The 143747-nt window shown below is 48.9% G+C and overlaps 2 protein-coding genes across 2 annotated transcripts; one reads left to right on the top strand and one right to left on the bottom strand.

The window, feature by feature from the left end:
* Positions 1-38128: 38128 nt before the first annotated feature.
* Positions 38129-77597, top strand: SYT13 (synaptotagmin 13). The gene is made up of 6 exons (XM_052653232.1): positions 38129-38311; positions 64640-64865; positions 67495-67629; positions 69108-69409; positions 75380-75509; positions 77293-77597. The coding sequence occupies exons 1-6, from the start codon at positions 38129-38131 to the stop codon at positions 77595-77597; spliced, it is 1281 nt and encodes a 426-aa protein (XP_052509192.1).
* Positions 77598-94414: 16817 nt separating this feature from the next.
* PRDM11 (PR/SET domain 11) lies at positions 94415-142825 on the bottom strand. Its single transcript, XM_052653184.1, has 7 exons — positions 142707-142825; positions 142256-142359; positions 141408-141670; positions 117720-117787; positions 102143-102330; positions 97589-98215; positions 94415-96579 (listed from the first exon to the last, which is right to left on the bottom strand). The coding sequence occupies exons 1-7, from the start codon at positions 142823-142825 to the stop codon at positions 94415-94417; spliced, it is 3534 nt and encodes a 1177-aa protein (XP_052509144.1).
* Between the last annotated feature and the right edge of the window lie 922 nt (positions 142826-143747).

The raw sequence follows: 143747 nt of genomic DNA, 5'->3' as shown, positions 1-143747 counted from the left end.
TAGGCCTGCATCACAGAACTATTGTGCCATCACAAAGGGTTCTTGGGGGGGGAGTTGACACAAAGAGGAGGTGAACCCATGGCCCCGACCCCTACTGTCCAACCTAGCAGATCCCCCCCTTCTTCTCTGGATTGCTCTATTCTGAAGTCATCCTGATTTTCTATGTAGTTCACATGAAACCAAGATGTCAACTCTGTCCACCATTTAGCCCACTCTGGATCAGATAAGATGGTTGATTTCATTGAGAGTGTCCCAGATTGAGGGTCAGGAGTCCAGAATTGGCCACCCTTGGACAGAAAATCTTGAGCAAATTATTCCCTGCTCTTAGGCTCAGATCTTGTATCTGTGAAGAGGACTGAACTGGACCAGTTTCCTTTGGAACACCATATCCCCAAAAGATAGTGAAACTGACAGGAAAAATTTCCCGACTTGAATAAGTAATTTTGACCGTAGCTCCCTCTGTGCAATTCAAATGCACATAATGGTGTTAAGAGGCCTAGCCTCTTCAATTTTCTTCAATTTGACATTTCCAAACTTATTGACCATAGAACATCCTCCATTTGTTTGTGGAAAATCAACTAAGATCTTAAAGTGTATAATTTGCAATGGATTAATTTGAGAAACTATGAATGAAATGATTGCTAAATTTGCTGTAAGCTTTAAACTCATCATACTTTTGAAAAAATAGTCCTAAGTTAGGAGATACTATCTCACTATAAAAATAAACTCATTATAAGGCAAGTGGGCAGGTGATAAACCAGAACAAACATTGGTTCTGAGCCCAGAGCAGAACCATCCAGTATGTTGAAGAGGAAACCCAAACTTGCTGGAGGAGGGCAGGAACCAGCCCACATGTCCCCAGTTCCTATCCTGGGACCCCAGCACACAGCAGTGTCCTTCTCAGGCAGGAATCTGGACAAGGTAATGAGAGTGCGCTGCCTTTGTTTCTGCCCAGAGACCATCACTTTCTTTCATCTTCATAAGAACATTGGTATAGAAGGCCGCTCCATTATTTCAAAGATTTCTACAGAGCTGATCTCAGTTGGGTGTGTTCTCAGTTGGGTGTGTTCTCAGTTGGGTGTGTTCCTAACTGGATTTCTTCTTCCAATTGAGAGAACTGTTTTACATTGACAGAAAATAAACCCCTTTTATTCCCTTTGCTGCTTAGCCTCCTGTGTTGTAGATCTGGTTCATTCCTTCAACCTCCACAATGTTATACCTGCCAGGCATTGCACCTGAGGACTCAACAGGAGCCACAGAGGCTAGCCCTGTTGGCTGTTTTAGTCTGTGCTTGACTCTTTAGCTCACTATTTACAACTCCCCAAATATAGTGAAAGTTCACTGGGGCAAAGCCTCGTTCTTTGGTCTCAGACAGTGCTGATAACAGTGACGTATGAAGACACGTGACAGTGCCCACGAAGTGACATATGAAGATCAGCAGTCGCATGTACTAGGCAGCTCCCTACATGACTGCTAGGTAAGTGGCAGAAAGAATGAATAAATGCCTGGACCCCAGCAGACAGTTGGTCCAGGCTATGAGATGAAATCAATGTCCTAAGAGCAAATCTTATTCTACACAAAGTGGATTTTTGGCTGTTTCTTATTTAATAATCCAAACACTCTAATAAGAAAATGGGGGCCTGAGAACCACTGGAAATGAACTCTTAGATGCCCAGGTCCCCTTGGGAGCATGATACATAGAATATCAGGGGTGGGACCCCTGCTCACTCTTCACTAATGATCCTGGGCACATTACTGCCTTTCTCTGTCCTTCTTTTTCTTACTCTAAAATGGGGATATTAAAGTTCTTTCACAGAGATTATGGTGAGAATGAAATGTAATGGCATATAAAAGAGTCAGCACGTTACATGTACAGAGCAAATTCTGCAATTTCAACTCTATGTGTATGGCAGGAAAAAAACTTCTTAAAGAAAGGCAAGGAAAGAAAAATACTTCCTAAATTAATAGAAAATAGAGTGAAAAAATATAATTCCCTGACACAGAGAAAACAATTTAAAATTTTAGGTGGAAGAATAAGCATTTAATAATTGCCAAGAAAAAAATTGGAAAGTAATCTCATTATTCCTTTGAGAAGGAACTTGCCATAGGAAATACTAAAACTTCAAACTAAGGGCACTGCAATGAATATAAGTCTGATTTTGACACCAAAAGACACAAATGCACCATTGGTTCATAATAGAAAAGCCCAAAATAGATCCAAGTATATGTGAGAATGTAATGTATAATAAAGGTGACATTTCGACTCAACATATTGCATAGTTTATTTACTAAATGGTGCCAGTATAATTCGCAATCTACATGGATTGAATACAGTTAAATCCTTTCTATACTTTGTCTATAATAATAAATTCCAGATGAATTAATAGCTTAATGTAACAGCTTAAACTTTAGAAAATTAAAATAAAATGTAGGTGTGGGAAATACTTAACTGGGTGAGGTATGAGACCCAGAAGCCATAAAGAAAAAGAGGGACAGGTTTAATTTTATTAGTGTTCGATTTTTCTCCATAAAAATGATGCTACTTGGGGAAGGAGAGGGTGAGGTGATACGAGAGAATAACATTGAAACATATACGTTACCATATGTAAAACAGACAATGGGAGTTCCATGTATGATGCAGGGAACCCAAAGCCAGTGTGTTAGAAAAAATGATGCTACTAACAAAGTTGAAAGATGAATACTATGCTGCTGCTGCTGCTGCTAAGTCACTTCAGCCATGTCCAACTCTGTGCGACCCCATAGATGGCAGCCCACTAGGCTCCTCCATCCCTGGGATTCTCCAGGCAAGAACACTGGAGTGGGTTGCCATTGCCTTCTCCGGAGGATGTATTTCTAAATAAAATGGTACTTTAAAAGATCTCCTACATATTGGACAAACAGCCCTATTGGTGAGTAGGTGAAGAAGAGATTTTCATTTTCAGAAATATTTTGGAACAAGTATTTAGAGGAACCCTTCTCAATACTCAAAGACCTAAAAATGTATGAGAATATAAGTAAAATACTTTTAAAATCATGACTGAGCTGGCAGTGAAGTCAGGGAGGCAATGAGAGGGCAGAAACAATAAGAAAATGCTAACCAGAGAGTAAGTGCTGGAGTCAGTATTTCCTTACCGCTAAGTCGCTTCAGTCGTGTCCGACTCTGTGCGACCCCATAGACGGCAGCCCACCAGGCTTCCCTGTCCCTGGGATTCTCCAGGCAAGAACACTGGAGTGGGTTGCCATTTCCTTCTCCAATGCATGAAGGTGAGAAGTGAAAGTGAAGTTGCTCAGTCGTGTCTGACTCTTAGCGACGCCATGGACTGCAGCCTACCAGGCTCCTCCGTCCATGGGATTTTCCAGGCAAGAGTACTGGAGTGGGGTGCCATTGCCTTCTCCAAGTATTTACTTAAAGACTTCCTAAGAATGAATAGAACTGTTGGGGGAGTTGGTAATTTCCTCGGTTCTGTCTCGTCACAACAAAAATTTTAAGCAATGGATGGACCAGTATTACAGCCCCACGTAATTTCCTCGGACAGACCAGTGTTACAGCTCAATTTTATTTAGAAAGAAAGGAAAATACATCCTTGAGATGTGAGGGCTGGCCTCTGGCCCAGTTTTGGCCCCTCTTTTTAAGTTCTTTTCTTCTCCCCCGAGCCTGCCCTATATAAATTGGGCTAGCCAGGGAGGTTGTTTTACCCAAGGTCCTCACTCCTGTCCTCCGACCCTTCCTTTGTTCTATTTTCTCAGGCTTTCCCCTTCTGTGTGGTTTAGCCACTGCCATTCTGGACTCCTTTTTTCCTATTCTAACTGCCTAACAGAACTATGCTATGATCCCACAATCCCACATCTGGGTATAAATCCACAAGAAGTAAAGTCAGGATTTTAAAGAGATACCTGCACTTCATGTTCATTGCAGCATTGTTCACAATTGCCAAGTCTTGGAGGCTACCTAAGGTCCATCAACACACAAAGGGGTAAAGAAAACGTGGTACCCACATACAATGGAATGCTATTCAGCCTTTAAAAAGTGGGAAATCCTGCCACTTATGACAACATGAATGAACCTGGAGGGCATTATGTTAAGTGAAATAAGACACAGAAGGACAAAAACTTTTAAGATGTTACTTACATGGAGACTCTAAAATGATCAAACTTATAGAAGCAAACACTATCACGGAGGTTGCCAGGGGCTGGGAGTGGACTGGGGTATTAGTCAAGGGTATAAAGTTTCAGTTATACACAGTGAATAAGCCCCAGAAATCTATATGCTCTATAATGTCCATAGTTAGCAATGTTGTTGTTGTTGTTGTTTAATCCCTAAGTCATATCCAATTCTTTGCGACCCCATGGACTGTAGCCCACCAGGCTCCTCTGTCCATGGGATTTCCCAGGCAAGAATGTTGGAGTCGTTTGCCATTTCCTTCTCCAGGGGATCTTCCCAAGCCAGGAATCGAACCCACGTTTCCTGCATTGGCAGGTGGATTCTTTACCACTGAGCCACCAGGGAAGCCCAATAGTTAGCAATATTGTACTGTATATTTAAAAGTTTGGTATATCGAATGTTGCGTTCTTATCACAAAGATTTAATAATATAGAGGGTAGAAGGAAACATTCAACAATGATGGTTATCTTTATGGCATAGACTGTGATGATGGTTTCTCAGATGTGTACTTATTTCCAAACTAATCAAGTTGTATATATTAAATTTGTATAGCTATGTAAATGTCAACGCTACCTCATTGAATGAAGTGATTTAAAAATAAGATTAAAAATAATTTTTTTAGAAGACATATTTTTATTCCTGATAGCTAAAGCCTGAGTTTTAACAGCCCAGGAGGTGCCAAGGGCAGGATACAGAACCTGAGACCTAAGCAGTAGGGAAGTCACATTAGAGACCCCCATGTGAAGTCAAATGCTGCAGAAAGTATGTGAATTAGAACCCACCTTAAACACAGAAAGTTTAAATGAAAAGAATGGAAAATGCCACAGTATGCAAATTTGAACCAGATAAAAACCCATATGACTATAAACCTCAAACTCTATATGTCAAAGAAAGTATAAAACAAGCATTTCCAGGTAGAGGGAGCTTACGTAAGGATGGAGGGGTAAATACATGAGGATGGTATTACAGCCTTCAATCTCTGTGTCCCCAATACCTTAACTTTAAAATGTAGAAAATACAATTGATAGAACTTTAAAAATAACTGGGGACTTGCCTGGTGGCACAGTAGATAAGAATCCACCATGCCAATGCGGAGTGGATCCCTGGCCTCGGAAGATTCCACGTGCTGCAGAGCAACTAAGTCCATGCACAGAAACCACTGAGCCTTGTGCCACGACTACCGCAATGAGCAGTCCACGCATGCAACAAAGAGGAGCCCACACTCACCCCAACTAGAGAAAGCCCACTCACAGCAAAGACCCAGCAGAATCAAAAAACAAAGATAAGCTTAAAAAGCTATAGTTCTTTAACATAATTCTCATTGTAAGCATACATACAAAAATATAGTATTTACTTGAAATAATAAAAAACAATATTTCTTTAACTTATTTGAAATAGTAAATCAAATACAGCAATATATAAGGGCAACACTTAGACAAGAGATATTGATTCCAGGTATGTGAGATTGCTTTAACATCTCAAAACTGATCAATGTAATTTGTCATATTGATAGATCAATGGTGAAAAGTTAATATGACCTCCTTGATAGATACATGAAAAATCATTTAATTAACATTCATACTCAATCACAATAAAAAATAAAACTTTTAGCAACCTAGGCATAGAAAGGAACTTCTCAATTTGATAGAAGGTAACTACAAAAAAAAAAAAAATCTACAGAGAACATTATACTTAATGATGGATGTTGGAAGATGGATTGAAGGAAAAATGTTCACCCAACTGAGAAGACATCTTGAAACAGTAAAAGGAGGCAGGCAGCTCCATAGAGTCAACAGATCAGTTTATTATAGGGTAACCTACATAGTGGAATCTGGATTGGACAGGCAGCAGTTCACCTGCACACCGTACTGTCAAAGGGCTGCTGGGGCAGTTTTATAGTTAACCTAGGGTATAAGTGTTGTTTTTATAGTTTTTCAGTGACTAAGTCATGTCTGACTCTTTGTGACTTCATGGACTACAGCACACCAAGGTTCTCTGTCCTCCTCCAATATCACCTGGAATTTGTTCAAACTCATATCCTCTGAGTTGGTGATACTATCTAATTATCTCATCCTCTGTCACCCCCTTCTCTTCCTGCCCTCAGTCATTCCCAGCATCAGGGTCTTTCCAATGAATCGGCTCTTTTCATCAAATGGCCAAAGTATTGGAGCTTTAGCTTTTGCACTGGTAGGTGCTTGGAAACAGAGCATTCATTCCTAAGTCATGGTTTACAAATGGGTAACTAGTCTCCTGGGTGCTGACAATACATCAGGGAAGGTTTTCATCATTGGGGACTAACAGAGCATAGAAGCCACCTAGTCCTAGTGATTATTAAAGAATACCTATTAACTACAGAGCTGTTGACAGCAGAGAAGTGATTTACTGCACAATACAGTCCCGGGTAGGGTCAGCAGAAAGCCAGGAGAAACTAAGGACCCAAGATGGGGTCAGTTATGCATCCATCCAAAGACCTCCAAATTCCTTCCTGGGTAGGTGTGCATGTTCACCAAGAGACATGTACATATTACCAGCAATACTATTAACAGCAGGAAAATACCAGAAACTACCCAAATGCCCACCATTTAAATGGGTAAATGATTTGTGGAGCATTCACTCACTGTGGAATATCACACAGCCAAAAGAATAAATGAGTTCTTGCTAGGTACAATAGCTCGGATGAAGTTCACAGCATGAGGACCACTGAAACAAATCAGATAAGAACCGGGGGAGTTAGGAAAACAGCTCTAGATTCAGGGAGACTAGAGAGACATAGGCAAACGAAGTGGTAAATTTGACTGAATTTCAGATTTTTAAAAAGTTATGAGGATAATTGGAGAAGTTTGTATATGGACTGAATGTTGGATGAAGTTATTGATATACTACTGATGTTCTTAAGTGTGGTAATAGTGAAGAGGCTGAATAGGAAGATTCTTGGGAGATGCACGCTTAAGTGTTTAGGGTTGAATACAGACTACAGTTCATGGGGTGGCAGAGTCAGACATGACTGAGTGACTAATTGACTTTTTTTCACTTCACCATGATGTTTACAGCTCACTCTTAGTTGGTTTGGTAAAAGGGAAACGTGTGTGTATGTGTGTACACGTGTGTTTGTGTGTGAATTTGAGTGCATGTCCAACTTCAGTAGATACTTCCAGTTTTCCATAGTAGTCCTACCAATTTATTCCCCCACTAGCAATATAGAAATGTTCTTTTTACTCTGGTAGATATTGTCTATCTTTTAAACTTTGGCCATTCTGATAAGTGCATTATAGTTTCTTATTGCGTTTTATCTTGCATTTCCTGGTAACAGAATTAAACACTTTTTCACTGTCTTTGGATAAATTTGGGGAAAATTGACTTAGTTGCAATATTTACATCTTTAATTCATTTCAATAATTTTTCAATTGGTTTTCAGTGAAAATATCTAACACACATTTTATGCAATTAGTAAAAGAAAAGTGGTTGTGTGTGTGTGTGTGTGTGTGTGTGTGTGTGTGTGCGCGCGTGCGCACATGAGCATGTGTGGTATCTATACAGAGAGAGATGGAGCGAGTTTAACGAAACAACTGGTGGATCTAGGTGAGAAGCTCCACGGGTACTTACTGGATTGTTATTTTAACTTTTCTAGGTTCTTGACTTTTTTTCGAAAGACAATAAAAGGAAAAATGAATGGAATGCCTACCAATTATAGACAATGTGTAAAACAGAACATAAAGAAAGAAAAAAACAATAAAAAATCCATATAGACTTTTAACCTGAAAATAAATTGCATCAGTAGGACAGAAAATCTGCTATTCCTGTCTTAAATATTGAATTGAAGGCTCTAGTCACACAGTAATAAAAGAAAAAAGAAATGAAGTAAAGATTGAACAGGAAGAAACAAAATTATCTACATAGAAAACCCAAGAGACTCTACAGACAAATTATTAGAACTAAGAGAGTTTGCCCATGATTGCTGCATATAAGATCAATCAGCAAAAATAAACTGTATTCTACATCCTAGCACCACAGAGCTAGAAAAAGTAGTTTAAAAAAGATTCCATTTATACCAGCAACAAAAATAAGTAAGCAAAAATAAGTTTAGCAAAAAGATTTACTAGTTGCTTTATGTAGCAATCAGTGAAACTTTACTAAAAATCCATTAAAGAAGGACATGGCAAAGGAGAGATAAGCTTTGTTTGGAGACGGTAAGATTCAACATCATAAATATGTCAGTTTCTTCCAAATTAATTTCTAAATTCAATTCAATTCCAGTCAAAGTCTCCAAAAGGTTTTTCACTGCACTTGACAAATGGATTCTAAAAATGCATATGGGAGAGCAAGAATAACCAAGACAATTCTGAAGTTAGTGACCATTGTCCTGACAGGTGTTACGAGTGATTCTGCAACCCCATGGACTATACAGTCCATGGGATTCTCCAGACCAGAATACTGGAGTGGGTAGCCTTTCCCTTCTCCAGGGGATCTTCCCAACCCAGGGACTGAACTCAGGTCTCCCATATTGCAGGCGGATTCTTTACCAGCTGAGCCACAAGGGAAACAATACTTCATATACAGTCAGTGTAATTAAGATAGTGTGATGCTGGTGCAGGATAGAAACATGAACAAGTGGAACAGAAGACTGAACCCAGAAACAAATATGGACACTTTATATTCCCACATGAATAGGGAGACTTTACACTTGGCAGAGGTTGCATTGTCAATCAATACAAAAAGGATGGTCTAGTCAATTAATAGATTATTTTAATGGAAAAAAGAAAATTTGATTCCACTTCCGATCAAGCACACAAGTAAAGCCTGGTGAACAAATGACTTAAATATGAGGGGAAAACTTCAAGAATAAAATATTTATAGGTATATATAGATCTAACACCCCCAAAAGATGTCCTTTTCCTTATAGGGGACTGGAATGCAAAAGTAGGAAATCAAGAAACACCTGGGGTAACAGGCAAATTTGGTCTTGGGATACGGAATGAAGCAGGGCAAAGGCTAATAGAGTTTTGCCAAGAGAATGCACTGGTCATCGCAAACACCCTCTTCCAACAACACAAGAGAAGACTCTACACATTGACATCACCAGATGGTCAACACTGAAATCAGATTGATTATATTCTTTGCTGCCAAAGATGGAGAAGCTCTATACAGTCAGCCAAAACAAGACCGGGAGCTGACTGTGGCTCAGATCATGAACTCCTTATTGCCAAATTCAGATTTAAATTGAAGAAAGCAGGGAAAACCACTAGACCATTCAGGTATGACCTAAATCATGTTCCTTATGATTATACAGTGGAAGTGAGAAATAGATTTAAGGGACTAGATCTGATAGATAGAGTGCCTGATGAGGTATGGATGGAGGTTCATGACATTGTACAGGAGACAGGGATCAAGACCATCCCCATGGAAAAGAAATGCAAAAAAGCACAATGGCTGTCTGGAGAGGCCTTACAAATAGCTGTGAAAAGAAGAGAAGCGAAAAGCAAAGGAGAAAAGGAAAGATATAAGCATCTGAACGCAGAGTTCCGAAGAATAGCAAGGAGAGATAAGAAAGCCTTCCTCAGCAATCAATGCAAAGAAATAGAGGAAAACAACAGAATGGCAAAGACTAGAGATGTCTTCAAGAAAATTAGAGATACCAAGGGAATATTTCATGCAAAGATGGGCTCAATAAAGGACAGAAATGGTATGGACCTAACAGAAGCAGAAGATACTAAGAAGAGGTGGCAAGAATACACAGAACTGTATTTGTGAAGAAAAAGATCTTCACGACCAAGATAATCATAATGGTGTGATCACTCACCTAGAGCCAGACATCCTGGAATGTGAAGTCAAGTGGGCCTTAGAAAGCATCACTACGAACAAAGCTAGTGGAGGTGATGGAATTCCAGTTGAACTATTTCAAATCCTGAAAGATGATGCTGTGAAAGTGCTGCACTCAATATGCTAGCAAATTTGGAAAACTCAGCAGTGGCCACAGGACTGGAAAAGGTCAGTTTTCATTCCAATCCCATGGAAAGGCAATGCCAAAGAGTGCTCCAACTACCGCACAATTGCACTCATCTCACATGCTAGTAAAGTAACGCTCAAAATTCCCCGAGCCAGGTTTCAGCAGTACATGAACTGTGAACTTTCAGATGTTCAAGCTGGTTTTAGATAAGGCAGAGGAACCACAGATCAAATTGCCAACATCCACTGGATCATGGAAAAAGCAAGAGAGTTCCAGAAAAACATCTATTTCTGCTTTATGACTATGCCAAAGCCTTTGACTGTGTGGATCACAATAAATTGTGGAAAATCCTGAAAGAGATGGGACTACCAGACCACCTGACGTGCCTCTTGAGAAACCTATATGCAGGTCAGGAAGCAACAGTTAGAATGACATGGAACAACAGACTGGTTCCAAATAGGAAAAGGAGTATGTCAAGGCTATATATTGTCACCCTGCTTATTTAACTTATATGCAGAGTACATCATGAGAAATGTTGGGCTGGAAGAAGCACAAGCTGGAATCAAGATTTCTGGGAGAAATATCAATAACCTCAGATATGCAGATGACACCACCCTTATGGCAGAAAGTGAAGAAGAACTAAAAAGCCTCTTGATGAAAGTAAAAGAGGAGAGTGAAAAAGTTGGTTTAAAGCTCAACATTCAGAAAACGAAGATCATGGCATCTGGTCCCATCACTTCATGGCAAATAGATGGGGAAAGAGTGGAAACAGTGTCAGACTTTATTTTGGGGGGCTCCAAAATCATTGCAGATGGTGACTGCAGCCATGAAATTAAAAGACGCTTACTCCTTGGAAGGAAATTTATGACCAACCTAGATAACAAATTAAAAAGCAGAGACATTACTTTGCCAACAAAGGTCCGTCTAGTCAAGGCTATGGTTTTTCCAGTGGTCATGTATGGATGTGAAAGTTGGACTGTGAAGAAGGCTGAGCACTGAAGAATTGATGCTTTTGAACTGTGGTGTTGGAGAAGACTCTTGAGGGTCCCTTGGACTGCAAGGAGATCCAGCCAGTCCATTCTGAAGGAGATCAGTCCTGGGTGTTCTTTGGAAGGAATGATGCTAAAGCTGAAACTCCAATACTTTGGCCACCTGATGCAAAGAGTTGACTCACTGGAAAAGACTCTGATGCTGGGAGGGATTGGGGGCAGGAGGAGAAGGGGACGACCCAGGATGAGACGGCTGGATGGCATCACCAACTCGATAGACATGAGTTTGGGTGAAGTCCAGGAGTTGGTGATGGACAGGGACGCCTGGTGTGCTGCAATTCATGGGGTTGCAAAGAGTCAGACGTGACTGAGCGACTGAACTGAACTGAATTGATAGATCATATATTTTAAAATACATAGAAATATACTAATGTATTCATTACTTCAGATAGGGAAGCCCTTCTTAAAAAATTCACAAAAAGTACAAGCCATGAAAGAAAAAATTGGACCTTCTTAACATTAAAAAGGTTTGCCTACCAGAAGTCACCACCAACAAAGTAGAAAGGTGATCATTGATTGGGAGAGGGAACGTGTCACCCAGATGACTGACGGAGAATGAGGGTTGGCAACACACGAGCGACTCCTGTGAAGCTGTAACAGAAAGACAAACAGTGCAACGGTCAGATGGGCGGAATCCATGAAAAGACATTTCTCAGATGAAGTATGAAAGGCCCTGCTAGAAAGATGATCATCTCACTGGTCATTCAGTTCAGTTCAGTTCAGTTGCTCAGTCGTGTCCGACTCTTTGCGACCCCACGAATCGCAGCACACCAGGCCTCCCTGTCCATCATCAACTCCCAGAGTTCACTCAGACTCACGTCCATCGAGTCGGTGATGCCATCCAGCCATCTCATCCTCTGTCGTCCCCTTCTCCTCCTGCCCCCAATCCTTCCCAACATCAGAGTCTTTTCCAATGAGTCAACTCTTCGCATGAGGTGGCCAAAGTACTGGAGTTTCAGCTTTAGCATCATTCCTTCCAAAGAAATCCCAGGGCTGATCTCCTTCAGAATGGGCTGGTTGGATCTCCTTGCAGTCCAAGGGACTCTCAAGAGTCTTCTCCAACACCACAGTTCAAAACCATCAATTCTTTAGTGCTCAGCCTTCTTCACAGTCCAACTCTCATATCCATACATGACCACTGGAAAAACCATAGCCTTGACTAGACGGACCTTTGTTGGCAAAGTAATGTCTCTGCTTTTCAATATGCTGTGTGGGTTGGTCATAACTTTCCTTCCAAGGAGTAAACATCTTTTAATTTCATGGCTGCAGTCACTGGGAAATACAAATTAAATTGCATTATGGGTTTCCATTTTCCTTCCATTATTAATAAAAGTGAAGAGTCAGATAACACTCTGTGATGGCAAAGGTGAAGAATCATGGAAAATCTCATTTGTGGCCCCAGGTACAACCTATCAGACAGGGTTTCGCAATAACAAGGAGTACAAATCTTAAACAACATTACTGTCCACCAAAGTTAGAGAAACTCTTGTGTAGAAAGAAGACAGACAAGAATGCTCAAGTCAGCATTATTTTTTAGAGCAAAAACTGGAAACAACTTCACTCCTTGTCAGTGAGAGAAGAAAGAACTATGGTACATTGGAAAAAATAACATATTTCACAGCAATAAAAATAAACGAGCCAAGGCTATAAATACAGCATGGATAAATCTCACAAACATAAAATTGGGAAGAAGCCAGAGTTCGTAAAAATACATACAATGCAATAATATTTATACAGAGTCTTAAAATTTGAAAAACACTATAAATGGTTTATGGATACTCACATATGTAGGGAAAATACGATAACACACGTGAAAATAATAACCACCGAATTCCAGACTTTCCAGATTTCCTTTAGAGAGGAAATGAGGATTGGAGAGAGCAGAGGGCTTTATTTGTGTCAGAAATGGTTTCTCTTTTATCCAGGGGGTGGGAACATAGATGTACATTATATGCTCCTCTGTGCCATTTTTTGCTGTGTCAAAATATTTCATAATAAAAAAAATGAAGAACATAAAACACAAAATCTGATAAAAAATGAGCAAAGCAACTTGTAAATGTCAGAGATTGGGCCCACCATGAAGGGCGCAGGATGGCGGGTTCCACCTTGGGCAGGATGGAGGATCCAGCAAGGAGAATGAAGCACACACTCTTCATCCGGCTTTGGTGTCTGACGCACAGGACGGTGGCCAGTACGAGCCCTGGGACAGCGGGAGAGACTTACGTCACATCACAAAGGTCAGACACCTGCCAGAAGTCACGAATTGTTTGAAGTCCTTTCTAGGCCCATTCCAGCTATAGGGAATCTCACCAGTCACTATTTAAATTATGACATTATTGACTTCTCACTATGTGACCAAGAAAGTGAGGAAACAATAGAAAGTGAAATGGACACAGTTCCTGCCTACAGGATGACAGGCTAGAGGCTGAGATGGGCCTTAATCTAATGGTCACAGAAATAAATCCGTGCTTCCAGACTGTGATAAGAGCTATGATGGAAAAATCCCAGTGTGTTATGAGAAAGCCCACCAGGTGGCCCACATATAGGTTGGGGGATCAGGAAATTTAGCTGAGGAGGGGTATTGGAGCTGAGATGTGAAGGTTGAGAAGGCATTCACCCAACAAAGATCAGGGTAAAGGATTTGAAGCAGAGGGCTCCAAGGCAGGAGGAAGCACCTGGAGATAGATGCTAGGGGAAGAGAAGGGGGCCTGGAGTGCAGGGTATAGAGCCAGAGGAAGCCGGAGAGGAGACAGCAAGGCCAGGCAAGGTCTTCTAGGACATGTGAAGGTCTTCAGCCTAAAAGCAATAAAAAGGCATCAAATCATTCTCACATAATCAGATCTGCATCTTGAGAAGTTCACTCTGTTGACAATACCAAGTGCCAGCCAGAACGCTGAGCATCCAGAACCTTCCTCCACTGATGGTGGGAATGTAAAATGGTACAGCCACTCTGGAAAACAGTTTGGCAGTTTCTTATACAGTTCAACATGCACTTGCCATATGACCTGAGAGAAATGAAAGCTTATGTTCACACAAAAACCTGCGCAGGAATGTTTCAGACATCATAGCTTAGTGCTGGAAACAACCCAGATTTTCTTTAACAGGGGAGCAGATGAACAATCACACAATCTGTGGTACACGTGTCCAATAAATAAAATCAAAGGAACAAACCGCTGCTGTACGCGACAACATGGGTACATCTCAAATACATTTTGTGAAGAGAAAGAAGCCAGACACAGAGGGCTGCATTCTGTATGATTCCATTCATATGACATCCTGGGAAAGGCAGAAGTATAAAAGGATGGAAAATAGACCAGTGGTTGCCACATATTGAGGTTGAGGGGGGTGAGTTTGTTGATTACAAAGGGGCACAGGGCAAGGAACATTTTGGGGTGATGGAGATGTTCTCTATCTTGATTGTGAGAAGGTCCACACAATTGTGTGCCTTTATCAAAACGTATAGAGCTACACACCAAAAATGGGGATTTACTACATGTAAATTATGTTTCCATAAGAAGAAAAGAAGGAAGGAGGGAAGGAAGGAAAGGAGGGAAAAACCCACTCACCTGCCCACGGGGAAGTGATAAGAGAGACTCTGCTCCCCTACCCCCCAGCACACAGAATGCTGGATGCCCACTTCTGCGGGAGGCAGAGCTGAACTGGAGAGCGAGAGAGGAAAATGTGCCAGGTGTCAGAGTCAAAGGAGGCTCCAGAAGCCTGGGCGGGCAGCCGGAGCTGAGGTTAGGGTCCCCTAGGAGACCTACGGCCACCCAGCTCTTCTCACTGCCTGTTCCTGGTCCTGCAGGAGCTCTTGGTGCTGCTTAAGGCCACTGGAGAGGCAGAGATTTAGAACGGTCCTAGCACTCTGGCATCTGTGCTTGGGGAAGGAGTGCGTATGTGAAGAAAGCCTGCCCAGGCAGCTCACTATCCTGTTGGGAGAAAACCATACCAACTCCTTGATGAGATGGTATGAGGTTCCCTCCATGAGCATCACGTCCAGCTAACAGACAGTCATGGATCCATTTCCAGGATTCACAAATGCAGCTTAAAAGTTTGTGTGCGCGACAGGCTTCTTTTCCACGAGGAGAGGGGGATGTGCCCTGAGACGACCACTGCCCCTGTCTGTATCTGTTTAATCACCCATCTGCCCACCTCGGCCTTGGGAAAAGCTCGCCCACTGGCCAGCACAAGGGGTGGCGAGCCAGAGAAAGAGTTCGCTCTGTCACTTTGCCTTCAGAGCATAAGGAGGCCCTACAGGACCCCCCACAGGCCTCACCCCGAGTGGCCGTGGGAATGAACCTGAAAGGCTGGGGCTTTACTGAGCAGGGTCCACGCAGAGAGTGGCAGGAGCTCTGCAGCTGACCCACAGCTTCAGGGCAAGTTCACACCTTTGCTCCACGGTGGGGGTGGAGGCCCAGAGCTGTGCGGGGAGGTGGTCCTGTATCCAAGGCAGATCTGCTTCTGCAGAGCGGGAGGCCCGGTCCAAGCTCACGGCTCCTTGGGACCTGGTGTACGCCCGCAGCAGAGACAGACTAACCTCTGAGGACGTCTCCAGACTCACAGCTGTGAGAGCTCCCAGGTTTTACACGGTGGAGAGCGCTCTAGTCATTTACGCACAGGCCCCCTCCCCGTGCCCCGCACTGCCTGGGCAGTCTCAGGAGTGACAGGGAGGACGACCCTCCCACAGAGCGTGAGACGTGATGTCCAGAGAGCAGCTGAGAGGGGCTTACCGCATGTCTAGGTCAACTCTTCCCCCAGAAGAAATTCCCCTCATAGCTCCTTCCAGAGGCACTTAGAGCACTTGCCTAGGGCTTGAGTTCCCCTCTTGTCTGGTACGGGCGTGCAAACTTTCCTCTGAGCTCAGATTGGCACCACTCAGCATGTTTCTCCTGAAGAGAGGGACCCTCACCCGTGCCTCCCCTCAGACTCTGTGACTGGCGCAAGGGGTGGGCACACCACCCAACCTAGGCCAGCCAGGCACCGTCCCTAGGGTTTTACATGTGGCTGTTGAAAAGAGAAGACCATTCTTTCCTGTTAAATCACAGCTTCGGGATTGGCCTCCAGACCTGTTGGAGGGTTTTGAAGGAATGGGAGGTCAGGACGAAATGTGGAGACCCTGGATCTGCAGACAGGATAACCCAGCCTCTGCCATTCCCTGAGTTGGGTGGCTGAGTTAATGGTCTTCCTGTTTAGCTTCAACTAGAGTAAGATGAGTGTTGTGTCCCTTGTCTCTCAAAGTGACAGAGGACTCACTGCCCACAAGGTCGACTGTCCTCTTGGACGGTGCTCAGATGTGGGAATTTCTCCTCCGGCTGGAAGGAGCCAGACCCAGCCTCCCCCATCACTTCTCCCAGTCTCTGGAGGGAATTGGACCAAATGCACTCACTCTCAGGAGAGTCTTCCAATGGCGGCCATAGCAGCTGCAGAGTCCAGGTGTGTGTACGGTGGGGATACAACCCCTGGTCCGGTCCTGCAGTTGGAGGCAGGGGCCCTGAGACAGAAGGTGAAGGTGTGGGCCAGGCTTCTGAGACCTTTCAGGCCAGTAGACCTTCCTAACGTGAAGCCCACAGTGCAGTCTGAGCAGGGCCTTATCGAGGCTGAGGCTTCACCGGGGGTGGTGGCTTCAGCTGGCCCCTGGCCCTGAGATGAGCCCACCTGAGTTCTGTGTGGTGAGCAGAGAGGGCTGAGGTTACAGGTTCAGGGTCAGACACAGCAGTCCCTTGAGACCTCTTCTCCCAGCACAGAGCCCCGCCTGTCCTGAAGGGCAAGGCTGGCAAAACCAGGACTGTCAACTCTGCATCTGGGGAGCAAGTCAAAGGAGCCAGCAGGGCGGAGCAGAAAGGCGGGAAATGCTGTCAGCAGGCCCTTGCAGGATGTTGGTGAACCAGCTCCTCAGACGTTGGGAGCAGGGCCTGCTGACCAAGGGGTGTTTACAGGCTGTAGCAAACAGTTATTTTATGGCTGGGAGTACAGGCAGGAAATCAGGGTTTTACGGCTCACTAAACATCAATAACAAACCCAGTAAGAGACCCCATGGCCCTTCACAGGCCCAGAGCACTAAACAAACATTAAATAAGAAACCCATTGGTTCCAGCTCTGTCCTGGAGAAGTGCCCCTGCCAAACACATCAGCCCAAGGCTCCTTCCTTACAGTGGGAACCAGCCAGAAGACCAAGTCCGCTTAGCTTGGTTTGGTTTTAGTTTTCCAAAGAAATAAAGATTTAGTGATTCTCTTAGCTGGAGGGAAAAAAAAGAAAAACCGACCCCAACAAAGGGACTAAATAAAAGCATAAATCATTATAATATCAATTGTAAGGATATTGTAATGACTTAGTCACTCAGTGTGTCCGACTCTTTGTGACCCCATGGACTGCAGCCCGCCAAGCTCCTCTGTCCATGGGATTCTCCAGACAAGAATACTGGTGTGGGTTGCCATGCCCTCTTCCAGGGGATCTTCCCAACCCAGGGCTCGAACCCAGGGCTCCCGCATTGCAAGCAGATTCTTTATCATCTGAGCCACCAGGGAAGCCCAAGAATACTGGAGTGGGTAGCCTATCCCTTCTCCAGGGGATCTTCCTGACCCAGGAATCGAACCGGGGTCTCTTGCATGGCAGGTGGATTCTTTACCAGTCCCTAGCAGACTAGATCACAGTCTAGGGGTAATGCCACACCAGGCCAGGGGTCACAGTCTGTGTGTCCCATCCAGAGCTCACTCTGCAGCACAGAATCACTCATCTCCAGGCCCCTGCTTGGTCGGGGACAGTTCTTGGTCATTTATGTGGTTCCCAAGTGACAGAAACGGGAATATCTCAAATACCAGAATTCCCACAATAACAATTATGTGCATTTATAGCGTTTTATGGGGTTTCCCCAGTGGAGCCCCAATGACTCAGCAGGTAAAGAATCTGCCTGCAATGCAAGAGACTTGGGTTCGATCCCTGGATTGGGAAGATCCCCTGGAGGAGGGCATGGCAACCCACTTCAGTATTCTTACCAGGAAATTCCCATGGACAGAGGGGCTATGATCCATGGGACTGCAAAGAGCCGGACACAACTGAAGCAACTGAGCACACATAGCATTCTACAGTTTTTAAAGGGTGATCAAACTCAAGCCTGTCACTCGGTCCTCATCACAACCCTCAAGGGAGGCCAGGATCCCAACCCTCATCTTACAGATGAGGACACTGAGTTTTCAAAGTTGAAAGGACTTGCCAAGGTCAGTAGGTAACTGGTTCGTTATGTTATTTGGAGCTCTGTCGGTTGCAAGTAAATAAATAGAATTTTTTTTCCAACTGGATAAGACAAAGGAAAAAAAAAATCAGTGACTCATTAAACCAAAGGTTAGGCTGACTTCAGGCACAGCTGAATCCAGGAATTGGTGTTTCCCATCATCTCTGGATTCTACTTTGCCTTGTGGACTTGTGTCTCAAACCTCTAAAAGGTGGCACCTGGCAAGGACTGATTTCCATTATTGTTACAGCCACAGATAGAGCTTCTTTTCTCTTTTGGTTTCAGTAGAAGTCCCTGAGGGAAGAAAGGATGGAGGGAAGGAAAAGTGTTCATCAAACTGAGAAGGTGAAGAAATGAGTCAGGCAGCTCCGCAGAGTCAATGAATCGATTTACTGTAGGGTAACCTGCTCACAGGGTGGACTCTGGATTGGGCAGCCAGTGATCCAGAGGTGCTTCCAGCCTCACCCCACACTGCCAGTGGCTCCTGGGACAATTTCATAGTTAACCTAGGGTATGAGGGTAGATGCTTGGAAACAGGACATGCATTCCTAAGCCAAGATTTGCAGATGGGTAACTGATCTCCTGGGTGCTGGGAATAACACATCAGGAAAGGTTTCCATCATTGTCTGGGGACTAACAGAGTATAGAGGCCACCTGGTCTTAATGATTATTAACCAAAGCTCTTAATGACAGAAGTGATGGGTAGAGTCAGTGAAAGGCCAGGAGAAACTGTAAGGGCCCGAGGTGGCATCAGCTATGCTAACAGCCATACCAAAAGCATAAGATAAATAAATGGTAAAGTTGAATCTAAAGGAAATAGAGCTAGTACAGGTAATAAACAGTAGTTTTCAGAATTTCTGCAGAAAAGTTTGTGAAGATGTCGCAACCAAGAAAAGCAAGAGTTGCTATAAAGATAAGAGTTCTTAAAAAGTGAAAAGCCCGCTGCCAAAATTAAAAGTGAATTAAAAGTTTGATTTATAAAGTCAAGGGAATCTCCAGATGGTAGAAGAAAAAGAGGAAAGGATAGAAAATATGAGAAAAATACGAAACATGAAAGATTGATCTAGAAAGTGTAACATCTGACTAATCCGAATTGTAGAAAAAGAATTAGGAAAGTGAGAAGAATAAAAGTATTCCTCAGGGCTAAGGACCATGTCGGCTTCCCAGATGGCTCAGATGGTAAAGAATCTGAGGTAGGGAAGATCTCCTGGAGAAGGGAATGGCAACCCACTCCAGTGTCCTTGCCTGAAGAATCCCATGGACAGAGGAGCCTGGTGGGCTGCAGTCCATGGGGTGGCAAAGACTCAGACGTGACTAAGCACTCGGGACCGGATATTTAGACGAAAGGCCCACAGAATGCCCAGAACAATGAATAGAAAGGTGCCCACATCCACTGTGGTGAAACAAACCCCAAGCATAAAGAGCAGATCTTCTAAACGGTAGAACTTTTTAAAGAGAAACAAGAACAAAGATCGCTGTTAGAGGAGTGAGACCCAGATTGGCCCAGAAACTGGGCAGCAGGAACAGGATGGGTGCTCCTGAAAGCATGAGGCGAGACAGCATCCAGCCCAGAGCTCTACGCCCACGCGGCCAGCAGCGCTGAGTACGGTCTAAAGTAAAGAGAAGAGACATTTTCGGATTTACCAATACTGAGAACATTCGCCTCTCATAGTCACTTTCTGAGGAAGTTCTTCAGGATATGCCCCAGCAAATGGAGTCCTCTTTCTTGCACCAAAGAGAGAGAAAAGTGAGGCATATGCTATGGTAGAAGGTCCAGAATTCCAGCTAACAGAGCAGGCCCAGAGAGCAATTAACCTGGTTAGAAAAAGAGCTGGATGATTCCAAGAGAAAGATGCCTCTTTCTCTTAGAAAGAAAAACACAGAGTTGAGACTTTATATATTCATGGAATTTGGTACCACATAAAAGGGTATTGCAAGCAGTTTGATAAATAAATAAGTAAGGCAATGGGGCACACCAGAACTTAAGGAATCTAACTCCCTAAAATGTTTGATACTGAGGGGAAGAGAATGAACTCAGAGCCAAACTGGGGTGAAAATCTGGCTCTGGAATTTTCAGCTGTGTTGTTTCACATAACCTCGCTGTGCCTCAGTTTACTCATCTATATAATGGGGATGGCATTCATACATAATACGACTGTTGCAAAAATTACATGGATTAGTACATGTAAGTAATTAGCACAGTGTCTGTCACATAGTAAGAGCCCAGTAAATTTTAGCCATTATTATTAGGGGTTTTCCTGAAAGGATTTATTTGTGAATAAAGTGTTTGTCACTCAGTCGTGTCTGACTCTTTGAGACCCCCCATGGCCTGCAGCCTGACAGGCTCCTCCGTTCATGGGGCTCTCCAAGCAAGAACACTGGAGTGGGTTGCCATTTCCTTCTCCAACTTGTGAATAAAACCAACAGTCAATATAAAAAAAAACATACATTGGAAAAACTATAGTGATTGTTGTGCCAATTTAATTATAGAACAAGAGGACTGGTTAAGGTCATATTAACTACCTTAACAAACACATCCAAAATATAGAGACTCAAACATGATAGAAGTTTCTAGTAGCTGTTTCCTGATTGACAGCAGCTCTGCCTGAATTGGTGATTCAGGCCTCCAGATGTCTGACCCCGGCAGTCAGCATGGGCGTCGAGGTGGCGTGGGTTTCCATGCATCCAGTCAGTGGGATGGGGAGGAGCATGGAGGGCCGCCCACTGCAGTTTTCATGGGCCACGACGCTGACCCACAGCACTCCTGCCCCTAGGCCATCTGAAGTGCAGGCGCAACTTGATCACAAAGGACACGGGGAGTGTCGTCCAGGAGTGAGGAGACAAAGAATGAAGGATTTGCTGAACAACATCTGTCACAGAGCCTTGTGGGTATCCACCTCTTCTGCTTCAAATTAAAACATGGAGTTTAAAAAAACACTATAATAGCTCTAATCTCCTAATTTTTCCACACTCTGCTTTTTCACCTTAAAAGAATCTCTTAAATTAATACCTTGTAGAGAAGAGCAGTTATCTGATCAAAAACTCATTTCGCATAACCTCAGTTTCTTCTGTTAAATTTAAGTAAAATCAAATTTAATATCTACATTTTTTTTTAAATACATGCACATCTTGATCGCAAAGCTTACTTTGCAATTCCCAAAGTCTGGAAATATTTACCAGTCCAGAGCTGCACTCCTGGAAAAGTTCAAGCGAGATCCTGTTACCGGCATGAAAAGCCTTCGGTCACTACTTGGCTGGACGATGCTCTGGACTCACTTCCAAGGTCTCTCTGTCAGCCACTGTCACGTGGACTTGAAAGGAGGCTCAAGAAGATACAGTTTCGAAAGACAGCACCCCTAGTCTCTGTCTTGCGCCCTCACCATGCACAGGGGTTCACTGCTCTGCGGGAAGGAGCGCGGGATGTGAACGGGACAGACTGGGGCCTCCGCCTGCATGTTTGTGCACAAGGGATGCTGGGCCTAAAGCGAGAGGGTTGCTGGAATTCACTGATGTGGATTCCCTTCTCAAACTTGCAGAAATGCTGGGAGGTAGCACTTTCCAGGGCAGGAAGTGATTACTAAAGAAAAAAAAAAAGAAACAGGGAGATTGCTGGAATCAGCAGATCCTAGAGGATCTGTCCTAAGTGCTTTGCAGGCAATACTAGCACCACCTCCAGCCCCCGTCAGGACCACTCAACACTGCTGATGGCAAAATAACCCGACTGAAGTGTCCTGGGGGCCTGCAAACCATGGATCCTGCCTTCAAGAGGCTCCGAGGTGAATCTCTGCTCTGATGGCGGCTGTGTGAGAGTTTTCTGATGACTTTCCTGAATGCTACGCTTGGTGTAGACTGCATGAACCCATGATCCCCCAGCCAGCTCCTAGAGAGACCTGCATCCCAGGGCTCACCCTAACCCACCCTCCTACTACCCTCTGGGCTTGGGGCCTTTTCTGCCGGGTTTGATGACTCCTCAGTCAGGGGAACAGGCTGCAGCCAAACCATGTGCTCACTGGCTCCATAGACACCTCTACCCGTTGAGAGCCTTGATCATCATTCGCTCGTGCTGACCATCCACTAAGCAGAGATATATTGAGGACCAAGTGCTTTGCTGCAGTCTGGGGATACATCAGTGGGCAGAGAGGCAGTCCCTGTCCTTACGAAGCTTATATTTTAACCAGAACAGGGATTTCTAACCTCAGCACCAATGACATTTGAAGGTGTTAGTCGCTCAGTCGTGTCTGACTCTTTGCAACCCCAAGGACTGTAGCCCACCAGGCTCCTCTATCGATGGAATTCTCCAGGCAAGAATGCTGGAGTGGGTTACCATGCCCTTCTCCAGGGAATCTTCCTGACCCAGGGGTCGAATCTGGGTCTCCCGCATAGCAGGTGGATTCTTTACCGTCCGCGCCAGGACGTATGCACATTGACATTTTACCAGATGGATTTTTGTCGGGGAATGGGGACAGTCCTGTGCCTTGTGAGATGTTTGGCAGCATTCTTATTCTTCACAGAGTAGCCACTCCCCTTCTCCCAACAGTGACCACCAAAAACGTCCCCGGACATTGCCAAGTGTCTCCCGAAAGGCAAAACTGCTCCCAGGTGGGAACCACTGAATTGGAGAGGCACACACATCACACACACACACACACACACATATGCACACACGCAAACACGCACTCCTAACAATACATCTAACACAAGGTTCACCACAGAGAGGATCTTAAACAGCTTCTAAATCCCAGGATTTGCCATCAGGACACCACCTAACCAGAGCTAACACTATTTTGTTGCCGGGCACTGTGTGCAGAGCTACCTGACTCATTCCTGACATTAACCATCTTCACCCCATATTACAGATGAGAAAACTGAAGCTTAAAAGAAGTGGAGCAACTCGCCACAGCTATTAGTAGAGTAGCTGAGATGTGAACCCAAGCCGTCTGACTCCGGACATGGCCCTGTTAACCATACACACTCTGTAAACAGCAGTGTGTTGGCCCAGCCTGCACCCTCAGCTTGTCAAGGAGCTGTGACCAGATCACGACAGGGAAGCACAGGGCAAACTAGAGGGAGAGATGAGCGACTTCAAGGTCAGTGTTTCCCATTCCTGTGCTGGGCCAGCAGTGACAGAGCCATGGAAGAAATCTGGGACTGATTTTTCTCTCACTTCCTGGGCTCATTTAAAAGACATTATTTCAAGGCCAATAAAAAATCCATGGTGGATGAGAATGCAAAGTCACATACTTTCTTAGGGTAAAACTATAGAGACTTCCAAGGAAGTCCGCAGCTACCGCTATCTTTAGAGAAGCTCTGATTAATAACAATGACAACAACAATACAAATAGCAGCTAGTATTCCCCAGATGCTTCGAACGCAATGACTGCTGTTCTAAGCCCTTTGCTTGCGTTAATTCATTTAACTTTACAAAGGCCCATTAAATATGCGCGGTTTTTAAACATCAATTATATCCTAAAAAACAATTAAAACAAAAAAAGAAAATGAGGGCACTGTGAACAGATACACACTTGTCATTACTGAGGAATCCTATTTATTTAACTATAAATATCACTTTTCTTTTTTAAAAATAAAGCCCTGTGGGTTTGATTAAGGCCATTAAGGGCTGAGCGAGGGAAGTGACTTTGCTGCCATTTCCTGCTGTGATACCCACAGAGAGGGTGCCAGCTCGCCCACGCTGGGTACCTCTCGGCCTCTGAGGTCAGCGGATAGAGCTCCTGAGGGGCAGGTGGCTGTGGATGGAAGGCACGGTGAGATGCCCCGAGCGGAGCCAAGGGCAGCAGCGGCAGCGGGCAGGGGAGTGGGCAAAGGGGAAGCTTTCTGGCCAGAATGTGCGAGGTGGGACCCCCCAGGAGAGCAGAGAGAATCTGGTCCTTGATTTCTGAAAACTGGTGACTTTTCTTCAGGGTAGGTAGAAAACGGGTGGGAGACAGACGCAGGCAGGGATGGAGGCGGTGCGCACTGATGGAGCTAGAAAGCTGGTGGAGCAAAGGCAGGAAAACAATGAAGGAGGAGCCAGGGCCCTGCTCTGCTTCCTCCCCAGGCACAGCCAGCACTCTGATGCTCCTCAAACTATGGTCCGTGGACCACCCACGCCAGTGCCCCCTGGGGAGTTCACTGGAAAACATGCATTTCCCATGTTAATTTAAACGACAGACTATTTATTTATTAAAATAAGAAATCTAGCAGAGTCACGGGCTTGTATTTCTGTCCCATTATATAAGGGGGAGAAGAAAGTCCAACAGTCCTGTCCTGATTTGACAGAGCATCTTACAAGCATTTATGCTCTTTATGAATACAGAGATGTCCATTGCAGCATTATCATCAGGAGAATGGTTGTACCAAATTACAGGTTTCTCTTTGAAGATTATTTTCACAGGACATGGGGAAAAAAGCTCTGAAATCTCAGGAGTTTTCTTTTTTTTTAATCCTTCTGTTTGAATTATACTTCTGCAGAAAGATTTATGTCAACAGGAGACAGAATACACTGGTGGTAGGTTCACAAATATTGACACATTCAGATTATCTATTGTGATGTGATAAAGAGTCCCAAATCTCAGTGGCCTGAAACGGTACTTTGTAATTATCTCTCATGTCTCAGCAGTTGATTGGACTCAGATGAGCAGGTCTCACTTAGGGTCTTTCAGACAGTTGCCTTCATTCAGATCGTGGCCAGGGCTGCTGTCATCCAAAGGCTCAACTGAGCTGGACATCCCACAAGGCTCACTCATCACAGCCTGTGTGGGCTGTGGGCTGGGAGCTCAGCTAGGCGGTTGACTGGAGCTCCCATACGAGGCTTTTCCAGGCACTTGGCCTTCCCAGCATGTGGAAGCGTGGCTCGTAGAGGGAGCATCTCCAGTGAGCATTCCAAGAGGCCCAGGCAGAAGCTGGGAGGTTTCCTATGACTTAGTCTTAGAAGGCTCAGAGTATCACTTCTGTGGATTCTGTTGTCTAGAAAATCACCAAGATCGGCCCACATCAAAGGTGAGGGAAGCAGCTTCTCCATCTCCATACAAGGAAGCAAGGAGTTACAGAGAGGGAAGAAATTGATGGTCCTCTTTGGAGATCATCACTCACATCCACCAGCTGCCTTAGTACACAGAAACCAAGATTGATATTTGCAAGAATGATCTTAATTTTACATTGTATCAAGCGAGATTATTTACAAAAGAAAGAGATGCCATTCTCATCGGACTTACAGAAAAGAGTGAATGTCACCTTCATTCATTCCTGAGATATAATTTTATAAGCAATCAATAAATAACTATCAGTTCTGTGAGCAGAAGAGGATGATGGATTTTCTTTATGAGCAGTGACAGAAGGTAGAGATCTCATTCATCTTTAACACAGGGAGACACCAGTGACCCTGGATCAGCCTCCCTGGTAGAATAGGGGCCCAGAAATTCACATTTCGTTATTTTCATTTGTGGTGTTTTACTCACAGCATCAATTCCTCACCTAATTAGGATCCCTTCCAGGCCTATTGATTAATATAAAGTGTCATGGTAACATTGATGATAATAAACATCTTGTTTGTTTAGCACTTAGCCACCTTCAAAGTACTTTTCACTGATGAATCAATTTTGTTTCACAATAATTCCCTAAACCCCCTCTGGGGTTTTACCTCTTTGACACCTGGCTTTGCCTACAGAGCTCCTCAAATTCACCAACTTGACTTTGCCTCTGAGATTTCTTCTCCAATATGGCATGAAGTCTTCTACAAAACACCTCCCCACGTCCTCCTACTCCACCTCCACCTGGAAGTCCACCATGATTTGAATGAGGGGAAAGGAGAGTATTCTTTGAGAGGGCCCCTTAGGCCCTTCACCCATCAGCCAAGAAGCAAATCTGTGAATGGTTTGTGGGGTCAGCAGAGAGCCTGAGGGGAACACGGGATGCGGAGTCACAAGGTCTGGAGGCTCAGCCCACCTCAGTTACAAAGTCTGGTGACTCGAATGAGTCCCTTCCCTTCTCTGGCCCTTGGTGTCCCCAACTGTGAAATGAGGGTGTCAACCAACCTCAGGGGCTTCATGGGCACCTTTGAGCCACTTGGAAGCTCCTCAGAGGTGCTGCTGTGTGCTGTGGGGATGGGGGGCCCCACGATTCTCTCTGCTCATTTGTCATCCAGAGCACCTTGTGTTTTGTTTACAAGTTCAATTTCTACATAAAACTTCATGCAGGGAAATATTTTTCTTTCTTTTTAGAACGTGTTCATTTGGGGCTGTGCTGGGCATTTGTGGCTGCATGCGGGCTTTCTCGAGCACCAGGAAGCAAGGGCTGCCCCCTGGCTGTGGGATGCAGGCTTCTCACTGTGGTGGCTTCTCCTGTTGAGGAACACGGGCTCTGGAGTACAGGCCAAGTGGCTGCGGCGCGGGGCTCAGTTGCCCTGAGGCATGTGGAATCTTCCTGGAGTAGGGATCGAACTCAAGTCCCCTGCATTGGCAGGTAGATTTTCAACCAGTGGGTAAATCCAAGAAATGATTTTCAGTAACAACAATAAGCAGTGCTTCTCCTCCACCATATGACCTCTAGTTTTCCTTTCGGCCCTAGCCTCTCAGCATGAGAGTCATAATTTCCAACAGTCTTATGCTATGAACCAGGCTTGGGGCCAAGCACTTCCTACCCATTATATTACTTAACTCTCTCCATGTACAGATGTCAAAAACGGTGACTCACCAAGCAAGATATAGGGGTAAAGTACCCGCTCTCTTACCAATGCAGGAGACGCAAGAGACACAAATTCGATCCCTGGTTCGGGCAGGTCTCCCTGGAGGAGGAAATGGTAACCCACTCCAGTATTCTTGCCTGGAGAATCCCATGGACAGAGGAGCCTGGTGACAGGATCGCAAAGAGTCGGACAGAACCGAAGCGATTTAGCACACACAGGATAAAGTGCTTTGCCATTGCCCACTCAGCTGGTTCCCTGGTGGGACCCAGAATCACTCGGGTAGCTGCTGCCACCCTCTGACTTGACCACTATGCAGTACTACCTTCCAGCCTGACCACTGGTCCAGACCACCGCAGAGGACTGTCTGGCCGCAGCTCCTCCCACAGGAGTGAAGACCTGGGGGGCGGGGGGAGTCCATCTCCTCCTGTCTCCTCTAGGTGGCAGCATCCTCCCATCGGTGGACAGCACAGACACGTCCTCTTGTCTGGAAGCTTCCTTTCCCCTGGAAGCTTGTTCTCACACTATGGAAACCGGGACTGCTCTGTCCATCTAAAAATGCTGGTTAAAAATGGGAAATTTTAGACAACCATGCATAAAGAATTCCTGGGAGGTGAATATTGTTCTGTTTTTTGATCTGGGTGCTAGATAGAACGGATGTGTTCATTTTGCAAAATGAGCTAAATTATAATCTGTGCACTTCTTGCCCATAGGTTCAGTTCAGTTCAGTCGCTCAGTCGCATCTGACTCTTTGTGACCCCATGGACTGCAGCATGCCAGACTTCCCTGTCCATCAACAACTCCCAGAGCTTACTCAAACTCATGTCTATTGTGTCATGATGACACCCAAACATCTCATCCTCTGTTGTCCCTTTCTCCTCCCACCTTCAACCTTTCCCAGCATCAGGGTCTTTTCCAATGAGTTGGTTCTTTGCATCAGGCGGCCAAAGTATTGGAGTTTCAGCTTCAGCATCAGTCTTTCCAATGAATATTCAGGACTGATTTCCTCTAGGATTGACTGGTTGGATCTCCTTGCTGTCCAATGGATTCTCAAGAGTCTTCTCCAGCACCACAGTTCAAAAGCATCAATTCATCGGTGGTCAGCTTTCTTTATAGTTCAATGTCTCATCCATACATGACTACTGGAAAAACTGTAGCCTTGACTAGACGGACCTTTGTTGGTAAAATCACATCTCTGTTTTTTAATATGCTGTCTAGGTTGGTCATAGCTTTTCTTCCAAGGAGCAAGCGTCTTTTAATTTCATGGTTGCAGTCACCATCTGCAGTGATTTCGGATCTGTAGTGATTTGATCACTACTAACATAGCTAGCATCACTTCATGGGAAATAAATGGGGAAACAGTGGAAACAGTGTCAGACTATTTTTTGGGGCTCCAAAATCACTGCAGATGGTGACTGCAGCCATGAAATTTAAAGACGCTTACTCCTTGGAAAGAAAGTTATGACCAACCTAGATAGAATATTGAAAAGCAGAGATATTACTTTGCCAACAAAGGTCCGTCTAGTCAAGGCTGTGGTTTTTCCAGTGGTCATGTATGGTTGTGAGAGTTGGACTGTAAAGAAAGCTGAGCACCGAAGAATTGATGCTTTTGAACTGTGGTGTTGGAGAAGACTCTTGAGAGTCCCTTGGACTGCAAGGAGATCCAACCAGTCCATTCTGAAGGAGATCAGCCCTGGGTGTTCTTTGGAAGGAGTGATGCTAAAGCTGAAACTCCAGTACTTTGGCCACTTCATGCGAAGAGTTGACTCACTGGGAAAGACTCTGCTGCTGAGAGGGATTGGGGGCAGGAGGAGAAGGGGACGACAGAGGATGAGATGGCCGGATGGCATCACCAGCTCGATGGACGTGAGTCTGAGTGAACTCCGGGAGTTGGTGATGGACAGGGAGGCCTGGCGTGCTGCGATTCATGGGGCCGCAAAGAGTCAGACACGACGGAGTGACTGAACTGAACAGAACTGAACATAGCTAGTGGAGGTGATGGAATTCCAGTTGAGCTGTTTCAAATCCTAAAAGATGATGCTGTGAAAGTGCTACACTCAATATGCCAGCAAATCTGGAAAAGTCAGCAGTGGCTACAGGACTGGAAAAGGTCAGTTTTCATTCCAAGCCCTTAGGTTACAGTTCAATAAAAAGTTTAAAATGACACACACTCCTTAAGGATTCTGTTTCAATGTAAATCATAGTTTTCATTATTTTCCCCATATTTTACTGATTAGAGCTTTGTGCCATCTTTCTTAAAGTTTTTGAAATGTGTTAGTACAGATAAAATGCTCAGACTCCTGCCTGACATGCAGGAAGTAGTTCATAAACGTTAACACTGTTTCCTTTTGTATATACCACGATGCATCGCCTGTGACATCCAGTCTCACTTTCTTCACAGCAGAAGAAGAGGTTAAATACACTTGCCTAACAATTTGATGGCAGAATCCTAGAATTTTATAATTTCCCTCGGCCCTTTGCACGTAATTTGCTAGTACTTATTTGAATGGAAGTCCTGAAAGCAACTTATCTTTATGGGTCTTTCCAAAGTACTCACTTCCGTTTTTATAGAACTAACTCTCTTCATGCTTCTATCTCATTGTTATTTAGTCACTAAGTCATTTCCAACTCTTTGCAGCCCCATGGACTGTAGCCGTCAGGCTCCTCCGTCCATGGGATTTTCCAGGCAAGAATACTGGAGCGGGCTGCCATTTCCTTCTCCAGGGGATCTTCCAGACCCAGGGATTGAACCCGCATCTCCTGTGTTTCCTGCATTGGCAGGCAGATTCTTTACCAGGGAGCCACCCAGGAAGCTCCTCTATCTCATTAGTTGACATATGTTATATATATATGTATGGAGAGCAACCGGCATGAAAAGATTTGGAGATGAACACAGCAATTGGACTGGAGACACTAAACTAGTCTGGAAAGTTGGTTCTGTGGAGGCTGGATCAGGAAGCTATTACTGTTTCAAGTGTTAAGGTCCCCAGGATTGACTCTTATAGGATTCTAATGGCTACTGCACTCACCAGGCATTACTGAAAGTTCTTGGTGAGGATGTCTTAGGGAGGCAGGAGTAATGATCGAAACCAATCAGATGGCTTCTGTGCACCAGGCTCTGCGCTGGGTGCTTTCCATACCCTCCTATCAACCCTGCGAGGCACAGAATATCACTGACACTAGAATCTCTGGATGTGTAGCAAACACTCCAAAGGCAGCGGCTTAAAAGGACTCCAAATCTCCCTTCAGCTCTTGCTCTGCGGGCCGGCACTTTGACTGGGCTCGGTTGGGTGCTTCTTCTAGCGTTAGCTGAACCCTGTCACGTGTCTGCGGCGGGCGGCCAGTCAGCTGCACAGCTCAGCTTCTGGGTGCGCTGTGATCGTGCAGACACCTGGGCCACTTGGTCTCTCATCCTCCAACGGGTCAGCCTGGGCTTCTTCACATGCTGGCTGGTCAGGATCCCACGACAAAGAGCAGAAGCATGCAAGGTCTCCTTAGGCCTAGGCTCAGAATCGGCACACGTTTCCACCAGTCTGTCAGCCAAATTAAGTCACAAGGCCAGCCCAGATGAAGAAGTGAAGCAAGAGACGTCCAGTTTTTGGAAAGCCATAATATTGCAAAGAATGATGAGCACAGGAAAGGGAATAATTGCAGCCACCTTTGCAAATATACCACACTCATTATATAAATGAAAAAAAGTAAAACTCAAGCAAGCTAAGCTGACTCATCTATCCAGGGTCTTTCAGCTCATAAGCAACCAAGATAGAATAATACATACCTGTGTGACTTCAATAGCTACCCTTTCACTAAGCGAAGCTGCTTTATTGAAAAATTAAAGGGTCTGGAGCAAATAGAATCATTTTAATTCTTGATATTCATTAAGTACTCTCTATTATTTATACAGCACTATGCTTTAGATCCTCACAACATCTTCATGAAGTGGAGATGACTGTGCCCATTCTACAGATATGGAAATCAAGGCTCAGAAAGCTTGAAGTTTTAAAAACTATCTGCCATTGGACCATTGCTGTCTAGTGTCCATAAAGACAAAGGAATAGAACCTATTTTTTCTGATTTGAGGTCCACTATTTTTCAGTCATGCTAAAGATTCCTCTGGGGTTCTGGGGTCCATAAACTTCCAGAAGGGGTCACATGGTCTTTGAACAATTTGGCATTGCGTACAAAATCTGTATGCATTGCATTCAAGCACTTTTCTGAAGAACGAAGTAGCTTTTGTTCAATTCTGAACGGGATCTATGTCCCCCACACAAGGTAAAGCACCACGTATCTGTGTAAGTGTTTATCTTCCTCCCAACCAGGCAGGAAAAACCCTCTAGACAAAGCCCTGTAATCTTCATATATTCCAGAAGCCTAGGGAGAAAAGAAGCCGTTAGGCCAGCTTCATGAGAAATAGCATGGAGTTGAGGAGCTCTACCTCTGAGAACTGGAATTATGCTGCTTCATCTTCTGCTGAGATAGAATCAGAGGTTTAAAAGAGCACAGGGGTGTTGAAGGTGACCTGCCAGGGCACGTGGCATCAGTTCAGTTCAGTTCAGTTGCTCAGTCGTGCCCGACTCTTTTCGACCCCATAGAGTACAGCATGCCAGGCCACCCTGTCCATCACCAACTCCCAGAACTTGCTCAAACTCATGTCCATTGAGTCAGTGATGCCATCCAACTGTCTCATCCTCTGTCATCCCCTTTTGCTGACTTGGATTTCTGTTTCAGGGGCCCCCATACCCAGCCCCTTTCTCCTTCCTGCTTTATGACCTGGCCCCAGAATTGCTCCGAGCCAGCAGCATGAGTCTTAGGAGTGGGCCTCCTGGGGATGGGCCTCACCTCCTGGCCCCTCTGCCCCTGTCTAGCCTCTGGGATATGTATGTATCACTGAGCTGGGGACCCAGGATCCCCACTCTCTCATCAGCTTCCTCCTGCACGTCCTGCCTTCTGCAGGGCCCAGGGCTTAGGGAACCTCCAGTTAGCAGTGGTCCAGCTTGGAGAACCACAAGGTCACCCAATGAGTGTGCTAAGAGTGCAGAACTGAAAATTGGGGGGTGGCAGAGAGGGAAAATGAAAGTGCCCCCATACCCGCCCTCTCCTTATGGGACTGACAGTGCCAGCCCATCCCATGATTATACATGTCATGACGGAAGCTTGGCCCCCCTCTCCTGCATGCCCACTGTGGCCCCCTCTCCAATCCACCAGCGTCCACTTTGTCCTCCTCCAATCTGTTTGCAATAGGGCAACCAGAGGAGCTTCCTTCAAGCATAGGTCGGGCTACATCCTGCTGCCCCTGCCTGAGAACACCAAACACCCCTCCGTCATGGCCCACAAGCCCGGTACCCCAGCCCCCGTCTCTCCCTTCAGTCTCACCTCGCACAGAGCTTGGGCCAGTTGTGTGCTGGAACCGCTCTTACTGGTGGATGCTCGGGAATTTGTTGGCAGCTGGAAACCGACCATGATAGGAGTATTTACACCAGAGAAATCAACTCCCCCCTCCTCCAGAGTCGGTTGACCAGCGCACTGCTGACCCTCGCCCAGCATGCAGCTCCATCACAGGGGCCTTGCGTGCACTCTTTCTCTGCCCTGAGCACTTTTCTTCCTTCTTTGCTGCATTAGCTTTAGTCTTTCAGATCACTGCTTCTCTGTGCTTAATTGCTCAGTCGTGCCCAACTCTTTGCAACCCCAAGGACTGTAGCCCACCAGGCTCCTCTGTCCATGGGGATTCTGCAGGCAAGAATACCGGAGTGGGTTGCCATGCCCTCCTCTAAGGGACCTTCCCAACTCAGGGATCGAACCCAGGGCTCCCGCATCGCAGGCGGATTCTTTACCGTCTGAGCCACCAGGGAAGCCCGCTGTTTCCTCTGGGAATCCGTCATTGGTATCTCAGAATAAGTCAGATCTAGACCTTGAACCTTTCCTTCTTAGTCTGTATCACAGTTGTCATTTCACATGTACTTGTGTGAGGAATGATTACTGTCTGTCTTCCCTGGGGGAATGTAAACTCCATGGTGAGAGGGACCATGCCAAAATTAGGTTTTTGCTTCCTAACTTTGCTCTTTCATGGGCTTCCCAGGTGGTCCTAGTGGTAAAGAATCTGCCTGCCAAGGCAGGAGACTCAAGAGACACGGGTTTAATACCTGGGCTAGGAAGATACCCTGAATCTTCAAGTTGGCTTGAAACTCAACATTTAAAAAACCAACATCATGACATCTGGTCCCATCACTTCATGGCAAATAGAGGGGAAAAAGCATGAACGGTGACAGGTTTTATTTCCTTGGGCTCCAAAATCACTCTGGACAGTGACTGCAGCCACGAAATTAAAAGACACTTGGTCCTTGGAAGGAAAGCATTGACAAACCTATTCAACATGTTAAAAAGCAGAGACATCATTTTGTCGACAAAGGTCCATCTAGTCAAAGCTATGGTTTTTCCAGTAGTCATGTAAGGATGTGAGAGTTGGTCCATAAAGAAGGCTAAGTGCCAAAAAATTGAATACTTTTGAATTATGGTGCTGGTTAAGACTCTTGAGAGTTCTTTGGACTGAAAGGAAATCAAACCAGTCAATCCTTAAGGAAATCAACTCTGAATATTCATTGGAAGGACTGATGCTAAAACTGAGCTCCAATACTTTGACCACTTGATGCGAAGAGCCAATTTATTGGAAAAAAAACAAAACAAAACAAAACAAAACCCTGATGCTGGAAAAGCTTGAAGGCAAAAGGAGAACGGGGTGGCAGAGGATGAGATGGTTAAATTGCATCACCAACTCAACGGACATGAGTGTGAGTAAACTCTGGGAGATAGTGAAGGTCAGGGAAGCCTGGCGTGCTGCAGTTTATGGGGTCGCAAAGAGCTGGACACAGCTTAGCAACTAAACAGCGAAAATAACTCCTTCACTGAGTACAGTGCCTGGCAGTGTGGTAGAAACTCAAAAACGTTCTCGAGAGAATGAATGAAAGCACTAGAGAGGAAGTCCTAAGCTCTGGCTCCTGGGGCCAAGACTACTGTTGTTTATGCTTCTCCTTTGTACTTCCCGATCTCCTCTGTCATGTTAGAAGATGTCATGCTATCCAATTCTGACTGATCATCGGGGTGACAGGTAGGTACTATTTTCATCCATGGCCTTGGAAATGTCACAGACGGTCCTCAATCCCCTCTCTTCCCTCTGTCTCCATGGCTGAAAGCAAAGGAGTCTCAAGACAGAAAAAGCCCAGATTCCTGATTAGAGATGAGCTGCCCACCCAGGTTCTCTGGCCTTCCTTGAACTGTGATAGAAGCAAGATATACTTTTACTGAGTTAATCTCAGAGGTTTGAAGTTACTTGTTACTGCAGCAAAACCTAATCTACCCTGATGGAAAACACCTTCCCAGCTCTGCCGTTAACTCCTTCTACCCTGCAACCAGCCACAATCTCTCCAGCCTCCAGGCTTCCTCTTAGTAAAATGAAGGAATTCCACACAGTGATCTCTGAAATCCTTCTGATGCTAAAATTCAGTTGTTCTGCTTGTAAGTTCCCTCCCTCCTGCGCAGCTCTATAGGCAGGCATCACAAATGTTTGCTAAATAAGAGTACCTCCTATATTTGAAATCCGTCCCCCAAGTTAAAAGCATTTTAACATCTTAAAAATTCAAAGCAATTACTCAGAATACTTAACAAACTTCAACATCCAACAAGTAAAATGTGCATCAAAATAACAACGGCATTTCATCAAGAGGCTGGGGAATCTTCAGGGATCTCCTCAGCCCTCCAGAAGTGCCCCCCAACCACCACCACCACTTCCAAACCCGAACATCTTGCTCTGTCTGCCCTTGGCATTCTGGTGGCCCCAGCATTCCAATTATTTGCAAACCTCATCCTCAGACTGTCTTAGTGTTCCACTCTGTCAACTGCCTTTCTCAATAGAGATGATCTCATTTTTCAAAGGATCCCACTAATGCCTTTTCTTAGAGAGTTGTCATTAAAGGCTGCTGCCTGGGTATCAGTAACCAAGAAGCAAAAGTCACATCTTTGATGAGATGTAGCCAAGGTGACCCAGAGCCCTAATGACTTAACTGGGTCTCAAATCTCCAGAGGTCTAGCTGAGCTCTGCCTTCGGTTCACTGTGTGTGAAAGACGCAAAAGGCACTCTGTTCTTCTGGGACTGGAGTCCCTCTTCCTGTTAGAAATGAAGGTCACTGCAGCTGCTAACATCTCAGTAACCATAGTAACAAGGGGCCACATGACAGATGTCTGATCCCCATCAGAAAATGCCTGATAGTAAGTGTTCTTCATCCTTCTCCTCACCCCCACCCCAGATCTTGTTAGGTGGCATTGAGGGTCTCCCAGGGGAGCAGCTCAGGCATGGGAAACCCAGACTGACAGCATTAATTAAACCTCTTATTTCCCCAGGACATTTTGCATTGCCAGGCTCAGGAGCCAAGAAAGCCTCCCAGGGAAGCTCTTATGAGAGAGAATGCTAAGTCTATCACCCGAGAATAAAGCACTTCAGCTCCACAGATGGCAGCAAATGGAGCTCTGTAGGAAAATAAGCCTGGGCATACAGCAGGCACAAAATAAATACTTACAGAAGAGTCCATTTAATCAAATGGAGCTCATTTAGCAAATGGGATTCCTGTCAAGTCACTGGAAGTCCTACATGAGATGGTGAACCATTCACCCTTTCAGCAGTTACTGAGGGGCTGCTGGACATACCCATGGGTGACAAGTGTGGAAGCTCTATAGATATTCACTTGCTGACTGAATTCAATTGTCCCCAGGAGTGTCTGGGGCTGGAGGGAAGGTTGGGAAGTGTGTAGAGGGCTGGGATAACATCAGAAAGGGCTCTGGATTCAACTGGAGTCTATCGGGTTTATTACTGGAGAAACTGTGAAAGCTTTTATGTGTGTGAGTGACAAGATCAGCTCTGCATTTCAGAAACATCCCTTTTGAGGCCCTGTAGAGAAATGAGTTGGTTGGAGGGCATCACCAACTGAATGGACATGAGTTTGAGTGAACTCCGGGAGTTGGTGATGGACAGGGTGGCCTGGCGTGCTGCAGTCCCATGGGGTCGAAAAGAGTCGGACTGAGTGACTGAACTGAACTGAGAGAAAGGATTAGAAGGAGATGATTGCTTTGACCAAAGAGATGATGTTCTCGGATTGACAAACCCAGGCCTTAAGAGAACTGGAAATTTCTGCTTCTTTCCTCTTGGAAGCTGGCTGCGATGCTGTGAGAAGCTCCAGTCACGTAAGGAAGAACCCAAGTGCTTCATACACAGTCCAGTTGTGCCCTGAGCAGTAACCAGTACCAACCCCTTGCCATGAGGTATGCCATCTTGGATGTTTCAGCCCAGCTGACTGTTGTCCCAGGAGATACCATGTTGAGCAGGAAAACTGCCCAGCTGAGCCCAGTCGATGCACAAACCACATGAGAAGTCACAAAAGAATTGCTCTAACCCATTACATGCTGAGTTGCTTCAGTCATGTCCGACTGTTTGCGACCCCATGAACTGTAGCTCACCAGAATCATGGGATTCTCCAAGCAAGAATAGTGGAGTGGGTTCCTTCTCCAGGGGATCTTCCCAACCCAGAGATTGAACTTATGTCTCCCACATCTCCTGCATTGCAGGCAGATTCTTTACCCACTGAGGCACCTGGAAAGCCCTCTAATATACTAAGTTACGGGTTTATTATGCAGAAATGGATAACACTGGGAGGTATCAAATATTGGTCACGTCTGCATCTCGACTGAAAAGGTCTGGCTAGAATGATGATAGATTTGGGAGTCATCAGCCTCATGGGAAGTTTAGAACCCTATTTGAAACGAAATCACCGCCGGCTCACAGCAAATGCTTGCTGAATTAAATGAAACATTCCACATAATGAAAATCACTGGAAAGCCCTGTTTGTGATCTGAGACAACCCTCCTCATGCCTGGAATTCTAATTTTCCCTCACTCGAAGCACACTAAATTTCTTTCTCTGGATCAAAGCATGGACTCCTAGCTGCTGCATTTGATACTGTTTATCCTTCTAAGGTAAGTCCCTTCCTTTAGGGTGGCATGTGGACTTGAATCCTGCAAACTTGAGTTTGGATTTTTCAACCTGCCCCACATCCCCTCTGAGTCTAGGCTTCCTCATCTGTAAATGGAGATGAGAATACATGCCAATCTCATGGCTAAGGAAGTGCAGACAGATGTGAAAAGAATCATTGCAATCATCCTCTCCAGGACAATATAGGTATAGTCTCAACCCCAGACACGGCATCAGTGCCCTCTCCCTGGTCACCAGTCCCTCTCCCTGGTAGTAAACACATGGCAAGTTTGGGAGATGGGAAATCTCCAGCTTTTTGTGTTTGAAAAAGCTCTTGCAAGCCTCGATTTTCCAGCCTCCTTGGCCAGAGAGTGAACAAAGCTTTTTTGTTCAGCCCTTAAGTCGTATCAGACTCTGCAAACCCATGGACTGCAGCATACCAGGCTTCCCTGTCCTTCCCCATCTCCCAGACTTTGCTCAAATTCATGTCCATTGAGTTGATGATGCTATCTAACCGTGTCATCCTTTGCTGCCCCCTTCTCGTTTCGCCTTCAATCTTTCCCAGCAGCATCAGAGTCTTTCCCAAGGAGAGGGCTCTTTGCATCAGTTAGTAGTCTGGTAAAACGACCCCCTATCCAGACAGAGCCGCAGGCCAGGGTTTGAGTCCTGGTTTGCCGACTAACCTAACGCACAGTGTGACCTTGGCGAGCTCCTGTTCTTCTTGAACCCAAGTGTCCTGCGTAAAGCGTTAAGGGTAACTCGAAACGAGAGGACGATGCGCTCAGGTTCCTTCCACCTGAGCGGATCCGCCTTGGGCCGGGGTGGGGGGTCGGGTCACGTGCTGGGCTGACGCGGTGCCGCGCCAGCCAGCTCCGGGTCCAGCCTCCCGCTCTGACGTCCTCGGGCCGCCCTCCCTACCCGCCCCTCCGCCCCTCCGCCCCTCCGCCCCTCCGCCCCTCCGGCGGCGGCGGCGGGAGAGCGGCTGGCGCGCCTGGACCCCAGGCCCGGGAGGCGCGCGGCGGCGGGACCCAGCCGGGTGCGGGAAGCGGGGCACCATGGTGCTGTCGGTGCCGGTGATCGCGCTGGGCGCCACGCTGGGCACGGCCACCAGCATCCTCGCGCTGTGCGGGGTCACCTGCCTGTGCCGGCACATGCACCCCAAGAAGGGAGTGTTGCAGCGAGACCTGGAGCCCGACCCGGAGAAGGCGAAGCCCAGCGTGCTGCGGTCCGCCCAACAGGTGAGCGGCCGCGGGCCTCGGCCTCCCCCGGGCTCGGGTGGGGGTCTCCCTGGCGGCTGCGGGGGGAGTGGATGGGAAGGAATGGTTGGCGTTCTTCTTTGCGCGACAGAGCCCGGCTGGGAGTGGGGACAGCGGACGTATTTGGACAGCGGATGTGTTCAGAGGCCCTGGGGCGGGGGCAGGGGGTCCCAGGCCTGGGGGGCGGGGGGGGGGGGGGGTGGCTAGGGTACAGGAGGAAAGGGGCCAGCAAGCCTAAGGCACGGGCATGGGAGTGAGTGGGAAAGGGGGCTTGGATAGAAATCGGAGCTGGGAGGCGAGTTGGGGTCGGGGGGAGTAATAAGACAGGGAGGCTGTGAGGGTTTGGGGCAGGGGGCTGCGAGGCTTAGGGGAGAGGAAGAGGGGAATGACCGAGAAGGAGAAGCTCCAGGAACTGGGGAGAAGAGAAAGGGTGACAGAGAGCAGAGTGGGGCCGTTGTGCCGCTGGCGCAGGGGAACTCACTGACCGAGCTAAGAAGGGAGAGAGAGGGTGGCAGTGGGAGCGGGGGAGGGGGCGGTTGGGCGGGGGGTGCTGGGGTCTGGAGAGGCAGGTGAGTATGGAGGGCCTGGGGGACGCTCACCCCCTCCCAGCGGTCCTCAGCTCCAGCCAGCCTGAGGGAGTAGCTCTGAGCCCCCCTCCCACCCCCCATTCCCCAACGATGTGGCTGCAGATGTCTCTGAAGACGGGAGGGCTTTTATCTCCACATGAGCTCGTCCCCCAGGGCCTCTCTGGGCAGAAAATGGGTGGGGTCCCCATTGTACAGTGCAGCTGAAGGGGGTCTGAGAAAGGTTTGGGAGGACTGCCCTATGTAGGCTGTGAAGTCCAGGACACATCCCCAAAGTGGCAGAGGTGAAATGTCCTCTGCAGACCCGGGGGAAAGGGAGAGACTGGAGGAAGGCAGGCCCCGCCTGGGGAAGAGAGAGGTGACTTCACGACTTCTCTGGGCCCCCTCGATTCCTTCCAGGGCTCAGAGCTCCAGGAGCGGCACTACAGAGCCCTGCCTCCGCCTTCCTTTTGCCAATCAATTATTCAAAAGCTCAGGCCCAGCTGCGGGGGCCCTGTCAGTCACTGTGAGAGGGAAGGAAATGGCTGCTGTCCTTGAGGCACTTAGGATCCCAGCAAAGTGACATTCATGCTGGCAGGATCCGGGGTCAGCTGGGCAGGGCAATGTGGGATCCAGAGCCATCTGAAATGGGAGCAGCGGGCTCCCCGAGGGGCCTGGGAGGGGGTCCAGGGTGGGGGGCTGCTGGACAAGCTCTTCTCCAAACATGGAGGCCCCAACCTTCTCTCCCACTCGGCACACTTGAGGGACAGCCATTCATTCTTCTGCCTTTCACCGTGGCAGCTCTTCAGGCATTGTCCGGCCCCCTCCCCCGACTTCCCGGAAAGAATCACTAGGGCCCTGTTGGTGCAAATGACCTCCGGGATCACTTCCAGCTCTTTGTCTTCCTGAGGACCAGTAGCCCAAGCAGCAGCCAATGACCTGTTAAAGACAAACCAGAGCCTGCGTCTCCCAGGCTTAAAATCCTCCCCAGCTTCTCACTGAGCTTTTGAACAGACCACAGCCACTGTAGCCTGGCACTTGCCCGGGGCTGGGCCCTCTTCTAAGTGCTTTACACCTAATGCATTTAGCCACTCAGTGACAGACGTAGATGATGATCCCAGCTTAAAGATGAAGGTTCAGAGAGGTGAGTGATTTTGCCCAGGGCCACACAGCCCGAGAAGTTTCAGAGCCTGATTCTAAGCTGGTCTGGTTCTGGAGTCCGTGCTGTGAGCCACTCCACCCCACACAGCCCTGCCTGTCTGATGTGGCCCGTGTTTACCTCTCCAGCCAAGCTCATGTGAGCGCCCCACCTCCCAGCCGGTCTCAGCTCCCCTGGGTTTTTATCCTTCTTGAAGACGCCAACCCCTCCCATTTTCCTCTGACTTTTCACAGAGATGGCTCCTCCTCATCGTGTGGGCCTCCTTCTGTTTGCATTTCACCTCTTCAGGGTGAGGATTCTGTCCGTGGCCACGTGTGACAAAGCCCCCCCTCCCCCATTACACCCTCCATACTATTCCTTCTTATTTCTGTTTGTAGCATTTGTGACAGTTGAATGTGATTTTTCGTATCTGCTTACTTACAATATTCATCCCCAGCACCTACTCAGTGTCCGAAACCTAGTAGGTGCCCAGTGAGAAATTATTGACTGATAGTAAGGCATCCCCATGCCCAGCCATTGGGGATTATTGTCTGAGTTCTTCAAATGTAGATGTATTTTGCAACCCTGAGCCGGCTCACAGGGTCACAATAAATGCTTGTCGATATGTGCGTGCTCACTCAGTCATGTCCGATTCTTTGTGACCCCATGGACTGTAGCCTGCCAGGCTAATTCTGTCCATGGGATGGTTTAGGGAAGAATGCTAGAGCGGGTTGCCATTTCTTTCTCCAGGGCATCTTCCCGACCCAGGGATGGAAACAGCGTCTCCTGCCTTGCAGGCAGATTCTTTGATGCTGAGCCACCTGGGAAGCCCCTGCTGACACGTGAGACCCATCCATTCACATCCCTCACTTGGTTCCCTCAGGGACAAGGATTTGGGCACCTGGATGTGAATCTGTAGGTGTGAATGTGATGAAGTTGAGATCTCACAATGTTGGTTTGGCTGCCATTGTGCTCAGACTGATTCAGCCGCTGACCCAGATAAAGTACACAGAGAAAAAAGACAGTGTGTTGACATTTCAAAAAGAGTAAAGGGAGGTGGTGGTAGGGCAGATGGCAGCAGGGCGATGGGCTTGGCACATGCTGACAAAGAGAAGAGTCTGGTGAGGAAGGTTCTCGGAAGATGCTTCTTAAACAGAGAGGGTGTTGGGGCTGGGGAAGAGGGCTCTAGGTTCCTGTAACCAGGAGAACTGGGGAAAAAATTCCTTGGATTTGTTACCTATGCCTGGGGAATCTAATTTCTGGCCATGAGTGGTCAGCTGAAGTTAAAGTTTATAGTGCTTTTGAAAAGAACTTGAAGTTTTCCTTGCGGGTTCTTCACCTGAGATCCACAGATCCCAACAAGGAGTCTGTAGCTAAAATGGAAGGGGTTCATGGTCTTGGAGAGGAAAAAACTCTCTCTTCCTTTTCATGAGCCTCTACCTGAAACTTAGCATTTTCTGTAAATAGGAGTATAAACACCACGTCACAGGAATATGAACAATATCTGTGACTTGGTCCTCAAGGGAAATCACGGGTAGTTTCAGAGTACCTCACAGCTGTGGCAGATGCTTTACGACAGGGTTTATGCTCATCCCTAATTCTAAATTATGTACTTATTAAATCTCCCGCGAGATCCTTTCATTTAATGAAAGAATAAAGAGGCACATGTGTAGCTGTTTCCCCGACTGATTTTATTAGGTAGACTGTTGTAGTCCTGCGTCTTTTATTTGCTGCTTTTTCAGGCACTCGGAGGAGGTATCATAGGCTTCTCTAAACAACCGTAGAAATTCATCCAATGTCTCTGTCGAGTGGGAGGCGGCCGAGGTGCAAACTCTCACTGCTGTTCATGCCTCCAGCTGGCTCCAATTCATTCTTTTTCTTGGTTTTTCCAAAATGTACATCGTGGACCCTTTATCCTGCCTTCTTACACAATCCCTCACCCCCTCCGCCCCCTTGTGTGCAGTCCTTTATGGAGGGGGAGACGGATTCAGTCTCACTACGCCGTCCTCGTCACCTGGTAGCATCACCTGGGACCCCGTTCTCTGTTATCAGCCCAGCTTTCAAAGCTTGGTTATTATGCAGTGATGGCCGAATGCTTGAGCCATGAGACAGCGGAGGGTCAGATGTGGGATGTGTGTGTGTGATCATTTTTAATTCACTGCTGCTGCTGAACCTATTAGTGACAGGCAGCAAGACCCATTGGTTCCATCCCCCAGAATTTCCTTTTCATGCTTGTCTGCACAGGCTGCCACTCACTGCATTTCTGGGTCCTTGCAGACGAAGCCCTCCTTTTGGTGAACCTACATGACTACTGAGCAAGCGGGGGAGCTGTTCTTCCCCACGGCTCGGTGCCCATGACGCCTCAGCGTGACTTGGGTTCTGTTCTCAGAAAGCTTTTTTCTTCCCATCTGGCGCTTACCTTGTTGTCCCCTTATGTGAATCTTCTCAGATGCATCTCAGAGGTTCCCAGAGTAACCCTGCTGCTGTCCCCTTGAAGCTTACATGCGGTCAAAGGCTTCCCCCGAGGGCCCCCGGCAGTGGTCCCCAGGTCTCTTCTATCCACGCCGCCCAGCTCCCACTGCTACTTACGACCAGACTCTAAAGTCCTACCTTCTTTCCAGCAGAGTTGTGAAGCAAAGTGACTTTTGATGGGACACTGTGTTAGTTCATTCGGGTTATTATAACAAAATACCGCAGAGTGGGTAGCTTATAAACAAAAATTTATTTCTCATGGAGCTAGAAGCTGGGAAGTCCAAGATCAAAGCTCTGGCCAACCCAGTGTCTGGTGAAGACCTGCTTCCTAGACTTTTGGCTGTAACCTCACCTGGTTCCCCAGTAGCTCAGCTGGTCAAGAATCCACCTGCAATGCAAGAGACCCCAGTTGGTTTGATTCCTGGGTCGGGAGGATCTGCTGGAGAAGGGGTAGTCTACCCATTCCAGTATTCTTGCGCTTGCTTCCCTGATGGCTCAGCTGGTAAAGAATCCACCTGCAATGCCTAAGACCTGGGTTCGATCCTTGGGTTGGGAAGATCCCCTGGAGAAGAAAACTGCTACCCACTCCAGAATTCTGGCCTGGAGAACTCCATCGACCGTACAGTCCGTGGGGTCGCAATGAGTCGGACACGACTGAGCGACTTTCACTTTCACTTTTCACGGGGTAGAAGGGGCAGGAAGCTCTCTTCTGTCACTTTTATGGGGGCACTAATCCCTCTTATGAAGGTTTCACACTCACAGCTGCTCACCCCAATGCCCCACCTCTTAATAGCATCACCTTTCAGGTTAGGTTTTAACATATGAATTGTTCGGGGGGCATAAACATTTTGACCAGAGCAAACACCTAATAGATTCGATGTTTTTAAGAAATAATTTAAACATGTGCTGTATTTTTATCAAGCAACATATGTATAGTAGAGTCTTTCCCCTCTCTGAGATTAAGAAGTGTGTTTCATTTGCCTTGTACCTCTGACGATATCCGGTAGATCCTGGGCGCATGATATCAATGTATATTTTGAGTTAAATCATATCGGAATATAGCACTGAAGAAGAGAGTAAAGGAACAAAGGAATGCACATGGTTAAGATTCCATTTCCACGAGATTTGAAATCAAGCCCATTTATGTCTGGGGTTTCCGCTGGGGACAGGTCATGCCTGGGGCACGGTGGGGAAGCTTCTCTTTCTAGAGCTTTTGTTTATAAGCTCTGCCTCTTGACATGGTACTGATTACACAGCTGTGTCCACTTTAGGAAAGAAAGCATACACAGCTCTACATTTATGATTTGTGTACTTTTCTGAACGTAGTTATAATTCAGTAAAGTTCTTATCTGTCAAGTTGTGATGTAATGTTTATGAATATTGTTTTAGTATCAAGCCAGTGTTTTTTAATAGGAGGCTTTGGGGGCTGTCGTCCAGACACGGCCCTCCTTTCTGTGGTCTGCTATTCACCACCCCCCGGCCCTGTCTGCTTTCTGCTGCTGCTCCTGCAGCTGCCCCCTCCCTCAGACCAGGGCCTGGGGAACATCAGCGCGGCCTGATTAACGCTCCCGCCTGTTTCCTCTTCCTTAGACCACTGGAGCAACATCTTCTCAGAATACTTGTCTGAACGTAGACTTGGCAGAGAGGATGGATCAGAGCCCCAGTGCTACACTTCAGCAGCTAATAAATTCACTCATTAAAGGTTAATGAACATATTCTAGGCACTGGGACATAGCGGTAAAAAGACAGGTGTATGCTCTTCCTTGTAAGTGGGGAAGGAGACAATGAAGCCAGCAGTTGTCATTAAGCATATTACAGACGAGGTATAGGGGGGCTTAGGATAGGCACCTCCAACTTGGCCCCAAAGTAGGGCTTGTCTCCAGTTCTCGTTGGCTGCCCTGACAAGGCCTCCCGGTACTTCAGTGATCACAGGAGGCCAACATGAATTGCTAACCCCACTCCTGGAACTGATTTGACCCTGGACTGCCGGAAGGCCTGACCTCCTTGGATTCTCAGTCCTTTTAAAGAATTGATTTCTCAGCTGATCTCCCAGCTGATAAACTCTCCTATTGATATAAACAAACAAAAAGTATATCCGTTTCCATAGTGTAATAAAGGATAGTGATAGTATAGGTAACATTTATTGAGTTCTTCTTGTGTGCCAGGCGCGGTTCTAAGCTCTTTAATCATATTACTTTTAGCCCCACAATAGCCCTATGAAATATGCATACTTATTGCATCCATTTTACACATGGAACTTACTCTGTAGCAACTTATTCCGTAGCAGAACTGGGAATCACATTTAGGAAGTCGGGCTCCAGAGTCCACATCTTTGACCACTAGGCTGGAGAGTAGCAGGAAAAAAATAGTCAAAATTTTACTTGAGCCACTGCATTTCCCCAGGTATGGCCTAAAAGTGTCTACAACATATGGATCTTTGCAGGTCAGCTTCAGAAACCTTTCCCAAAGCTTTGGCTGGCTTCTGTGCCTCTTGCATCCTTCATGCCTTGAGCACTGGGTGCAGCCCCAGGCCCTCCAGAGAAATTTACACAGTAAACATGTTTGGGCTGGTTGCTTAGTAACAGGGAAGACAGTATGAATTTTGCATCAAGAAATCAGCATGGATTATTTCAGGGAGATGAGCATATGCCCACTGGAAGCACTAGGCTCTTTGAAACATACTGCCGACCTTTGGTCTGTGTCCATTAGTCCTTCTCAGTGACAGGTCCCAGACCTGCCCCATCTTATTCCCTCTCTAGTCTCTCCTCTGGTTCAGCATGTAGATAATTCGGGTTCATGGCTCCTCTCTTGATGTGATTGACGGCTCACTAGCACCCTTTATTCACTCCAGCAGAAAATGCCGCTCCATCTTGCGACATTTTTAGATTTTCAGATACTGGCCCAGATTCCTCTCATGTGCCTGGAGTACAGCAAAAGAGACAGCGAGACCATCAGAGCACAATGGGAGAAACACCCGAACTAGAAATCAGAGGGGCTTAAGGGGAAGGCAGAAGGAAGGGGAGAGACCGGTAGGATGGGGAAGCCGCAGACCCAGAAGACAAAGAAAGGAGACAAGCTGAAAAGTGACCGACCTTCCAGAGTCAGAGGGAGAAAGCAGACTCTGTGTGTATGACGCCCGTGCGTGTTATCATCGTCAGGTTCCTTATCCTTTCCCCCCAGGCTTTAGTCCCTCAAGGGTCCCAATCTTCTTCACCTAGGTTCCTGGGGGCTCTAGAAACTCAGGTCCAGTTGAGGTGGTATTTACTACTTCTCAGCAACGTTTCTTCACCTTGGCATCACTGGGCCAATGTGATGCCAGGAGGAGGAGCCTTGATCACTTACCAGGTCTGTTCACTGCACAAAAATAGACCTTCCCACCGAGGCGTTCCCTAAGTGCTAATTAAGAAAAGGGTGTTTTAATTGATTCATATTATAGAACATCCCTAGGAGAGTTTTACATGGTGTTTAAGGGCGTTGCAGTTATTTACAGTGATATTTTGGGAACCTGACCGATGTTTGGGGTGGACTTGGAATGCATTTTAATTTTTCCCATTTAAAACAGTGAAATACAAGTGACTGCTCTCTGAAATTCACTGGCCTGGCAGGCTTGTTTCCATGAACAGATTAGAGTCAAAGGATGAGGGGTGGTTGCATATACGAATATGTGCACACGTGTGAATATGTATACATGTATATACAAGAGAGAGAAAAGGGGAAGAGCATCCCATGGAAAATCTGTGAAACTGAGTCTTAATGCATCTGGTGGAGACCCTGGGGTATTTTGATGTATTTCATTGATTTCGCCCACCCTCCCCTCATTAATCCAAGATGTACTGTTCCTTCATAGAAAAACTGAGCAGGATGGCAGAGAGCAAGAGAAGTGAGGAAAAACAGTGAATGACTGTGTGAGTCATTGGATGGATGGATAGATGAATGGGAAGGAGACTCATGGGGCCACCGCCTCTGCTTGCAGCCAACTTAGAAATCACAAGCACAGAAATGCAGGAGAAGGTGCTGAGCTTGTGGAAGACTCTCTGTTCACCTCCAGTGACCAGGCAGGGAATCAAGACAAGCCTGGAGAGTGTGGAGTCCTCACTTTCTATTGGTTTCTTGCCCTTCAAGCATCCAATCACACAGCTGACATTGGAAACAGTTTTAAAAATCTCCGGTTGCAAAGACCAATGAGATAATACCCTGGGGGAGCACATTTTACTCGGAAAATCATTATAAACCACACAGTTTTGAACTTGCTGCTTAAAGTAGCCTGATGAAAGGGATGTGAGTTACGGAGGCAGGATAGTGAATACTGCTTTTCAAACAGAATTAAGATTGATGCTTTCATGAGTTCCCTGGTGGTCTAGTGGATAGGATTAGACGATGTTACTGCTATGCCTGAGTGCAGTCCCTGGTAGGGGAACTGAGATCCTTCCCATGAGGGGTGGCCAAAAAAAAGAAGGAAAGAAAGAAAGAAGGATGTTTTCAAGAGAACTCCATTTGAAGAAGAGAAGGTTGGGGAAGAGTGGTTTGGTTGGCAACTAGATGATTTATTAGGAAACAGTTGCAGAATGAAGCTGAGAATAACTTCAGTGAGCTCTCAACTCCTGTGTTTCATATCCAACACCCCCATCCTTTCTCACAGTGTACCCCCCAAGCACCTTAGATTGTGTTTTTGTTTCCAGCACAGTCAATTCGCAAAGAAAGGGCGAGGCTCCCAGAGAGACATATAGTGAAGGCAGCAAGGGCACGAGAAGAGACGAAACTGCCTGGGAAAACATCAACGTGGTCTCAGGGCTTTGGGGCATACTCCCTGCAGATGCATCATCTGATGAGTTGCTTACCTGGCGAGTAGGCTGAAGCTGTTTAGCAGCAACATGACTCTTGCTCTTCATGTAACAGCCTCATTACCAAACTCGGAGAGACAAAGGATCAGAGGATGGAAAGGAGTGAACAAGAGCTTAGGTATCTCATAGACTTGTGTGTATTTGGATATTCACCAGAATGAGTTTAAGAACAATCTAGTCTTTGAGACCACATAAAAGAGGAAATTACCTCCTAGAACGAAAATGTTCACTTCATGATCAAATCGCTGAGATGTAATAGGAAGCAAATTAGACTTCAACTCTAAACCTGAATTTATTTTCTTTTTACAATTTCATTTATCTTATGGCTGCACTGAGTCTTCATTGCTGCACTTGGGCTTTCTCTAGTTGCGGCGAGCAGGGGAGTTGTACACGGGCTTCTCCTATTGCAAGGCACACTGCCTGGGCTCTGGGCACACAGGCTCAGCAGCTGTGGCGCACAGGCTTTGCTGCTTTGTGGCATATGGGATCTTCCCGGATCAAACCAGTGTCCCTGCACTGCAAGGTAGGTTCTTAAACACTGGACCATCAGGAAAGCCCCCAGACCTCACTCTCCAGTGTTTTCCAGCTAAATGACCTTGGCCATTCTGAATCCTGCTTTCTTCACCAACAAAACAGAGGTGATAGCAATAAGGTTCTCCACAGTAATATTAAAGACTAAATGAGACAACACTTTTGAACACACCCAACACATTCAGTGCCTGGCCTCTCTATTCAGTCTATTTTAGGTATCTCTGAATCCTTTAGGATATTTGTTTAGGTATATCTGAATCCTTTAGGTATAACTGAATCCTAGGCTATTCATTCATTCACAAAGTTCTTCCTTACTCTGTAATAATGTAAATGGGAGAAGAATTTGGAAAAGAATAGATACACAAATATGCAGAACTGAATTGCTTTGCTGTATACCTGAAACTAACACAGCATTGTTCGTCAATGTTGTCGTTTGGTCGCTAAGTCATATCTGACTCTTTTGTGACCCCATGGACTGTAGGCCGCCAGGTTCCGCTGTCGATCGGATTTCTCAGGCAAGAATACTGAACTGGGTTGCCATTTCTTTCTCCAAGGAGTCTCTTCAACCCAGAGATCAAACGTGTGTCTCCTGCATTGGCAGGTGGATTCTTTACCACAGAGCCAGCAGGGAGGCCTTAATCAACTGCACTCCAATAGAGCAATAAAAATCAAGCACAGCAATTCAAAACAAAACAAAAGATTTCTTGATCACCTATTACATGCAAGACACTGAATTAACACTAGGGACACCAAAGTGACCAGGCAGACAACACCCTTGACTTCCTGAAGCTCATGTCCGCGGGGGTAGAGAGCTTCATTACACGGTTGTACAAGTGGATATAAATCTATTGGTATTAGGTGTGGTAAGGTAGGTAAGAGTTCTCTCAAGAAGTGATAACTCATCAGTGCTCTGATCTTAACATATTTGGAGACTTAGTAAAGAATTTTGAGCATATACCCTTTATACTGCTGCTGCTAAGTCGCTTTAGTCATGTCTGACTCTGTGCAACCCCATAGACGGCAGCCCACCAGGCTCCCCTGTCCCTGGGATTCTCCAGGCAAGAACACTGGAGTGGGTTACCATTTCCTTCTCCAATGCATGAAGGTGAAAAGTGAAAGTGAAGTCGCTCAGTCGTGTCTGACTCAGCGATCCCATGGACTGTAGCCTACCAGGCCTCCGTCCATGGGATTTTCCAGGCAAGAGTACTGGAGTGGGGTGCCATTGCCTTCTCCGACCCTTTATACATATAGACTCAATTCTTTGCAAAGCATATGTATGTTTTATATGTATGTACTGTGATATCATGTACATAATAAAACATGCACAAAATGGAACTTTTAAAACAGTAATGTAAAAATAAATTATAAAATGAAATTCTGTTATTTTCTTCCCATACCCCAAATGAACTATCTTGCACACCCCTGTGGCATAAAGTTAGTGTCATTTACTAAGTAAAGGTACTGGAGTTAAGGACTTGAAGTATTCTCGGCATAGGGTATGTGCAAAGGCCCTGTGGCAAGAAGAAATATCATGAAGGAGGGACTGAAAGAAGGCTAAAGTGGGTAGAGCTCCAAGGGTACAGGAGAGAATGATTGCAAGTGAGCAAGGCAAGTCCGGCCAGAGAGCACCACACAGGACCTCTGGGCCAACAGAAGTGTTGGGATATTTTCCCAAGAGCAATGGAAGCTACTGAAAGGTCTTTTTTTTTTTTTTTTCCTGAAAGGTCTTAAGTGAGATGTGACATAGTTGGATTTAAGGTGCAGCATCATCTTGGATGGGAGAGGACTAGAAGTGAGGGGACCAGGGAAACTCTGGAGAGAGACCATGATGGCGTGGACCGCTGTCTTTGTGGCAATAGTCTGGAGAGGTGTTTAGGAGATAAATTGACTGGCTTTGCCTCTGAGTTGGCTGTAGGCTTCAGGAAGAGGGAGGAGTTGGGGATGAGAGCTAAGGGTTTCACTTAGGGTGGTGGTACCACCTGGTGAAACAAGGATGAGGCCGTGGATTTAAGTCATGAGTTCACTTTTGTGCAGGGGGAGTGTGAGGAACCTTTGCATTATCTCCATGAAGTGGTTCTGCAGGTCCGGAGCTCACCTTCTGGTATTCGGGAGTAGAAAGCCCAGCCATGAGCATGGCTGAGACCACCTGGTTAGAAAGCAGAATGAGAGGGAAAAAGGCCCTGGGAACAAGTCCTGAGGGACGCCAGTGTTTCATGAAACAAGGAGGGTGGCCAGAGAGGAAGGAGAAAACCTGGAGACTGTGATGTCAAAATACTAATAATGACAAGAGAAAAACTTTTGAAGAAGAAGGGAGTCACTGAAAAGTCAAGTAAGATAAGGCTGAAAAATCCCATAGAATGAAACAGGGAAGATTCTCAGTGACCTTGGAGATCAACAGGGACCTTCAGTGGGCTGATGGGGCCTCTGGGGGGCGGGGCATAGGGGTGTAGGTGTGTACAGGCAGTTCTTCTGAGTTGCGTAGCTGCCAAGGGGTGGAGAGAGCTAGGGCCTGGCTGAGCGGAAGACAGAGGTCAAAAAAATATTGAGCACCGTTGAAAGCTGATGGGAAGGAGCCAGTTGAAAGAGAAGATGAATGTTCAAGAGAGAGGGAGAGAAGCAGACCGAAAATAGCTAGGGTAAGGCTCTTATGCGTGGAGAAGGGGGCACAAGGCTGGGATGGAAGGACTGATCCTGGAGGGAGGGAGAGAGGGGAACACCTCCTGCAGTGTCCCAAGACACTGGACGGGCCACAACATCAGTCCAGAGAAGAAGGGCGTTTCCACGTGTCTGTTAACAGGACACTGAGGGTCCAACCAGTCCATCCTAAAGGGAATCAGTCCTGAATATTCATTGGAAGGACTGATGCTGAAGCTGAAACTCCAGTAGTTTGGCCACCGGATGTGAAGGACTGACTCATTGGAAAAGACCCTGATGCTGGGAAAGATTGAAGGCAGGAGGAGAAGGGGACGACAGAGGATGAGATGGTTGGATGGCATCGCCGACTCAATGGACGTGAGTTTGAGTAAGCTGCAAGGGTTGGTGAGGGACAGGGAAGCCTGGTGTGTTGCAGTCCATGGGGTCACAAAGAGGTGGACATGACTGAGCGACTGAACTGAACTGAAGGGTGTTTCGTTCTCTTGGTTTCCTTTTTCCTCTATGAAGGCAGTCAGAGGAGATAGAGAAATTCCAAAATGTGAGCTTGAAGAAGGAGTTAAGGAAACAGTAAGATTTCTGGGAAGTACTGAGCTTAAGGTTGGTGACCGTGACTTTCTTATGGAACCGTCTGCCCTGTCGAGTGACTCTTCTGTGGAGCCCAGCTGCTGGGTGCAGGCATCATCAGTGATTCACCTCGTGAGATCAGGGAAAGAATGGGGAGGTGAGGGAGATCTTTAGACTTCAGAGGGGTGCTGTTGACATCATGGCCCAGGCAACTGAATCGGGAATTTCAAACTGGAGAAAGGAGAAAGAGGAGAAAGAGTAGAGGCCTCTGAGGTCTGAAGATTCCTTGCGTTTGGAAGAACAGCTGAGAAGGGCTGGTCCCACAGCTGGCCATGGGCACCCTGAAGGCAATATGCCCACCAGGGTCAAAGGTGCCAGAACCATCCCTTCCTTCCTTCACAAGGCCTATAGGGGGCAGGATCAGGGCACAGAATTCGAGTAAGTAATTGATGGACTTAAAGTTGTCTCCGCTAGTTCTCCATATCCACGGATCTGAAAGGCCGACTCTTCTATGGCATTTTATATGAGGGACTTGCTTATCTGTGGGTTTGGTGTCTGAAGGGTTCCTGGAACCAATCCACCAGAAATCCTAAGGGATGGCTATGTTCAGAAGGCCAGATGGGTCAGCAGCTGGGTAAGTCAGCAGTCACATCAGGTCAGTTCAGTCGCTCAGTTGTGTCCGATTCTTTAAGACCCCATGGGCTGCAGCACATCAGGCTTCCCTGTCCATCATCAACTCCCAGAGCCTACTCAAACACATGTCCATCATGTCAGTGATGCCATCCAACCATCTCATCCTCTGTCGTCCTCTTCTCCTCCTGCCTTCAATCTTTCCCAGCATCAGTCTTTTCTAATGAGTCAGTTCTTCATATCAGGTGGGCAAAGTATTGGAGTTTCAGCTTCAACATCAGTCCTTCCAATGAATATTCAGGACTGGTTGGATCTCCTTGCAGTTCAAGAGACTGTCAAGAGTCTTCTCCAACACCACAGTTCAAAAGCATCAATTCTTCAGTGCTCAGCTTTCTTTATAGTCCAACTCTCACATCCATACATGACTACTGGAACAACCATAGCTTTGATTAGACAGACCTTTGTTGGCAAAGTCATGTCTCTGCTTTTTAATATGCTGTCTAGGTCGGCCATAGCTTTTCTTCCAAGGAGCAAGTGTCTTTTAATTTCATTTAATCCATCTGCAGTGATTTTGGACCGCAGGAAAATGAAGTCTCTCATTGTTTTCATTGTTTTCCCATCTATTTGCCACGATGTGATGGAACTGGATGCCATGATATTAGTTTTTTTGAATATTGAGTTTTAAGCCAGCTTTTTCGCTCTCCTCTTTCACTTTCATCAAGAGATGAAAGTTTTTCTTTAGTTCTTTGCTTTTGCCATAAGGATGGTGTCATCTGCATATATGAGATTGTTGATATTTCTCCCGGCAATCTTGATTCCAGCTGTGCTTCATCCAGCCCACAATTTCACATGATGTACTCTGCATGTAAGTTGAATAAGCAGGGTGACAATATACAGCCTTGTCATACTCCTTTCCCAAATTTGAACCGGTCCATTGTTGCATGTCCGTTCTAGCAGTCACATGTCATATGGTGTTTCTGGAACTTTTTATTGTAGGAAAACAAAAGACTCTAAAAGATGAGGGCCTTGAACCTGTAACCTCTGTAGCCCACAGGAGGATCAGGCAGGGGCCTGGCTCCCCTGAGCTGTGAGCCTGGCTGTCCCAGTGGCTTAGAGTCTGGAAAGCAGATTCAACACCACCGGTATGCTTTCCTTACTCTGGGCTGTGGCCTGAGATCTGGGCAATGTCAACAGCACAGACTGCCCCAAGGAGGCACACCAGGGCCTCGGCTCCTCAGGAGCAGAGGAGAAGGGGTGGCTCTGGCTGACACTACCACTGGAAAGAAATGGGGTTCCTGTGACTCCCACGGGTGGCCTTGGGAGAATGCACTGATTGCAACAGCCTGTGAAATGGTTAATGCATTAATAAATAGTATGAATAATTAAGTCATCCTTATAATGATTCTTTTAAATGACTGAACCTCACATACAAGATGTATGGAGGGGATGAAGCACTCGGGCTTTGGGTTTCAGTTCCAATCTGCCCCTCACTTGCTGTGTGACGGTGGGTTAGTGACTTAACTTTTCTGTGCCTCAATGTGACCATCTGTTAACTGTGTCATTGACACTGGATTGTCATGAGGATTCAGTCAGCTAATTCGGACAGGACAGTGCCCAGAACATTAGTGCTGGGCCGGAAAGCATCCAGAACCACGTTCCAGATCCTTCTCCCTGCACCCCCACCCCCAATCCCACCCAAGCCTACCCCATTGTCTATCCCCTGTGCCCTCGTCCCAGGGGCCAGTTCTAGGCATGTGAACATTGCCCAGTTGCTCCTGGCCCCTGGATATTTCCAATGACTTGTTAGTTTCCTTAACCTTCCACACCTTTGTCAACATCTGCTTTATGAAATTCCCCTCAATTATCTGCTTTGAATGTGCCATGTGCTCCTGCCACAACCCTGTGGATAAGGTGTTCAATCAATGTTAGCTACCAACCTTAATAAATAATAAGGGGGGGGGTCAGCGAGTCAGGAAGAGTGTATACAAATTGGCAAAGGTCAGGGCCCACATGTTGAGCCCTCTGTTTGCTCACAGCTTGATTGTTTAGAAACCACTTTCATTTTCTGATTTGATCCAGCATCTAGTATGATGCTTTACCACTGAGCCACCAAGGAAGGCCGTAAAAAAAAAAAAGAAAAAACCGTAGGCGCTCATCTCTAGGGCCGTGTGAGGATCAAATCCGCAAAGCCTGCTGCATTTTGCAGGGCACCTGGTGCAGAGGAAGTGGTGGAGAGGTGGCAGCTATATTGTCCTGTCCGGTTTTGTGATGTGACTGGTGGAATCAGTGCAGACACCACCTACAGGGTTCTCTGGTGGGATCTTGCCACTGTGTGGCAACCCGGTGGAATTATTATTTATCCAAAAATCAGTTTGAATTCTGTGTCCTCCAGAAGTGTGGGGATAATGACAATACTCATTGTCCCTCCTCTTCTCACGGGGCTTTAAGCTTTGGTGGAACCCGTGGCTCTCTGAACACACTGCAGACTTTCAAGCTGCTGCCTTGACCCAAAAAGCCCTTCTGCTACTTCTGCACTTGGCAGAATGCTGCCTTGCATTTGGGGCTGGGGGGTGGGTGCAGCAACCAGAAGTCAGAGTCTCTGGATCGTCTGAAATCCTGTTTTCATTCCCCCAACCCCACCCTGTGACTTTTCCCCCAGGTAATGTTTGATGGGCTCCTATGTACCCTATCTCTTATTTAGCTGGTCTCCTCCCCTCAAATTTTAGCTCAGGAAGCCTTTCTTGATTTCAGATTCCTAGTGGACACAGCCTCATCACCATCTGTCCCTGTCTTGCAAGGACTTCTTACCTGAGGTTGCTTTTTTGCATCTACTGGTTTCTTGTTCCCACTGCCCTGGAAATGCCCAAGCCACAAGAGAATGACTGGACAGTGTTATTCCTGAAGCTGATAAGTATCTGGAGATTTAGTAAACGTCGAACGAATGAATGAATGACTGAAAGTAAAAAGTGAAAGTGTCGGTCACTCAGTTGTGTGTGACTCTTTTGCTACCACACGGATGGTAGCCCATCAGGCTCCTCTGTCCATGCCATTCTCTAGGCAAGAGTACTGGAGTAAGTAGCCACTCCCTTCTCCAGGGGATCTTCCTGACCCAAGGATTGGACGCAGGTCTCCTGCTTTGCATGCAGATTTTTAACCACCTGAGATATCAAGGAGGCCCTGGTGAATCACTAGCAGCAGAGAAAGGGTTTTCTGTTATTCCCAGTTGTGGTTCATTCCTGCTGGTTTGGGTGAGATGCATTTACCTGGCTGATAGATAAGCCTAGCTGGCAAGTCTACCCCACCAATAAACCCCCTAGTGTGTCGCCTTAGATGCCAGCTATGGGGCAGGGAGTGTGCTAAGTCAATCACAGACTGGCCTTTTTAGAATTTGAAATAATCACGGAAGGGAAAGAGGCCAGCAGGGGATGAGTCTCAAGGGAAGGGGATTTAAGAAGGCGCAGATCTATAATAAACAGAAGAAGAGGTGTTGGAAGGGATAACAAAAGATGTGCGGTGGCTGGGTTACCATGGAAACACTACAAGGCGCCTGGACTGGAAGACAAGCTGCTTCTTCAAAGAGAATTTCAAATTTGCAGATTGAAATAAACCCTTCCGCCAGGACCTGACCCTGTGGATTCACCCATAAGTAGCCAAGAACTGGAGATCCTGGTATGAGCAGCTCCCCAGGAGCTGGAGATCTACCAGACAGAGAACTGTTTGTTGGAAGCCGAGAGGACTTGACTGAGAGGGAGGTCATGCTTGTGAGCAGCTGACCCTATCTCTCCACCTTGCCTGGAATTCTCGGACCTCCCCCAAACTAGAGGGTTCCCATGTGAGCTTCAGGGACCACCTGCATCATAGTCCCCTTTGGGAGATTCTTAGACACACATATTCTTTAGGATCCACCTAGGACTTCTGAGACAAAGCAGGGAAGGAACCTGGACATCTGAATTTTACATTCCCCCAGGTGCCATTTCTACAGGTTGAACTGTGGAACAGTGCTCAACCCTCTGCCTCTGACTAAAGGTGTGCAGGGGTGGAGTGGCCCAGGCATCAGTCTAAGTGGCACAAAAACGCAGGTGAACAAACGGTGATTCCAAATATGACGAGGTGGTAAAGGGCTGGAGGCACAGCAGAACAGTTAAAACAGAGAGCTCTGGTGGGGGGCCAGCCTGGGTTTGAATCTCACCTTTACTGCTCACCAGCTGGCTGTGTGTCCTCATATGTGAAATGGGATTGGTCACAGCAACACTTCCTGATAGGGTTATTATGAGGATTTGTTGAGTTCATATCTGAATGGTACAGGGCACAGGTGGGCAGAACCACAAGATGGAAGGGGCTTGGAGGACTCTGAGTTTGTAGAAGAGTGAACAGATTCTTGAAGACTAGAGAAACCAGTTTTCATTGTGTTCATCCACTGAGGTGAGGTTGGGTGTTGTTTGTTACAAAGCAGTTGGTCTTCCCTGACTAATACAAGGTCATGAACAAGTGGCCCAAGAAGGTACGATCAGCTGTAGGTGTGTGTAAGGATGCTTTACAGAGGGAATGGGCAAAAGGGGTCAAACCTCTGGGTTGGTTAAGAGCTTCTACAGCTGTACCCCAAATTCTCTCTAGGGGAGTTATCTATATGGTTGGAAGGAAAACTTGGATAGAGGGCCATTCACACAGGCTGAGCTTCTAGGAGTTGTTCCTTTCCTGGAGACAAAATGACTTATTCTCAGTTAGCTTTCAGCTTGATTTTTTGCATGTTGTCCAACAGAGAGAGAGAGAAAGAGTTCTGCTTCTCCTCTAGGGCCTCTGTGTGTGTGTGTGTGTGTCTTGAGGAGCAGAGGGAATGTGCTACTAGCCAGTGTTATGGAAAATATTCCACATCACAAAATAAACAAGAAAATTTTTTCTATCCTTTCTTGTGGTAATTCAAAATATTTTAATACTGAGACATTTATATGGAGCCAAATACAAAAAGCCACACGAACTTTAAGATAGAACGAGAGATTTCAGTAGAGAGGTCCAATTGTTCTAGATTTCCCATTCCCTGGAGCACGTGTTACCTTTGTTGCCGCTGGTGCTGCTTTGGAAGTGAAGTTTGAGAAACACTAATCCAGATGCCAGAAAGCCTAATTCAGCAGGTGGGCTAGAGGTGTGTGTGTGTGTGTGTCTCTGTGTGTATCTCTGTCTAAATTTTATTGCGATGCAGTTGTCATACAGTGAAATGGAAGCATCTGAAGTCACTAGTTTATGATGATCAGTTTTGACAAATATGTATCCTCTAGGCTGTAACCCACACTTCTGCCATGCCTCTTACCACTCAATTTTCCCTGGAAGCGATCAGGACCACTGTTCTAAGTTCTATCGTCATTGGTTAGTTTCACCTGTCCTAGAGCTTAATTTCCATCAGTGTTTCTCCACCTTGGCACTGTTTACATTGGGGTGAGATAATTCCTTGTTGTGGGGAGCTATCCTGGGAAATGTAGGGTGATAGCTAGCAGCTTTCTGGCCTCTTAACTGGTAACAACCTCCACCCCCAGTTGGGACAAACAAAAAATATCTCCAAACATTACAGATGTTCCCTGAGTTGTGAACCATTGATATAAATGAAATCACATAGTATAGATGAATATGTATTATGACTTTTTTTGTTCATCATGTTTTTGTGATTTTTCCCTTTTGTTGTATGTATTGACAATTCATTTCTTTACTTTTAAGGAATATTCCATTGTAAGAACATGCCACAAGGCATCTAGCCATTGTCCTGTTGATGGCCACTTGCCTGATTTCTGTTTGGGGCTAGTATGATTCAAGTTACTATCAGTATTCATGTGTAAGTCTTTATGTCAACAAATATTTTTATCTTCCTTGGAATAATACCTAGGAGTGGAACTGCTGGGTCAGAGGGTAGATATATATTTACGTTTTTAGAAAGTACTAGTTGTTGTTCATAATAGCCAAGACATGGAAGCAACCTAAGCGTCCAGCAACAGATGGATGGATAAAGAAGGTGTGGTACTACTCCTCCATAAAAAGAATGAAATAATACCATCTGCAGCAACATGGATGGACCCAGAGAGTATCACACTAAGTAAGTCAGAAAGAGAAAGACAAGCACCGTAAGGTATCACTTATATGCAAAATCTAAAATATGATAGAAATGAACATTTTTATAAAGCAGAAACAAACTCACAGACACAGAAAACAAATTCATGGTTATCAAAGGGGAAAGGGGTTGGGGGAGGGGTGAATTGAGAGTCTGGGGTTAGCAGATACAAGCTCCTGTATAGAAAACAAGCAGGGTAGCAAAAGAGACACAGACGTAAAGAACAGACTCTTGGACTCTGTGGAAGAAGGCGAGGGTGGGATGGTTTGAGAGAATGGCGCTGAAACATGCATATTACCATATGTGAAATAGATGGCCAGTGCAAGTTCGATGCATGAAGCAGGGCGACCAAAGCCAGTGCTCTGGGACAACCCAGAGGGATGGGATAGGGGAGGGAGATGGGGGGGAGTTTCAGGATGGGGGTGGGGACACATGTATACCTGATTCATGTTGATGTATGGCAAAACCCATCACAATATTGTAAAGTAATTATCCTCCAATTAAATTAATTAGTTAAAAATAAGCAAGGTTCTACTGCATAGTATAGGAAACTAACGCAATCTTATAAACCAACTATACTTCAATTAAAATAAAACAACTTTGAACAACTAGTAAAATTGGATTTCTTGTAACCTAGTGTCAGAAGAGATGTTCCATCCTGTTTGCAGATTTTATTCATCAGAAGCAATTCACAAGGTTCAGCCAATAATCAAGGGTAAAGAATAACGCAAAGGTGAGACCCCCTGGGAGGTGAGTGTCCCTGGGACCGTAGCACTTGCTCCAGCAGCCCTGGAAAAGGAAGTAGCTACCCACTCCAGTATTCTTGCCTGGAGAATTCCGTGGACAGAGGAGCCCTGTGAGCTAGTCCACGGGGTTGCAGAGAGTCGGATATGGCTGAGCAACTGACACACACGCATCTCATCACAGATGAAGTTAAAAAATGTTGATGATCCATCCCAATGCATGGATCCACGTTGCAGAGATGCCAGTCAAATAAGTATCTCCAGTGTTTCCAAGGGCTTGCCATGCCCGCTTGTGTGCTAAGCGCTCGACACCCGGCTGTCTTTTCTACTCCTCGATACAGCCTCAGACACAGATCCTATTGCTAACACGCCCTTCTTACAGATAAGAAACCAGGGGCACAGAGAGGCTAAACAGATCCAAGATCACACAGTGAGTAACTGGCTGAGCCTGGAGCCCAACCAAACCATTTATTTTAGAGCATCAGTTCTGATGACCAGGCTATATTTCAAACCCTTTTACACATGTTAGTGTGCATAATTACCAGTTTTAGAGCCCAGAATGACAGAGATTGTCAGGTCCCTGGCCTCTGATCCAGCTCCCCTCTGAGGGGGGCTTTGCTGTGCTGAGCTGCAGACCCCAGCCGCAGTGGCCCATGTTTGGCCTCATCTGAATACTCTATGTTCAGCTCGCTCCTCTCTCCCATCTCTTTTTTTTTTAAGTTCAAATATAAAGGGTGAAGCCATCTGCTTCCATTTCCATCTGGGTCTGTTTCCCCCACCGGTAACTTCCTGAACGCTGTGATGCTTTAAGATGGATGTCCCAGCGCAAAAACCCTAATTAATAAAACAGTCTTTAGGTGAAAAAATTAATCATGTCACAAAGGGGGTCACCTAACATCTCTAGTAAGGTTAAACGTTTGTTTACAGATCATTAACTTCATAATTAATTTCCTTTTTTTTTTTTCAACATAACCCCTATAGGAAAGGACAGCATCTGTCTTGTTCGCTTCTGTGTTCCTGCCACTTAGCGGAGGACCTGGCTGTCATAGGGGATCAATAAATATTTGTTCATTAAATGAAGGTTTGCCCCTCCTCACCCTGCCATCTGTCTTAGCCTGGATGACGGGAAAGCTGAGCCTGCTGAGCCTCTGTTAATTAGCAAGTGCCGTCCAGGGATGTAGGAGGGAGGTGGGGAGGGGTACACGCACAGGGAGTGTCAGAGCCGGCCACCAGCCAGTCCCAACGGCGACTGCTGGATCTCCAGGGGTCACCTTCCAAAAGGCCGCTGGACACCGTTGGGAGCAGTAGCGAGGAGGAAGTGGGGCGCCCTCGGTGGTCAAGTTCCTCCATGGAGCTTTAATCCTTGACACATCGGGGTTGCCTCTGGGTGCACCCAGTGTGTCCCTGGGTGTCTCAGACCTCAGAAGCCACAGAGAAGCCCCAAGGCAGGCAAGAGGGGTGTGGCATGGATGTGACATGAGGCAGTTTGGGGCTATGCCCACATGGAGCTGGTCAGTGACCATGCAGATCTGGCCACGTGGGGAGGAGTAAGCGGCCCACAGCTCCAGAGACAGGTGAGGAGGGAGAAGCCAAGGAGACGCATCACAAGGGGCTGATGCTCCAATGAGGGTGTCTCTCCCATCTCTGCACCTGTGATGCTGAGCACAGCTGGGCGTTCCCTAGTTGTTGGACGCCTGCCTCCACTGGAAACCTTCCTGATTCACCCTGCCTCTCTATTTACAAGCCCTCTTCTCTGGGTTCAAGGGATGCTTAGAAAGAGGACCCCACTTTGAAAGACTGCCCCGCCAACATCCACAGCGTAAGGCTTGAGCTCAGGTCCTTCCTTGGGATCTGCTCCCCGGACCACCTCCTTCCTCCCAGCATTCTTGCCCTCCATCTCTAATCCTTTCCCGGGCTCCCTTCCTCAGCGCCCAAACCTCTTTTCTGCTTCCTGGGCATTGATATTTAAGCTATTTAAGTGGAAACAGATGCATTTGAAAGATGTGGTGGAACCAGGGTTTTAAAATGCAATAAATAAGATTGTGCAAGGGAAGGAGATAGGTCATCAGAGGCTGCTTTCATCACTTGGAGAGGCTCATGGAGTGGTCGGCAGGCTCTGCTCTCTGTGAGATCAAGGGCAATAATCATTCTTCACTAAAGGCAGCCATGGCTGTGCAGGATCTTACCAACGCTGGGCAAGAAGCAGCAACCAGTGAGGATGCCTTTGGCTGGACGCACAGGGGCTTGGGGAAAGGTTTGAGTCTAGGCAGTTTCTCTGCGTCAAGGTCGTGATCTCCTGTGTCGCTTGATAAAAATGCATGGCATCTGTTCAGAATGCTTTTGGCCACAATCCACAAAGACCCCAATCCAAAGAGGCTTCAACAATAAGAACAATATTGTTCATGTAACCGGAAGTGCAGCGGTAAGACAGCTTCCAGGCTTGGTTGAGTTGGTGGCTTCGTGACACTGTCATCAAAGACACAGCTTCCTTCTGTCTGTCCACCCTGCGGTGCACCTTGGCAGCTCTGTCCTAAGACTGGCTCACCTTGCGGTCACAAGTCAGAACCACGTGCTTCCTATCCAGCAGGGGAGAGCATCTCTTCTATTGCCGTGGAAAGCAAGTCCTTTCATTCCGTCCGGGTGGTTTCCCCAGGACAGTCCCCAAGGTGATGCCAAGAACAAATAGAATCAGACCAAACAGTACCCCCTCCCCACCCTTGCCCTGGAACTGGAGTGGGATCCAAAAGAGCCCGGTGACCTGGAGGGAAGTGGGAGGAAAGAGGGGATCAATGTTGACGGGCACCCAAGAAAAACCCAGCCAGATACAGGCTCCTGAGGTTCTCAGGGGCCACGCAAAGTGAGACCCACTCAGTAGTGAGGAATGCGAGCCCAGGCTCTGCAGGGACTGGAAGTGACAGGCTGACCCTCACTCAGAACTGAGCCCAATGATTATTTTCCCTCTTAGAAATGCAGAGTCAGCCTGATTTGACCCAATTGGGAATTAATCAACATAACCCTTTTCTGAGAAGGGCATAGCAACCCACTCCAGTATTCTTGCCTGGAGAATCCCGTGGACAGAGGAGCCTGACGGGCTACATTCCATGGGGTCTCAGAGTCAGACACGACCGAAGCAACTTGGCTTGCACACACACAACCCTTTTCTAAAATGATTGAACTAAGGTGAAACAAAATATAAAATATGAACGTGTTCCCCAGACCAGCCTGACAGCCCCAGTTCTGGCCCCAACAAGTGACAGAAAAGGACGACTCTGAGAAGAGGATGTGGTCCAGTCCCTGTGGGAAGCCGTGGGATGCTGCAGTTGCCACTGAGAATCCAGCATCCAAAACAAACAGGGATTTTTTTTTTTTTTTTTTTTTTGAGAAGCAGCTGCGAGGCAGTGGAAATGACGCAAACTTGAAGTGAAAATATGCGGAGGCTTGATGGTATACCCCTCTTCAGTTGTATGACCTTGAATTTCCTCCATCCTCCCTTTCCTTATTGTGAAGGAGAATAGTTAGCGTAACTCAGACTTGGATGCAATATTAGAGGTGGGCACGACTTTGTGGAGGACAGACAGACATGGGGACATCAGTCATTGCTCTGTGTGTCTCCTCCCGGGGCCTGGCCTTCCTCCCACTCCTTCCACCTTCCAGACACCCTCTCCTTTCGGGTCTAGCTCACGCCCTGGCTCCCAGGACAGCTCTGCTTGCCTCGCTGCAGGTGTCCTCTGCCCTGCCCCATCTGTTACTCACACAGGCTGTCTGCTGCCTGCCTCTGTCCTGCTTGCCAAACACACTGTCACTTACTCTCCTGTTTCTGATGGTCTCCCCAACTCATCTGCGAATAAAGAACCGTGTCTCCCACCTCTTTGTTGCTCAGCATGTGGGAGTGAAACAAGCCTTGAAATCACCTCTTCCTTGAGTGATATAACTGAGAGGCGAAATGATCTGCCGAAAGTTGCTCAACTCAGGCAGTTAGGTCAGTACTAGAAGCGAGGTCCCTGGATGCCCAGTGGCACTCTCGAAGGGGTGAAGGTGCAAAGGAGACCTGACTTTGCAAAGCATACAACTCCTCCCAGGGTGATTTGTCGAAATGTGTGATCATGACAAGCTTCTCTGATGGGTGGGTGCTGCCTGTTAAAGGCTTGAAGGCAGAGAAAAAGGTTGGGAGCCACTGGGGCTGTGGGCTTTGGGTCTAGGCTGGTCTAGGTTCAGTCTTGTCCCTGCCCTCACTGTCTGGCCCCAGGAAACCTTCGTCCGTGGAAGTCAGCAAGTGCTTTTCCAGCTCATGCGTGCCAGATGCACCCTGCAGAGATCAGGGTAGATGTGTTTGGGCCGTATTACAGCCTACTGGGCAGTGTTCCCAAGGGAGGGTGAGGTGTTTTATCCCCTCTGAGCCCCTTAGGGAGCTCTGATGGGTGCATAATGCACTGCGGGGACAGCAGCCCTCAGGTGTCCGCGGGAAGTGGGTACTGTGTCTTATCTCATTAGCACCTTCTCATGGACTCCGTCCATTGTCCAATCAATGAAGATAGTTAGGAATGCCTCCTACCATCAGGTTCCAGCCTCCCCCAGGAATATCTGGGGACAGAGTTTCAACCAGGTCAGAGTGTCCAGGAGTTAGTTGTCCTGGGGTAATGAAATGTACAGAGGGCAACCACTAAACATGAGCTTTGAAACAGTGCAACCGCCGCCCCGCTCCAGGGCTGCACGGACTTCCCAATCTCTGAGTCACTCCTGCCACCGGGCAGAGCCACCTTGACCCCTGGCCAGCCCTTCCCACAGCCACAGAGAGTGGAGGGGCTGGAGGAGAGCCTGGAGCAGGCAGCTGCTTGGGGGCCCTGCTGTGGGTTGGTACCTGCCTCGGTCTGAGGGCTGTTCTGTGGGTGGCCCACCCAGTGTGCGAGCGTTTCAAGCTCTGGATCTGATCATCATCTCCTGTTTCCTGGGGACTGGGCAGGTCCCCAGTATTGCTGCCTGTTATGTAACTTAGAATCTGTCAAATAAGAGCAATCTCAGTCCCCAGTGGAGGCAAAGATAGAAGATGCCACTCCTGTATGAGGGAGCTTTGCTTACTTAAGGCTTGACAATCAGGTGGGTAAAGATGCCCTTTCCTCCGAGTGGAACTAAGTCCTACCCCAGGGCACGTAGCCAGGCAAGTGGAGCACAAATCACATTTTGGTCCTTATCTGGGCATCTTTGCACAGTGCACAAACCGCACAACTGAACATGGGAGCCCTAGCCATAAGTATGTATTGCGTGCTCCCCATGAGCAGACGCTGCAGGAGCAAGGCAAGACATGATCCCTGTGCTTATGGAGATTGTGCACTAGTGGGAGAGACTGACCACAACAGGCCAGGCAGCGATGGAGACGGCACAGGGTGAAAGCCATGCTCTAAAGCAAAGTGCAGAGTGAGGTGGTAGGAAGGGGCAGACTTGGAGGAGGGACTTAATTTAGAGCCTGTGGAGGTGGAGGTGGGTGATTTGTGGGGAGGAGTTGGGGGCCAGAAGCCAGACCCAGAAAGAGTTCAGCCTGTTTGAGAAGCAGGTTGCTCAGTGGCTGGAGAGGGATTTGGGGGTGATGTCAGAAAGGTGAACACGGCCAGGCTGGGCAGGCACTTACGGGTCACTGCAGGGAGTTTAGATTTGGTTCTAAGTGTGGTGGGACCACATTCATTTCTGAGTCACTGAGTGGCGAAGGGGAGGGGGAGAAGGAATGAGAGAGGAAGACAAGGAGAAGAGAAAACAAAGGCAGATGAGAGCAGTGGGGGAGGGTAACCACGACAGGCCTGGGGAACTCTTCTGGACACAGCAGCAGGGTGCCTGGGCCACGGATGCCCAGGGCCTGGACCGACAGGGCTGACATCTCGGCAGGCCCCGGCGTCATTCACGATGGTGGAGATTCTGCTGCACTTGGCGATGATATTTTGCCTCCCCAGGTCATGTTCCTCGGAGCAGAAAGGAACCCCAGCCCTTCCTCTGCCTCCCTTGAAAGCTCAGGTCATCTCTTCTCCCTTCTGTGGATGGAAACAGGCAAGCGGACCACTTGTGGACTAATCGGAGTGATTTGTGTTTGCAGTTTAATGTCAAAAAGTCTACAGAGCCTGTCCAGCCCCGAGCCCTCCTGAAGTTCCCAGACATCTATGGACCCAGGCCAGCTGTGACGGCCCCGGAGGTCATCAACTATGCTGACTACACGCTGAAGACCACGGCAGAGCCTGCTGCACCAGCCAGCCGCCAGGCCCCGAATGACAGCCGCCTCAAGAGGCAGGTCACAGAGGAGCTGTTCGTCCTTCCTCAGAATGGTAGGGCTCTCCTGCCCCTCACTCCGTCGACAATACCCAGCAGGGCTGGAAAGAATCTCTAGCTGGTGGGCGTGGCCAGCCTGTGTCCGCAGCACTGGACACTGGGCAACCAGGTCAGAGGACACCAGGCTTTGGAATTACACTCCATTATTCCCCACGTATTCCCACATTGTGTCTTCCCAAGGCCTCCAGCTTTCCACTGGGAAATGGAGAGTCCCTTCCAAGCTGTATGTACAACTACAAAGGGGATAAAGAGTTGTGGTTAAACTATGGGCTTCATTCAGAGTCATGGGTTTAATTCTCTCCCATTTTATGTACCCATTGTGTGACCCTGGTCATACTGATCATCTTTCTGGGCCTCAGTTTCCCTGGGTATAAAATAAGATGACACTATCACCTGTCCAGTAAGGTTGTTGTAAAATGTAAATATAACAATGCATATGAAGTGTTTAGATCAGAGCCCGGCACAAGGATATAATCAAAGCATCATTATTATTCTCCTTCTCATCAACATCAAGAATGGAACACCTTTTCGTGTAAGGCACTTTGCTGGGCCCTGGGGCAGATATGGAAACAGAGACAGTCCCTAACCCAAAGGAGCAGAGCACACAGACTTTTATAAGGAGATAAAAAAAATCCGGCCAAGAGAATGGATTGTTCTGTGGTTTGGGGTTTTGTTCTGTGTGGTTAGAGAGGGGGATGGTGGAAACAGAAACAGCATAACCGGCTCTGATGCTGACCCGACTCCTAAGGCATCTCTTGGTCGGGGGCCAGCACCCCCGTGCTGGCCAGTGAACAGGTGGCCCCTCCTCCAACCTGGCCCAGGACCACAGTGATTATGCTAGCATTTCTTCAAGGACAAATTCAGGTAGTACCTGAGGCAGAAAGAAATCCTGTTTGGCCTTTAGCCTCCAGGTTTGCTAGCCCACATTTTAAATTAAAATAGACCCATTGAGGACTTGAGAGCTAAGCTGAGCTCTCAAGGTGAGTGGGGAACAATTTGCAGGAGGACCCTTGGGAGTGGTTATCACAATCAAACTCACAGAATGGCTCCATTGTCTTGGGAGCCCCAGTGTCCTTGCCTGGAGAATCCCACGGACAGAGGACCTGGCGGGCTGCAGTCGATGGGCTCGCAAAGAGTTGGAGGTGACTGAGCAACTAACACACACACACCAGATTTCTCAAAGCTGGGATGAAGCCAGGCATGGGCACTGCCCACCAAGGACAGCAGCAGAGCACTTCAGAGTCTGAAACTGAAGGATTCAGAGCACATTTGTCTTCTCTTTCCGGTTCCTCATTCCTTTCCCCACTGCAGAAGGCAACAACCAAGTTCTGATTCCACTGATGATTCCAATTCTGATTCCAATCTAGCAAGGGCCAAATTGGCTCAGCAAGTACTGACCAGAAGCTAGAGGGTGCAAGGGAGGAGAATGCTGGATCAGTCCCGCATTCGCTGGATCATGTCCCCATGATGTGCTGAACTCAGTCCGCTCCCACAAGCAAAGATCCTCACTGGCCCTTTGTCGGGCTCAGGGTCCTGATTCTTGAAGCTCCATCCACTCCCGCATTTCCCAGGGTGCTGGCTTTGGTTTGGTCATGGTTTGGTTTGGAGTTTGAAGGCTGAGGCAGTCTGAGGGCTGACAGCGCTGGGTGCCAGGCAAGCCCCGTCTGGCTCTGACTCTGCTGCTGTTGTCCAAGCCACCTGGGTCCTGAGTGCTTGTGTGCCTGGCTTTCCACGTGGCTGTTCACATCCTGGTCAATTCGTTCCTTGCTTAGACACACCAGGGAGATTCTTCACTACTTGCAGGAACCCGATAATGAACCATTTTGGAAATTAAATACTCCTCTATGTTTTTACCCTTTAAATTAATTCTGAAAATTAAAAAAAAAATTAATTCCAATTTATTTCAAGTGAAGTCTGCTGCAGCTGCTGGATCCTTTTATTCTTGAATTATGCTTGAGTAATGAGAATCTTCCAGATGTTTGGCTGCAGTCCAAGTTAGGGGAAGAGTGAGTGAAAACTGTAGTTTTACTAACTGAATTAAAGATAAGGTCATTCATTTATTCAGCAAGTGATCACTGAACATGCACTAAAGTCCACTCTACTCTCCCTAAGCTTGACTCATTGTTTGACATTTATTTCCAGCATGGCTTGGACTCTGTGGAGAGGTGGAGCTGGAGATGGCCTGGGGAAGGGTTTGCCTGACACAGGCTGACTAGAGTCACATACGCTGGGAGTTTTCTCTGCTGGAAACTCACCAGGGGCCAGGCCCTGAGCTAAGCGCTTTTCTCACTTTATTTCATTTAATGCTCACAGTAATTTCAGGAAGAAGGAACCGCTGTCACTCCCATTCTAAAGATGAGGAAACCGAGGTTCAAAGAAGTCAAGTAACTTGTCCAGGATCACATAACTGTTCATGCCTGACACCAAAGCCCAGGTCTTGCCCACTGGGCTGTGATGGTCCCTGGAAGTTGATGCCCAGGACCACAGATGGTACCACCATGATTTTGCACCCAGTTAGGAAGCTTTTGGTTTGGGGTCGTGGCCTAGCTGGCAGAGATGGAAAATTATGGGCTGGAAAACAGGATCCCAGTGTCGGTATCAGTAATGACTTTACCTTCTTGATAGGTGTGGTGGAGGATGTCTGTGTCATGGAGACCTGGAACCCAGAGAAAGCCGCCAGTTGGAACCAAGCTCCCAAACTTCACTACTGCCTGGACTATGACAGGCAGAAGGCTGAACTATTTGTGACTCGTCTGGAAGGTATGCTCTTAGCTGACTTTCACGGCCTTCTGTGTGCCTGTCTGCCTGAGCGTCTGTGGCTGAAGGGAGCACTGGGGGCTAGATGAGCACTCTGCAACAAACAAGACCCTGAGGCGTGTGATCCTCAGATACACAGGAGTTTTTCCTCTCTCTCATATGCCAGTCCAAACTGGGGATTCCTGGTTGGCGGCCATCTTTCCTCCAAATAGTGATTCAGGGACCAGCTCCTCCTCTCTGAGGCCTCCTTGTCGCCTATTCCCAGCAAGTGGAAAGATGGGGAGAACAGGGAGAGGGCACAGCCATTCCTTAGAAACTGTAACCTATGTATGCTTACTTCCCATTGGCTGAAACTAAGTCACAGGACGGCAGACTGTAATGGAGGCTGGGAAATGTGGCTTACCGGGTCCCCAGTTAAAAGAATGGGGTTTTTTTGGTTTGTTTTGATAAACAGCTAGTCATCTCTGTTATAGAGGCCTTTGACATTGAACAGGGCTTTGCGCTGGACACAGAGGGTGTTCTGAATGGTCAGCAAAGCTTCTGTAGTCCTAGAACCAAGCAGTCTTTCCTATGGAATCAGATTGTTCCTGGTCTCCCTACCCTGATAATTCATTTTACCATCGACAAACAAAGCTAAGACTTTGCAAAGGACATGGGGCTAAAAATGGGCTACTCTGTGATGCCTGGAAACTAGAAGCTGGGAACAAGAAAAACTGGAGTTTTGTATTTAATTTTGCTTTCTTGATGGAGTATTTTTCCTTTTAGCTTTCTTGTATGATTTTTTTTTAGTGTTTCATAGACTTTCTTACATTTGGTCTTAACAATAGTCCCATTTTACAGATTTGAAAACTAAAGTCTAACAACATCAAGTGACTTGTCTAAGATCACTCTGGCTATTTGGTGCCAGAGTCAGGACGAGGCCAGTTCCCCTGAAGCTCAGTTCAGGTTTCTTTCTATTAGGACACATGGCCTTTGTTCTTTATCCTCTCATTCTGCATAACACTAGATACCACGTCACATATTGTCACTGAGGAACCAGTCATGAAAGCTCTCCAGGTGCAAACTGGAAAGCTCCGCTGGGAAAGCATTAAAAACACCGAGGTTCAGAACGTAAAACAACACTCATGAGGTTGTGGCCCAGCGATTCACATCACAAGTGGTTATGTGATAAATATTTAAAATAGAGAACAAATGAGTTACGGTATCCATGGCAACCCTAATAAAAATCATCAGCAGTTTGTGGGCCCAGGCGCCTTGGGGAAGTCTCGGAATAATGAGAAGGATCTCCTATTTCCGCACGGCTTCCCAAAAGGCGATCTCACAAAGCCAGCGTGGTCAGGCAGCCCCGGTGGGGTCTCTTTCAGACCCCCAAGGTCATGGCCGTTAAGGCAGATTCTGCAGCTCACAGCAGGGCCATGCTTCCCGCCTCCCCTTGTCCCTGACAAGCCCCTGCGTCTGTGCCCGTTTCTCCCTGGCTGCAGCTGTGACCAGCGACCATGATGGAGGCTGTGACTGCTACGTCCAGGGCAGCGTGGCCAACAGCATGGGCTCCGTGGAGGCCCAGACGACCCTCAAGAAGCGGGAGCTGCGCACCACATGGGAGGAAGGCCTGGTGCTCCCCCTGGCCGAGGAGGAGCTCCCCGCAGCGACCTTGACGCTGACCCTGAGGACCTGCGACCGCTTCTCCCGCCACAGTGTGGTCGGGGAGCTGCGCCTCGGCCTGGATGGGGTGTCCGTGCCCCTGGGGGCCGCCCAGTGGGGCGAGCTGAAGACTTCCATGAAGGTAGGGTCGCCTCTCCCTGGGGTGGCAGGCCAGGACTGGGCCAGTGCTCATGAAACGAGCTTGGAGACCTTCCCAGCCTGGGGATGGGAGTCTGGGCAGGGAGGCAGCGTGTAAAAGTAAGGTGGAGTCTTGAATAGGGTGGGCGGGGGGCGGTTAGAGGAAACCAATAGCCCAGGATTTGGGGATTCCTGGGGCCTAGTCTTGCCAGGTGCTTGCCAGGCACAGATACCCCTGCCCCTGGCCTCACCATCATGGAAAAGATCGCACTGTGAGCGCCCTGACTCCGGTGCTGACGATGTTTATCCCCATCTAGAACCATTCACACTCCCTGTCGCCTCCACTGCATGCCAGGCCCTGCAGGGGAGAGGAGCTCCTCTACTCAGGGAGAGTACAAGCCAGAGGGAGGAACTGGAACAAAAGGCGGTGCTGATGATGGTGGCTGCGGTACCGGTGACATCTACATAAGACATCTAAGAGGGGCCTGACTGAAGTGCTCTGGGACAGAGAGTTCTAGAAGGCCTGGTGTGCAGTGGCGTTTGTGCTGGACTTTGAAGGAGTGACCACGGCTGGGGGCCCAGGTTGGGTCTCCGCACCCCTCCCCAGCTGCTGAAGCCGTGAGCGGAAAACAATCATCTGCTGAGATGTCGTGCTGTCCAGAGAGGTTCCTTGGAGAGCCAACCACCAATCCCCACAGGCCAGGGCAGTGAGCAGGTCAAGGAGGGTCAGGGCTGCAGGACAGTGTGTGGTTATTTACGCCCCCATTCAAGGGCCTGCCATGATGGTGCCTAGAGGGACCCTTCTGGATGGCCAGTCTCTCAACCAGCTGGTCAGTGCCTTCTCTGGAGACTATATAGCCTGCCAAGCCTAAAATAGTTACTATCTGGCCCTTTATAGAAAAAGTTTGCCGACTCCCATGAGTATTAAAAATAGGAAGAAGAGTAGTAATTTTTGAGCACTTACCATCTATCAGTTGCTGTGCTTGGAACTTTACCTGAGTTCTGCCCCCAGTGAGCAAAGCAGGACTGATGACAGGAGTATGCGCTGATAGGCAAGAGCAATGTGGCTTAGAGAAGCTCAGTAACCGGCGTGGGGTTGCCCAGCTGGGACCTGGCACGCTCGGCCTTGAGGCCAGGTCAGTCTGCTGGTAAAGCCCGCGTTGTCCTGCCGCCACCATGGGACATAAGTGCCCGGTAGTACAGGAGCTGTGGCCAGCAGGCGCCGTTCCTGATGGACACCACGGGAGGAGAGAGTACACTTTCGCTCCCCATCTGCTGCGATCTCTTCTTTGCCTCATTTTCCTCTCTTTCCCAGGCTCAGAAAATTGACAAACATTGACAGCCACTCTCAGCTGGAACCAGGCTGTTCCCCAGCACACTGTCTAATTAGTGTGCGGTTTGGGACTTGCGTGGAATCACAGCCGGGGCCCCTGGGAAGAGGCGCCCAACACGCGGATTTGTTCAGCTGGTAACCCAGCTTCCTCGGGAGATGGAGGGCCTCCCCCTCCAGGCCTCTGGAGTGCTTGGTGCTGCCCGCAAAGGGTGGCAGTCCAACAGGTAGAAGTCTCAGACACCTAACCTGCCTCTACCCTTTCCCCTAGAAGAAAACTTACGCATTCCACAAAGGTCTTGTCCGGTTTCCACCATGTGCCAGGCAGTGTGCCTGAAGCTGGGAGCTCAGGAGATGAGGACAAAGACCCGCCCTCGTGACCCACTCATCCTGATCATCGCACTCATTGTAGCCGTCACTGTCCCACAAATACATTCCCGCATCCACGTGGACCCCTGGCCTGTGTGCCACGGATAAGAACAGTGTCAGAGGGCGGCATGGACTCAGAAGTCGGAGGCGGTGCTCTCGGTGTAAGTGGTAAGGGAGAGCCCCAAGGCCCGGCTCGGGAGCCCCTCTGCCTGACCATCCAGAGCGGATCCTACGGGCTGATTTGAACAAAGTGGGCGGAGCCATCGGCTGCTATAGCCCACGTGTTTTTCCTCTCTTGGTCAGAATGGGTTAAAGAAAGTGCCGGCCGTGCCCCAGTTCTCACCGGAAGCTGGACAGCCACAAGCAGCATGTGCGTCCCCGGGGGCCACAGAGTGGCCGGCTCCAAGGACAGCTGGCCTGATTCCCCGAGAGCCCGAGAGAAGGACGGGGAGCAGGGAAAGACAGGGAGAGGATGGCGAAAGAAGGAGGGTTGCTTTTTGTCAGCAGGTACTTTCAGCAGCAGAGCCGAGGGGGCAGGTGGCTGTGGTGTCACCAGCTGGGCTCGTCTGGGGCTTTGGGCACCCTGCACGGAGCTGCCGAGCCCTTCACGGGTTGCCAGGTCCAGGCTCCTCTCGCTTGGGCACCATGTGGCCAAAGCCCAGGCCAACACCTGTGGAGGGACCTCCAAGAAGTGCCATTGAAGCAGAAGCCTGGTGCTCATCCCAGCTCAGCAATAGCCCACCGGGCACCTGGACAGGCGCCTGAGCTCAGCTCCTTCACTGTGAGAGGAGAGGTCTGTCCGTCGAGGATTCTGGAGGACCACAGGTTTAGGACTTGGGCTTTGCCATCAGACCAGACCCCCATTCGAGGCTCAGTTTCACTACTTAACTGGCTTCATGGGGCTTCCCTAGTGGCTTAGACCATTAAAAGTCTGCCTGCGGTACAGGAGATCTGGGTTCATTCCGTGGGTCGGAAGATCCCCTGGAGAAGGGAATGGCTACCCACTCCAGTACTCTTGCCTGGAGAATTCCATGGACAGAGGAATCTGGCGGGCTACAGTCCATGGGGTCACAAACAGTCGGATACGACTGAGTGACTAACACACACACACACACACACACACACACAGAGGTTACATGAGCTCAGGTAGTGAAGTTCACTCTCTGAGCATCAGGGACTCAGACTTAAAATGGGAGCCAGGTCAGTATCCCTCTTACTCTTGCCATCAAGATTAAACAGGATGTCTCACTCTTCCTCCTCATGCTATGTATTATGTGTTAGCTGTGTCCTAGGTACTGGGAATAGCTTTGTGCGGATGACAGCCTTGATGGACAGATATTGTAACTGTACCTAGCATGGAGTGTGTTGCGTTAGCTGCTACCCTTAACGCCATTACCAAAGTTCCTGGCAGCCCCCAGAAACATTCCATCGCACGACTAGCCACTTAGGGCTGGTTGAATTGTTGTGGTCATATTGAAGACATGTTTCCTGAATGGAAGGTGTGACCCAAGCAGAGGGCTGGCCAGCTCCTCCATCCAGCTTTGCTCCCCAAATCCTGTCTCCCCTTCACCCAGAAACATTGTTCCCAATTAATATTTTCAAGAAGTAGTGACTATCCTTTCTTGATAACTGATGATAATCATCAAAGCAAGGGTAAAGATGCCGTCGTGTGCACCAGGCACTGTTCTAAGCCATTAAATAATTCCTCATTTAATGTTTACCACCCTATTGGGTGGAGATATTGTGGTTCCCATCTTACAGATGAGGAAATGAAGGTTTGGGAAAGTGAAATAACTTGCCCAAGGTCACATGGCTAGTAAATGGTGAGATCAGACTTGAGACCCAGGTGGTCAGATTCTGGAGTCCATATGCTTCGCTCTACCCTTCAGACTATGACCTGCCCCCTGTGGGGACTCTCACTCATTTTTGTCCTTCAACGGATTTGTTGAAATTCCAAACAAACTCTTGTAGGAATCTCAATGGAGAGACTCTCTAAAGCTGCAGACGGTGGGGGGCGGGGGAGGGACAGGCGGATAGACATGCTGGATGCTTCTTGGAGGCATCACGAAGCACAGTTCCTGTGAGTGTCTGTGGTATGTTAGCTCCCATCGTATGCCTGGCCTTTGTTGACATGGTTGGTCATTCTGTAGACTAAGCCAAGCCCCGCTCAGCATTAGTGCATCACATTATTGACGTGATCACATCACATCTCTCAACCCTGCAGGGGCTGGAAGGGATTCTGCCGAGGTCCAGCCCCGGTGGATCCAGGGTGATTCGAAGGTGGGGGGACGGCGTCGGCATCTTTGGAAAAATACATATCTAACCACAGATATAGAGAGAGGTTAGAAACGGATAGTGTAGTAGGAGACAGTGTAGTGGAGAAAAGGAGGCTGAATCCAGCTGGGAATCAGCCAGAGAAACGGGAGCAAGAAGGAAGCGACGTGGGGGAATCAGTCTTTCCGGAAACTGATCCAATTTCTTTATTTTTAGGTTTGCTTATATACCTTTTGTTACACATAGGGACGAATACAGAGTCACACGGGGGTCAGCAGTCCTGACCTTTATCAAAACCAGGTGCTTCACATAAAAAGGTCTTAGGGATTTTATGATCCTTTCTTTCTGATAACCAAAAAACTTATTTTTTTCAAGGGTGTTTTTTCTTAAACCAGGCACCACCCTCCAAATAAAGTTATATTCCTATAGGGTGAGGGTGTCGTGAGTTACAGTCAAGAAAGGAATTTATTCAACCCAAGGTTAACATGATTAATCTTAAAGGTTAATACTTATTTCTCCTATATGTTTAAAGGTTAACACTTATTTCTCCTATATGCTAGTTATATTCATTATAAGGGCAGGGAACATGGAGATTTAGCAGCAAACATCAGCCCAACAAATGAAAATCCTTTCATCAATGTTCCCCTTAAGATCTATTTAGTCTTAAGATAGTGATAAAGTTACATTTTTACATAGCAAGGACACAGTGATTTATAACAAAGTACAGTGATCTATTACAAAAGAGAAAATCCATTAACTCAAAAAGCCTAGTATTGCTAACATCAAAAACTACTATATTTCCTTTTCTATAGTCCAAATATATTGATTAATATATTCCCAGGTGCCTAAGGATATGGAGGCCTGGCGGCAATCATTGACTCCACGAGAAGAAAAAGCCCTATGCTAATTAAGACTCTCAAAATACTCCAAAACTCTCTGTGCTGTTTATGGTTAGGAGGTAGTAAACAATCATGTGCATAGTGGCAGGAGTATGGATAATCCTGACACACAAGCTAGTCTGTCAGCAGAGAGGTTTGACCTGAGACATCCTTGTCCCATCCAGGGGAGGGAATTAGCAGCAATTATTGACACAACAAATGAAAAATCCTTCAGCAATATAATTCCTAACCAACCCACTATACTAATAATTTCTAACTCCCCAAAAGAATTTGCCTTTAGTAAGTCTAAAACATCTCATGCCTCTCAGATTGGGAGGCTGTAAATAATCACATGTGGCCGGACGAACCTATACAGGTGGGCTAGATAACCTTCAGAGGAGTCCGTAAGCTGAAACACTCTTGTCACGCCCAGGAATTTTTATTGCCTTGGAGCTGCACGTTTACTCCTTCTCTGAGAGAAACGGTTATGGGGGAGAGTCCCCCGTAAAGTCAGAGGTGTAGGTGGGAGCATAAACAGACTCTGGTTTTGGGGTAGATGCTTGGGAACGGGGTTTCCTGAGGCTTGATCACGCCTTTGCGTATGCCAAGCCTTGTTCCTCATGACCCTTGCCATGGGCGGAGTTCCTCACGCTGGCCCCCGGCAGGATTCTTTTCCACAGAAATGCCTTGCAACATCCTGCTTCTCCAGGAACCTGATCAGTCAATGCAGTGGTTTTCAAACTAGAACCCTAGGGTTCTGTGCAAAGATGCCTGAGGGGGGCACAGGTGATAAAGTGAGAGGAAGTCCTGGCCCTCTGTCCCCGGCCGCATCCTGAATGGCATCTCTTTGATCTGTTCGGTATGTTGGGTTTGAATACAAGCTGTTTTTAAAATCACAATTGTGGCGAATGAAACAAACTCATATTGAAACACAGGCTGGCATAGGATCTCTCTATGCCCTCCTCCCTTCTGCAAGCCTGGAGAAAGCAGCCCTGATGGGTAAGTGATTTCCAGGATGCCTCCTGGATACAACTCCAGGGCGACCTCAGCCTCAGCAATAGTGACGGGGCCAGAGGGCATCCCTAAGTGAGGCTCCCCTCCTGCCTCCCCGATTCTGTTTCAGGAGCTGTCTGCGGGGATGGGAGAGGTCCTTCTCTCCATCAGCTACCTCCCGGCTGCCAACCGCCTCCTAGTCGTGCTGATTAAGGCCAAGAACCTCCACTCTAGCCAGTCCAAGGAACTCCTGGGGAAGGGTGAGTGAGGTGTGAGAGGGGAGCCAGGGCCCCTCTAGGTATGTGCACAGATGGAGGTGGCGCCTGGGAGGCAGTGGGGACGGGTGAGCAGGGCCCTGGAACCTGAGTACTTTCATACAGTCAGCCTCAGCTGTGTCCTCCACCCCCAAGCTCACAATCAGTTCTGAAGGACACCCTCGCTTCCCTAAAGTCATGTCCATTAACTCCCAGGCCAGTCCTACCCGTTAGTGCCCAGGTGTCAGCTTCCTAGGGCTCCCACCTTGCAGATCCATCGTGAGAAGAACAGCCTGATCCGTGGGTCACAAGGAATCCTAGGATCAGACTGTAGCCAGGGAGTGGAGACTCTGGGCTCTAGGGGAAGCTTGGCCCCACTTTGTCGCCCAGGCCTGGCTGGGCGCATCTTCTGGGCAGGTGGTGGGATTTCCCTTCTCCAGTCTCAGCTAGCCACCAATCTGCTCCCCACACCCACCCTAGACTCCTCCCTCTTCCCAGCCTTTGTCGACCTGCCATCCCCAGACCAGCTGGGTGTGGATGACGGCAGAGGCATGTGGGCACACAGGCTGAGGAGGCGTCTCTGCCCCATATACCCAAATAAACATCTCTTCAATGGCCCGGAAGCCTTGGCTTTTCCCTCTGGATACTCCAGCACAGGCCCCAAGGCTTAAGGACCAAACAGCCCCTTTGGTCAGAGCAGGAAAGAAAGCAGCATTGGTCAGCCGTGTGACACCCGGACTGGGAGCCAAGTGCTCAGAGCAGGATATAAATACATCGATATTTATAGCAGGAAGCAAATAAAGAATTGCCTCTGCAGTCAGGACCTTTGGGCAAGAGATTTTTGATGAATGAAAAATCACCCGAGTTGGTCTGGCTGACAGATCCCTGAGCCGGAGGTCAGAACTCAATGCCTTTGCCTCATCCCCTCCAGACAATTCTTTGCCTCCTGCTCTTTTTTTTTTTTTTTTTTTAATTTTTATAGCTCCTGTCAGGACAATTATAGCTCAACACTTTATCACTCAAATATCTCTGTTGAAATAACAAACGAACCACCTGGGAGTGATAATTATAGCAATAAATAGAGAGTCACAATTATCCTCACATTAGCTTTGGAAACCTTGACTGGTGGAGACACCATCCCAGCCCAGAGCCTCGAGACGCTGCGTGCAGGCTTGCCTAGCAAACTGCCGCCTGATTTCTGGGGTGGGGGTGGCAGCCGGGCAGCTCTACTGGGTCTCACCCTCCACGTGGGGTGGGATCCTCCAGTAAAACTTGCAAAAGAGCAGAAGAGAAAAACGCGGTCACCCAGCAGGAGACCTCTATCTTAGGAAGGGACGAAAATGCTTGGATGAAGAGCTAAGGGGATGAAGACGTAGGGATAGCGTAGTGTTCCTGGTCTGGGTTTAAAATCAAGCTGCAGGATGTCTGAACCATCATCCTGGGCCTGGTGTGATATGGGACGTGAAGGCATTCCGAGGGGCTCTTGAGAAAGGTTTCCTAGCGGTGTTTCAGTGTGACCCTGTCATGGTCCAGGAAGGAGCTTTTGCTGTATCCTCATGTTCAGACTGATGCCTGCCATAAGGTGGGCATTGAATCACTGTTGAATAAATACATGGCCCATGAGGTCGGGGGAAAGGGCTGGTGGAGCAGAAGCCTCAGTGAGGATCTAGAGCCGGAGACCCTGTCTCTCCATCCCCAAGAGGCAGCACGACCCCAGCTCTCCCCGCCTCAGACCCCAGAAGCTCACTCCTGGCCCCTCTCTCTGTCTCTTTCCCCCGCCCCTCCCCAGATGTCTCTGTCAAGGTGACCTTAAAGCACCAGGCTCGGAAGCTGAAGAAGAAGCAGACGAAACGAGCCAAGCACAAGATCAACCCCGTGTGGAACGAGATGATCATGTTCGAGCTGCCGGATGACCTGCTGCGGGCCTCCAGCGTGGAGCTGGACGTGCTGGGCCTGGGCGCCGAGGGGCAGAGCTGCGTGCTTGGCCACTGCAGCCTGGGCCTGCACGCCTCGGGCTCCGAGCGCAGCCACTGGGAGGAGATGCTGAAGAACCCGCGCCGGCAGATCGCCATGTGGCATCAGCTGCACCTCTAGGCAGCCACCCAAGCCGCCGCCCTCCTGGGGCACAATCTGCCCCTTCCCCACCCCACTACCCTCTGCCCCCTCCTCTTGTGCCCCATCCGCATTCTGACACCAGAAGAAAGACATGTGTGCAGAGACCAGGACCCTCTTCCTCTCCCATCAAACTCCTGTTTCTTAAGAATGAGCAAGGACGGAGACAGGACATGTGGGTCAGAAGGAACACATTTTGCTGATCTGTGTTATTGAAAGAGACGCTTATCAAATAGGATCCGTGTGGAGGTTTTGCAGTGGGTGTCAGATGCAGAGAAAGCTGAATTGGGGAAATCACGGATGCAAAGAATGTGGCTTTTTAAAAATAAGCATGTCGAAAAGGATGACGGAAATGCTGTATCCTGGATCATCTCAAAAGAATTAGAGATGGTCAGGGCGGGATGGAAATTCAGCCGGCATGAAATCGTGCTACTGACCCAAGGCACTAACCTAGCAGTTCCCAAACAGTGTGTGAAGAATCACCAGCAGATTCCCAGACCCTGCTTTAGACATTCCAAATCCATGATCCTGGCTGGACCCCAGGAGCCTGCGTCTTTTAACAAGCACAGAGTGGTTTGGATGAAGAAGCTGGAGCACTGCATTTGGAGAAATCCTTTTCACAAAACCCCCAACTCGGTTTCACAGTCCTCGTTGGGCCCCCAACTCCCTGGGGCAGCCAGTGCCATCGCTGGACATTTCAACCATGGTGTGAAATTTAGGAGCCTCCGTTTTTTATTTTAATCATTTGAATTCTTAATGTTGTCGTTTGTGCTTTTTTGGATCCTGCTCTTGGACTGAATTTTGTGCTTTCTATTGAATAACTATATTGTTTCATCTCAAAATCGGTTTATGTTATACTTGGGGAGCCCTTCCCTGACTAGGAATAGGTGGGATTCCCCCATTGGTTATTGGGCACTAGTTGTCATGTCCACCAGCATCACCAAAGTGACCCTCTGAGTCAGACTCCTTCCTTCTCAGCCTCCCAGCCGCGTGAGGAGGAATTCCATCTGGGGCGCACGTTAATTTAGTCCGGGTCTGTGGAAGGGGAGGAGGATAGGAGGTCTTTTCAAGTGTGCCTCTCGCTGTGTTTAGGATCTATCACTTTAATTAGTAAATAATCAGCAGCTAGGTTTCACATCGCTTCCTGATTATTCCAAATAGCTGTCCACATCATTAATTACAATATTATGAGCCTTGCTCGAGTGGATGTAATATTTGCCTAGGTACCAGTATTTCTGGGTTCTGTTGCTGACTGTCCGTAAACGCAGCCTAATGATGTGGCAGCTTGGTCTCTGAATGATGCAATAGATGAAATTGTGCTCCCATGCCACAGGCACCCACCCCTCACTAGAAACAAACTCCGAGGCCACCAGCAGATCATTTCTAAGCTTCATGTTGGCAGCTGAGCATCCCTGGCAAGTGCCAGACATTTCTAGAACCACGGACTCCACATCTGGACTTTTTAATACTGACAGCGAAACTCTGGGCCTTCAGAGGTCACCCTGGGTCCCTGATCTAGAATTCCTTTCCTTCAGTCCTGTAACAAGTCAAGTCTTTCTTGGTCTCTGCCTGAGAATTTGAGCAGAGACGTGTCATCTTTTGTCATCACTTTCCCTTTCTGGACAGCAGTAGGAAAGCATTTAGAGATAACTTCTGCCGATCCCCTGAAGGAACAGTAACAATATCTCATTTCTCATAAATGAGAAGATCTTTCACATAATTGGACATTTCTCCCATTAAGTCTGGCCACCTCCTGCCAAGTGTTTTTTAGGCAAGGTGTGGGTCACTGACTTCCTACAACACATCTTTTGAGAGCCCTCTCACCACTGTGGCCTCCCTTTTTCGGTTGGCATGCCAAAACAGAGCAAAGCCTCCCTTGCGTAAGCTGACCAGCACTCAGTTCTTGGTGACAACTGCTACTCTAATTCAGAGGAGTCTGGATCCTAGACTTAACATCAGGAAAGGTGGGTTCTACTTCCTTCTAAGTCCATGAGCCTGCCATACAGTCACACCAAGGGATGTTTGCAGTGAGCTCTCGGGGCCCCTGATGCCAGAATATCAGCTCCACCCACAGCCATCAGCTCCACCCCATGAATATCATGAGGCATTCATTTCTTTGGTGTCAGAGTTTTCATTTTCCAGAATCCAGACGAAATTTGTGTCCTTGAAAGGAGTCACATGTCACTGCCTGACATCTTCGGTGTCAGCCTTCATCTCACTAAACAGAAATAAGACAAATTTTGCAGGTGGGTTTGCCTGTTGTGTACACTGGTGTATTCCAAGCACTTAGAGTACAGTCGACTCATCCATCCTTAATAAAAATGTGTTGAATGAATTAGTGAATGAAAGATGGGTAGGGGAGTAGGAGAAAAAATACACATTTTTATCTGACTTGAATGCAAATCTGAGTCCTAGTTGAGTTCTCGATGGTAAGGTCCTCAGAAACCTTAGCAGCTGGCCTAGAAATTCATAAAGTTGAGTATTACCGTTCACCTAATGATAATTTATAGCTCACTGTGTGAATAATTGGGCTTCCCTGGTGGCTCAGATGGTAAAGAATCTGCCTGCAGTGATGGAGACCAGGTTCAATCCCTGGGCCGGGAAGATCCCCTGGTGAAGGGAATGGCAACCCACTCCAGTATTCTTGACTGGAGAATCCCGTGGACAGAGGAGCTTGGTGGGCTGCAGTCCATGGGGTTGCAAAGAGTCGGACATGGCTGAGTGACTTTCCCTTTAATTTTACTTTATGTAAATAATTAGCATAGTGAACTCTAAGGATGAGGATATATAAATGAGAATATAAAAGCTGTATTTCCCATCAGAACTCCATCTCAGTGAATTTTAAATTACCCAGAGATATCAGACTTGCAGATGAAAAAAACTTCAGTAATCTTTGCATCCACTCACCTTGTACCAGATACTTTTGCAATTGACTACCAGATTAGAGTAATTGGGTCTGTGCGAATGCATCCAATCTTTTCTTTAAAAGAAACACTTGGTCCTTTGCCAGGGAGCATTTTCTAAGTGCATGAAGCAGAGGTGAAAATAAAGGGAGAAACTGTCTCCGACTGGGCTGTTGCCCACGAGGTGATCTGACTTTGTCACAGATACGGCAATGGGGTAGAAAACTGGGAGTCTAATCTCATTCATCTTGCGACTCACTTCTTACATCAAGTCCCTATATATTTGTTGAGTGCCTATTGATCAAGACCTTGCACGCGTCTGCCCATTTCAATCTGAGATATGACTCTTGGTGTAGATTGAGTAATGATGAATCTCCCCCAGTCGATGCTGTGTAGAGAGAGCTAGGTGGGGGAGCAGTCCTCTGGGGCAGCTCCTTTGGGATAAAAGGAGTCCTGGGCAGCGGGAGACTGCAGCCCACGCCAATCGGAGGTGAGGACCGCCAAAAAAGACCTAGTCCTTGTGATCTGTTTTTGCTGCCTGTGTTTCCTGTTGTCAATGCTGTGTCTATTCTGCAATCATGAACCGAAGCACAAAAAGACGCATGAGATATTGTACTCATATGTCTGGTGTCATACTTTGGAGCAAAAACCTTGCAGTGGTAAATAAATGACTTCTAACAGGGTCAGCTGCCTAGTGTGTGCCTGTGTGTAAGTTCCTGTTTCTTACTTTGGACATGGATTTCCCTGGTAGTCCAGTGGTGATGAATCAACTTCCTAATGACCCCACGCACCGCAGCTACTGAAGCCTGCACACCTAGAACCTGTGCTCCACAACAAGAGAAGCCACCACAGCAAGAAGCCCATACCCAGCAGTGAAGACCCTGTGCAGCCATCGGTGAACAAACAAATATTTTTCAAAAGATGAAGCATAAAAATAAACACATAAAAACTTTAGACATAGGCAATGCAGAAAAATAATCCTATAAACACACGTGAACTCCTGCCAAGTTCTATAAAACTTGACAAATATAGTTGAAATCCCCTTAGCCTCTCACTCAGGATATCACCATCCTGAACTTGGGATTTCTTACCCCAAACCTTTCTTTGTATTTTTACTACATGTATGTGTAAACCTCATAGAGTAGTTTCTGTTTTTAATTTCAAATGGTCTCACATTATTTGTTGCTCCACGTTAAAATTTTGAGCTTCCTCCATGCAGATTTCTGTCGCTCTAGCTCCTTCACTTTTTGCTGCTGTGTTATTTTCCATTGCATGAATATGCCACAATCGCATTCCCCTATTGACACATGTTTAGATATTTCTCTCTTTTTTGTGTGTGTTGCAGGAATTGCTGCTGTGAACGTTCTCAGGCAAGGCCTCTTGGGGCTTGAACTTTATTCTTGACAAGGAAAGATGGAAACTGTTTCCTCTAACATACGCCCAAAGAAATACCCCCATCACTGGAAGAGGCAGGGCAGTGGCTGAGCATTCACCTGTGCTCCAGGTGGCCGGCAGGGACAAGGGAACTTCAGAGTCCTATCATCTTAGGGCCTCCTTGTGGCTGCTGCCACCCTGGCTTCAGGAGGAAGAGGCTCAGACAATGAGCCAGGGGAAGGGCCTGAATTTTCAGGTCAATAGGAAATCAGGCAGTTTATGTGGAATTAAAACCAAAGGCTCTGAAAAAGGATGCTGCTACTTAATCACTCAGTTGTGTCCGACTCTCTGTGACCCCATAGACTGTAGCCTGCCAGGCTCCTCTGACCATGGAATTTTCCAGGCAAGAATACTAAAGCAGATTGCCATTTTCTACTCCAGGGGATCTTCCTGGCCCAGGGATTTTATCCACGTCTCTTGCATCTCCGGCATTGGCAGGTATATTCTTTACCACTAGCACCTCCTGGGAAGCCCTCTTAAAAAGGCTGCTGCTGCTGCTGCTGCTAAGTGGCTTCAGTCGTGTCCGACTCTGTGCGACCTCATAGACGGCAGCCCACCAGGCTCCCCCTCCCTGGGATTCTCCAGGCAAGAACACTGGAGTGGGTTGCCATTTCCTTCTCCAGTGCATGAAAGTGAAAAGTGAAAGTGAAGTCGCTCAGTCGTGTCTGACTCTTAGTGACCCCATGGACTGCAGCCTACCAGGCTCCTCCGCCCATGGGATTTTTCAGGCAAGAGTACTGGAGTGGGTTGCCACTGCCTTCTCCCTTAAAAAGGCTAAATGAGCCATAAAGAAAGGCTTCACTTTCCAAGTCTGTACATGTAATTCCTTATTTTATATTATACATATTTGTTATATTTTAATGACAGCCAGGATTTTTGTTTCTGTATTAAAAGGAAAAGTGGCTCTTATCCCATGTAGCCAAATATTGTGTAGACTGTGTTTCACAGGTCACTGTGAATATGGCCCCTGATGTGCTCAGTCACTCAGTCTTGTCTGACTCTTGGCAACCCCATGGATTATAGCCTCCCAGTCTCCTCCGTCCATGGAATTTTCCAGGCAAGAATACTGGAGTGGGTTGCCATTTCTTTCTCCAGGGAATCTTCCCAACCCAGGGATCGAACCCAAATGGGCTCTGAAGCCCAAAACTAAGATTTGAGAATCTGGATTTACCAAAAATAAAAATGGAAGAGGCAAGAAGAGTTTAGGGATGATTTTATACTGGGCTTTCCACTGAACCACCTTAAATACCAAACTCTGCTCCAGCCTATGAAATAACTCACGTCTAGAGCACTGCATTTAGGAGCTGGGCAACCCAGCTGGTCTCTGTCACTGCCCACCTTCATGGTTCTGGGTAAGTCGCTTGCCTCTGGGCTTATGCCCACATCTATAAAACAAATTTGGAGAAAATGATCACTCTTCAAAATTTAATGTGTTATGATTTGGTAATTGAGACTTCTCATGTGTATCCTTGGCCTCCAATCTCATGTGTAAAATGAACTAAACCCACGTGCATGGGTACCTGCCTTCCCTGCCCTGGGCCAGGTTTCCTGACAGCCACTTGCTCTTCCAGACAGTATGTGACATTACCTGAGGATCTGCGTCATTCTCGTCTCATGTGCTTACTTGCTAATGGAGCCGGTGGTGATTTTTCCACACGAGAGTTTCTATTTTTTAGAGTCAACTGGAAGCAACACCATTTCAAGAGCTTAGAACCCTAGCATCTGTTCTCTCTACCATCCTGGGCGGATGCCTGGCAAAGGAAGAGCCATAGGATGCGGCTGTGGATGGATTTAGGGGGTGGGGCTTTTCTCAGTACCAGCCTTGGAGAACTGCCCCCTATACCCATCCCTCGTCTCCTAAAGAGGAGCCACCACAGGTAGTCCCTGGCAGGGCCCTCAGCATCATCCTGAAGCCAGAGATGGAGGCAGGTGCCTACCTGGGAGGAGGTGGGAAGAAGCCAGACTTAGGACGGGAAGTCAGACTTTGTTATAGAAAGCAGTCTAGTAGTGGTGGCTCGTCCTCAGCCGGGTGAAGTCTCTTCTCAAGGCAGAGTGGCTGGAGCCTGGCTTCCCATCCCAGTTTCCCAACGTTCTTCCTTGGTGTCTCAGGACAAGCGGATGATGGCAGAATCCTGTTTTAGAAACGCAGGGATTCAAAGCAGGAACAAGCCAGGAGAAACCTGGTTTTCCCCACCAAAAGCAAACCATCTCTCTTTGTGGTCTCTGCCCTCAAGGATCAGGTGAATTGAGCTCTCAACCAGAAGATGGTGCCCTGAAGTCCTCTCTCCAGGCTGAGAAGGAAAGGAGGGTCAAGGCAGAGTTTGCCACTCCAGCTCTGAGATAGGTACTGGTGGCTCTGTATTGAAAAGTAACAGGCACTCCCTCAGCCAGGCTAGGCCCTGGAATTCTAGGTGAAAAAAGGGAAACCTAGGCTTCTTAGCATCTACTTCACCCTGATGTGAGAGGTAACAGTAATGACGATAATGATCCTGCTTATCATGTTGTCTCTGCTCTGTGCTGAGCCCAGAAAATGCAGACTCAGATACGTGATTTGTCCAAGGTCTCGCAGCTTGTAAGAGGCCGAGGGGGACATTTGAAGCTGGTACCACTCAAAACTGTGACAATCCTAGACAGCATATTAAAAAGCAGAGACATCACTTTGCCGACAAAGTTCCATATAGTCAAAGCTATAGTGTTTTCAGTAGTCCGGTATGAATGTGACAGTTGGACCATAACGAAGGCCGAGGGCTAAAGAACTGAAGCTTTTGAATTATGGTGTTGATGACTCTTGAGAGTCCCTTGGACTTCAAGGAGATCCAACCAGTCAATTAATCCTAAAGGAAATCAACCCTGAATATTCATTGGAAGGACTGATGGTGAAGTTGAAGCTCCCATCTTTTGGCCATCTGATGTGAAGAGCCAGCTCATTGCAAAAGACCCTGATTCTGGGACAGATGGAGGGCAAAAAGAGAAGGGGGCAACAGAGGATAAGATTGTTGGGTAGCATCACTGACTCAATGGACATGGATCTGAACAAACTCCGGGAGACTGAAAAGGACAGGGAAGCCTGGCATGCTGCAGTCCAAGGGGTCATAAAGAATCAGACATGACTTACAGCTGAACAACACTGCTCTAACCCTAAAGTCCAGGCTGTGGTTTACAGCCCGTGAGCAGAGTCTTTACTGGAAAGGCAACAGATGCATAGGCAGTTGTTTAAAAAGGCTATCTGAAACCACGAACACAAACAGTTGCCACGCTGGAAGGGACTGGAAAGATTCTCTTCCCTAAGAAGACCTGGGAGCACCTGCCCGAGGGCCATGAGACACTGTCCAAAGGACAAGTGCTAGTTGGGGTGGAAGAGAACTCAAGTAAGCGCCTCAGGTGCCACCTCCGCTCTGTAGAGAAAGGGCTGGGTTGGGGCCAGATGTTGCCAGCGGTCAGGTGCAGGGGTCCCCTAGTCAAGTGAGGGAACTGAGAGAGAGACAGGAAAAGTGGAGGCATCTGAGGTCTCTACTGTGACAAACACAGCATTGCTGGGACTGCACTTTCATCAGGCGAGTGAAAGTTACACTCATTCATTCATCCCTTCAATAAACACGGATTCAATTCAGTTCAGTTGCTCAGTCATGTCCAACTCTTCGCGACCCCATGAACTGCAGCACGCCAGGCTTCCCTGTCAATCACCAACTCCCGGAGCTTGCTCATATTCATGTCCAATGAGTCGGTGATGCCATCCAACCATCTCATCCTCTGTCGTCCCCTTCTCCTCCTGCCTTCAATCTTTCCCAGCATCAGGGTCTTTCCCAATGAGTCAGTTCTTCGCATCAGGTGGCCAAAGTATTGGAGCTTCTGAACACTGATTAGGTGCCTATTATGTGAGGATGTGATAGCAACCACACACAGTGGTATTAAAAAGTCTCTACTTTTCTATTGTGGACTTCATGGTCTAAAGGAGGAAGACCAGACATAGAATACACACACAGGCATACACACATGTCAGTTACATAGCTGAAAACTGGAGATAAGATCTGTGAATGAAAACATCAGGAGGAAAGATGAATAATGCCTCAAGGGTGGCTATTTAGAGGGTGTGATCAGGAAAGACCCCCTGAAAAGGAGACATTTTATCTGACACTTAAAAGAAGAAAAGAGCTCAGCCAGGCAACTGTCCTGGGGAAAACCATCTCAGACAGGGGGCACACTGAGCTGGGAAGTCCTGCGATGGAAGGGAGCTCTGTGAGCTTGGGGCAACAGAGAGGAGGCCAGGGAGCACGGGCAGAGAAGGAACCAGGAGGCTAAGAGGCTGGCAGGGGCTGGACCACGCAGACTGATGGGTTGTGATCAGGACTTTGGGATGGGAGTGATGGGAAACCTTTAGAGGGTCCTGAACTGGGAAGCCACCACGACTGGGTCTGTGTTTTCAAAGGGTCACTGTAGAAACTCACATAGCAATGGGTCTTCAGGCCAGTTCCCTGAGTCTTCTCTCTGGGGTGAACTCAACTTGTCTTTTGAACCTTGGAGAGGGAAGCTGGGGGCAGCTGTGGAGAGGGAGGAGCGGAAGTGGACTGGGCCTCCCCTCTTGCCACATCCTCCAAGCCTTGCTTTGGGGAGACCCAGCTCAGGGCCAATGGAAGATTTATTTTTCCCTTGCCTCCCAGCTGCAAGTGTAGGTCAGATCCAATGGCCAGCAGTGGGGCGGGGCCGACCCCAGTTCACCTGGGCTGATTAGACGTGGACAGCTGTACCCGTTTGCTCTTTCTGCCCTGGGAAAAGAAGAGAAGCGAACATTCTGCGGAGACTGTGGAATGGCCTTCACGACAGGAAGCTCTGAGTCACCGAGGGGCTGGAGGGACGATGGCAGGCACTGAGCAGGTAGAGGTTCAGAAAAGAGGAGAGGATCGGCCCGTGACCGGAAGCTGGGCTGGAGCGGAAAGGAGCTGAGAGGAGAGCTCAGCACCCAGGAGGAAACACTACAAACACTTTTCTACATTTTTCTCCAATGTATGCCCATCTTTCTAAGACAATTTGTGCCAAACATCACTTATCACTCACCCCCGTACCAGTGCCATTAGAAACTGTTGGGAAGGACCCTCCCTGGGGAAGAAGTTTGCCAGTGGAGAATCATGCAGGTAGTTGGATGGAGAATTAGAACACTGTTCATCCAAGATCCCCTGCAGGAGGGCATGGCAACCCATTCCAGTATTCTTGCCTGGAGAATCCCATGGACAGAGGAGTTGGGCAGACTGCAGCAGTCCCTAGGGTCACACAGAATCAGACACGACTGAAGCGACTTTGCCTGCCTGCCTGCCTGTCTCATCTGCAATAGCTCTGAGAATTTTGTGGGGTAAATGTGTGTGGGGGCGAGAGATTTATTTTAAATGGTTTTGGTGACACCTCTCTTTGGCCAGACGGGTGGGTGAGATGTGTAGGTTACCAGCTGGAGGTAGCCTTGAATAGTGGAAAAGTAAGAACAGCAGGGATAGGACTTAGAAGGCCTCTTCCAATTGCTTCTGACCAGGGAGCAGGCAGGCAATCTCACCTGACACCCAAGCATGGGACTCATTCTGAATCACCCTGGGCACGGGGTGGGAGAAAGACAAGAAGGCAGAGATCCGACCTCGGTGAGTAAATTTAAATGCTTTTATTAACAATCTTCTTACATTACAAGGATAATATGACAAAAGGAAAGTTTCTGCGTACATATTATGATAAACCAACATAGCTCTATTTGTATCCAGTGTCCTAGGCCCCGTCACACAGGTACTATAAAGCGTAGTCTGCAAAATAAGAACATCGAGGGTTTTTTTTTTTAAGAAAGAAAGTATTAACATATTAATATGTATGTGATAATAGACTCCTAGGTATTCCCCCCCTCCCCCACTTTATTTTCCTCTGTGATTGAAATGAAATGGTTCAGCAGCGTGGGGGTGGAGAGGAGGAGAGAGACGACGGGGCTGAAAAAGACGGAATCAGACTGCTGGCTCTTCCAGAGAGACAAAAGTGAAGAAACTGAGGGTGCCCCGAGGGCAGCCTGGCCCTTGTCTTTTGGGGAGCAGTGTAGTGACCGGCCGTCCTCCTCTGGACGGAGGGCCCGGCGCCCTTGATGCCCCGAGGATGCTCTCTCTCTGAGGTACAGTGCATTGTGGGATTGCTACCCGAGGATGCCCACCCCCTGGCCACGGGCCTGACCCCCCGCAGCGGGGGGAAGGCTCGGGCCAGGCCTGGCCTCTCTTGAGCCAGGCACTGGAGGGTGTTCGGAGGCCCGGTTGGCAGCTAGCGGTGGCTCACGGAGACCAGGGTGGACATGGAGTGGGAAGAGGTGGGCACTGGCAGAACAGATACCCCCCACCCCAGACTGCAGGTATGGGGGGCTCTGCTGGAGACTGAGGTACCTTGGTAAATGGTATGGAAGTGTAGGACGGAGGTCAGAGGAGGCTCGGAGACGAGCCCAAAAGGCAGAGGCTGGCCTAGAGGGCAGAGGGTGTGGCCGCCCTCTATCTCCCATCCTCTGTGGCCCCATCGGCCCCTCCTCCTCTACCTCCCCAGCGGGGAAAGAAACAATTGTGAGAGAAACCTGGAAGTGAAACGGATTTCTGATCCCGTCAGGGCTGCATAGGCCCTTCGTCACGCAGCCGGTGGCACCAGTGCCCCCTCGGGCCCCCAGAAGTCCCGGCCATCCAGGAGCAGGGGCTGGGCCAAGCCGAGGGAGGCGCCCTCCCCGGCGGAAGTGGATGAGCTTGGATGAGCTTGGGGCATCTGGCTCAGCCTCTGCCTCGAGTCACAGAATCAGAACAGTGTACGTGAACTAGACCTGCCTGGCAGGTGGGGCCAGGGGGTCACTGGGCACAGGAGAGGGTGGGGGGCTCTGTCCTGAGTGCAGCCAGCAGCAGCAGCTGTGCAAAGTGGGCTGGGCCAAAGCCCCGCTTCTGAACTTGAGTTGCCACTGAATTTATGAGTGTGCAGAAATGTCTCTCTCACCCTTTCCCATTAGTTGACACCCCCCCACCCACCCCCGCCCTAGCCGGAAAGCCTCTGGATGGTGGGCAGCGCTGACTGGTGATGCTGCCCTGGCAGGCAATGAAAGAGTGGGTGAGGGAGGCCAGGACGGCTGTACTTCAGAGGTTTGGCCTCCAGGGCGGGGGTGGGGGGCAGCAAAAAGCATCTAAAGTGGGGAGGTGGGGGCGGCGGCATCTCTCCTGGACCCGTCTCGGTCCCATTGGCAGCTTTCCTATCGCTACCAGTGCTGCTCGTTCTTGTCGGGGAGTGGGTATCGGGGGAAATTGTGCAGGGTCCCTCTCCCATGGGGTCAGAGGCCACATCCTACTGCTGGGCAGCAGGGACCACCCAAGCGGAGGCTTGTTGGGGGGCAAAGGGGACATTTCTGGAGGGAGCCCAGGGGGTGAGGATCTCCTTTCGACCTCAGACTAAGCCTGCGTGTGGAAAAGGAGAGAAAAGTGCACGGGAGAGGGCCGGGGCCTGGCTACTCTCCTCTCCAACACTCCGGGTAAGAGGCCCCATTCCCAGCAAACCCCGCCTGCTCAGCTGCCCCAGGTGCCCCTGCAAAGGCTCCATGTCCTCCGTCTTCTCACAACACAGCGACAGGCTTTCCCGCTGCTCTCCCAGCTCTCTATAGACTCTATTTTTTATATCTATTTAAAACATAGAAATGTATAAATATATAGGATATTATTTATAGATATATAGACGTGATTTCATCTCTTACTCTGTGTGTATACGCACTGCATATGTCCATATGTACAATATATAAGTGTAGCATTTGTGTTATACACTGCACAGACCCCTGCTTCCATGCACTCTCCTAGGGAGACTGGATTGCATAGGTATTTCCAGGGCGATACCACTTGAAGGGATGGGGTGGGGGTGGGGAGGGCCAGATGAAAGAGGAGGGCCGTACCATTTTTCCTCCCGAAAGGGCACTTTTTCTCCCTCTGGCTAACACACAAAGATCACCTCAAAGGTTTCTTAAAATATTACAGCTCCAAACACTCAGCTAAAGCACCTTGTCCACAGAGAGCAGAGAGGCCTTTCTCCAAGCAGGAGAAGGGCCCCTGCGGATCTCTGGACATAATCTTCCCTCCTCAAGACTGGAGGAGGAAGCCAGCCCAGAAGCCATGAGCCAGCCCCACCTCCCCCGGGGAGGCTGGCGGTGGAAATGGGGCTGTCCCAAGCTCACCTGCCTTGTGAACATGCCTTTCTCATCTAAGGAGGCCTGGCCTCCTTGCTTTGGCTGTCCCAGGCTGGCCTGCTGCTTGAAAGGGCGAGAGGGGATGAGGGCCAGAGCCTTCTGTCCAAACTGGGTGTAGGGACCAAGAAAGAACATGAATTCTACTTGGAAATCAGACCGGAAGCCACAACGAGCTCTAGGTACAGAATTCCTGTGCCTACAGGTGAGAAAACAGAGGGGAAGGAATCGAGAAGTTCTGTTTCAACCCCCAAGCCACTTTCTGGACCCCACGAGGCTCCAGGTAAATAGTCAAAATAGCGCCCACTCCATAGTCCAGGCTGGGCCAAGTCTGGTCCACTTCAGCCTCTGCAATCATTTTCAGCACTCGACACACTTTTGCCTATTTTTTCCTTCTTGGCAACACTTCAAAACAAATGGAAAATATTTAAACACCACCTTAAATAATTACAAGGTCCATTCTCCAAGTCAAAGGGGCAACATAAGCAAGTCAAGGAGAGGGGCCTCAGCAAGACAACTCAACAGGGAAACACTAGGTGGGAGCCAGGGTGGAGACCTCCAACCGCCCTAGATTCAGGGCTCAGCGCTGAATGCAACTAACCAGGGATCCAGGAGATAGAGCCTCCGCTCATCCTTCAGTGAGGATGAAAAATGATGGTCTGCCCAGCACTAGATGTGCCCAGCGGCCATCCAAGGAGAAAGAAACAAACAAACAAAAAAATAGCTGGTGTTATGGATGCCCAGATTGTAATACCCAACCAGGCAGGTGAAACTTGAAAATTGGCAAGTGGCAAGAGTTGCAGACAGGGCTGGGCTGCCTCATATTTCACAGACAAGACGGCAAAGGGTCTTTTTGTTTTTTCCCTCCATTGAGGAAAAGCAGACCATTTTTAATTACAAGGGTTTCTGGCTCCCAAGCTCTGCGATGTATCTGCTTGGCACCATCGGCGACAAACTTGATCTCATTTCCCACCCACTCCATGAACCGAAGAAAATCACTAACTGGTCAACTCAATGAGGACAAGCTTGACTCCAGAGACACAAGCATTTTTTTTTTTCTAAGTCAATGGTTGTCACTCCTAAGCCAGGGGTTGAATTTAAGGGCTCTGTCTCTTGTCTATCAGCATGCAAGGATCACCTGGCCACAGCTTTTTATACTCATCGGTGAGAGGTTAGACTGCCCAAGCAGGTGGGCAGACCCCAAGAGTCCCCACACCCTAGGAGTCCTTCTCAGAGGCAGAGAGTGGAAACGCCTGGGGTGAAAACCACGGGTAATTGCACACAGCATTCACAGGATAAAAACACTGGAAATTCTGAGGGTAAAGACTCTGTGTCAATTGTAGTGGTGTGTCACCCAAATTGCTCCCTGTCCCCAGGCAAAGTGGCCTTCAGACTGCCATGAGCACCTGGAGTTTTCGAGATGCCTTCCCAAACTTCGAGAACCTCCAGAGAGCCCATCCTCTCCGAGGTCTGGAGCCTGGGTGGCCGGCTCCCGCTCCTCTGAAATGATACGGTAGACACTGGCATTGGCCCAAAGGAATCTTTCCCCTCTGGATAAAAACTGGAGCTAATTTTGGCCATGGCCTCCTGAGAGCAAACGGTTGTGGCCCTGCCACAGTACTCAGGCAGTCATCAGCGAGTCTTTCCTCCTGGTTTTCAGATGAGTGGTGGTCTAGGGGATGACTCCCTGTCTGCTGATGTTGTGGGTGGGGAGGCGCAGGGGTGCGCAGGGGGAGGCGTAAGGCATCTGTTGGCTAGAAGAAAGGACCTCGACTACTGTTTCTGACCCCTATGGAGGCCCACCCTGCCAGTCATCTCTGTTCCCCCTCGACCCATCTCAGTCTGTGTGATGTCCAGAGGGAGCTCTCCCACAGACCTGGTGGATTGGGTGCGCGGTGGAGAGGAAGTCGAGGAGAGAAAGGTGGACCCTTGTGCTTTGCACTTGACCACAGATACTGACCCTGATCGGACAAGGGGGATGGCAGGAGAAGACATCGGCTTAAAGTGACATGCATGAGGTTGGGAATTTCAAAGCTGGAGAAAGGGCTTTGGGTCTTTCCTTGCAGGTTCCTGCTAACTCTCTCCTAGTTCAGAGGAGGGTGGGAAAGCGTGTGAGACTGGGGAGCGGGGATGAGGGGTGAATGTCACCAGGCAGGGGTGCATTGATTTGTTGAAGAAGGCAGCATATGAGGCCTGGCAGTAGGACAGTCGGAGAAAACCAGTTGGTTTTGTTTTGTTTTGTTTTAACATGCTACATCACTGTTGAAAACAAAAAAAGTTTCAAAAATAATATATAATATATATAATATATTTATATAATGAAAAGCTATTGACTAGCAGCAATGATTCTAAAGTTATCATAGCACCAAGACCATGGGGGTGGGGGGAGGGGGTCTGTGGGGGGTGAAGGTCTGGCGGGACAAGGAAGAAGGGGTGACGTGTTCAGTGTCGCTGACAGTTCCACTCCGGCTCTCATCGGTGGCATGAGGCCTCAGAGACAAGATAAACCAAGAAGGGAGGAAACCACCACAGTCTTCTAATGTCTGAGCCAAGCAGGTTGGGGACACCGAGGCCTTGCCTGTGGCCAGATCATCCCATCCTTTGCCCACCCTCTGCCAAATGAGAGGGGTGGCTCCTATAGACAGACTATAGACAATGCAGGTCTTCCTCCCTTCCCCCAAATATAACCTGCATCCACAACGTAGGACCTCTGCAGATCAGATATGCACACATCAGATGTGGGAACACGGACAGAAGTTTTTAACAGCTCACGCACATTTGTTTAAAAAAAACTCAAAAACTCCCCTGCGAGGTATACTGGTAATTAAATGAACAAAAGAGCATTGATCAAGACTCCTCTAGATGAAACCACTACTTGCCTTAGGGAGTAGGCAAGTGGCTATTTCTAAAGCTTATATCTCAGCTGTGTATGTATGTATGTGTGTGTGTGTGTGTGTGTGTGTGTGTGTGTGTAGGCTGATGCCTTGAGAGTCCCGTCTGACTTCTTGTTTATTCCTTTCTTTGAGGACATCTCTACCCTGTTCAAAAAAGGAAGCGTTTGCAGGCATAGACGCATTCCCCACTTTTCCACTACCTTCCTGCCAGGCTGCAGGGCTTGCCGTCAGCCTTATTGCAAAAAAAGAATCCAATCTCTAGAGACTCTCATCAGAGTTATGCATAACCCAGGGCACAACTTGCATTGACATCTCCTGCCACTGAACTCTAGCAGGCATTTCTCGATTATTAAAGGAAAAAATAATATACCCCCAAACACATTATACGATTATAAAGACAGAGTATAAATAATTCATGAAAATTGAATACATGTTTTCATTTTACGTCTGTTTAGCCAAAAATCGTTGCTGTACTGGGGTCTGGACTTCTTGGCTCTGCATTTCCCCCACATTCCCTGGATCTGAATGGAATTCTGTTATGGTCTCCCACACCAGGTAAAAAACAGGAATGCAAAGGGCTCACGTCCTCCCTTTTCCCCAGGATTTCAAGCTCCGTTGTGAGGCAGTTTTGCCTTCAGTATAACAGGTAAAATATTTAGGATCCAGGGGACTGGAAGGAGGGACTCAACAGCCCAGGGACGGGAGAGGTGACACAGGTGGGGACTGGCAGGTGTCACAGTCTGACCGACACTTCTGATTCAGAGACAGTGAAGGAACGCTCATCAGGGAATGAATGAAAACCTCTCAAGCCGGGTGGGAGGGGGAAAAAGTCGAAAACCCTGATCCGGATACCCAGCTCACCCTATCCAAAGATCAGAGGTCTGATTCTGCCAGACCAGCATGTCAGCCAAGAGGCCAAGAGATCCCCCTCATAAAACCAAACAAGAAAAAAAAAAAAAAAGGCAAGAACATACACCCAAACCCAAACCCCTCGACTCCCAAAGAAGAACATAAACAAAATGAGCTACCTAAATGCGATGACTGACCCGTCATTTTAGCTTATGCGAGTTGGTTGACAGTCAGGTGGGAGCCTGTGTAGCCCCAGCACATGCTTCTGTGAGTGAAAATGAGTTTCCACGTGTGTTACAGCTGCCAAATTTTGTAGACAAGAGTCAGTTTCCGACATTATTCCAATCTGAAAACTCCCAGTAGCTTCTGGTGGACGTGTCACCTTGGTTTTTAAATTTTTTTTCAGTGTGGGTTTTTATAGATATATATAATATATATTTATATAATATATCAAAGCTTATGAGTATAGATTAAAAAAATATTCAACAGCTTAGTGAACTCTGCAACGCCAGCTTCCTAAATATCCGGATAAAACTCTGACCCGTGGTCCGCGGTCTGCAGCACCGGCTTCTGCTCCAGGGCAGACATCCTGCTGAGGACCTCGGCGGACAGTGCGTAGCTGTTGCCAGACTTCTCCTCGAACCAGCTGTCCAGGGCTCGCTTGGCATCGAAGTTGGCGATGGGAGGGCCGTTGACAGCAATGGTCAACAGGTCGCTGAGTTGCTCCAGAGTCAGGCGGGAGCGGTGGTTTTTGCGAACTCGCTGCAGGGCGTTTCGGCCTTTCTCGCAGCAAGCGGTGGAGGTGGGGAGGACTTTGAGGACCTGGATGATCTTGTTCAAGAGCGGAAACCGCTGCTTGTACTTGGAAATGTGGCCGATCAGGTCTTTGAAGCCGTTTTTGGTATAGTAATCAGCCTTGAGTTCCCGCCACTCCATCAGCAGACTCCCCCGGGGGTCCAGCCCTTCCCTGCAGACATCCCGGGAGAAGGTAGGGATGGCCTCCAGGTGGTCAAAGATCTGAACCATGTCCTCCTTGCCATAGCTCAGGAGCTCGTCGCTATTCCGGGGCCAGGCGGCCAGGTCGAACACCTGGCAGGCCTTCACAAAGATCCGGCTGCGGGAATCAAACCTCTGAGCTAGGATCACTTGGGTCTTCTGGCAGATCTTCTCCCGGATGGACTGGAACTTGGCTTCAGCCACCCTGAGGTTCTTCATGGCGATCCCGTTGAAGCTCTCCCGGAAGTTCTCCTCGAACTCCTGCAGGTATTCCCCGGGGGAGTCAGCCAGCCGGCTGATCTCCTGGATGGCCTCCTCGATCTTGTCGTCCACCTGGGACACCAGCAGGTATTCGCCCTGGAAGACGTAGGCCAGGCGCGAGAGCACGGCGATCACATCCAGAAGGAAGTAGATGAGCTTGATGGACTGGTAGTCCATGAGGAACTGCAGCAGGGCCAGGGCGATGGCCGAGGCGTCCGCCCGCTGGGTCTGGCTGCTGACGTCCTTGAGGTGGGCGACCACCTCCAGGTAGTCCTTGATGAGGGCATTGAGGACGTTCTGCTCACCGATGATCCACCGCACGGCCCGGATGTCCCCCAGGAACTCGGTCTCCTCGCACAGCGTGGACGCCGTGGACCGCAGCTCGCACATGAGGCGGGGCGAATAGCGGTAGAAACTGAGCAGCTGCTTCAGGTTGTTCTCCAGCTCCTCCAGGCAGGGGAGCTCCTTCCCGCTGATGGCGTCCAAGATCTCTAGATGGGGCCGGTGCACCATGAAGGGCAGGCACAGCAGCCAGGGCAGCGTCTTGCGGATCGTCATGAACATGCTGGCCCGTAGGCTGGCTGTGACGTTGGCCCCGTCTATGCCCAAGCCCACGGTGGGCTTCTCGTCCTGCAAGCGGATGCCCAAGGCGGAAAAGGCCCGGTCCAGCGCCTGCAGATAGCTCTCTGTGCTGGAGAACCCCAGCTCCTGCAGGGACAGGAACTCCGTGGCCGGGGGCCCGTCGCTGCTGGTGTACTGGACATAGACCGCCACCGTGTCGGCCAGCAGGTCATCGCTCTGCCCGTCCAAGATGATGCTGAGGCATGGCGACTGGCGGATGCGCTCCACCAGGTCTTCGCGCAGCGCCCGGGCGATGTGATGGATGAGGATCTGGCAGTCTCCCTCGTTCATGTACTGGTCCACCACCTTGAGCTCGCACTTCCGCAGCAGCTCGGCCAGCGGCCGGAAGTCCAGGTACGGCCGGCCCTCCAGGGCGAGGTGGTAGGCGGTGTTGAAGAGCAGGGTCATGTTTCGACACATCTCCTCCGTCTTCTCGGGGTGCATGCGGAGCTTGTAGAGCTGCAGGCACTTCTTGTGCAGGTTGCTCTGGCTGTGCAGCTTGATGGTGTGGATCTTGAACTGCTTGGAGCCGATGATGAAGGCGGAGGTGCGCGAGGACTGCACCGTGTACTGGCGGCAGACGTGGCACCACATCTCGTTGAGGGTCGGGGAGTACCGCAGGAACCAGAACTTCTTCAGCCACTCCTGCTTGAAGCGCCGGATCCGGCGCCCGGCGGCCGAGGACATCTTGGAGGGCTCGTCGGTGGCCGTCATAATATCGTTGGAGACGGACTCGTCTGCGGAATCGACCTCCTGGTCGTCATCCTCCATGATGGCCGGGCCGGAGACCATGCTCTCTGAGGCTGGAAGACAAATGGGAAAGGAACCCGTTACATCTGCTGGGAAGAAAAAACAAACAAACAAACACATAGATGTTTCCAAAATGAAGGAAATAGGTCCAGAAGGCAACTGTCATATTCTGTGAAACAGACTGAATTCCAGCCTGGAATTCATTTATAAGCATCCTTGTCATCCATGCATGTCTCATCCTCTTTGTGGATTAGCCCCGGTGGCCACCACCACGCTCCAGGCTGCCTGCCCTCACCCTCCACAAGCGTGAGCTCAAGGAACCTAAATATTCTGTATCCACCGAAGAGGAAAACTAGGAGAGCCGAGCCCGTGGAGGAATAGAGCATGTCCCAGGTTTCACAGCGGGACCGCGAGGACGTGGGACTCATTTGTCACACCACTAAGGTGCCCTCAAAGGAAGGCGGCTGGGGCCCCAAGTGAGCTGGGGATCAGAATGCAGTTAAGACACAGGTTTGGAAGAGCTGCAACCCCTCATTCTGAGCTAAGGGGTGTGGTTAAAAAGGAAGTGCTGTGTAAATCTCTAATTCAGCTGTGTAGTGAGAAACTTTCCTTGTGGTTGAGCAACCCTAAAAGATCCAGGCAGCCAAGAGAAATGGGCAAAGGGAGGTCATTGTCCTGCATTCCCATCAGGAAGGCCGGGGGCTCTCCCCCACAGGACACCCTGCCTGGGACTGGGAGAGAAGAGAAAGACTGAGTTTAGAAACTGGGCTTTGGGGTAAGATACCGGAGAAAGGCAACGGGTCAAGAACACAGCACACACCCCCTCCTGCAGCGGAATTTCCTTTATTGACATGGAGGATACAAGGGCAAGACATGAAGCCCCCACGGAGCTGCAAGGCGGCCTGTCGGAGGCAGCTGAGGGCGTGGACTGTGACCGGTGCCCACCTCTGAGTTCCCAGGCCTCTCCCTGAAGGGGGCACCCCCAGGGAGCGCCTGGCCCCCCTCCACACTGTCCACCGCACGTTCCTCCCTCGGACAACAATTTCATCCACACCAACTTACCTGCGGGGTCTGAGAACTCGGGGAGCTCCAGGACCTGCGCTGGCAAGGTGGGGGGCTCAGGAAGCGTGCCAGACTTAAGCATGTCTAGTTCGGCCTGGAGTTCCCGGACCTTCTTCTTTAGGCGAATACAGTTAGGGCAAAAGGAGGTGGTGGGCAGCTCAGGAGGGTCGGATGCAAGAGAGGCCTCGGCGGGACTGTCGGCCTTGAACGACGAAGGCTCCTCCTCTTCGTCCTCCAGGGGGCCTGCCTCCTTGGCAGCCCCTTGGGGGATCTTCCAGTCCCCGTCCCCCTGGGTCCGACTGGCATTCTGCACGCCGTGCGACATCATCATGGCACACTGGCCGTAGGCATCATTCTGCTGCTTGGGGACCTTCCTGATGACCAGGGAAGTGCTCAGTGCGAGCTGGTGGGCTTCTACCTTTGCGGATTCCAGTGAGGCCTCCAACACATCCTTGAAAATGAGGTCAATTTTCTTCTTCTTGGCCTGGGGGTGCATGTCCCCCTCGTCAAAGCCACGCTTGTAGGGACTTTTGCCCTGTCTCAACACGGGGAGCTGAAGGGGACCCCTCAGGTCTTCTGGGTTATCCAGAGCCTGCTCAGACTTCTCCTTCTGCAACCTCTTCTCTCCTAGGAAGGAAAACCAGGGTGTGAGGAAGTGGGGAAAAGCCCCGAAGAGGAGAAACCAACAGAAAACAAAGTGCTCCTGTCAGGAAGTCGCTTGATGCATCCCTCTGGGCCTGGCCTGCTGCAGCAGGTGTGGCAAAAGCGGGGCAGATTACTCAGTGAAGAATCGGGCTAACCTAACATACGGTTGGGGAGTTTACCAAGGTCTTTGACATCATTTACATGGTAGAAAGAAACAGAAATGGATCACGGGGTCTGGAGTCAAAGGACCCCAAAAAGTGGCGAGAACTCCTTTTAAAGAGGCAGTTTCAACGTAGCCTTAAGTATCCACAAGTGAAAGTGAAAGTCCCTCAGTTGTGTCTGACTCTTAGCGACCCCATGGCCTATAGAGTCCATGGGATTCTCCAGGCAAGAATACTGGACTGAGTAAGCCGTTCCCTTCTCTAGGGGATCTTCCCAACCCAGAGATCAAACCCAGATATGTTTATAAGTTGAGCAAATGCTGTGGGCGTGGGGAGTTGGAAGTTAAGGAACTCGCCATCCTGTCATCCTAAAAGACGACATCCCACGTGATAAGCTGAGTGGGTGGCAACGTAGCTCAGCTAAGTGCAGGAGCTCTCATGCCTCCAGGCTTCCCCTCCAGTCTTAGCAATTGGAAGATGGCTACTTCCACTTCATAGTCGCTCAGTCATGTCTGACTCTTTGGGATCCCATGAACTGTAGTCTGCCAGGCTCCTTTGTCCATGGAATTCTCCAGGCAAGAATACTGGAGTGGGTTGTCATTTCCTTCTCCAGGGATCTTCCTGATCCAGGGATCAAACCTGTGTCTCGTGCCTTACAGGAAGATTCTTTACTGTCTGAACCACCAGGGAAGCCCAACTTGGTAAAAGGTACACAAAGCACTGACTCCCACTTCTTCCTCCTCCCTGACTATCCCTTAGGGCAAAGTGCATCTTATAGCAACTGTCCTTCCTAATTCTTCCAGTAACCGGAAGATAGGATGATGTGAGGAAGCATGGCCTGAACCTCTGTGGGTCTCACTGATGACCAAGGCAGGAAGAAAAGGGAAGTCAGGGACACCAACAGCTGCTGTGGGCTCCAAGATGACAGCCTCTAGCATGATAAAGCAGGACGCGTGGCCACAACGCACGCTCAAAATACAGCCGCTGTGTTTCCTTACCTGACAATTCTGACGTTTCCTCTTCTATTTCTTTCTATCATGTAAATGATGTCAAAGACCTTGGTGAACTCCCCAACAATATATTATGTTAGCCTGATTCTTCAAAATGGCTAATACAGTTGCGCAAATTGCTATAGATGTGTGGATGCTGCCTGCTCAAGGACAAGGTTATTCAAATTTTCTAGGATGAGCAGGAGATTTCTTTGGGGTCAAGGCTCACAGAAAAAAAATCTGTGGGTCAAAGAAGACCTTAAAACATTATGAAATTGATTCTAAAGCCTCCACAAAACATGGGGGAAACACCACAAAGTAAATCAATGACCCAAAGTGGACAAATAACAAATGAAGTCTTTGAATACATGTATAGATGCATCCTGTTCTTAAAATATAACCACAAAGGAATAATTTATGCTCTTTAGGAAGCAGTTCTGGGCTCCAACTAATATTCCTACTTAAAGCTGCTCAGTCACTCAGTTGTGCCCAACTCTTAGTGACCCTATGGACTGTAGCCTGCCAGTCTCCTCTGTCCACGGGATTTCCCAGGCAAGAATAGTGGAGTGGGTTGCCATTTCTGTCCCCAGGGGATCTTCCCAACCCAGGGATCGAACCCGCATCTCTTGCATCTCCTGCTTTGGCAGGAGGATTCTTTACCACTTGAGCCCCCAGTGAGAGTTCCTACTTAATAAGGACTAATAATTCAAGCTCTGGACTTTAGCAGGGCTCCAACCTCCAATTACAAAGAAGTCTCCTTCCATGTAAGACCTTAAGTGGTTGAGCGTGGGGGATTCCCCCCTCCAGAGCAGGACAGGCACACAGATCTCAGACACCGCTAACTGTATCAGAGGCTGCCAGAACTACAGGCTACATGGATACATCTAAAGGACACTGAGCCCATGGCTGCTCCCAAGGGCTTCAGGGCCAAGTCCATCCTGTGCTCTGACCCTGCCCATCGTGGCTTCAGTTTCCTGCCTATTTCCTACTTCTCAGTCTGGCCAGGAATCGACACTCCATCCTCCTGTATCTGCACACATCTTGGCAGACAGATTTCAAGTCTGTCTGCCACACTCCTTTGAGCCACTCCTGAAAGCTCATGCCCTTCTCTGAGCATTCCCCTTGGGTCTCAGGGCTCTCTGAGGATGATGTAGCTCGAGGTGCTTTGGAGAAGACACTGGGGAAAAAAGACATTACAGATCCAGAAGAATTCAAGAAGATCCTGGCCAAGGGATGGAACCTGTGTCCTCAGATACAGCTTGGTTTTCTCTTCTTCTGATTACAAGATTCTTTTGGAGATTTCCTGACAGTCTTCATTCATTTCTTCTTTTATCCATTCAACAAAGATTTATTGAGCACCTAATCTGTACCAGACACTTTCATACATGGCATCTCCGGAGATCAAATGGGAACCATTGCAATCACGTCATGAAAACATGCCTTCCCAAGTGTCATTGGCAAATATGTGCCCAACACCCAGCTCCAAAGAGGACAAGAGATGAGTGTATCTATTGGGTCTCCTCTCACTGCCCATCCAATCACCAGATACCTTTTACCAAGTCAGGTAGCAGCTGTGTTCTCAGTGTCCACAATTTGCTTTGCTCTGTTTTGATTTTGAAGATAGCGTCATTCCAATGGGTCCTTCTCACTCCTTTTTCATCATTTCTCTTCATAGTCCAAATGAAGCTTTATTTAGAATAAGTAGGTTGGTCAGAAACATGATATAGTGAGGCTTGGGTGTAGGGTTTGGTTCCCAGGACCAGATGGACTCTGGGTCTTTGGATATGTGGTTTTAGTTCAAGGAAGGTCCTGTTGGAAAAATGACCTGGGCTCGCCCATTTGCACTGGCATGGCTGAGGATGGACTAAAAGAGGCAAAGGACTAGGAGCTGGGGGATATTTTAAACCACTTTCAAATGATTCGTTTAAATGGAGCCTGGATGGACACCCACCCACCAGGCTATGATCCATGTATAAACTCACCTTCCCACCTCTCTCCAACCTTCTTCTTCTAAGAGAAACTGTTTTTTCATAGCGTATCATTAGAACAGCTAGGAATGAGACGAGGAGGAAGGAGGAAGAAACTGGTTTTGTCCGGGAGGCCAGACAACGCTGTAGGTTAGAGCTCAGATCCTGGACTGAGACAGACATGGGTTAGGAGCCTAACTCTGCCCCTGCTGACCACTGTATTTATCTGATGAGTGAGTCACTGTATTTATCTGCTGTGCAGTGTCTACACTTGTAAGATGGAGAGAATAATCCACATGCTATCATTAGCATGTATATTATCCATCTAATTCTCACCACACATTCACAGAGCAGGTGCTAATGGAAATGATTACACAGGACACTGTAGAAAACACGTTTAGCACATATGAAGTACTTAGTAAATACCACCTGTTATTGCTGCTATGATCGAGCCAGGGGCAGTTTACAACATCCTTCCATCAATCTGACTTGGGGAAACAGAATCAATTTTGATTATATTATTGGCACTGGAGACGTTCTCACTCCCTCATGCTCTGAAACATCTATAATAGGGCTCCTGACCCTGTCTGGGGGAGGAGGACACACTGAGGTGCCGCTGGTCCACCCCAGAGCAGCTGCTCCAATCTAGCCCGTCAGTCTCCCTGAGTTCCTCCGGGTCTCCCCCGTGCACAGTGTTTCCCATCGGATTGCCTAGAAGCACCTACAGAAGCATTTCTGGCCTCGCTGGGGCTCGGTGGTGGGCGTGGCCCACCCCCACGTGTGGACACTCACCTCGGGCCAGGTTGCGGTGGATGGTCTCCTGGGACATGCTGTGCAGGCGCTTCATGTAGTCCTCACTGTACCAGACACGTAGCCGCTCGCCCGGCCGGATGTCCCGGCAGGCCCGGAAGTAGATGCGCTCGCTGTGCTGGAAGGCCAGCAGGTTCTGCTCCCTCTCCTCCCGGGAGATGACCACGTACCTGGGGGCGAGGGGGATAGGTGAGAAGGCGCGGGCCACTCTTGGGCGAGTGCCTGCTGGTACCAGGCACGGTGCTGGGCAGGTGCCGGTGGCTGGATGTCCATGCACATGTGGGCACCTGCCAAACTCTACAGGGCAGCTGCCCTTGGGAGGACAGGCACTCCAGCTGGAGCCAGTCCCTTGTCTCGCTGTCTGGTGTGACTTCAAGCAAGCCTCTGTACCTCTAAGAATCTGTTTGCCGAGACTGGAAATGACGCCTGCCCTGCCCACCTCCTAGGTTCTGGTAAACGTAAGATTCAACCCCAGATAGACAGGTGACTGGAAAGCTATTTTTCACGAACTTTTTTTCTTAAGTCTTTATTGAATTTGTTTCAAAACTGCCTCTATTTTACGTGTTTTTTGGCCACAAGGCATGTGGGAACTTAGCTCCCCTAGTGGGAATCAAACCTGCACCCCTTGCGTTGGAAGGCAAAGCTTTAACCACTGGACTGCCAGGGAATCCCCCTCTTCACTAACTTTTAACTGCAGGGCCTCCCAGATACCCACAGGCCTCTGATGGTGGTAAGGGTGAGGTCCCTGAATTGTTTCCAGTACGTCACAAAGCCTAGCAGGAGGAACTGATGTGACAGGGGTGCCCACGAGATCAATGAATGAATCCTAAAGGTCAAAGTCTTAAAAGGAAAAAATAAAAGGATGCCCAAGGGAGATAGGTAAATAAGAGGCAAGGAAAGGTGAGCTGCAACCACTTAATCTAAGTCATTTTCAGGTAAGGAAACTGAGACTCGGAGAGGCTAAGTCACTTGCTTAAGGTCACACTGTTAATAAATGGGAAATAGAGCATTGAGGTCTATGCTTTTCCCACTAGAACTCATGGCTCCTTTGTGGGCATGTAAAGCACCAACTTAGCAATGCCCAGAAAACTTTCAGAGTTCTGTCGAACCCTTAGAATTTGCAGCTCTCACCCATTCTCCCTGAAATGACATCTCCAATATCCAACCTGCCACCTCACTCACCTCCAGAAGGTGAGATGATGCAACATTTGCAGGGAGGTGAAGATGTACAGATCAAAAGGACAAGAGGACATTATTTGGCGTTTTAGGGTTCTGTACTATCCAAGTGCCTAGGAAATTTGCAGTCAAAAAAGGGAGGTCCATGAGGGAGGAGATGTATGTATACACACAGCTGATCCACTTCATTGTTCAGCAGAGACTAACACAACATTGTAAAGCAATCATCGCCCCCTGCCAGAAAACACACCCTTCTTTTCCTTATGCTATGATTTGTCTCAAAAGCTAGGGAAGAAATCAAAGTCTGTCTGACTGGCCCAGCCCAGAGAATTGTACTTGTAACAGTCTGAGGGAAACCATAGTTCACAGAAAAAAATCCAAATGGATGATGAATAAATGAAAGTATTCAGCATCACTGATAAGAAAAGAGGCACAAAGTAGCACATTGTATCATTGGCACAAATAATTTTTTAAGTGATCAGGTCTGTACTGGTAAAGGTGGCAAGACTAGGGTTTCCCATTCTAATGGTGGAGAATAAACTGGCACAACCCTTTGGGAAACAAGCTGGCAACACGGACTTCAACAAGTATTTGTTCATTCACGTTCACAGCAGCATTACGCACAAGAGTCAAAATGTGGAAGTAACCCAAGTGTCCACTGATGGATGAATGGATAAACAAGATGTGGTATATACCCCCAGTGGAATAATAGCCATAAAAAGGAAGGAAATTCTGATCCATGCTACAACAGGAACGATTCTTGAAGACACATACTAAGTGAAATAAGCCGGCCACAAAACAACACATAGCATATGATTCCACTTCTGTGAGTCGTCAAATTCACAGAGTCAGAAAGTAGAACGGTGGTTGCCAGGGGCTGGGGGAGGGGGAGCAGGGAGTCAGCGTTCGATGGGTACAGAGTTCAGCTGGGGAAGATGAAAAGGGTTCTGGAGACGGATGCTGGTGCTGTTAGTCCAACACTGTGAATGTACTTAATACTACTGAACTTTACACTTAAAATGGTAAATTTTATGTTATGTGGATTTTCCCACAGTTTTTGTAAAATTAAGAAAAAAAAAAATCCAAAATGTTAAGATGTGGATCAAGAATGCAAACTCTGCACACAACAGACTTGTTTCACTGCTTATAATAGTGCAAAAGCATCTAAATGTCTAAAACCAGAGAAACGATTTAATAAACCGTGGTATATTTGTATGCTGGAATGTTACTCATCTACAGAAAAATCTTTTCAAAGAATCTTTTATGACGTGGAAAAACGGTCCCGATATAATGCAAAGTGGAAACAATAGGACTGGTGTATTATGGTTCTAATCGTGCTTTAAAAACAAGCCTGGTAAACCACTTGAAATATGCCAATGTTTTAGCAGTGATTAGCCTTTATAGATGGTTCTACTTTATAATTTTCTGAACTTTCCAAGCCTTCCTTAATAAGCAATTATTACTGTCAATCCCTCTTCCCCACCCCCTAAAAAAGCCAATTCCAGTACAAATGCCAAGTCCAGTACAGGGTGGCAGTGGGGACAGTCCTGGTGGCCAGCAGCTTTGGGAATCCGCATCTTGGCACCCCAGGCATAGCGCCCCTCACATATAATCTCAACTCCCCAACTGCAGGAGTCTGTTTTTCCTTCATACGTGAGATTTCTTCTGAATGTGCAAACTCTTTTTCCAGTCCCCATTTTAGCAAGAGCCTGGGATTTGACATCCAAAATTAATCAGCCTAGTGGTCAGCACGGAGCAGAACTGAGGCAAATCAAACTTTTCTACTCCCTGACATGGAAGGCGAGCCATTCACTCATGTTTTGTTCTAACAAGATTCACTTGAATCACAGAGCCCAAGGGAAACAGCATACAATCTTTCCTTTTTCCAGTTTCTAAACAGCTATCCAGCTCTAAAAGATAGAATTATTTTCTCTGACATTCAACTTGAAGAGAAAAAAGTAGATGAGGAACACAGAACGATCAGAGATTTATTCCAAAGAGCAACCTGGTGAAGATGTCAGAAGGTTTAGAAAGACTGAAATCCATTTCCCTTTCTACCTCCTCACACTTCACTAACCCAACAAGAATCAATACTTAGGAAGAAAGGTCCTACTGAGCCTTTCCCTTCTCCAGGGGATCTTCCCAACCTAGGGATCGAACCCAGGTCTCCTGCATTGCAGGCGGATTCTTTACCAGCTGAGCCACTAGGGAAGCCCATTGCTTAGCACAGGGAACTATAATCGATATCCTGGGATAAACCATAATGGCAAAGAATATGAAAAAGAATATATATAGCTATATATACACATATGGGGAGACCTGGGTTCGATTCCTGGGTTGGGAAGATCCCCTGGAGAAGGAAATGGCAATCCACTCCAGCACTCTTGCCTGGAAAATCCCATGGACAGAGAAGCCTGATAGGCTACAGTCCATGGGGTCGCAAAGAGTCGGACATGACTGAGCGACTTCACTCATACACATATATATGTAGGTATAACTGAATTACTTTGCTGCACAGTAGAAATCAACACAACACTGTAAATCAACTATATTTCAATTAAATAAATTATTAAAATATTTAGGAAGAGAACTCCAAAACTTTGTATAGATCACAAAGTATCTTCAAAGATCAAAACTGGTTCAGCATCCTGTTGTATTTGGTTGTTCTGAAAGTTGGCATTTGAAATAAGATACACATGGGAGCTCTCAGTGAATCATAAACAATCCATTCCCCTGAAAAGATGTTTGTGTTACATCATTTTTGAAGTAAAGCTAAATGGAGCCAACTAAGTCGCAACATCAACTATTTCTAGCCAGGTCTCCCACTTTCAAGTATTTTGCGGTAACACCCAAATGGCTGGATCCACTCCTAGAATCCCTCTGTCCCCACCCAACAACCCCCGTATGAAGAAGCATGCCTGTTCCATCAACAACCCCCATGTGAAGAAGCATGCCTGTTCCATCAACAACCCCCGTATGAAGAAGCACGCCTGTCCCATCACATGGCTGCAGGTGAGCAAGGGCCCTTCCTGGAACAGAAGGCTTCCAGGGAGTGAAAATATTTCTATTTGTTGTTTCCAGGTCACTACCTCGTTGGCTGGAAGCAGAGAGTATGTCAGAAGGATGATAGAAAATGCACAGCCCAGGCTGATCTGTGAATGCTAGTGCTTATTTGACAGTTTTTCAAGCCCTTTGAAGCAATCAAAGGGGTGGGTGGTGGTGGTGGTGATGGTGGTGGGGTGGTTCTGGACTGAAACTTTCATGATGATAATGGATTGTTTTTACTCCCAACTCTTTGCTGACTTTGGGTATTGGCTAGATAAGCTCTAAGACAACACTTTCCAGACCTCACCCACTGTGTCTTATCAAGTGCACCAGAATTTCTAACTGGCTCAGGAAATGAACTATCAGTTTCAACTCAAGAGAGGAAACAACCTACAGGGCATCTATTTTGTCCGCGGGGATAGAGGAAGGCCAGGTTCAGACACTCCCACCCAGTGGCTCTGTCTCTGATGGAAAGGAAGCAGCCCAGGCCCCGAGGCAGAGACAGGAAAGGAATGACCGAGGAGAGGCTGGGCTCCGTATTCTGCTAGGCACTGAGGTCTCTGGGCTGGGAACGTCTTTGGGTCAGGCATTCACCCCCTAGATCCTCACCTGGACTTTAAGAGAACACCGCCCAGCCAGCCCTCCCTCGGCACGGCTGGCCGCCTCAGACTCTTAGAAGCGATGTCCCCATCTAAAGGCTGAAACTGGCTGTTCATTCACTTCCATCCACTGGCGCCAGTTTCACCTTCCTGTTTAACTTGCTAGCCCCACATTCCCACTGAAGCCAAGAAAAGGAAGCGGAAAACTTTTCCATCTGAAGTTGACAAGTCCTTGCATCTCTGTGTCCCTTCTGCTTCCTACATGCCCTCTTCTCTCCCCAGGGCCAGAGGGAGAGGTCAGCCAGTCACCACTTAGCACTTTGACCTTGGTGGGAAAGACCCCCAGGCCTGGTTTCACAGCATCTTTGCATCTCCTGGAGATGGGATAATCTTCATTTCCATGACCCTGCTTTTTGGTCAGCAATGGTAGAGGAGGACCTAGATTCCAAGAGATCAAAGACAGGCTGGAATCTTCCAGAAAGTGGATGGATCCCTGGTCAGGACCTGGGCATTTCCTGCCTGGGAGACTCTCTCCCTGTGACTGGAAATAAGCCAGGGCAATGCATAGGTCAGGGGGTCCCTTTCCTGCTGAAGAAACTCCCCAGGGGAGCCAGAGGAAGTCACTTCATGAGAAATCTCAGAGCTGAGTGAGCAGGGCTTTACCTGTACCAGTCAGACACCTAGATCAATGGGCAGGTGAGCAAAAAAAGTGAGTGTCTCAGAGGGGGCCCTGAGGTACCCTGGCAAATGGACAGCCCCTGACCCTTCCAGAGTCTCCTGCCAGAAATAGTGGGGCTTTTCCCCCCAGGACCCCTAACATACTTTTAGGGGACAAAAGGTAAAATTCATTGAGCAACATCTCACTTTTGATGAGCAGAGAAATTAAACACAGTGAAACGATTTCTTATGTGGCTGCCTTGCCTCCCTCAGCCCATCAATTCCTTTCCTTTCTTTTAAGGGTGCTGAACACAGGGCGTCTGTCTGAGAGCTGATGGGACCTGGAAAATGCCAGGGGCACTCAAGCCCCCTCACCAACATGTTTTCCCTCGGCCGTCTAACCCTTGCTTTGGGGGCCTTCAGGTTTTCACAGGAAGCGAAGAAAGAGAACATACACCGAAGAAAGATGCTGGAGACCAAGTGTGTTCCAAGTGTGAGATCAATTCTTTTTATTGCCATCTTAACAAAAATACTTGGGAAGGCAATCTTTGATTCCAGCATCAGAGGGTGGGGTAATGCCAGGCAATATAGTCAAGCCATCGGGCTGTCAGACAGGGGAGTGTTCACTTCTGGGGATCAGGAACCCCCAAAGAACCACAGAACGGGAGAAGGAGCCCAGGACACTGCAGTTGCCCTCCATTCTCCCAACACGGGGCAAAGCTCGGGCTGGGTTTAGAAGCAGCACTCCAGGAACGGCCATGGCGGGGACTGGGCACAGTGATCCTCCCAGACCCCACTCTGGCGCTAGGGGGCTGGTGTGGAAGGATGGGCAGCTGGGGATATATGGCAGCCTCAGGCCAGGGAGCAAAGAGGACACAGAGCTGAGCTGCACCCATGTCAGAGCTAAGCTTGCAACTGCCACCCCCCGACCCCCAACTCCCTCCCTAACTCGAAGAACCCGGCTCTTTCCCCACACTCCAAAACCAAACACGAAGCTTTGAGATGTGTGTAGCTAATGCGTAGGCAGCCCAAGCAAGCGGAGGCATGGCATGCTGGAACCTGGAACGGGTCAGGAGCCCTGCTGGGTTCTGGGTTCTTTTAAAAGCCAGGGGAGGGGTTGCCTTCTAGATCCTGAGATTTGGACCCTACTTCTGCCCAGCCACTGGCTGTCAGCCTTAGTGTTGGGGTTGGGGGGGTGGGGGGAGGGTGGAGGGAGCGGTAGGTGCGGGGGTGGGGGGGGGGTGGACTCACATCCTAAATGCTGCTGTTGCCTCCCACTCAAAACCCAGAGGGCTTGGCAGGGGCAGGAAAGGAGTAACACCCCTCCCAAGTCTAGATCTGGCCTCTGGCACGGGAGCTGGAAAAATCCACAGGTCCGACTTCCGGTTCTGCCCTCACCCCCGAGTAGATGATGCTGTTTCATTTGTCATCTATGAAATGCAGATGAGGATGGTGGTAATGATGACCATAACACCTGACTTGGCTGCCTCTCCTCCTCTGTCCTGAGGACCCACCGAGCTCACACGCTCGGAGAACCGTAAAGTGCTCTACGATAACCAGGTCTTGTCTTCCCCTTCCTCTGACGTCACCTGGCTCTCCTCCCCGCCCCACAAAAGGCAAGCACGGCAGCTGAGCACACGCGTGCGTGCGCGCGCACACGCACGGAGGGCAAGCAGAAGGCCAAGGCAGGGGCTCAGAGCCCTGGGGGAGTGGAGGGCAGACCCCTCCTGGAGGGGCTGAGCTCTGCTGGCCCATCCGCAGGCCTCGCTGCCCCCCGCCCCAGCCCCCCGAAAGCAGCAGAATCAGGGCCTGGGAGGCTGGTACAGCAGCCCTGAGGATGGAGAGCAGGATTCCATTGAGATGCTCTTGCAGCCCCCTTCCCTGCAAGGCCTGCTGCCGCGGGATGCAGACCAAGAGGAGGCTGACCTTCCAGGACAAGCAAGCATTGAGCAGGCAGTTTTTCCTGCATCTTGAGCACCTGCCAAAGATGAGGGAGTCGGGCTGAGCCCAGGGCAGCCAACCTGTATTCAGTGAGGAGATGACAGTCCCCCCAGCACCCTACAAGGTCATCGATGGTGGACACGAGAGACTGGCCCCCCCGTCTCAAGGCCAGATGCCCCTCCTCCAGCTTTCTTCCTCCCAGTGCAAACTGGCCGGCTTAGAAATTGTGCTTTCTCTTCCGAGACCTGGTAGTCCGTGCTGGAGCTGGTACTGGGGGCGCCTCTGGGGGCTCCACCGGGTGAGCCTCGGCTGGGGGGCTGGGGCCCACGGGGGTGGTCCCGGCAGGCCCCCGCTGAGATGCCTGGACCCCATCCCGGATCTCCATCAGCGTCTGGCACGCCTGGCTGACGCGGCCGCTCAGCTCAGCCATGGCCTGGCCAATGGCCTGCATGCTGCTTGCTAGGTCCCGGTGCGCGGCCACCAGCTCCTGGCAGAACTGCCGGAACACCTCAGTCTGCTGGGCGTGGGCATGGAGGAGCTGCCAGTCCAGGCCCGCGCTGGGCGGGCCGGGGTGCGGCCGAGGGGTCCTGCAGGCAGCCTGGGGCGAGGGCCGGGGCAGGGCCTCCGGCTTGGGGCCCACCGTCTCGGACTGGTCGGAGGAGGAGGAGGAACGGAGCAGGGTGGGCCTGGCCAGGCAGGCCTCTTCCTCCGGCGAAGGCCGCAGGGGCACCCGCAGTGGCTGCCTCGAGGGCCCGGGGGTCTCCTCGTCTTCATCATCTTGGGGGATAAAAAAACAAAGAAGGGCGAATGATTACAACCCGGAGAAAGACGGCAGCTCTGGGCTTGGACACAGCCCCCCGCCGGCAAAGTTACCAGCTTCCCCCGCCCTGCTACCCCTCTGCCTAGTTTGGCCTCTGCTTGCTCCCCATCCACCCGTGGAAAAGTATCTGCTCCCTAGGCCCCTAGGGTGTTTGGGCCAAGCACCCCAGGGAGACAGGTGAGCATGAACCCCCCGCGGTCCCCAGGCTCCCTTCCTATCACAGGCACAGCGACACTCTAGAGGGAACGCGGTCCCAGGGACGGCATGTCAACCCACGGGCTCACTTCCTCTCTCTGCAGCTCAGTTTCTCAAAGCAAAGATAACAACTGCTCTACCTACCTCCCCGACCTCTTGCCCATCTCGCAGGGCTGTTAAGAAGACTACACAAGAGGACAGAAGACAGCTCTACACTGCCAGAAAAGTACTATGAGGCTCTTGGCCACCGCCCTGAGTTCCGGCCTCCACGCGGCTGTTTCTGAGTTGCTTGGGGCCACCTTGTGGCCTTGCTGGAATCTGCCACTTTTAGTGATGGTGGGGGAAGCTCACAGACTGGAGAAAGGAGGCAAGGGATAGACCAGCCCAGACAGGGCAGAGCAGATCTACCTGGGCGACCAGCCCTGCTGCCCCCTCGGTGCCCCCAGGCGGGCTCCCGGAGCAGACACAGCCCATCTACCCAGGAACACCCGACGGCACACAGGGAGCATCAGACAGACCGCTCCGCGCGGCCCGTCACAGGGAGGGGCCCAGCCCTGCACACTCAGATCTCGGCGGCTCTCTCATGACCAAGGTTGTGCTGAGCTAATTCCCATAGCAAGAGTGAAAAACACACAGGCTGACCCTTCAAACAGGCACATGTCTCTGCCTATATGCGAGGCGGGGGGCTGAATTCAGAACCACCCCAGGGAAGGTGACAGGAACACAGATTCTGGTTGCCCTGGGCTACATGCCTCCCACGAGTCCTGGCGTCCCCTTGGGCCAGCATAGAGAGCCGAGTGCCTTGTGGACTCCCACTTTGTGGGGAGAGGGGCGCTGGAAGGAGCGGGATGTACTGTGGTGATGTTGCTTCCCTCCCTTTCAGGGCCTCGTCCCACCCAGCCTCTGGCCAAGTGCCGCAGCAGCTGGGAAAAGGAGGGCCCATCCCGCCTGCGGTGGAGGGGTCCTGGGCCCCCTGCCCAGCTCACGTCACGTTTTGTAATCTCATTACCTTCAGTCTTGGGGAGACAGAAGGATGAGCAAGACAGAATTTAAAAAACAGACTTCACCTAGATAGCCCCCTTCTTTTTCTCATAATTTGGTAGCATCGTCCTGAAACTTGGGAGCTGGGATTCTCCGGGACCTGGCAGACCCAGGTTCGAATCCCTGTTCTGAATCTACTCCTGAGACTACCTCTGCGTCTGAAGCTTAGTTTCAGAGGAAGCTTAGCTTCATCTGGACCACACAGAGGTCAGACTAGAGGGTGTCCTCCTTCGTCCTTAGTTCTTAATAGCTGACTCTGAGTAGCCTCCTGTCAGGAGCCCTCCCCAGGCCAGACAGGAAATTAGCACGTTCCCTGCAGTAGGGGGCCTGGGAAGGGAAGGCTGGATCTCTGTGAACCATCTTCCCCCGGGCTGGCCCGGCTGGCATCCCTGGAGCCCTCCTGCCCTGCTGGTCACTGGGAAGCCGGACAGCCTCCAGCTGGGGCCGCAGGTGGGGGCAGATGTGCGTAGAAGCAGGGCTAAAAGTGGGTGGCAGCCCCAGCAAGGAGTGGGGGGGTGGGGTGGTGGGGTCTCGAGTGCTCCCCCTTCTGGTGAGCGCCAAGAACTACAGCCCCAAAGGATGGCCGCCCCGTCTAAGCCGGGAGCTTCCACACCCGCCCAGCCCCTGGCATCAGCGTTCATCCTGAGCCATAAGGAGCAGAGGGAGAAAGAGGAAGATACTTGCTGAGGGAGAAGAAGAGGTGGAGGGGGCCTTGAGGAGAGGAACCAGAGCGCAGAGACAGGGGTCTTAGAGAGAGCTTTGGGGCAGGCACAAAGAGGCAGAGGACACAGAAAAAAGAAGCCAGCAAGGCACCGCAGAGGCCCCGCGGAAATATCACAGAAACAAAGACCCTGGGAACAGGCACACAGACAGGCCTGAGCTTTCGGGGGCCCGGGACTTGGCCGGCTTCCTCCGACGCCCCTCCCCCCTCGCCTGCTGCACCGGGCTTCCCTGGCTCCTCTCTGTTCCTGGAACGTGCCAAGCGCCTTCCTGATGCGGGGCCTCGTACATGCTGTTCTGCCTGCGAGGCCCTCCTCCCCTCCCCTGCGCTGCGCCCCACGCACACCCTCCGGGTTAACTCTTCCCCACCCTTCGTCTCCATTCAACTGTCTCTCCCTGGGGTGGGGGTGGCGGGGGGGGGGGGGGGGGGCGGTGCTTTCCCAGCCAGTCCACTCCTGCTTTCAGACCACCACCGCCTGCTCGCTAATCTGCAGGGCTGAACCCAACAGGAAAATGCGGGTGCTTGCTTCAAAAACTTAGTCTGAGTTTCAGAAAAGCGAGAGCGCAACAGCAGTCAGCCCAGCTCCCAGCCCTTGGGGGAAGACAGGTCTTAAGCCCACCAAGTCAGCTCTGCTCTCAGGACTTCCTGCATTCATCTACTGATCCTTCTTTACGCATTTCCTCGTGCAACTGTTTAATGAAAGGGTTCTTATTCTCATGAGTCTGAGGAACTTCCCAAGAGCAGCGCTGGGGGAGGTTTTAGAATCAACTCTGTCTTCCCAGCTCCCAGCATCGTGTTCAGGACATATTCTAGAATGAATGAAGGGAAAGAGGAGGGGAGAGGACGGAAGTGGGAGAAGGAAGGAAGGAAGGATGGAAGGGCTGGGCGAGGCAGAAAGGAACAGCAGAGAGAGGGGGAGAAGGCAGGTGCGGGGGGTCATCTCCAGGAGTGAGCGGGAGGCAGGCAAGGGGGGCGCGGGGAGGGGAGCAGGCGGGCGGTACTCACAGCTGGTGGAAGGGCTGTCCGTGCCGTCAAGTTCCGCCCTGGGGAAGCCGCGCCCGGACCGGGCCGTGAGCAGCGCTGACTCGATTGCCCTCTCGTGGGCAGTGAGCACGATGGTGGGGGCTCGGCCCCCGGCCCCGGGGCCCGACAGGGACTGCTGCATGAAGGCCAGCTTGTCCTTGGTCCTCCGTTTCATGTCATCCCATCTGTGCTTAATGTCCTTGACGGAGCGCGGAACCTGGCTGACGGAGGTGATTTTCCGAGCTATGCCTTCCCAAATCTTGTCCCTGTCGGCATGGGACAGCCGCATGGTCTCCCTCCCAAAGAGAACCGCTTCGTGGTGGGTCACCTCGGTGACCAGAATGTCCAGCTCCTCCTTGGAGAACTTGGGCTTCCTCTTACGCTCGGCCAGGGGCGCCACGTTCCTTGGGTTGAATATCCCACAAAGCACAATGGGGTAAATGACCGTCAACGCGGCAGGCCTCCTCCTTCCTAAGTGCCGGCCCCCAGCCGAGGAGCCAGGAGGCGCCCGGGCGCCCTCGCCCGCTCGCCACCACCACACCCTGCTCCTGGCGCCAGGCCCCTCGCACTGCCGCTTGCGGGGCAGCAGGAGCCGCGGCGCGCGCGACAGGAGCGCGGACGGAGCCGGACGCCTTCCGTTTCGGGTCCCGCCTGGCCTCTGACTAGCTGCGAGGAGCCAGGGCAGGCAGCTCGGCAGCCTCCCCTGGCCCCCTTCTCCCCATCCTGGAACCAGCGGTTGTTACCGACCGAGAAGGGATAAGCACGCTGATGTAAAGAGCTTTAAAGCCCTCAGCAGGCATGAAGGATCCTTACTGGGGTTAGGACGAGGCCACAGCCTGAACTCAGAGATGTTTGCACAGACCTATGGAGCCCAGGGGCTTGCAGGAACATTCTTTCAACAGGGAGATTATTTACAGCGGGCTTCCGAGGGGTGTGGCCTTGCTGGTGACGCCCACGATTAAGGCGTGGTCACAGAAAGCTTGTTCTGCACCCTGGTGGGTCTCTTCCCCTTCCTAGTCTCCCAGGTCCCCACCTTTGGGTGTGGGCAGGCTCCTCCCAGTCCCGACCACCACTCCACTGCAGCGCTGGCAGAAGCTCCTTTTTGGCAGCTCATGGGTAGGACGTGAGGAGACCCTGAGCATCCATGGGGAGACAAGGTCCACTTTGATGGAGACCAGGAAGGACCTTGGCTTCCATCTGCACAGAGGGTCCTCGGCCACAGGCACAGCACAGCCCTTACCCCCTTGGCTTGGCACCTCCTCTGGCTCTGCGACTCATTCTTTCCCACAGTGTGGTTCTGTCCACCCTTTATCCCATGCCCATGGTCCCAAAGATCCACCCAAGAGAGCATCCTAGAGTCTGATGGGAGACCCGGAGTCTGATTCATTCCCTCTGGCTGCTGCCAAAGCCACAGCAAGGGACAGGGCGCAAAGATCCTTCAGCCCTTGTCTTCCCACTCCACCCACCCAGAATACCAGAGCCCAAACGGCCGAGGAAGAAGGTGGAGGCTTTGTCATCTGGCCAAGACAGTGGCCGGGGCCCGGGCCTTGCACTCAGACAGACTTTGGATTAGAAGCTGAGTCTCCTATGCAAACCTTGTCCCCCCCACCTCCCCCCGGTGCCACCTCCAAGGGCTGCCAAGAAGAGTCTGTTCAGGGCTTCTTAATCTCACCACTACTGGCATTTAGGATCAGAAATTCTTTGTTGGTGGGGGAGAGGGCATTCTGGACAATGTAGGATATTTACCAGCATTCTTGGCTTTTGCTCGATAGAAACCAGCAGCATTCACCCGCAGAGTTGTGAAAACCAAAAACATCTCAACACACTGCTTCCAGGAGACTAAAAGAGCCCCTGCAGGGTTGTGGACCACCGATCTCATGAATGCAGAGCACCCAGCATGGGGCTGCCATAGAGTCAACAAGTGGGTGTAGATTCTATTCCCGGCCTAAACTTAGGTTTTGAGAAAATTAACCAACTCCATTCGATCTTCTGCAAGCCCCTAAGCTAGTGAACGTGTCCTCAAATTAGAAGAAGCTGTACAAATGGAAGCCGTACATTTAGGGAGAAGAAGAGGGTCCCAGGATGAATTGGCTTTCCCCTCAACCCAGGAACCATCCGAGGGCTATCTCCCCAGCAATAAACCATAGACCCAACCCCAGCCTACCCCCTGAGTCTCTAATAAGATGAGGGCCCACCAGCTGTGGCCACCCTGGCACCATCTTGGATCAGAATGGGTCCTGGAGCAGGAACAGGACAGACGCCAGGCCACCAAGGCAGCAGTAGCAGAACCCTCATGCACAGAGAGAACACTGACCTAGACGCTCAGAGATGGGCTCCAGTTCTGATCTGCCGCTGACCACATCATCTTGACCCTGCTCTGCTCTGGGCCTCACTTTACCACTGGAGCATGAAGATCAGAGCAGAGCAGTGGTTCTCAACCCCAGCAGCGCATCAGAATCACTCCGGAGAGCTTTACAAACTGCCGACGCCCTGGGCTCAGTCCCAGCCCGATGAAGTCAGAATTGCAGGAGGGCCAGATGATCACTCAGTCAGCACAGGTGGTGAATCCCCTTCTCTGCAGTGATGGCAAAGCCTTGTCCCCAAACTGAAGGATCAGAGATACATGGAAGAGCGGAACTGAATCAGCTCTCCTGGCCAAACGTCAGTGCAGAAAGGCCTGACCCAGACTGCACTCAAACACACGCCCCTTTGCTTGCCTAAAGCCAGGCCAGAGCCACAGTCCAGGGGTCTGGGCCATGCAGGCCATCTGGTCGCCCGCTGGACACCTGGTTGCCACTCCCCACTTCTGAATCTTTGCTCACAAGTGCCCTCAAATGCCTCCCTTGAAGGCCCAGCTCAAAGGCCCTCCCCACCCTCACTTTCATCTGAGCCCCCACAGCACATAGTCCTCACTTCCTTCGAACAGCCTCATTAGAAAAAGCAGTTTCCATAGCAGAAGGTGTGAGTCCTGGGAAGGCCAGGGGAGCTGGGCTGGGCCCATCCATCTAGGATGCCCAGTACAGGCTCTGACTCAACGCAGGTGCTCAGGAATAAGGGCTGAGTTGCACGTGCTCAGCTGACCTGCACCCAGTGATCGGGGAGAAGAGGGCAGCCAGAGATGTCCACCCACCTTCTTGGAGCCACTTTCAGGGCATGGCTGACCTGACTGTGTGAAAGGGGGGAGGTCCCCACGGCATAAGACTGGGGCCTGCCTGTTCTCAGCGCTTCCGCTTCTGCACCTGTTCAATCGCAATAAGGACAGCGGCTCCGACAAATCAGGGGGCGAATCCTTAAGTGTCCCGGAGAGTATCCACAGCCGTCCGGCTGCCAGCCGGCCTCAGGTGGGAGACCCGTGGGCAGTGGGGCCCAGTGGAAGGGGACCAGACAACTCACCACAGCCTCCCCACCTCAAACCAGTTTCTCTGCATTTGCTTGGCAAGTCTCAGGGTTTAAATCCAGCAGACTCCCGTTAGGGAGGCCCTAACTGCCCTCCCTCCAAGCATGATCTCTCCTCTACCCTCCAGCCCCCAGCCCCACGGGGCACAGAACTGCACACACACTGACAGAGGGCCCGATCCATGGTGCGGTACTGCCTCGGGTTCAGCCCTCCAAGATCCAGCTCGCAACCCAGCTACTAACCCCTTCACGGCTCCTGAATCCCAGAGACAGGCCACCAAGGAGGCAATAAGGCAAGACTGACCTCCCATACTGCCCGGTGATGCCATCGGGCAGGGCTCCCTCCCCAACTCTCAGGCACACCACACAAGCCAGCAGCATAGAACCCAAAGGACAGCTCGGCGCAGCTGCTGCTGGGTGACCCTGGGCCAGTCTCCTGTTTGCTCTGGCTGGCAGTGAAGGATCCTTCCGGTGCAAACTTCTGTCCCCAACAACAGACAAAATCACTCTAACAATCAAAAACTGAGTTAGAGACTGTGCCCTTTTCCCTGGGGGCCTTTTACACAATGGCTGGGAGTCGCACTTCGATGTTTCCTGCACCCCATCCAGCCAGAGTTTGCCTGCGAGAGGTGTCACAGTCCAGGGACACCCCCCACCTCCATGCGAGAATGCCAGCAGGCTGGGCCCTGCGGCCTCCAGAAACACTGACATGTGTGTCCCCATAAACAGCTGGTCTGGCCACAGGCCTCCTCCAGAACCCCTGATGGAAGCCTGGGGGAATCAGCGGATTGGTCCCCTGGAGCTAGACATGTTCCTGCCAAGAGCAGTCCTGGGGCCTTCAGGGACTTCCACCACTGGAGACTCTAAAGGGCCAACGTTCTCCCTTGGCCTCCTTTCCAGAGTTCGGACAAGGCTCCTGGGAAATCAGCAGAGAGCGGGACTCACCTCATCCAGTTGGCTTTAGTCTCATCTGACCCATCTATGGACTTGTAGCGGTTGTTTTTGTCCACAATCTGGAAGACAGAGAGACAGTCTCGAAATGGGCATCTTTGAGGGGTGGGCTCTTGCTTCCCCAGCCTCCTCCCCTGACCAGGGCCCAAGGCCACCACCCAGAACCCTCCCTGTGGCCTCCCTTCTAAGCCCCCATTGCTGCAGGACTGACCAGAGCTGGGCAGGGATCCCATCTCCCTCCTCTGCCCTGAAGGAATACCCAGCACATGCCAGCAAGCGGCATTGCCAAGAACATCACATCGCAACAGCAGCTGAATTCAGGCGTTCCTCTCTACGGTTTCTGCAGGAGACAGAGGCTGACACCAGATGACCGGGCATACGTGATTCCAGCGGGTCCTTCCTCTCCCCAGTCTCTAAACATTCAAGAACCTCTGGGTTCGGGGTGGACCCCTTCATCTTCCAAAAACTGTCTGTATTTCATCACCATTTTTGAATCACAGTTCAGCTGGATATGGAATTCTAGACAGATGAAGTTTATTTTCTTTCAGAAAATAAAGACTGCCAAAAAGGCTGCCATAGGCTCTTAAGCAACTTACTATTAGTCTATGTTGTTCTTTTGTGGGTAATCCGTCTACAGTAAATTCTAAGACTTCCTTTTTATGCTTGATTTTCTGCAGTTTCACTATGTGGTTTTAAAGTGGAGATTTACCTTTTAAAATTCTCATTACTTGTCAAGCATATTACTTGATTAGGATTTATACCTCCTTTTCAACTCTGGAAAATTCTGAGCTACTACGCTTTTGAGTACGGCTTCTCAGTCATTTTCTTTAGTCTCTTCCTGCAGAATTTCCATTAAACACATACGGTCGGAACCCAGTCTATTCTCCAGGTCTTACAACTACTCTTTTATAATTTTCCCTCTACATCTTTCTGGGTGGTTCTCAGAGCATTTCTTGGAATGCTCTTCCAACTCATTCATTCTCTCTTTGACCATGTTCATTCCAGAGTTCATGACTATTGACGTTTTTCCTTTCTTTCTTTCCTTTTTAAAAGACTTTTACTGCAATTAATATTTTTCATTCCCAGAAATTTCAATTAGTTCTTTTTCACACTCATCTTTTCTTATTCTGCCTCTTTTTGTTTCATAATGCTGTGCTCCTTCTTTTTCTAGCAGCTTTATTGAAATATAATTAACATATAGTATGTCATGTGATAAATTTTGACAAATGTATATATCATAGTCAAGATAATAAACGTATCCATCACCCCTAAGAATTACTCTGTGGCCTCTGTGATCCCTTGCTCTTGCCTCTCTCCATATCTCCCATTCTCAGTTGCACAGGCAACCAGGGAGCTGCTTTCTGTCACTACAAATTACTTTGCATGGTCCCTCCTGCTGCTGTTGCTGCTAAGTCGCTTCAGTCGTGTCCGACTCTGTGCAGCCCCACAGATGTGGTCCATAACTTTATACAAACAGAATCAACTGGAAGGCATGTCTGCCTTCTTTCACTCCACACAATTATTTTGAGATTCGTTCCTCCTGTGTGTGTGTGTCAGAGCTCATTTCTTTGTATTGGTGAGTAGTATTCCATTGCTTGGATAGGTCACTATTTTTTTTAGTCTACCTATTGCTGGACATTTGGGTTGTGGCTAGTTCTGGCTATTACAAATAAGGCTGCTAAAAGACATCACTAGCAAATCTTTTCCTTTTATTGGAGTATAATTGCTTTACAATATTTTGTTAGTTTCTGCTGCACAAGGAAGTGAGTCAGCTATATGTATACATATATTCTCTCCCTCTTGCACCCTCCTCCCGTCCCCCACCCACCCCCCTAGGCCATCGCAGAGCACCGAGATGCCCTCCCTGAGCTTTACAGCAGCCTTCCAGCAGCCGGCTGTTTTACGCATGGTCGTGTATGTATGTCAGTCCTGATCTCTCCGTTCGTCCCTCTCTCCCCTTCCCCACTTTGTTCAGACGTTCCCTCTCTACACCTGTGTTTATATAAATACATATGCTTATTTCTGTCGGGCAAATACTTAGAAGTGGAATTGCCGGGACACATGGTAAGAATATGTTCAACTTTTAAGAAACTGCTAAACTGTTTTCCAAAGTGGTTGCACCATTTTATATTCCTATCAGTCGTATGTGGGATTTCCAGTTGATCCAGATCCTTGCCAATACTTGGATGAACTGGCTTTTTGGTTTTAGCCATTTTGACAGGTATGAAGCAGTATTCAATGTGGTTTTAATTTGCATTTTTCTGATGACTAATGACACTTAAGGATCTTTTTGTGCATTCATTTGTCAGTTGCATACCTTGTTTGGTAAAGTGTTTATTCAAATCTTTTGCCCATTTTTAAAATAGTGGATATTTTTTTCTTACTGTTGAGTTCTGAGAGTTTGAAATGGACTTCCCAGGTGGCACTAGTGTTAAAACACCCACTTGCCAATGCAGGACACATAAGACACGTGGGTTGGATCTCTGGGTTGGGAAGATTCCCTGGAGGAAGGCATGGCAACCCACTCCATTATTATTGCCTAGAGAATCCCATGGACAGAGAAGCCTGGAAATCTAGAGTCACAAAGAGACACAGTAAGCAACTTAGCACACGTGCACGTTTGTTTGTTTTTTTTTAACGCATTTCAGATATAATTCCTTTATCAGAATATGGCTTACAAATACTTTCTTCTAGTCTGTGACTTGTTTATTCACTCTCTTAACACCATTTCTAAGACAGAGGTTTTAAATTCAAACAAAAAATGCCAGTCTTATTCTTCTTAATGGATGTTATCCTTATTCTCTCTTTGAAGATCCCGAAGCTGTGAGTGTTAATGATATATTATCCCTTTCATCCATAGTAACAGAATCCCTGGATTATAACTGAGCGCCTAGCTATCTGTAATAACAGAATACATTTCTTGACTTCTCCTCTGGCCAAGTTCTGGCCAATAGAGTGGAGGTGGAAGTGTCATGCGTCATCTTCCTGAAAACTTCTTTAAAAGACAGCTGATATATACCCTTTTACCATCCTGTGGCCTGGAATGCAGATATAATGGCTGGAGCTCTAGCTATCACCTTGGACTATGAGGCTATAATAATCCAAGCATTGAGACAGTGACTAGCTGGATCAAGCTAGGTTCCTGAGGACTTAATTCAGGCTCAGAATTTATTCATAGAAGGACACAATTCCTGTTTTGCATGAGCCACTGTTATTTTGAATCTCACAGTTAAACCTATTCCTGGCGGTCCCTAAACAGTTGTTTTAAATTCATTTTCAAAAAAAAACTATTTTTATATTTTAATTAGAGTGAATTCAATTGTCATTGTTTTTGAAGGCTCTCTTTGTAACATTAATTTTCTTCATTAGTTTTGGAGGTTTGGTCCAGAGGCTCATCTTGAATAAGAGTCTGTCTGCCTATTGCTTGCTTTTTCTCATTTTAAGCAGTCAACCTGGCACCCCTCTCCACCTCACACAAGACACTTCTATTTCGTAGCGCCCCTCAGGAGCTAAAACTGATGGATGTCTCTGCCTGTACGAGATGAGAGCTCTATGGGCCTTTGTTTTCAGCGCGGCAGTCACTTAATGCTTCTCTCTTTCTCCCTCTCTTTTCTTCTCCTTCATCTGTGGGGAGGGGGCTCAAAGCATGAACTCTCCGTCCATCTGGATTGGAAGCCCCACCGCCTCCTCCACACACACCTTCTCTAACTATACTCTTTCTTTGGATATTTACATCTATTCCCACACTTTCAATTTGTTCACTACTCACAGATTTTCATCTCAAGCCCTGGGCATGAATATTTAATTTCCCACATGGCAAGATGTCTTACTAGCAGTTCAAACTCACCTCAGGCCCCACCTCTAAGCCTATTCCTCTCTTTTTCTCCTTCACAGAATTTGAAGCCACCACCCACTCAGATTTCAGAAAGAAAGCCATCCCCACCAAACCCCAGTGAACTGTACACTTTAAATGAATGAAGTGTATAGTATGTGAACTATATCTCCCAAAGCTGTTAAAAAAGAGTCATCCTTCATGCCTCCCTATTTTTCTTTTAATGTATTGAAGTATAGTTGATTTGCAATTTGTATGTAATTTCCTCTGTGCAGCAGAGTCATATACATACACACACAGAGATATATATATCTGTTTTCATATTCTTTTCTATTATGGTCTATCACAGGATATTGAATATAGTTCTCTGTGCCATATACAGTAGGACCTTGTTGCTTTTATCCATCCTATACATAATGGTTTGCAGCTGCGAATCCAAAACTCCCAGTCCTTCCCTCCTCCAGCCCCTCCTCCTTGGAAATCACAAGCCTGTTCTCTATGAGTCTGTCTGTGTTTTGTAGATATGTCCATTTGTGTCATGTTTTAGCTTCCTCATGTAAGTGGTATCATATGATATTTGTCTTTCTCTTTCTGACTGACTTCACTTAGCACGGTAATCTCTAGGTCTATCCATGTTGCCGCAAAGCATTATTTCATTCTTTTTTGTGGCTGAGTAATATTCCATCCTGTCAACATGTATGTACTACATACATATTTACTTTACTTCTTCATCTCTCAGTGGACATTTAGGTTGCTTCCGTGGCCTGGCTATTGTAAATAGTGGTACTATGAACAAAGGGGCCATGCCTCCCTCTCTTGATCCCCGGTATCTAGTCCCTCAGCATGTCATCTGAACCTGACTTCAAAACTACTCCTGTCTCTACTGCTTCCAGCCATCATAACTCTCCTCAAGACAACGACAAGAGATCCCAACTAACCTCCCAGTGCCATTCTTAACTCCACTGATTCTCCTCATGGCAGCCAGAGAAACCTATTAATGTAAACCTTAGAACATGCCACCCACCAGCTCAAGAAGGCATTCACTGTACTTAGAGCAAAATTCATGCTTAAGGTCATCATCTTCAACTCTTTACCATCTGGTCCCTGCCTACCTCCCAACTCGCTCAGGCCTCTCTCTCCCCTATACACTCTTCTGCAGCCACTCCTTAAAAATAATAATCATGAAATAGTTCAGGTGTTGAGAAATTATAAAGAGCAATGCAACGGATCACTCTGTATCCATCAGCAAGAGCCAGCAAAAATGACCAGCGGCCAATTCTGTCCCGGACCTCTGTCTCCCCTAGCAGCAGGAAAATACACAGATGTCATTGAAGATCATCTCTGCCTCCAGCTCACTCTCTTTCCCACCCTCCTTCCAAGGGTAACTACCATCCTGAAGCTGGAAGGGAGCCTTCTTGATTTTTACTATTCCAGGACTTTTTCTAAAACATAACACACACATGCACAGAATTGCTGTGCATGTTTGTAAAGTTTACAGAAATGGCACCCAAGTGAATGTGGTACCCTATGGCAACTCTTTTCCAACAGGTTTTGTGTGGCTGGTCCCATCTTATCTTTTGGGTCTTGGTTTCTGTCAGCTCCTCGGAAAAAGCTTTTCCTGATCTGAACCTCAAGGAGGTTCTCCTCTTCCACACCCTGACTTCCACACACCTGCCCCTCTCAGCATTATCTCTAAACATCATCCTGCTGCTTCCTTTGAGAGACCTAACTGCAGGGTTTGTCTACTTGTCAATGTGGTAACTGACTGCCTCCTTCATTACACCAAAAGCTGATGAAAACCAAGCACATGGCTATCTGCTCATGATGGTAGCCTGGCCCTGGTCCCTAACACAGGCTATGGCGTGTGGTAGAGTCCTAGCTGAGTGAATGATACGATGAAGAGCCTTTTAAATAACAAGCAAGCTAAAGGAAAAAAAAAAAATTTACATAGGGTTCATACTCAAGTGAAAAGGAAAAGAGTGGCTAGAACTGGCTTGTCCTGGTTACCGAGACCTGACTCTGAAATTTTCCAGTCTCGTGAACCAGCTGTGAAACACGGTCATTATTAAAAATTAAATTATATGAACTTACAATTCATATATTCTAATTTTGAATAGGTAACAAATGCCCAAAGCTTCCTAATTACTTTACTACATTTCACAATGTTGATGTTCTTGAGGATGTTGGCATCTGTAGAGTAGAAATACTATAGATTAATTGTCAAATGACAGCTCTTCCCATCTGCTCATTTAGTGCCTTCATGTTGGCGGTCTGAAACCAGACATGGTGGGAGCCTTGACGCCAAGGAAACCGGCACACGTATTCCCCACCCCGACCATCAGCAGCAGGCTGTTAACTATCCGCCAGCACATCACTGTGTGTTCACCTATGCACAGGAAGCCTGGGAGACGCACTTCAAACTCATATCTGGTTACCTCTAGAGGGGAGGATGGAGGGGAGGAGGATGCAGCTTTTGCTTTCTCTATTTTTGAGACTTTACTGTCTCCATGGTTTAAAATTCATGGGCAAAAAGAGAAAACATGCAGGCCAGGCCTCCCCTCCCCTGCCAGTCTCCCCAGCTGACACCCCAGTCTTCAGAGACCTTCCCCAGGAATCTCACGGAACCATGTACGTTATCATAATATTAATCATCCGTCATTAGCACTTTCTGACTGCTCCTTTCTCTCCGGGGTGGGGTGGGGGGAACAGAAGCGTCTGTAGGTCCCGAAGCCAGCTGCAAGAATACCTAGTGGGAAGTGACAGCCATGGAGCCTGAGGCATCGGCTGGAACTTCAGCATCACCACTGACAAGCTAAGTGGCCTTGAGCAGGTGACTTCACTGGCCAGCCTTCAGTATCCTCATCTGAAAAATGGGGAAACCAACCTTGTAGCCCTGCCATAATGATTGATGTGAAAGGCACTCCATAAACAGTCATGATTATGTTTATTAGGGGGACCAAATGTCAGTTATGATTCACTCTGGGTGGTGGGAGGTTTGCGTAAAACTCCATGTATTACAACATATAGTTGTAAAACTATATGCATTATTGTTGTATAGCTACATGTATTACAACACGCAGTTATAATCAGACGTTTTGCAGCCTCAGCTGGGCTGAGAGTCCTGGGTGGGAGCTGTGAGGGACTCTGGAGCTCCCTAAGATCTCTGTTGCTAGGTTCAGATTCCAGGTTTGCTGAGGGATGCTTCTTGATATAGCTTTCTTTTCCATCAGTCAGGTTTTTCTCCAATCAAGGATTCTTTCATTTAGCAAACATCACCCAGGGAGCAGCTACACGGACAGGCTCTGGGGATAAAATGGTGATCCGGGAATGCAGTGTCTTTGCTCTCACAAAACTCACAGTCCAGCGGACATGGAAAGAGGCCACTGTGCTGTCCTGTGGTCAGAACTATGGTGGGGAATTCTGTGGAATATGGGAGCACAGAGCTGGAGCCCTGTAACTGGTGGTCATTGAGGACTTTCTTGGGAGGTGTGGAAGCTTAGCTGAAGTTTTGGAGAAGAGGGTGAGGAAGTTCTAGTGGAGGAAGCAGGGGGCGAGCAGGATCACAGAGGGTGTTCAGAGCACATCATATGCTACTGATGAGCCCCCATCATCCAAGTAGACAGCAGGCGGTAGACCTCGAGTCCTGGGACTGAGATGGTCCAGGAAGGGCCGGCCCGGGCCAGATGCTCAGGACCGGGCCCCAGGAGACTGGTTACCAGCGCCCTCCCCTGCCTTACCCCTCAAGGCCAACTCCTTGGCCACTCTGAACTCTGCACTTCTTAGACCAGCCCAGGCTCTGAACACTGTGATGTGAGAAGGACTCTGACAACCTGGGTCTGACCACAGAAGGCGGCCAGCATTGGAAGAGGGTCCCTTAGCCTGGAGAAGAAGAGGCCAGAGTAAGCAGACACATCACCAAATGTAGGAAGGACCCTCACGTAGGCGGGGGGGAGGGTAGGCAGGCAAAACCAGGACCACTTGAGGGACGGAGGCCTGAACTCGGCATGAGGAGTGTGTATGCAGAACAGTCCTAACATACATGTTCTAGCATGCAGAACAGTCCTGCCGTAGCACAGGCAGCCTTGTGAGGAGGTGAGTTTCTTGTCACTGGGGGTGTTTAGGCTGCCATCTATGGGGTCGCACAGAGTCGGACACGACTGAAGCAGAAGCAGCAGCAGCAGGACAACCCACTCTCAGGGGAGCTGAAAAAAGAATTTTCCCACTGAGTGGAAGTCTGTCCTAAATGACCTATAAAAACTGTTCAAGAATTTTATGATTCTACGTGGGCATACCCTCAGAAAATAATATAAAAAACATGCGGTTTGCCTCCCTGCAACAGGCATGGGTCCATGTAGACTAGAATGTTATTTCTGACCACGGTAATAACAAAGACCTCAGCCTTAAAACATTATCCACTGCCACTGATGGAGCAACTTCACTGCGCCAAGTACTCTGGTACCCTTTCATGAATTCTCACAACTCAATGAAGGTAACAACTATTATTCCCATTTTACAGACTAGGAAACTGAGGTTCAGAGCCAGTAGGCAGCTTGCCTGAGGCCACAAAGGAAATGTGTGGGGCAGCTGGAGTTCAGACTCTGTAGGTACAGCCCATGCTCTTAATCACTCGGCGGCATGACAGATGTCAGCCCAGGCTTCCCCGGATGACCTCATGAGAATTAATCAGGAACGTCCTGGGGTCCTCTCTGGACTCCCAGCTTTGGTGCTGGTTTGAGCAAATCTGCTACAGAAAGATGGGCAGTTTAATAGGGAGGAACAATCTGCTTTGCTGCAAAACGTCTGCCACCATCGACAATTCACTGCTGGGTTCCTCTAAATGGTGCCATAACCAGATGCTGCAGAGATTGGATTTTTAAAAACCTGATTTGCTTGCAACTTTCCAGGAACCCATTGATTCCATAAAGAATTCTGATTTTCAGCTCTGCAGCTCCTCTCAGGGCAAAGCAGTTACAAAAATGATTTGTGAAGCCATCGACAGTTGACAAAGCTCTCTCACACAGATGCTCCTCCCAGAGGCCCAGGAGGTTGACAGCATCCCCTCTGCCTTCAGTCACTTCCCAGGCTGGCAAACTGAAATGCAGAGAGATAAAGAGGGTGACCTTCCCAGGTGGCGCTAGTGGTAAAGAACCCGCCTGCCAATGCAGGAGCCACAGGAGATGCAGGTTCAGTCCCTGGGTCGGAAAGATCTCCTGGAAGAGGGCATGGCAACCCACTCCGGTGTTCTTGCCTGGAGAATCCCATGGACAGAGGAGCCTGGCGGGCTACAGCACATAGGGTCTCAAAGAGCTGGACAGGACTGAAGCGACTTAGCAGCATGCAAAGAGGCTAACCTAGACATGAACTTGACCTCTGGCCTCTGCTATGCCCAGAAACACAGAATGAAGAACTTTTAAAGGGGCCTCTGAGATTATTCAAGCCATGGGTTCCTAACTTGGTGTCGATGAATTCCCTAAAACGTGTACAGCATTTTATGAATATTGGTATATGGGAATTATCTCCTCGGTGACTAAGGAGGCTGAAGAACCACCATCTAACCCATCCCCACACCTCCCCACCACCATTTAACTAACAATGGAATTAGTACAGTTGGCCCTGGCCCTATCTATGTACCTGGTTCGATCCCTGGTCAGGGAACTAGATCCCACAGGCTGCAACTAAAGAGATTCCCACATACCACAAAAGACCTGGCACAGCCAAATAAATAAATACACTGTTTAAAGTATACAGGCAGGGAAGTGTAGGTCATTTGCAAACACTGCACCATTTTATATAAAGGACTTGAGCATCCATGGATTTGGGTATCCATGGAGGTCCCTGGCACCAATCCCCATCAATTCTGAGGAAAAACTTTACATGTTGCCTTTTATTATTCTAATTATCAAATTTCAAAAAGGCCCTGGGGACCTGGGAAATGAGGTATGCTTACACACAACCACAAACTCCACATCTGTAATCTCACTTACCACCCACAGTCAGTCCCGAGACCCACGTGAAGCTAACTGGAGACGTTCAGGCTGCAGTGTGCTCATCACCTGCTGTGCACCAGGCATGCAACAAGCATGAACACTCACGATTCAGGGGGGATGTTCCCCTGGACTGGGGGTCTCCACTCAATGGACCAGAGAAACAGAGCTCAGAGAGAACGGTGACTAGCCCAAAGACACACTTCCCTCAAGCAGGAGGAGATTCCAGAGCCCTGTCACCATTGCAGACACCTCTTCCCTTTCCAAGTCCCTCTGCTCTGCCTGGAAAGGGAACCGGCCCTGGATCCAGCCACAGAAACGACCACCCCCTACCCTGCACACACTCGGCCTCACTCCCTGCGGTAATAAATCTGGCTGTTGGAGAAACTGGTGAAATGAGTCCTTGGGCCAGGACTTGAGGACCAGTGTGAGGAGACTGGCCTCCTCATTATGCCTGACACGAAGGTCTCAGGGCAAGGGTTAGGGAGAGAGCCAGGAGAATCTGCCCATCTCGGGGGCAGCAAAAATGCAAATAAGAATGGGCATGTTGGACTCCCCTGCTGGTACAATGGATGGCAGCCTGCCTGTCAATGCAGGGGACATGGGTTCGATCTCTGGTCGTGGTGGATTCCACGTGCCTTGTAGCAGTTAAGCCTCTGCACCACAATTACTGAGCCTGCGCTCTAGAGCCCTCAAGCTGCAACTACTGAAGCCCATGCAGCCTAGAGACCGCGCTCCGCAATGAGAGAAACCGCAATGGAAAGTCCACACACCTCAACTGGAGAGCAGTCCCCACTCTCAACTAGAGAAAGCCCGCACGCAGCAACAAAGACCCAGTGCAACCAAAACAAATCGATCAATCAACATTTTTCTTTAAAAAAGAATGAGCATGTCACTGAGAGAAACTAGCTGGAAACAAACTGTGTACCTCACGCTACAGATCTGAAAGCTTCCCAAGGGGTCAGTGGTAAAGAATCTGCCTGTCAATGCAGGAGATGCAGGTTCGATCCCTGGGTCGGGAAGATCCCCTGGAGAAGGAAATGGCTACCCACTCCAGTATTCTTGCCTGTAGAATCCCATAGACAGAGGAGCCCGGCGGGCTGCAGTCAGTCCACAGGGTCGTGAGGAGTGAGGCACGCCTGAGCAATTGAACAGCAGCAGCTCTGGGCTTGTGACTGAGTTGGCACGTGCTGCTGTTGCTGCTGCTGCTGCTAAGTCGCTTCAGTCGGGTCTGACTCTGTGTGACCCCATGGACAGCAGCCCACCAGGCTCCTCTGTCCACAGGATTCTCCAGGCAAGAACACTGGAGTGGGTTGCCATTTCCTTCTCCAAGTTGGCACCTGTGGGAGGCTGAATTGGTCCAGCTCTCGCCCTTCCCTGTCACCCTGGCCATGAGACTCTGCACTACACTCTGTCTTACAGGGGGCCTCTAATTCTTCACTCCTTGACTTTGGGTTCGGTCATCTGACTTGTTTGGCCAATGGGATGGTAACAAGCATGATGCAAACACAGGCTTGACATGGGCTTGTGAGGCCCTGCCTCCAGGGCCTCTGCCTCCACAGAAGAAGAGCTTCCCCAGGGAGCCCCTGGGGTCTGGGCCCAGAACAGACACACTTGGAGCAGACCTGGCCCTCGGTGAGGAGCCAAGTTCACCCTGCGCCTGGAGGCTGAGCAGCACAGCGGAACGCAGCTAAACCAGCCCAACCATGGGCAACCAGCAGACACACCAGAATCAGTGAGGAGCTGCAATCAACCAGCAGATACTCAAGCGAGGATATACGATTGCTGCTCTATACGCCGGCGCCTGCAGGCTAAATCCAGCCTGCCACCTGTTCTGTACAGCCCACCATCTGAGAATGGTTTGTACATTTCTAGATGGTTGAAAATAACTCAAAAGAAGACTATTTTATCATGTGAAAATTACATGGAATTCAAATTTCAGCCTCCATAAACAAAGTCTTAGAATACACATACCTCTGGCTGCTCTGACACTGTGATGGATTGCAGAGTTGAGCAGTGTGACAGACACTGCTTGGGCCACAAAGCCTAAAAGACTTACTACCTGGCCATTTACACAAACATTTACAGACCCTCATTCTATTGCACTGCATTTGGAGGTAGCTTGTTACACTGTAACAGCTGACTGACTAAACAATTATTACTACTTGCCATGAGCTAAGGAAAAAAGAACAAACTTTCGTATGTAAATAATGCATTCTGGCAAAGACTAACAAACACTGTGGCAGTTTATTAACCAAAGATCTCCCCCTGTTTTAAATAGAGACAAACATATGAAGAAAATAAAAGTGTCACATGGCACACAAAAGCAGAGAGGCACGCCAAATTCAGAAGAATCTGTGTCGAAGTCGTCACTATTGTATTCACCCTATAAACAGCGATTTAGTTTCAGGAACGCATGATCCAACACAGGACACTGATTTTGTTCATTTGAATTACGCTGGTTTGTGTAGTTCTGTTCATTTTATATTTGTAAGTTTGTCTTGGTTTAATAGTTGTTTTAAAAGCTGTAAGAAATGTTGTGTTTCTTTAGTTTCTATGTTTAAACCTTTTAAAGTAACTTTAGAGTAAAATTAATGTAATCATAAATAATTGGGACTCCGTAAATGATAAACGCAAAAGTCAGCCATGACTGAGCAACTGAACTGAACTGAAACGATAAAAGTCAGACACCTGACCAACACGTCTTTGAAAAAATGTTCAGCATCACCAATCATCATGGAAATGCAAATTAAAACCACAATGAGATATCACTGCACACCTGTCAGAATGGTTTTCATCAAAAAGACAAGACATACCAAGCGTTGACGAGGATGTGGACCAAAGGGAACCCTTGAGCACTGGTTCAGGAATGTAAATTGGTGCCGCCACTATGGAAACCAGTACGGAAGCTCCTAAAAAATTTAAAAATAGACCTGCCATATGATCGACGAGTGTCACTTCTGGGTATTTAACCACAGGAAACTTGACACCAAAAGGGGCGTGTCCCCCCAAGTTCACTACAGCATTATTCAAAACAGCCAAGAGATGAAAACAGACCAAATGCCCACCAACCGACGAATGGATAAAGAATATGTGGATAGATCTACAAGGGAATCGTTGTCAGCCATAAAAAAGAGGAAATCCTGCCGTTTGCAATAGCATGGATAAGACTTGAGGGCACTGTGCTAAGACAAACAAGTGAGATCAAGACAAGTATTATATGATCTCACTTACATGTGGACTCTAAAACAACAAACAAACAAACCCCGAACTCTTAGATGTAGTAAATAGACTGATGGTTGCCAGAGCCAGAGGGTGGGGGGGTTGTTAAAAATTGGTGAAGGCGGTCAACATAAATTAGTACTGGGTATGTAATGTAGAGTTTGGTAACTACAGGAATACATATAGTAGTGTACATAGATTTCTTTTAAAAAGTGGCCTCAATATAATACAAGTGAGAAACAATTGCAGTAGAAGTGCTGAGGAGGCAAGCAAAGTTGAAGGCCAAGTTAGCAGTTGATTTATATTGAAAATTCAGAATAGTTTTTCATGCTTTATTTTTGTTCCATATAGTAGATTTAAAGAATTATAGACTCAGTTCCAGCCAAAACTAGTTAACTAGAGTATTATATTTTTTGTGGGGAGTAGGGATATCTTTGGTTTGGTTCATGATTTAATAACAAAACTACCAGCATTTACAAAAGTTATACAAGTCATGCCATTTAATGCTTCTGACATTAAGAGGAACCTTAGGGTTGAGGTCCATATTTTCTTTCCTAGAAAAGCTGACACTGTCATTCAGGAGTGTTTTAAGATCCATAACATCTTAGAACGTGAGAAAAGCACCTTTTTTCTAGCATCATCTTCCACTTTTCCCTCTCAGCACACCTTGTACCTCTATCAACCTATTACAGGGTACCCTGTGCCCTCTTACCATTCCCCACCTCAACATTACACACGTGCCCTTGGACCTTTATACATGCTATGTCCACTGCTTGTGATTCCGTGTTCCCTCGGTTCCTGACCCCATTGGTCACTCACTTCATCCCTCAAAGCCTAGTTCAGGCTTAGAAGCCAGGACACCCCAGGGGCAATGTGGACATCTACTGCCAGAGATTTGATTTCTAGATACTATTTCTCACTAAAACACGTTAGAGCTCCTAAGAGAGATGGCTAGAACATCTCTGGGACTCTGCTGGCAGTCCAATGGTTATAATGCTCTGCTTCCGCTGCAGGGGGCAAAGTTCAATTCCTGGTCAGGGAAGTAAAGATCCTGCATGCCCTGTGTTGGGGCGAAAAAAAAAAAACAAAAAACTTTGCACGAGAAAGTAAGGAAAGACTAAAAGAAGGACAAGAAGCCAGTCTGAATGGGTTCTTGCTGGCCAACTCTAGGGCAATTTAAAGCTCAAAATGTATAATGAGAGGAATGGACTATAGCACAATGAAGAAAAAAAAAACAATCCGTGAGTCCATACTGGTAGTAAACTAACCTTAAGGGATGGGGTGGGGGAGAAAGTTGAGCACTTCTTTTAAACAGAAGACTATTCAGTCATAAGTGTAGAAGGAATGATTAAAAATCCTTTCAAGCCATGTAAAATAAGTGATACAGGCAAGAATCATCAACAGTTGCTGAAAGCACTGAGTTAAAGAGAAGACAAATGGACATCACAGGCTCTTGCTATCTGCAGTGAGAGAGACGCAACATAGCCAGTGCCCAACGTCTATCACCTGAGTCTATCGGGAGGAAACAACGGGCAAATCTAAACTGTGGAAGGGTCTGCAAAGAACTATCCTGAGCTCTTCCAAAGTGGCAATACTGTGGACGAGAAATGCAACCCTGGGAAACTGTTCTAGAATAAAGCAGACTAATGAGACGTGACGACCAAATGGGATGTGTGATGCTTGAGTGGGTCCTGAATGGCAGGAAGACTATCAAGGCCATCACTCAGGACAATTGGGAAAATCTGAATAAGGACTACAGTTGAGACAGTACTGTATCCTGAGTATAACAGCTATACTCTGATTACACAGGACAGGGGTCAACAAACTGCTGCTGGTAGGTCAAGTCCAACCCCTCACCTGTTTTCACTGCCTGCGAGTTGAGCACGGTTCTGCTTGTTTTTCATAACTGAAACTTTTTCCATATAATTTCATTCGTATGATTTTCAGAACTTATATAAATTCAAATTTCATTTGAAATTATACAAAATTCACATCAGTGTTTATAAATAAAGCTTTATTGGAACCCAGCGACACTTGCTCATTCACGTACTGTCTATGAATGCTTTCATAGTACAATCGCAGGGCTGGATAAGGGTGACAGACGCTGCATGGCCACGAAGCCTGATACCGGGAACTATGTCTCAAATTGCTCAGGAAAAAAGAAAAGAGTGTGTGTGTGTGTGTGTGTGCACGCGCGCACATGTGCCTGTGTGTGTGTGTGTGCACGTGCGCGTGTGCCTGTGTGTGTGTGTGTGTGTGCCCGCACGCACGCACGTGCCTGTAGGCAGCTATTCTGTGCTGTGTGGCCTAGTCACTCAGCCGTGTCCGACTCTTTGCAGTCCCATAGACTATACAGCCCACCAGGTTCCTCTGTCCTGGCCAGAATCCTGGAGCGGGTTGCCATTCCCTTCCCCAGGGGAGCTTCCCGACCCAGGGATCAAACCTGGGTCTCTGGCACTGCAGGCAGATCCTTTACCATCTGAGCCGCCAGGGAAGCCAGGAGATACAGAGAGAGACTGAAGCAATTGTTACAAAATGTTAGCAACAGGTGAAGCTAGATGCAGGGTGTGTGGCTCCTGATCACACAGTTCTTATGCTTTTGCAGAGTGATCACACAGTTCTTATGCTTTTGCAGAGTTTGAAATTTCAGAATAAAGAGTTAACAGAAATGAGTGAATAAGCATGACACGCAGTTGCTCAGATTCTCAAACACACACAGAAGCCCGACCTGCTTCAAATGTGCCTTCTTCCCTTCCTGGACCAGCCCATTACTCTTCTCTTCCCTCCTCTGAGCCCTGCCCACCCCCAAGCCCGGTCAGACCTGCCTGCCTCCCCTGACGTCTTGCGCTGTTGCAACCATCTGCTCACACTTCATCTCTCCCATCAACCCGGGGGTTTTCAGACTCTGTTCTGGAGGGCGTGTCACAAGCCTTTGCACACCCAATCTTAAGTTTTAAAATAAATCTCCACTTTATGATGGAAGCTGAAATGGAAAACCCCGAAATCCCATTTCACGTCTGCCTCTCCCCAGAACAGCAGGAGTCTGGCAGGCGGAGAGGCTAGCTGACAGTAGCAGAGGGATCCCACCGCATGGTGTCCTCTTTAAAGGGGCCCTGGGAAGTCTCCCGCCCAGGATCCACCCAGAGAAGCAGACCTCCTCAGGAGCTACCTGTGACTTCTTACGCTATGGCCAGAAAGCACTGGTAGCCGAGTCAGCTTCCCTCTTCCCAGTGGCCGCCAAATTCGGAACCTCTATAGCTAAAAGTGCATACACAGGTCATTATGGTATGCATTTTTAGCCTCATTCCTGGCTCCATTTAGGATCTCCACCCTTGTTTTTCTTTCTTCTCTCTCTCCCAGTTTTAATATGCTATCGTGTTATATTTTATATATCCTGCTAGGCTGCCCTAAATCCCTTCTGGAACCAGACTGGGCCTCAGTGAAACATTTAATTTAAACCCTGTGCTGGACTCCTCTTTCTTCTGCCTCTTTCCCAAACCACATGGCTGCCTGGTACTCCCCCGGCACTTCGTGCCTGCAGCATCGTCTCCGGCCTGTAGTGTCTGAGGGCAGCCTGGCAAGCCTGGCAGTGATTTATGGAGTCTGCATGTTTCCAGGGAGATGAGAAAGTGGAGGAAGAGGCATTTCTTTCCTAAACAACCATAAGTGAATGCGAAACTCCTTCGGAGGGACTTCCTGGTGGTGCCGTGGATGGGGGCCCACCCCTCAGTGCAGGGGACACAGGTTTGATCCCTAGTCCGGGTGGATGCCACATAGTGCAGAGCACCTGGGCCCATGTGCCACCACTACTGAGCCTATGTACCACAGCTACTGAAGCCCACACGCCCTAGGAGCCCACACGCTGAAACGCTGAGCCCGCGGGTCGCAACTACTGAAGCCTGGGCACCTAGAGTCCATGCTACACGACAAGCGAAGCCACCAGGATAAGCCCGCACACTGCAACAAAGAGTAGCCCCTGCTCCCGGCAACTAGAGAGGGCCTGAAGCAGCAACGGAGACCCAGTGCAGCCAAAACGTAATAAATAAAACTCCTTCCGAGGAGGTCAGGCCTTGAAGGAGAGATAGATAGAGAGAGGAGATGGGCATTTGGTTCATCTCAATCTGGGCCCCACCCCTGCATCACGCTGTAGGCAATGGGACCAGCTTGCCTCCACGCTGAGGGGAGATGGAGAGGAACCTTGTACTGGGCTGGAAGGATGAGTGGAAGAAAGTCAACTGAGGCCAGGAGGCAGGAATAGGCCAGACAAGTACGGGAGGAGGAGAGGACCCGGGGGCTGAATGAGAGAGTGGGTTCTAGAGTCAGACTGCTCTGGTTCGAATCTCAGCTCAGTTACTCAGTAGCTGTTCAGCTATGTGCAGAATGACTCCTCCTCTCCAGGCCTCAGGTTTCTCAGCAGAGTAATGGATAGACTAATACCTGCTTCACAGGGGCATCGCTGGGATAAAATAGGATCATGCTGTGAAGGGTTGAGCACAGAGCCAGATACACAGTAGGCACTCAATAAACATAAACGGCTATGCTTATCCTTAGAGCACCACCATTGCTTCCACTGAGACTCGACATACTGTGTTATGGAAGGAAATGTGTTCTGCTGGATGGAAGCCAGGGCTTTGGAAGGCAGGCAGAAGGTCAAGAACAGACAAGATCAAGTATGGCTTTGGGACAGGGTCTGACACATGAATGCAGCTTATTCAGGAAGTGGGGCTTCTAGATCCTGGCCCAAAACTGGCGCCGTGGTTCAGGCCATTTGTCCTTTTCCCGCACCATTCAGCCAACCCATCATTTGAGCAGGCTGTTCCTCATTCCTGCTTTGCCCCAGCTGAGAACTGGGGCCCCAGTTGAGAACACACACACCCACACAGGCACTGCTCAAGCCATTTTGTACTTCTGTTCTCTCCAGGCCTTCAACACCTCTCCTGTCCCTGGATCACAAAAGTCAAAGTCTCCATGTGGTATGGTGACCTTCAGTCACACCATCCCTACATCCATGCCGGTGGCACAGCTCAGAGGCCCTTGGAAGGAACCTCCAAGGAAGCAACATAGCTGCCTCTGGCCACACCCCTAACTGTGGGCCACGCCCACCCGTGACAGGTAGAGCTGGTCTAGGACCAGGCTGCAAACTCAGATCTTCCTATTCTCCCTTTTCTCCAGACCCCAGACTCATGCCAGGCCACGAACCTGGGGAAGATGCCTGCTTTAGAGATCCCAAGCTTGCCTGGCTGGGCCGTCCCAGGAGCAGACTCTGGTGGGAAAGAAAGGGATCTCCCCTAGCCCTTCCCTGGGTATGAGATTTTCTTCCCTGAGACTGTCCCACAAGCTGAGTAGGCATCGGCCTCCTCTACTGAACTCCTACCCATCCTTCAAAACCCATCCCCAATCTGCCCAGCCAAAACCAACTCCTCTTCTCCCCGCCCCTACTATCTACTGCAGCACCACACTACCAGCAACACTCTGGGTTCAGAAGAGGCCTCCTCCCCTCTCATCTACCTTGGCCCCTGCTGCCCACGGCTGGACCACAGACTCTATAAGAACAGAGAGTAAACTTCGTGCATTTCTGTTACCTCTAGAACCTCCTGTGCAGTACATAGTACATGGGAGTTGCTCTATGAGGCTAAATTGAATAATTGAATTTAATCACATAACCACACATGTCTTCCCGCGAAGGAACTCCTTAAAGCCCCAGGCATCACACATCCTATCTTTGAAGGAACCCAAGGTCGGCCAGGTACTACCCACAGGAGTTGGGGGTCGCTTACTGAACCTCTTCAATTCCAGTACCCTCCATCAAGAAGGGCAGCCACCTCCACCTGCAGGACTATTTTGAGGAAGAATGTGGTAAACACCTGGCATATAATAATTGATCAATAAGCAGCCAGACTTTGAAAACAAGCCGATCACCCTTGCTGGCTTCCCCTCCTCACCTCCTGCTCACACCTCAATCCACAGCAAGGTGGCTTCCACCTGTGCAACCGTCCCTGCCAAGAATACCAGGACCTGTGTGCCCCCCGAGCCAACGGACTCTCGAGCCTCAAGCTTCTCGCCCACTGCAGCACTGATCCCTCTGCCCACCCCTTCCCAAGGCTTCGGCTGCATAAGTTTATATGCTTGGCTTCCCTGCCTTGGCTGCAGACCCACACACACCGATGTGCCTCGGGACAGCTCCACCTGGGCATCTTGTGGGCACCTCCAGCTCTCCTTCCACCCCAGCCTGAACTCACCTTCTCCTGTCTCAAGATACTTCTCTCCACCTCTCCACACACTTTAGCAGCCATCCCCTCCCGAACACATACGTTCACTGGATTGGAGTCCCACTACTGCTATAACAAATGGCCACAAACACAATGGCTTAAAACAACACAAATGTGTTGTCTTGCTTTTCTGGAAGTAAGGAATCCTAAAATCAGGAGTTGGCAGGGCTGAGTGTTTTTCAAAAGGCATGAGGGAAGAATCTGTTTCCTGGCCTTTCCTAGTTTCTGGAGGCGCCTGCATGTGTTGGCTCCTGGCTCCTTCCCTATCTTCACGACCAGCAGGACAGCATCTTCCAGTGTTTTCTTTCTGACTCTGCCTCTCCTGCCCTCCCCTTATAAAGATGGTTGCAGCTGCACTGGTACCAGCCATGTAACCCAAGATAATTTCTCCATCTCAAAACCCTTAACTTGATCACATGCACAGTCCCTTTGACCCACGGGTTCCAGGGGAAGGACCTGGCCATCTTTGGAGAATCATCATTTGATCAACTATAGCTAACTCCCTTCATCAGCTCCAAATCTCTAAGACAGTCCTCCAGGGACAGAAAAAACATTGACCTACCGCCTTTCCACATCAAATGTCTCCATGTGAACCTTCTCAGGCAACATAAAAGGTAACGCATCATGCCTATCTACACTGGGTTTTTTAAGGAAGTTAAAGTCTCATTAACAAACTCCCTTAGGGACTTCCATGGTGATCCAATGGATAAGAACCCATCTACCAATGCAGGGAACGTGGGTTCGATCCCTGGCCCAGGAAGATCCCACTTGCCACTAGCAACTAAGCCCATGCACCACAACCGCTGAAGCCATGGTTCCACACTTAAAGGCTGTGTCCACAAGCCACTGCCGTGAGAAGCCTGCGCGTCGCAACTAGAGAACGGCCCTCGCGCGCCACACCTAGAGAAAGCCCACATGCAGCGATGAATGTGGTTCATTCACTCACACAGTGAACAGCACAGTCAAAAATAAATTCATTAAAATATGATCAAGGAAACCTAAGTAAAGTTAACTTGTGTCTGAGACTTAGACGCCAACTCAGATGCGTGTGTCTGAATAAAGGGCATCCCACTTTAAAAAATACAAAAACCTCTTTAACCCCCGTCTTCCCTTAGCCATCACCCTTCCTATGTCTCTCCTCCACTTCTTACTTCCCATCAAACTTGTGAAAGATGACGAAACCAGTCACCTCCATTCTAATGAGGTTCTTATTTCATTACTCTTCTTCAGGATTTCTCAACTCCCATCTATTGACAAGTGAGGCCACACCACTCTTTGTTGTAGGAGGCTGTCCTGTGTATTATCAAAGGTTTAGCAGCATCCCTGGCTTCCCTGGTAGCTCAGACAGTAAAGAATCTGCCTGCAATGCAGGAGACCCAGGTTTGATTCCTGGGTCAGGAAGATCCCTTGGAGAAGGAAATGGCAATCCACTTCAGTATTCTTGTCTGGAGAATCCCATGAACAGAGGAGCCCGGTGGGCTACGGTCCATGGGGTTGCAAAGAATCGGACCCAACTGAGTGACTTTCACTTTCACTGGCCTCTTCCTTCTAGATCCCAAGTTGTGATGGCCAAAAAAATGTCTTCAGACATTTACAAATATCCCAGAAAGGGGGAAGGAGGTATAAGTTGCCCCAGGTTGGCAACCATGGTCTTATAGTATCAGTTCTTGCTAAAATCACCAGTGACTTCCTCGGCACTAAGTCCAGTGGGTACTTTTGAGCCCTTCCCTTGCTTGGCTTCTCAGTCCAGTTGGTCATTGCTGGACATTCTGGCCATCTCACCTCTCAGGCAGCTCTTGCTGTGTCTCCCGTGCAGGATCAAGCTCCCCTTGTGGACCGCTCACTGCTGAAGTTCCTCAAAGCTTAGTCTGTAGGCTTGTCCACCTCCCACTCAGCCCGTTCTCCCTGGGCACTGCCCTCCAGCCCTCTGGCCCCACTGACCGCTTAGGCACAGGTGACTCATGAAGTGTTATTTCCAGACCTCTTTTCCAAGATCCCAACCCATAATCTAACTTCCTAGTTGATATCACCACTTGGATATCTTGCCATCATTCCAAGCTCAACAAGCCCCAAAACCAAAATCAGGATCTTCCCCTCAACCTAGTCTCTTTCTGGCGTTCCCCATTTCTCACAGAAAGACACCATTCCTGACCTGGAGGCAGAAGAACACTGCAGGAGTTGTTCTTACTTCCCTCTCCCTTACTTAGGCCAGTCTCTTTCCAAATCAGATCTCCCTTACCTTTGAAATATTCACAAAGCAGTTCACTTGTCTCTATGTCTCTGCCCCACCCAAGCTCAAGCCTCCACCATCACTGACTTAGAGAATGACCACATCCCTCTGACTGGGGTGCAGATGTTCATTCTTTATTTATTTATTGGCCACAATGCTCAATATGTGGGATCTTAATTCCCTGACCAGGGATTGAACTCAGGCCTCCCTGCATTGGAAGGCAGAATCTTAACTGCTGGACCACCAGGGAAGTCCCCTGGATGTCCATTCTTGACCAATGCCCCTACCCCATCAGTTCTCCAGCCTGCAGTCAAACTCACCTTTTTAAAACATAAATGAAAGTTCTCATTGTTCTTAAAATAGAGAACGAGTCCCAACCTGGCCTGCTGGGATCTGTATGGCCATGTCTGTCTCTTCCAGATCCCTGGGTTTGTGGCACTCCAAGGTGGGTACACAGTGGCCTTCCAGGTGGGCACATGTACCATGCTCTCTCCTGCCACAGGACTGTTGCTCATGCTGCCCCATCCATCCTGACAGTCCTCACGACCGTCACTCGGTAGGAATTCTCTTCCTTCAATCACAGCTCAGCTATTAGGAAGCCTTTCCTGACTTCTGGCCACATCAAATCCCTTTGTTGATCACTGTTCTCCTAGCCTCCCTGTCTCTTCATTACCTTTCAGAGTCGTCATTTTACATTTACTTATCTTATTCTTTAATTCATTCCATCTTCCCACAGTAAACTCTATGAGGGCGGCACTGATGTCTGATCTGGTCCACCACTGTGTCCCCAGAGTCAGCCCAGTACTTGGAACAAAGAAGGCCCTCATAAATGGTCAAGGAATGATTTTCCTACTTGTCCCATGTCCCCCTCCTCTCTGTCCAAGTTTGATGCCTGAAATTCATCTTTGATCACCCTTCCTTTTCAAATCTGAAAATCCCTCTTCTTCATCTTCACATCCTGTCCATCAACAAATCTTAGGAATTTTCCCCTTTAAATCTCTCTCAAATGTCCCTACCTCCAGCACCTGAATTTCAGCTGCTATCTTTCCTTATGTGAATCTCCACTCCAGCCTTTTACCCAGAATTCCACTTCTCTATTCTGCAACCTTCCAGGTCACACTTCTGTCTGAAATGTTCCGATGGCCCGCAGGATGAAGGGTGCACTTTCAAGGCCTATGGAACACAGCGAGATCTGGCCCCATCTTCCTCCCCGGCCGATTCTCGCCTCTCTGCCTCACTGCTGCTGTCCTACCAGACTTCCTGGGGTCCCTCTCTTTCAGCTCTTCTGTCTACAGGGAGCAATTTTTCAACCCCCTTTGACTAACTGCTACTCATTCTTTAAGTCTCAGACAAGAGGAAATCTTGCCCAAACCCCTCAAGTAGGCCAAGAACAATAACAGCAATAGCTGATATTCACTGCGCGCTTGCTAGAGGCAAGCATGATTCTAAGAACTTTGCAGCATTGACGCATTTCATCTTCACCATCAGCTATGATTATCCTGTCACAGAGAGGTTCAATGATTGGTCCAAGGTCACATTAGATAGTAACTAGCAAACTTGGCTGACATAATGAACTCGGGCTCCAGGCCCCAAATTGCAGAGCACTGTGAACGCTGCCGTCTCCCTAGAGCATCTTGTATTCTCTCTTAAGCCGCAACTGTCATATGTGAATGTATTTGTTCACTGCCCGCTCTCCCCACCAGACAGTCCACTCACTGAGAGCAGAGACTGTGCCTGTCTTGTTGGAGGCTTTACCTCTAGCTCTGGATTTCACTGCTTTTTTAGCTGAATGTCATGCTCTGCATCCCCACAGCCCACAGCCCCAGGTCATCCACTCTAGAGGAGGGCTTGGGTAAACCCTTTGTAAATGTCATACAATGGTCCTCCAGACACACACAGGAGGATTCAGGGAGAAATCGCTCCACTGATGATTCTGCAGACTACTGACAGAGGCGGCTCCTCCGAATGGCCCTCAGCCACCAAGGGTCACAGGGGCAAAGGGACAGTAAGATCCATCATCCACTTGTCCAGCAGTGATGGCAGAAAAGCTCTGGGGCCAGGCTGGGCCAGCAGACGGCTCCCCCTGCTGGTTTCCTTCCACGTTCCCGGCACCCTTTACCGAGGCACGGCCCAGGAGACACTCACCAGCCACGAGAAGAAGCCAGCTGATTTGTCCTGGGTGGAGATCTGTCCCTCATAGGGGCCGAAGATGCGGCCCTTAGGGATGACCTCATTTATGCAACGCACGTCATTCTCCCCACTGGCTTCCTTGACCACTTCCACGCCCTGGGGGATGGTGAGGGCGGCCCGGTCTGGGATGCCCACGGGCACCGGCGTGTCAGACACAAACACTGGGGGACCATGGTTCGGGCACTCATCCACAAAGTACTCCTGGCAGGACTCACAGACTGCAGGGACGGAAAGAGGAAAGAGAGCTTCAGTTGTTGCCGGGGGAGAGAGCCCCATGGAGGTGGCTGAGGGGCTGATGAGAAACCCACCCTGAGCACAGCACAGCGTAGACCAGAGGCAAGCACTCAGCATGAGACTCACGAGTCCCGGCCCTGGCTCCACCCCCGCAGCCACAGGGCCCTGCATCTTCAGTAGCGATACCCCACTCCCCTCCCTGGCGACTCAAGGGACACACCTGCCAATGCCAAGGAAGCCACTAGCCCACTTTGTTTCAAATTTGAAAGAAGAGAAGAAAGGTCACGACTGGAGTCAGATGGGTGTGCATCTGTTAGCCGGGGGAGCTGAGCCAGGAGGTCCTTAACCCTCAGCAAACCTACCAGTGTCCTCCCCTGGAGAATGGGACCGAATAATAGACACCTCAGTGGCTAAGGGTGAGGATTTACTGAGGCCTGGACTTGTGTCTGGTGTACACAATAGGTGAGTGCCTATCGTCAGAGGTGCCTCTGCAAATCCCCTAAGCAGAGATGGGGTGGGGGTGGGGGTGATGGTCAGCGTGGACAGGAATAGCCCCAAGCTCCACTTACACCAGAAGTCGACTTGCTGGAAGCTTTTGGGCATGATGAGGTCACGTTTTCCCTTCAGTTTCCTGGGCTCCACTTCCATGACCGAGGGGTCTGATCTCCTAGAGCTGGTCAGGACAGGGGCCAGTAGAGAAAGCACAAAGCCATCAGAGTGAGAGGCTGGTGGGCAGAGAAGCCGAGAACTTGGCCCGAAGACCACGAGGATGGGGCAGGTGGAGGAACCCCAGGCAGCCTGCTCGTCTGATGCAGCAGATAGTGGAAAGATAGGGGTCCTGAGACCTGGGTTCAGGCCTCCTTGGGTCACTGCTTGGGTTTTTCTAGAGCCCGTGCCCATCCCTGGTCCTAGGAGTTGCTCAGAGGAGGGCAAGAGAGAGCTCTCTTCCCAAGGTCTCCAATCAACCCAGCCGGGCGACGCCCCCCTTCTCCCTCGCCTCTCCCCACACTGGGGCCTCACCAGGGTTGGCCATACTCCTGGTCCCGGAGCGGAGAGCAGACCTCCGTCTTCACCACGGTCACCATCTCCCCCACCGCCGCCTTGGTCTGGGCCAAGCACTCCTTCATGTTCTCAGTCATTCTGTCCTGGGGGCGCGAAGGCGGGACCAGCGCAGGAAGAGGATCAAAGAGACAGGGGAAGAGGGGTGAGTGGCGAGAGGGCAAGCGGGGGTCCCATGGAATCTGGTTACCCTCCCTGCCATCCCTAGAGGAAGCGCTTGAGAACACAGACAACAAAAACAGCTGTAGCCGGGCCAAGAGGAAATGCCATTTCTACCCCGGGCTGGTCCTGGGGACGACTGGAGCCACCAGCCCCATGGGGTCAGGGGCCGGGAGGAGCTCAGGCCAGGAGGCAGGACTGCGAAGAACAGCCTGGACCCCAAGCCCAGAGGGCAAAGGGTATGAGGGACCCATAGGAGCTTCCGCACAAAACTTTGCAGCGTGGGGGAACAGGGGCGGGATCCGCTCAAGTCCAGCAGGGGCCAAAGGGGGGCAGACAGATGAAATGGCTCCTGAGCGCCGGGCTGCAGAGCCCCTCACCCAGGGCTGCCAGGGAATGCAGCCAGGCATGCTTTGCCAGCTCAGAGCAGGTACAGGCGGGGCCTGGTTGTTGGAGGGGGGGGGGTCCCCGCGTGGGCGGCCCTGACTCCAAGCCCCACCCAGCTCTCTCTAGGGGAGTCTCCCTAGCCCGCAAGCTTACCGCCCTCCTCCACCACCGCGCTGGGCTTCAGCCCCTCCCTTGGCACCCTAGGGTCCTCATGCCATGCCCCGGGACACTCTTCGGGTCAGGACAGCGCTCAGCTCGGGCTGCGAGCGCGCTCGGCCCCGGGACTGGGCGAGCAGCGTGTGTGACTCACTACCCGGGGCCCCGCTGGCCACACCCCTGCTCCTCTGCTAATCAGCCCCCTGCTCCCCACCGGGGCCCCAAAGCCGCCGGCAGCGGGGAGGGGTGTGGGGAGACGTGCCGGCCTGCCCCCTTCGCCGAGCCGGCGGGGACGTGTTG

The sequence above is a fragment of the Budorcas taxicolor genome, chromosome 15, assembly GCF_023091745.1.
Source record: "Budorcas taxicolor isolate Tak-1 chromosome 15, Takin1.1, whole genome shotgun sequence".
In the NCBI taxonomy this organism is placed as follows: Eukaryota; Metazoa; Chordata; class Mammalia; order Artiodactyla; family Bovidae; genus Budorcas; species Budorcas taxicolor.
This window is presented reverse-complemented; position numbering and strand designations above follow the sequence as displayed.

Bases quoted from the DNA above. Each gene is read 5' to 3' on its own strand.
- SYT13 (XM_052653232.1), top strand. From the start codon at position 38,129: ATGGTGCTGTCGGTGCCGGTGATCGCGCTGGGCGCCACGCTGGGCACG. The intron at 64,866-67,494 runs GTAGGGCTCTCC...CCTTCTTGATAG, and splicing joins GTTCGTCCTTCCTCAGAATG to GTGTGGTGGAGGATGTCTGT. The intron at 67,630-69,107 runs GTATGCTCTTAG...CCCTGGCTGCAG, and splicing joins ATTTGTGACTCGTCTGGAAG to CTGTGACCAGCGACCATGAT.
- PRDM11 (XM_052653184.1), bottom strand. From the start codon at position 142,825: ATGACTGAGAACATGAAGGAGTGCTTGGCCCAGACCAAGGCGGCGGTG. The intron at 141,671-142,255 runs GTAAGTGGAGCT...CCGTCCCTGCAG, and splicing joins CCAGCAAGTCGACTTCTGGT to TCTGTGAGTCCTGCCAGGAG. The intron at 117,788-141,407 runs GTGAGTGTCTCC...TCTGTCTTCCAG, and splicing joins CTGGCTTCTTCTCGTGGCTG to ATTGTGGACAAAAACAACCG.